The following is a 118133-nucleotide window of genomic DNA, read 5'->3' on the forward strand; positions in this document are numbered from 1 at the left end:
CCCTTAAAAAAGCACATTTCTTTTCTGAGCAAGGTAATTTGAAGTGTAATTTTATGACAATAAACTTCAACGTTCAGGTGATTTTTTGGAGAATACCAGGTGGCATCATTGAAAAATTTGGGTGATTGCTCATTTTGCAAGAAAAAGCAGGAGGAAAATCCCCTTGCAGGGCATGTTGCCTGGGAGATGGCTGAATTATTGAAGCAGAAGCAGCCCTCTCAGAGCAAAATACGTGGGGTGGCTCATTGGCTGATGGAGACATCTCAGTGCCACCACAGGTTGTCAGGGTAATTACAGGTAATTTGCTGCATTTTTGTGTTTAAGTACCAGATAAGTATTGGCCAAAAAAATCTTGAGATTCTCTTAACTTGGAAGAGTGCCCTGCATTTTAAAAACACAAAAGGTCATATTTGGGGACTTTAGGAAAAAGGATTCTTTTAAAAGTAAAATTTGTATTTTTGAAATCTTTCTTCATTTCCCAGTTTTAGCTGCTGTTGTTTCATGGTTTGTCAGAAGCCACAGTGCAAAAAGTCTCCCAGCCTTTCCAGGTCCCTCTAGTCAAACCTGTCAGAAACAACACTGTAGAGGCAACAGGCAGCCATTGCTGCAATGCTGCACCAATAAATCTGGATGGTTTTCAGGAACGTCCCTTCCCAGTGCTTGCTTAGCAACTCTGAGCATGAACTCATACTGTTTGTCTGGTTTATGTCACATATGATAGCCCTATTTGCACCTAGGCTTGGATCCAGATTGTGAATGCCTTTTAAGCCTCACACCAATTCACACTTGTTGCAAAGCCTGGAAAATTAAGTCTTTCCTGAGCTTTACTCCTGTGGCATCATTATACCATGTAATTATAGACTGTAATGTTATTTAATTATGAAGGTTTAGCGAGATGAGCAGTTTGGGACACTTAATGTCTAACGTGCAGTTCAACTTGGCTTTGATTTCCGTTATGAGATTTATTATCACAGGGAGTACACATTCCACTTGACACTGCTGTGTGCCCATCTAAGCTGAGCACACAGGCTTTTTTAAGGCTAGAAAGATTTATTTGCTCTTTTTAATGTCTGGGACTAAATTTTTGCGTAGAAGGAATGTGTTGCATAAATATACTCTGATCCTTTCAGGTGTAAGAGTGGGATAAAATAATTTGCTTTATTTCTGTCTTTCTCAACCACCTGAGAAATATTTCAAAGACCTTTCCTGCCCAGGTTTCCGTTGGGCTATAAGTGACTATTGTCTGTTTTCAGGAGTTCACAGGTATGTCAAAATGTAGGAATGAATACCTCTTTCCTCTTAGCACACACATAGGCTCAGATCATTGTGGGAGGGCAGTGCCAGCGTTGTGTACTTTGCCGGATGCTTAGCTGCTGTGATAATGAGGGCTATTAAGGAAGCAGTGATATTAGATGCTGCAATCTATGATAGTGAGGGATTGTGCGTGATGACTCAGAAAGGTCTCCTCAGCTGCTGTGTTCCTGTGTTTAAGGGAGGTGGTGTTTGTTACCTGCCAAGCAGCCTCTGATTTACAACCTCAAAGCACTGCGAAGTGTCAACACCAAATTAATTTCTTTGTCTGTCGGCTGTGATCTCAGACGGTCCCTTCTGATATGTGGTGGTTGTGAAAGGGCGGTAAATTCAGCTCTGAGGTTGTTTTGGTTTTTTGGTTCAAGTGAACATCAAGAGGAAACCCTTCCCTTTTCACTCAACTGTGCTATTGAGAAGAGCAGGGAAACGGCCCAGTTATGTAGCAAGAGCCGGTTAGAAGTGTTTTCAAAGGAAAAATGGCACTTGTAAACTGGATTGTCCTGTAATCTCTCTTAATCGAGTATATTTTGCTGTTAGTTGTGATCATGTAATATCAAGCAAGCCTCATACCATCTGTTTGCCCGCTTAGCCATTTGGAAATGAACATACAGCATGTAATTCTGCTGCTGTAGGTGGATCAGCCATGAGACCTCCAAAGCCAACAACTATCAATCACTTCTGTCTGAATTAAGATACCCTCTGCACCAGTTCACAACAGCAGCAGATATTGAAAGTTAACTTCACGTCCCTGTGCAGAGAAGTGTGTCAGAAACTTTTCACGGACCTCAGCCATGGCTTTGAGTGCTCTTAGCAAGGGATTGTTTATGAAGAACTTAGATAGCACAGCATACCTACTGCCATTAGGTTTTGGGAATGTTACAGTTGGATATTTTCCCAATGAACTGATACATGCTGCTGCCTTACCCTGTGTTGGTTTTGGTTTCCTGTTCTAGTCATTTAATATAGTGTTTCATGATCTTGAAAGCTGGAGTTTAAGGACACTTTTTTGACCAGGCAAGCAACCGTGTATCTTACACATTTACCACATTCAGGCACTTCTGAAGGAACCTGAAATGCCATCTGTTTCCTTCTGGATTTTGCATATGAGAGGCTTCTCCTTTGCACACTGGCATTTTAACATACCAAAAAAGAGTGTCTCCAGCAAGCAGAAACCATACAACCTGATGTTGTCTCCAGGTGGAAAATGGAAGTAAATAAAGTGGGTAGTGTAGGATGTCTCTGTACCTTTTCTGTCTTTAGCTATGTCCTTGCTGTGAAGGCTTTTCTGATCTAATTTCATCAGGTTCTTGGGATGCTGCTCATGTGCATCTTGTGCTTTATCAACATGTAATCATAGGCAATTATCTGTTTACCCAAAAACATAGTTATTGCTGCATTTAATGTTCACCCCTATAAAAGCCTGGCTGCAATAAACTAGGGAACCAGAGTTTTTTCCCCAAAGAGAAGCTAATTCATTCCAGGGTTGTGGCTGTAATGGGACTCTCTGACCTAACAAAGAGACAAAAATGAAGCAAGTGTAATCACTACACATGGGCTGGAAAAAACGCCCACATGCCAGGTTTGGATGGCAGCTGGTCCAGACTAGCATAAAGCAGTGGGTGCTTCAGGGTGTGTGGGTTACAGGCACAGCTCCAGCCATCCCTGGCTGTGACAGCAGCACGGGGTGATGCAGGCACAGGGTGTATCGCCATGGGCAGTGCTGGGCTCCTGCAGTGGCAGCAGCTCTGGAGTCTGTCTGCTCAGAGCATTGCCAGATCCAGCACTGACCCGTATTCTGGTTTTCGATGCATACACAAATTCAGGTGTGATATCCGACTCTGGTCCATCAAGCTCCCCAGGAAACCACCTATGCTGCTGCATTTCCCACTGACAAGCAGAAGACCTTGGGTTTTGCTGTGCTGTGGTATTGCTTGGATCTGCCCTGTACCCAGGAAGGGCAGCATCTGAGTGCAGCACCACTCATCGATGTCCATCCTGATCCTGGCACTCCGCTTAGTGTCTGTCCACCAATTTTAAATTCACTATATTGGTAGGGGACATCACTTCACGGGGGCACTGGAAAAGATTTTAGCTTCATGCTTGACTTTCCTAGAATGACACTGACAACAGCTGATGGCCAATTTCTCTTGGTCTCATTGTCTTATTCTAGCCTAACTTCTTAAATCATAAAGTGCTTATGTTCCCATTTTTATCCTCATGGTAGCACAAACTGCATCTCATCTTCTGGATATAAGACATGGTTATCTATAAATGCATGGGGGAGAGTGGATTATGCAAATATGCTTATTACTCTGTTATGGTGCTGGTGGTGGTTGGTTTATGTTTGTTGTTTGGTTTTTTTTTTTTTTAATTTGAGCTCATTAACACTTGAGGCAACATGTTTTTTCCCTGCAGTCTCAAGACAAAATCATAGGGAAAAAAAATAAATTATTACCACCTCTATTTTGTCTGGGCTGAGACATAAAAAAAAAAAAGAGGCTGCAAATTGTTGACCAAACCCCCCTTAAATCCCTCCAGCTCCCCCCTATATCAGCCCTTGTTTTCTCACTCCTGAGCTGAAAGTATCAACCAGGAGCAAATGTACAATGTTTTTGTAGTTTTTTCCATAGAAATTAGGCAGCTCTTCTGCTACACCTTAATTACATATGTTGCAGATCATGTCATAAGTCATTCTGACAAAAAGGGCAGGGAACCTTAATATTTTTGTTTACAGTATGTTAAACAGATGGTTTTTTCAGTGTAGAGATAAGACTACATTAAATATGATTTTATAAATAGAGGCTCTCACAGCTCAGCTTCTCTCGGGACTGCTCTGATTTACTCGTTGGATGATTATAATGGGGTTTTAATTACACCTGTGAGCCAAGGTGTATATCAGAATTAAATTACAAAGCACCTTATAGTCGAGATTTTTCCAGCGTACAATGAGCTAGAAAATGCTTTTTGTCCATAAGGACAAAGAAATTGTTTTTCACATTATTAAAATTACAGAAGCTTTCTAGGCAAACATAGTGAAAACACAAAAGATTAAGACAGACAAACTTTTTATTTGTTTATTTTAAATTATTTATTTATTTTGGAAGGTGCTTAGCAATTTCTCGCAAGCAAGCTTAACTCCTTGTAAGAAGCCGACTGAGCCTCTGGTGTTTTTCATACTCAGTGAAGCTTACAGCAGGTTATTTTGTCTTGGTTTTGTTTCTAAGATATTTTTCATAAGAATGAAGAAAGAAAATCATGCCATTAAAAAAATATAAAACAAAAAAAAAAACAGACAAAAAAACCCCTACCCAAAACTAACAAGCTTGCATTTAAAAGAATGAGGACAAGTGATTTTCATTCTTGAAGTAAAAACATTTTAAATAGTTTAATCTTTTCTAGGTCATCTGTAGCTGCCCCTTAGTTTAAGAGGTACTTCTATCTACCGTGAGGAGTTGGAGAAGTTGAATTATAAAAAAACGGCTATTTTGGTCATAAATGGATACTCAGTGAAGTAACAGGAGCCAAATAATTCCATATAAACACATGATTGGGGTAATATTCAGAACAGACTCACTTAGTACAGGCTCTTAAATATGTTATTTCAGACATAAATGTCAGTCTGATCCAAGGCCTGCTGAGGCCAGTGGAAATAGGCCCAGTTCAAAGTTTTGTTTCGATTATGACTAGATCTAATATGTTCTGAATTTACCTGAAACATGGGGTGAAGTTCTTGAAACCACTAATGTGAATTAGGCTTCCAGCTGCAGAAAGTTATTGAAATGTTTTTGAACAGTTTATCCATGTTATGGTGCTTTTTTTGCCAAGAGTTGTTGGGTATTTCCATCCACTGAAGTGTGTGATGGTTTGCTGATGCCTTTGGGAACATCAGAAGACCTGGGAAAGCCAGAAGGGACACGGTTTGCAGGGCTGCCATTGGCTCTCGAAGTGCACAGAAGGAGGATGATGGCTTTGCTTGGACACCCAGCTATTTAGGTCTTAACCCAGCAAAAGGCAGGTCTCAGCTAATCTGCGACCTCATTTTAGGCCACGGCAGCTGATGAATTCAGGAGCTTCGTTAGGAAAGGCTATGGAGGGCCCATAAACTTTGTCTTGGGGACAGCCAGATAGCCAGATGTGTTTGAAAGAGCTGTCTGCACTGAGGGATTTGGTTTTTTGATGATTATAATCTTCCTGTTTCTTTTTTCTTGTTTTTAATAAGTTTTCCCAGTATCAAAGAGGATCAATGAAGCCATCATTGAGCTCCCATACTTGTTTTCCTCTTCCCAGCAGCATTGCTAGGTGGCCCATCACGCAGGGACACTGCTGGTCGTGGGAGTGACACAACCTGCTGTACTGGGACCCCAGCTGCATTGCACCAAGCACTTCTGTCCTTGGAGAGGGCTGGGCTGCCAGTGTGAAATGTAACAACTCACACATGTTGACTCCTGGATTACTGTCAGGAAGAGTGTGCAAGTTAGTCTTTTGCCGTCTTTCAAAAGAAAGTCTTTGACTTATTGGTGGCTTTAGTGAACTGGTTACAATACATAATTATCTAGGTCTACACTTCTCTAAGTAGCACAAGAGCAGGTGCTCCCATAATTTGTCTCTTAAATGCACAAGTCTGTTCAAACAAGATCATTGTCTTGGTAGGGAGTAAACAGACATATTTTTTGACAACTTGCTTTCTACCACCTGGGTAATGCTGACTCTGACTCTCTGCCCTTCAACAGCTCAGTGCTGTCTAGCGAAGAGAACAAGAAATCTCTTTTCCCCACGTTTTGAGAAGGGGAGGGTTGTTTCTCCATAAAATTTGGGGAGATTAAGAACTCCTCTAAGAAGAAAGAAGCGTTGATGTCAGACAAAGGAATGGTCACCTATAGATACCATTGTTGGAAAGCCGCGCAGGCCAAAGACTTGCCTTTAGTCAGACACAGGAAGGGAAAAAGTGCAAAAGCAAAGCAGATTGCCGTGCTCGTCCTGCCTTGGTGAGCTTACCCACAGGGCAGCCTTCCCTACTGCCCATGGATGTGGACATGCACTAAGCGGGAAGTACCTGTATTCCTGCCTCAGATATCTTTCAGAGAGTGAACTTGCTGTCTTTACAAAGGTATTATTTGATGGCCCAGGGGTGAATGGACCACTTGAGATAACCCATATATGAAGCAGCCTATAGGCGTGTTGTTCAGGAACTGTTTTTTTTTTTCCCTGAGTGGAATTAGAAGGGAATAAGCTGAATGTTGAAAGGCTGTGATGGAAAAGTAATACAACAGCAAGGGGTAGGAGGAAAGGCAGGGCATAAGAGGATAAGAAGAGGTGAGTGGGTGGGAAGATGGAAGAAATGGAGATGAAAAGGATGGTCAGGCAGCTGGCACTAAGTGATTGGTACTAGGATGTGCTTCCAGAGCAGACTTTATTAGCTGTTATTCTCCAATTATGCAGAGGGCAACTGACTGCAGCTACTGGCTTTGACAGTGTTTTCAGACACTGGTTTCACCCAGCACAAGTGTTAATTCTGGTTTGAATGAAGCACTTTGCGGTTTCATAGAGAAAAATGGTATGTGATCCCACTGGGTTCTAATCTGACAGTAAATGGTGGTATTGTCCATTGTAGTGGCTCTGCTTCAAGTGAAATTCAGAGGGTTCCCTTGTCTGGGGTGTCGTCATGCCATGCTGAAGCTCCTTTTAGCACCAGGTCAGAGGCAAGCAGAAAGAGACGCTAACTCTACTTCCAGGGCAACCTTCTGCCTTGGAAAGACCAAAACACTGTCTGAATTCGGCTTGATTTAGATGTGGCACATTAGAGCTGTCATGGCTGAAAATGTCCGTCTCATTGGGTTAGGGAGTAATACTTATTATTACACGCAGTTTTTGCTAGGACCACGAGCACAGTGCGGAAGGCCAGATTTGTAACAGATACGAATTTTCTATAGATACATCTTTCCCATTCCATTAAACCAGATAATTCTTTATCACTTGGTGAGTGTCTACCATTTCTTGCGGGGTCCTGACAGCTTGGGCTATTCCCAAACATTCTCCCCACTGCTCTGCTGACTTTGGCCAGGGTGGGATGGCTCGGACAGTGCCTCCTAAGTGAAGGGAGCAGGACAGCCAGTTTCTGACTTTTTTGATATTTACAGGGGAAGCATCAGTGCAGTTACTGGATAGTTTCCCTGACAATTGCTGACTTGAAATGTACCCAGGTAGCAAGTTCATCACAGTTAGTTTTCTTTCAGAAATCACATTATCTTTGATCCCCAAACCCTCCATTTATTATCATTCGAGACCAGAAAGGTTGATTCATAAAGTCATGTTCATACAACGGTGTTCAAGAAGCTGGCCATGTCCCCTGACTCTCCTCCCTTTCTGCGGTGTTTGAGCCCCCATTGCCACATGCTTTAAAGGCCTCCAAACGACGAGTATGCTTGCAGTAAACAGAGACGTACGGAAGGGCTGTGGCAGCTATAGGACACAGCATTATAAGTAGTAGCTCTCCAGTTGCTGTCAGCCTTGACAAGTATCCTGTTGAAAAGCCCATGCCTCCTTCTTGCACCGAATGCAGCAAATGGTTGAGCCAGAGTCAGTTCCCCTAGCGCTAATGAGGAAGAGGGGAAAGGAGGATGCGCTTTTGATGATACATAATCATCCCGGGTTTTCTGTGCCTCAGGGTAGGAAAATATTGTGCAGGTGCTTTGCATGTTATTCTCTTATGAATTTTAATATTTGGCCTATCCTACCCACAGCCCAGCCAGGAAGATGCAGGGGTATCTGAAGCTAGGATTTGTCCCCTTGTTTTTTGACTTTGTGGCAGTAAGTGGGATATGACCTCAGTCTTGCACAGAAGATGAGATTTCATAAGCTTTTACCTACAGGTGGAAGATGTTAGTAAGTATTTCTGGCATTCTAATATCCTTTCACTTAAGCATTATTTATAAAATCTCCCTTCTTCCTTTAATCACTGGAGCTAGACATTTCTGAGCTTTGCCGTCATTTGAAAAGAAACAAACATGCAACAAATCGTACTTGACTAATTTTGTTAAATTCTACAGGAAAGCAAATGTGAAGTCAAGTCTCTAGAGGTCGAGTCTTTGGCAAGAAGAATTTATAAGTGGAGTACGTATCTATTTGTTCTCTGATTATTTGCTCTGCTGACAGTAGATGAAGAAAAGACGAAGCAGAAGATTTGTGCTAATTTAGAAAAATGTTTGAAAATCTTGGCCTTGCAAATCAAAATATATTAGCTAAATGTTATTGAATAATAATGAGAACAGGCGTGTATTGACCGAAGGACTTTGGAACTGTGCAAAATTAATTTGTATTTATTTAACCCTGCCTTTCTGTGGATCTTTGTTCATGTTTCTGCAGCTTGGATTTCCTTGCAAGAGCTGATCTCTTTTTACAGCACTTCTTTATTTTTGTAACCAGCCTAAGTGCCTTGGTTCCCTAACAAAGCTTGAACAAGAAACGAAGTAAATATACAAAGCAAAGGCTTGCTTCTCAGAGGTGCTATTGTTTGTACAATGGTAAAGCGCCGGCATCTCCGCTGAGGCCTGGGCCACCTCTTGCTGGATGTGCAGTAACCCCAAATCTTCCCAGACAAATGGCTGAAAGAAAAGAAGTCTGTTATATCTGACTTGCAAGTGGTGAGCTGAAGTGGGGAACAAGCAGGAGACCTATCCGAGTCTCTGGTAGCAGTGATCTGGGCTTCCCCAAGCTGCAACCCCTTACCCCAAGCACATTTCCCTCCTCCCATTGTGTATGAAGCTCTCAAGCTGATGTCTTTTTCTTACTAAAAGAGAAATGTTTCATCAGGTTAAAATGAAGAAGGAAGCGAGTCAAAGGGAAGGAGATCTGAGAAGGGCTTGCAAGTAAAGGGAAGCTATTGAAAGTGAAAAATCAAGACCTCACCCATCTTTGCTACAAAGATGACCTCCTTGTCCAGCCCATGCCCAGAAACACCATGCCAGAGGTGAGTGAGTTGACTGCATCATCTTCTAGCACCCTGGGTGCTTTCCTGGTGTTTATGCACCCCTGTACAGCTATAGCTACAAGCACAGCAGTAGTTGGTCCTGCGCGGTACTGCTCTCTGCCGAAGGACGCATGTCTGAATGCCATGCTCCTGGAGGCCAGCGTAGAGCACAGCCAGGTCCTGTTTCACAGGCTTTGTGGCTGCAGGGTTCCCCATCACTCCTTCTGCACCCCATATACAGGGCAGCAGGGCTAATTTCATCCCTGCACATACTCCCTGGGAGAGCCTCAGGAGGCTGTTTAGCTCTTCTCCCTCACTGAGGTGGGATCAAGTACTCCTGAGCTTCCTGCTGCACCAGGGGGCTGATGGCCCAAACTCAACTTGTCTTTAACTCCCTGGGGAACACAGGCAGTTGCCACTCATCCTTCTTTTATAACAGCCATTCATATATGGAAGATTTTGCCCCTTCTGCCTTTTTCTTTAGCGCTAGACTAAGCAAACCTATGTTTTTCTGCTTCTAGGCAGGGCTTATGAGTTCCAGCCCATCTGTACACTGGTGTATCTGGAGCATGAGCAGTTAGTCTCTGACTTCAAGTGCCACTTGTCACCTCTCCATCACTACAGAGCCTATGTTCCCTACATGTCCTTCCTGTGCCTCCCAAGGAGGGTAGGATCTCCCCCATCCTTCCCATTTTGAGAAACGCTACCAAAGACTCTTGGAGATGTCAGTGAAAATGTTTACCACGTGCTGTACAGTTGAAAACCAGGGACTAGGCAACATTTGTGAAAATCAACAGAGAAGGCAGAATGTTGTGTTCCTCTTCTTTACGGGCGTGGAAGTGTTAAAGGCTTTTAAGCTTTGCTGAAGACAAGTTAAATTAGTCCTCAGCATGTTCATAATGGTTGCACCGCTGCCCACATGTACATGCATTACCTGTAGCAACTCAATACTTTACAGAGGGCTTTGGGAAGTGTGAGAATGAAACAGACTCTTTTTAATCTCATTTATTTCCTCAGGCCATCTGGATTTAGTAAACGCTCAAGATGTCTGACAGGCCAAAGTTGAACCTTAGCACTAACAGGTTCGTATGTGCATTAAAAGCCAGGGCTGCCTGCCTTCGGAGTGCTGGCTCCAGTGTTGGCTTGCTATGAAGCCTTAATAGCTTTTCTGCAGCTTATACACTTAAAGTAGGCCCAGCTATGACTTCTTGCCTCATGGGGTATTGTGAATGTTTATTACTTATTGCTGAGAGTGGACAGCATTACTGAAAAAAAAGCTAGCATCCTTATTCAAGGCTCATTAAAATCTTGCAAATTTGGCTTGTGCAAAGTCATCCTCAGGAATTGCCCGTTGAAGTCACTTTACACCTTTTTCTGTAAGAAGTGCAGAGCTGAGCCTTTAAAATGCTTTTCGTATGAATCTGCTCTCAACGTGGTCAGGAGAATCTTACAACTGGCTTCAGTGGAAGCATGGGATGTGGTCCAAAGTAAAAGAATCAGCGCTCTGGGAGTTTGAATGAAATCTAGTAACTAATAAATGAAAAGTACTTTTGTTTATCCATGCTGGCAAGCAGCCTGTCCGTAGTGGGAACACCAGTGCCCAAGTATGTTCTTTATCCATTTGGATTTATATGATGCTAAAACGGGAGCCTGGCCAAAGCATGAGGTGCCCCTGCCACAAAAAGAAAGGACAAAATAGGAGCTTAACTCTGAGAGCCGTTCATGAAATCCATGCAAAACACAGCTCCTAACTTCATGAAATCCCTCCCTTTGCAGTGGCGAATAAGCATAGCTCTGTATGTATTGTCCCTATTTGTGCCTGTCCAGCACAGACTTCCACGAAAGATGCTTCTATGTTGCTGACCTCTGTGCAATGCTGAGAGTACGGTGGATGTATTTGGATATAAATTGTACCAAATATGAGTTAAAGACCTGGATGTCTTATGCTCTCTTAGTCCTTAAAGCCCCTGTACTGGGACGACTCTCAGGTCAGCTTAGCTCTTTTACTGCCTTGAAGTAGTACCAAGCATCCAAGCCACCAGCCCTCATGTGACTCTCTGCCTGCCTCTCTACTCACCGGTGTCAGGAAGGGCATGAGTAAACCATAAGTCATGTTTCTGGGGTTTAAAAGGAAAGGTTTTAACCTTGATTTATTTTGATGGGATGGTAGCAGAAGGAAGGTTAAAGTGCTATTATTCCACTATTGCCAAGCTATCCGATACTTATCCTTATCTATAGCCCTGCTGTGTGTCTCGTGTACTCTTATTGACGTCTGTGTTGATGGTATGTGCCTATGAGAAGGGGGGTATTCCTCTTTATTGCTTCTGATTCGGAAAACTAAGGTTGCAAATACTCTACTTAGGCTTCATAATGGACTTTAGTATTAGGCAATGGAATAAGAAAGAGCTGTTAGGTATGACACTGTTTCCTAAGCTTTACACTCCATGTACTGGGTAAATTGGTAAAATTTGATCTAATTATTGTATGGATGCAAATATGCTGGGGGGATTTTTAAGGAAACATTCCACTGAGCTGCACCTTAAGTATTTACTTAATGTTTTTGTGTGTGTCTTTATTTTATTATGAAACCCTCCACAGCTAAAACCTGTGTAAGACATTTTCTTCAACTCAGACATAAAATAATGGATGATACAGCATAACACGGTGTGACAGTAAGACAATCTCTAGCTGTAACTTCATGGAGGGGCTTTTTAAATCAAAGAGCAATTGCTTCCACCTATCACAAGGTATCTTGGGTGGCTGGTTCATGTGTTCCAGTGAAAGGGGCGTGTGTGGTTTTATCCAAGCTGGTAAATCTGAACCCCCCACTTGACACCACCTCAGTCTGAGGTTGAGCAATCTGAATTTTGCCCATATGTGAAGTGATTGGGATGGAAGGTGTGGGGGGAAGAGGCTTTTAGCTAGTTAGAGCTTTACACTATTCTTGGTATGTTGCCTCCTGATGGGAAGCAGTCTAATAAAGCTTCCATTTTCAAGTTGAGATAAAAGCATTACCTATCCAATAGATCTGTGTGTAGACACTAATGCCTCTCTGCTTTGTTTTCACGTATTATATGTACAACTGGCATTAATTGTTGCATTTTTCTTATGTTTTTCCAGCACGTTTTTAATCTCTGCAGGCTGTATTGATTTTTTTCCTGTGTTGCTTCTGCACTTGCCACCAGGACCTCCTTGTAGATAAGGTGTTTCAATTCAGTGTGTGATATTTCTTGGGAAAACACTCTAAACCGCTTTTTTTTAATGCGGGTTTTTTTTTTTTCTTTTCTCCCCCCTTTTGCGATGTATTAAAAGGAAGATGCTGGAAAAGAATTCAGAGCACAAAGCAGGGACTTGCAATGCCCTTTCTCTTTCAGCAAACTCTTTTATTCTACTGTGAGGAATGAAACGCTTCTGTTACAGCAAACACAGACTTGTGTTTTACAGCAAAAGCTGTTTAAAAGGTTATACACAAACTGTACACAGGGTTGAGCTTGGTAGCGAGAGTGTTTCTGTGTTGCTAATATTGAGAAGAAGAGACCACTTATTCTTAAGTCACAGTTGTTATGGAAGGACCCTTCTTTTTAGTGCTTCTCTCATCTCTTTAATTCAGAGCTGAGGGGATTCTGTCTGGAGACTGAAGAGTTAAGGCGAAATGTTAGTCTGCCACAGAATTAGGCTTGGGGGCTAAGAAGAGAGTGTCCTTGGCCATTCCTCCTGCATGATGGATGATGGAGGGGAATAACAAAGTTTGACATGGGGTGGGCAAATCCAGTGACTGCAAAAAGATAAATCACAATATTTTCTAGGTTGTTACGGCTTATGATGCATTCCTTTAAAAAAAAATTGTAATTCTTCATTAGCTCAACACATACAAACACCGGACATGGAACGGTCTGAAAATACTGGGAAGGGGGATTCAGCCACCATCTCCAGGCAAGCAGTGCTGCCAGGGATGACTTGCAGCACATCATGATCACCAATGTTGTGATCATGACATGATTTATGTCCCTGTCACTCACCTCCCACCATGCCAGGCAACCTGAGTGTTTCTGCCAGAAGGCAGCTTTGCTCCCCAGCATGTTGCCTACCTGCTGCCAGACTCCACCTATGCCCTCACCTCCCTAACCATAAGCTCAGCTGTTGAAACTTGACCTGAGCACGATTAACGTTGGCACAGCAACCTCCTACCTTTCAGTGCATCTAAATTTGTGCCATAAATTTTAGCCACAAACCAACCCTGGCTGTGAAGGTGGGAGAGAAGGACAGAGGTGTTCATACATGGAGTGGTTTCACTTGGCTTGGGAGCCAGGACCTTTTTCTGCCCTATGCACTCCACTGGCTGCACTGGACACAGTGTTGCTGCCCTCTTTTCCCAGTGTGGACCATGTGAGCCTGCTGCCCCGAGAGTATTCTGCTCTGTTCTGTTCCTGGATACAGCATAAACATGCTAACCCACATTTAGCGGTTAGCAAATGGCACTCGGGGCATCATGCTGCGCATTTCCCACTGCCTGTGTGCATGATGTGTGAGCTGGCAGTGTCATCTGCCTTGGCCACATATCATTATCTGGGCCCTTCAGATCCATCACTGCTCATTAGGTACCTTTCTTTACCACAGCAATGTCCGCTTGTACATCCCCAGAAGTGTCAGGGGCCCTTCCAGCTGATGCTGCCAGGGTCATGACACACAAAACCATTGCACATCAGCGATGATTTTGGCAGATTGCTAGCTGTGATTTCAGCTCTTGGGAATGAAGGACAAGGAAACACAAGCTCCTCTTGCTGGCTGGTGCCCTTAGGACTCAAACCTGTTTCTCTCCTCTGTCCCTCATTCTCTATGCCCTTTGTTTGGTGGGGTTTGGCTGCTTACAGACCCCTGGCAATGAGTGGCGGGGGTAATTGCACTGCATCCCTCACTCTTCCCAGTACTTAGGTGGTGAGATCGCTGTTCTGGCTGGGATCTCATGGCAAGCTGGAGGCAGAAGAAACTCCCCTCCAAAGCTCAGGGTTCAAAACCAGACCAGTGTCTCCCATAGTACTTTATTGCCTGGGAAGCCCTGTCTCAGCTGTGCACCATGTACAACCAGCCTGGGATGCTCCAGCACCCAGCCTTCCCCAAACAGGGAGAGATGGAGGAGATGAACCTTGCATCGAGCATCAGGGCAAGGGAAAGTGCTGCAGCCTGAGCATCTCCCATCACACACAGTAAAAGAAAATGCCATGAGTAGGTCAAAGAGTCTGGGCTCTGTTGTCACAGGCTGTACCTCAGGCAAAACACAGCTGAAGGAAAAATCAGAAACCTTCCAACCCAGTTAACTTGGATCATAAGCAGAGTGAGCAATTCTACAGCAGAACTATCCATTTCCATCTGATGTCCGTAAATACAACAGTGATCAATTTAAAAAAGAATTTAATATAAAGATTCAGCCACCTTAATCAGAAATAAGCCCTGATTCAACACAGATGTACAAAAAAATGTTTTGAGTTTTAGGTCTACACCCCAGCCCCAGAGAGCTGAACGCTGAATAGTCACCACTCTGAAATGCATGCTGTCTCTTGGAAAGTTCTGCAAAAGGTGAAATGTGCTGTGGTTTGTTTTGCTTCCAGACTGATCTAACTAACTGTTCGAACTTTCAAAGAAACTGTGTAGGAGTCTGACATTTACAAGAGGGGAAAAAAAGAAGGTGGGGGAGGAAGTCAAATCTTCCCAGAGAATTTGAAAAGATCTTTTTTTCTTCCCCCTCCCCTGAAGGAGAGTGCATCTCGAGCACTGCTGGGCTGGTGTTTGCTCCCGGCAGGCAGAATATCACTCGGTGTGTTTCCCAGTGGTGCAAAAGAGAAGCATGTGTAGATGGGTGCGCTGATGTCAGGTTTGCTTCGCTGGGTAGTTGGGTGGGAGGAAATAATTCAAGAGATCAGCTCTACCTGCATCACGAGATACCATAGTTAACAATAAGAAACTCTTGCAAAGGTTTTTATATGCTATGGGAGATTTAGAGCTGGAAAATACTGAGTGTGCTACAGACTGGTCATCTGCCCAGGAACCAGACAAAACTCTACTTTCCTTAATCAATGTCACCAGAAATTTACCAGATTAAGCTGAGATGCATTTTCAGTGTTTTGTTCCCCCTCTGCAGTAGGCAGAATTTCCATGCATGCATGCATATATAGATATATAACAGAATTGTAGATAACATATACTGCGCTGATATATGCAAGTATTGTCCCTATGTGTTTATATATTTCTTCTATATTTTGAGATACATTGCGGATGCAAATCAGCTGTTTGGAAGCACAACACAAATTTTTCCACAGCTTACATTGAAGCCACAAAGAGGTGTTCCTGCTGCATTTTAACCTTGATATCAGCTTTCTGAAATATAGCACAAGCCAAGACAAAAACTAGTTTTTTCCTTGGAAAACCATCACCAGGCAATACAGATTCTTAGAGAAGGATTTTCTTCCCCTACCATACCGGTGCACACAAACTCACATAAGTGATCTGGACTTAGATGTATAAAAACTCCCGAGGTCTAAGGGTTTGACAAATGAATGGCAAAATTCCCCGTAATCCTGCTGAGCAGGTGCCCATGGGTTATTCGGTACAGCTTTGCTCCCAGAGCCCTCGCAGATGCTAACAGAAGCTGAGGGTCCACATGGAGTGCCAGACCGATGCCGTTACAATCAGGAAGAATTTAGCTCTCAGAAGTTGAAATAAATGCCTTGTTCAGGCTGAACGTGGTGGATGTTACTTAGGCTCATGGTAGTTAGATGTGGAAATAACCTATTAGGTTAAGTTCTCTCCCTTGCCAGCGTCAGATGTGGACTGTGGTCCTGCAAAACCTTATCCACACAAATTGTTCTTACTTATGTGATGCTTCCCACTGAAGTAAAAACAAACTCCAATGCTATTCCTTCCTCTGGGCTTCCCTCTACATCCTGCCTCTTTTGTTTCTAACAGAGGTTAGGAATGCAGGCTGGTCAGGATCGGGGGTTTCAGCAGTAAGACTGTTACACTTAAACTGTAAATAATGCCATGCCAGTGAGATGAAGGACAATGAAATATGTTTCCAGGGGTTTCAGTAAAAAAATTTACTACTAAGAGAGTACTAATTGATATAACTGTCTGCAGAACTTATTTTTTAGCTAAGATAATATTTTTGAATTATTGGACAAATGCAAATCAAAATCTCTCTTCTTCAACTTATTTTTTTTCAACCTTTTTCTTTCATGAAAAAAAAAAATCTATTAATCTCCTGACTTCCTTTTCTTCTTCTTTTTTTTTTTTAATAGTAAGATGAGCTAAGAACACTTAACAAAAATTTTAAAAGAAACTGAATTTAATGAAGTAAAAGAAAATGTGTTGTATAAAAAAGACAGTAGCAGGATCTCTTTTCATTCCCTTTTTGATAAGGTTGTCTCTTGGAAATTTTAAGGATATATTTTATTAAAATTATTTCAGTACTTATATCTTACATATTCCAGTTGCATTTTAAAATATTTCATATTAGTGGCATATTTTCAGTTCTGAAGAATAACAGTCTTTCAGTGCTGCATGTTTTTAATGTTGGGATTTCTTACATCTGGTTCATAGTTTAAAAAAAAAAAATGTGTGAACTGATTTGCACCAAATTCCCTTATAACAGTAAGAGTTTATAGTAAAAAGGGATTGTGAAATTGAGGCGGAAGTAGGGAAGAATTAAAAATAATGGCAGACTAATTCTTGTAATCACTCAGGATAGGATAAGCATGAAATGCAGCTATAATATGAATGATAAACTGAAGGGGGAAGTAACAGCTGAAAGGCTGAAAGAATTTCAATTAAAATATACTAAGCTTAACTGATTGTGCAGATAAAGCACACCGATACAGCGATGATGGACACTACATAAATGCCAATGCAGATTCCCAGAGCAGAGCAAACAGTTTAATTAAAAATGAATTTCAATACAATTATTGTTTTAGCCTGACAAACAACTACAACAGAAAGTCATGTTTCATCATACGAGCTACCGACGCATGAAGCATTTCATTGTAGGGTGTTTATGAACCCTGGTTTTGTTTCAGACCTCATCACGGACAGCCGAAACACACAGCGATGAATATATCCTTGTATCGGTCCTTTGTTCTGGAATTTTATCTAAAGATACAGTCACGGGGAAGGCAGTGCCGTCGGACGGGCCCCCGGCGCAGGAGCCGGGCGCCTTTCGGCGTTCTGGTTAGGTTTCAGTGCCCTCTCGTGGCTCGTTCGCCGCGGGGGCACGGGGGACAGCCGGCCCCACGCGGGGACACCGCCACCCAGGGATGTCCCCGCGCAGCACCCCCGGGTGGGGCCCCTCCCACCCGGCGTTGCCTTCCCGTACTTTCGGCAGGGCCTGTCACATCAGCACCCTACGGTACCCCCGCGCGGGTATTGCCACCATCCCTGTGGGGCCACGGGCTGGCGGGCGGGAGCCGGCACCCCACGCGGGTCCCCACGGGGCTGGGGCCACCCACGCTGGAGGGGGCGAGCCTCGCCATCACCCGCTCTGGGAGGAAGCGCGGGTGGTCATCGTGGTCTGCGGGGGATCCTTGCCATTGACCCCATTTCTGGACTGGGTCTGGTCCGTCCGGCCTCGCGCCGTGCGATGACACAGTCGCGTCATGTACCTGGGCATCCAAGGGTGCCGCAGCCCGAGCAGTGCCTGCCTGCCTGGGGTTTCTGTAACAGGGGTTATGAACTGTATGATGGTCACTTCAATACTTAATCGTGCATTTCACAGTTCCCCTGTGATCTATATGTACATGCCATTTAAAATATCTTTCCTGTCTGTTTTTCTCTTCTAACATTTTTTTTCACCAGCTTCTGCCTGCCCCTTCCTTTCCTCCCAAATGTAGTAGTGCCTCTCACAAACAGCAGTGCTCGGAGCTGGTGTGAGGGGCTGCAGGCTGAGGAGCAAGCAGGTTACAGGCAGTTGCCCAGGGAGCATCCCACACACATCTTTCTTTCAGAACTTAAGTTCCTTGCTCCCTCCTAGTCCCAAAACCTGCTGCCAGTCATGCTGATTTGTACAAAACCATGTGGCACACGTGCTCTGATGCAGAAAAACCCATCTAATTCTAAACGGAAGTCACTTATCTAAGCCTGGATAGGAGTCAAGCTGTGACCATTACATTCAGATCACTTATGACACAAACTAGATTTAAACACATATCTCAAGAAGCATAAACCTGTGTCTCCTGACTTTACTACAGTTTTAGATGATGGCAAAAGTCAAAAACACCACCATAATTACCCATCTATTTCTCATTGTGTTTTCTGTAGTGCCCATCACCATAAAACCTAGGATATGATGGTTGAAAGTTAAATAAATGATGTGAAACTTAGATCTTTGTTTCAGCGAGGCATTTTTTACAGCATCAGAACTAAGTGCAAGCTGTAAGTCTTGTCTGCGCACCATGTCTTTTATTGCTTCCTTGCCTGTATGGTGAAGCTTGGGAATTTTAAGACAGAGAAGGGTGTATAAGTTGCACAGCTCTGTATTGCAGGTGAAACTGATCCCTGCTGTAACACTGCTGAAGGTAGGAGAGCTGTAAATGAGAAGGACTTTTGCTCGATGTTTAGTAGAACCATTTCGCTGAGCATTGTGCTGCCCAGCCCCTGGAGTCTTGTGCTGAGAAAGAGACAGCAGGCAGAGAACGCTTATTGGTTTTTAGAAAAATTACATTGAGCAAAAATCCTTCCTTCCTCTAGTTTTCAGGTCTCAGTGAGACTGTGTAGACATCATTTTTCATTATGAGGGACACAGCTGATCAAAGCCAGACCACGTCTGGGTAGGGTTTTTCCTCTGTTACTGGTGCAGGAATTTCACCAGTAAGATGAAAGTTGTATCACTGGTTTTATCTTCTGCTGATACAGAATGGATGTTCCTGCTGTGGGGAGGTTCTTGGAAAGAGGAGGAGGAGAGGTACTTGGACTCTATGCCTGTGCTGTTCTTACTAGTTAGGGATTATAAAATGTTGGTGGAACCGAGGCAGGGCTGGAGGCATCATTAGGTGGTACCCTGACAGCATCAGTGACTTGCAGGTAGCGGCCACTTCTGCCTACTTCTCTGAAGGGAAGATGCCATTCCTCACAGGGTCACTGAGGGACACGTTCCCAGTCCTGTGCTTTTAACCCCCCCGCCCCACCTCTGCTTTCCTGTGATGGTCAGTGAGAAGGTTCAGGTGACTCCACACAGGCACATGCCAGGCTCAGTACTTGCACTGTTAGTCATTGCCTCAGAAAGGGGTGATCTCCTTTCCTCCTTGCCCCTTGTGTTGGCATTATGCAAGGGTCAGCGTGGGCCAGGTTTTCACTCAAAGGGAGTCAGCAGAGTTTTCACCTCAGGATGCAGGAACTCAGATTTTGGGTTAAGGTCATGAGCAAAGCCCTGCCAGCACCTTTGCCACGTTCCTCTCTGCCAGAAGAACGAAACTGCATGACTGTTTTGATCCTGGAGACAGACCCTCAGGGGAGCTGCTGGTGAGTTTGGGGGCCACAGCAGAAATGCAGACTGGGTTGGGCGTTAGGTTCTGGCAGCTCCCACCTCTGTTGCAGCAGGAGCTGCTGAGCAGAACGGATGAAGGGGTCAAACAACAGGCTTGAGGACCATTGTCAGGGTCCATAACTTAAAGAGCTGGGCTGGTACAGGTCAGAAGAGAGGAAACAGCACTGTCAGCCCTTCCACTTTCACAAGCCATGTTAAAAAGAAATGTATTTGTCTTTGAAGAGGGCAGAGGGGAGCAGATGGGGCCACAGGAGCAGGCAAAACTTCTAACGGGACCATCCAGCAAGCCTGGCCAGTCAGCTCTGTTGCATCCATTAACAATAATACTTCACACACATAGTTCTCAATCCTATATTTTGTGAATCATAAAACAGGGGGAGATACCCTTTCATGTACATACTAGGATACCTTTTCAGACATCAATATTTCAAATACCTCTAGTGTTGAGTCTGAAGTGGATGTGGCTGCAGACAGAAGTTACTCCTCTGCTTTGTGAATAAAATCCCAAAAGACCAAGGGCTAAGAGGTGCTGAGCACCCATTTCAATAGATCTTCCCGGTGCAGACCGGGCAAACTTGCAGATCATGCTACTCAAATGTCAAATGAGTGCCCAGTGGTGGGAAAAGTGGAAGCGCTTTGTGGCCTCAGCCCATTCCTGTGGCTGTAAGTTGGAGTGCAGGTGCACCGTTGCCCTGCCAGTCCCCGAGCATCGCACTTCACACAGATCAAGCCAGTATGAGAGAGTTTGTTTATTTGCCCAGATTGGAGCGGAGTCTGTTGCCAATGACCTTGCTTTTCTGTAACTCCTATTCTAGTGAGCCCTATCTTGTTGCTCACTGACATTTCCTTGAATGCGACTGTTATTTACAGAACAAGAGGTGAATGCTGAGAAACATTTTTGGAAGCCAGCAGCAAAGGCCAGGTTAATGGTTAGTTGTGTGCTAACACAGACTCTGACCCATGCAGTGCAGCCAGTGCAGTGGAGAGCGTCACTATCATCTGCTCACACAGCACAGGATGGCACAGCACAGAGACTACCTAGAGCGGTGCCGTCTCCTCCCTTTGCCTCATCTCTCATTAGCAGCAGCCTCTACGGCAAGAGACGTTTCTTTCGAAACTTAAAAAGTGAGCGTGAATGCTGTTCAAAAGCCTGCTTGTTAGAAGACCAGAAACGAGTGGCAGCCTGAGCTAGAGAGATAGAGAAGACTTAAAATACATATATATGAATCATATATCCCAGCCTATAAGTCGGGGTCTATAGAAACTGACCTTTCTCTTTCATCACTGCAGAGTAAACAAACTGCATAATTTGCTCCATCCCACGAGTACTTGTCCCCTCTCTGCTGTCTGTCCCAATGTCACGTGCTGCAGCTGCATTTGGCAGCTTCACTCCCTCCCTCTTCCCTCTATTCCTTCTCCTTTAGACAGCACAGCAGGACACCCACTCTCCTAGCCTCACCATTTCTTCACCAGAAATATGGCCCAGTTCATTTGGGTGCAGGGATGAGTCCTGATCAGTTGGGCAGAGGCATAGTAGATGGAAAGCTGAGGACTGCCTTGTGGGAGGGCAGCCAAAACAGTTCCAGTATTACTCTCTGTCTGTCTTAGATGCAGAGATTTTGATGGCTGGATGCTTATCTGAAAGGGAAGAGTTCCTGTTATTGGTGGAGAAAAACGAAGCACGTCCAAGTAGGGAGACGAATGTAAAGGTCTACCTCTCAAAAAATGCATGAGAATGGAGCACTCAGATCTGGGCTAGCATGTGTTCCAGCACTCAGCTTTGAGTTCAGACTCAATGTCATCACATTTTCACAGTCTTGTCTGAGGATATATCTGCTCTGGCTTGAAAAGAGCAAGAGTAAACACGTTTTTACGTTTGCTTGCTAAATTGCACAAGAAGTTAATGTTCTCCATGCTGAAGATCTACATTTAGTTTGTCCTTGAGGTAGGCCATCTTCTTCAGAAAACGTGTGCTCTTCACTTACAGAGCAAACAATTATTCTACATGAAGCTGATGCATAAAATAAGCTAAGAAAGCACCCTCCTGTGAGTACAGCAGCCTGCTAGAAGTCCTGGGTAAGCAGCAGTAGAAATCTATTACTTCATGGATGCTGGAAAAGGTTTGCTTAATATTTTTAGCCCAGATGACAGGTTAGCTAACCTTTCTCCCCTTTGAACATTTTTCATGTAAATATTTTTCAATAGTAAGTATATAGGAACAGTGTGGTAAGGGAGCAGGGAAATTTAAGAGGAGCACATGAGACGGGTGATGCTGGAACCGAGACTTGCCATGAAATACCAACTCTGCAGCCTGATATTCTCATGCTCTCTGGTGGGTTTCCGCATCGAAAGACTTCAAAGTTCCCCTGTGTACAAATGAATTTGATATCTGCTGAGCTGCACACACATAATTCATACATAATGGCAACACACAGTCTATCTCAGTGGATTTACCTAGGAACCCTGTCCCTCTAAACATACTTACCAGTGGATGCACGTGCTGGAGACACGCACCTCTGAGCATCTGAGTGCCTCTGAGCACCAGCCCTGTGGCGCCTTTGTGGTCGAACTCTGAAGGGCCCAGAGTAACACTTGGTATAGCTGACTTCAATGTAATGCTGACATCTAGTCATAAAATAGGAGTATGAGCTCTTTATCTGTTCTTGACTGCTCATTTCAGACATTCACTAAGGGATAACCATCCTTCCCTCTTCTCACACATCCCAGAAGCTGATGGACAGTTATTTTATCAGCCTTTTTCTCATTGTTCCGAAAGACAATTTTTCCTATAAGTTTCCAGATAAAGGTGAAATTGTGACCACTGAGAATTACAGATTATAGAAAGGTCAGCCTGGAAGAACAGTCTCTCCTGCATGCCCTGAATCCTATGCAAAGTATTTCCTAATCCTAAAGAGCAGAAAGAATCATAAAGACTCACTCTAACGGAAATTTTGAACATGTACTAAACCACCAGCCGTTAAGGGAGCTTTAGGTGATGGGATTGGGGAAACTCATCATTTGTGAGGAAATTACGTCGTAATTGGAAAAATCATCCAGGAACCTTCCTTTACACTGAGGTCCAGCATTGCGGGGAGATTGGCTCTGGAAGTCTCCGTGCTGGGAGGCTGTGGTGTCTCCACTGTGCTAGTTCTCTGACAGCTGGCTTAAGGAGACTCTGGCAGGGCTAGGGCAGGGGACAGATTGACAAAAACGGTGTGAATGTGTGTGATACTTTGCTGATTTCTGACAGATTGGGTGTTCAGATGATTCAGCTGTGAGTAAACCTCCATCTCCTCCCCACTGTAACTTCAAATTGCCTTCAGTCTCCTCTCTCCATTTCTGCACTTCCCATTTGGGTGGTGGTTAGGTGACCTGGCATCCTTTATTCACGAAAGAAGCCCAGTAATGTATGTACCTTTGTTCTGTATTCATGGGGTTAATTTAGTTTTGGCAAAAAGTGCAGAGAAGCAGCCCTGAAGACAAATCCTCCATTTTCTTTCCCAGAAACAGATGACGTTGTTCATGCTGCAGTCACTGTCCCGCAGGCTTGCCTCCTGCCTTGCCTTGAACAGCGTGGGGTATTTCAGCTGCTGGTATGGTCCTTGGCCTCACTGAGATCAGTACAACAGTGCCAGCCCAGTGGTAGACTTTATAGCTTCCCTTGCATCTCCTAGCTATAAATTTGGTGGGGAGAACAGAGTTTATCTTTGGGAAACCAAAGACAATCACAAGTTGGTGGCTCATGTCCTCCCCTTCTTGCTGCCCAGCTGTAACTCACGGGCAGAGGACTTGCTGGCTATGATACAAAATAAAAAGATCGTTTAAAAACTGGTTAGCCATCCCTCTTACAGCAGGAACTATCCCCTGTTTAATTGTGTAATTTAATACCATCAGAAAATTCCTGTTTATCCCACTTGAGCTATTATGCAACTTCTCAGAAAGAAACCACATTCATCACCGGGGAATAATAAGTCTTATTTATAGAGTAGCCCATGCATGAAATCCTCTGGGCAACTAGCAAAATATAGTCTGGCTTAAAAAAAAAAAAAAAAAAAGGTCTGAAAAAACATCTCCATGTAGTCCAATAAATGCCAAGAGGGGTGAAATAATTTCTTAATGTTTTTAGACCAAACGTGGTCAGCAGTAAATGAGTGTCAAAGGGATTTTTAACTGACATTTTCTGGAGTTGCATTGCTATCCTCCTCCAAACACCTGGTAGCTGTGTGGGATGATCAGAAAAAGAAGAGAGAATACAGTTGAAGAGGTGATTATGGCTTGACCTGCAGCTCACCAGAGCACCCCTTCTGTCTCTAAGCAGCTTTCATCTAAAACTACTGAAAAAAACTAATATGGAGGTGGCTGTGCTGAACACCAAGTGACATTACCCTCAGATGTGGCAAATTAGGAGAAAAGGCCTTCTGTTTAAAATGTTACCTGGCGAAGCCTCAAGGTCCCATCCCGAGGGAGGAAATTTTGGTTTGCCCCTTCAACCCATGTGAGCAGAGCAGTCTGCCTCCTCCGGAGTGGCTGAAGCCACGAGGGGACCTGAGGGCTGCTGTGCCACCCTTGGAGATCTGCTGGTCCCCTGTGGCAAGGGTGAGTGTCACCGAGCGTTAACCAGACACAGCACTAGCGAAAAAGTGTGAAGAAGGACAATAATATCTAGCCCCTTTTTCCTCCTGGCTGGAATGCGTGTGAAGTCCAGGGAGGAGACTGGGAACCAGTGCCAGGGCTGGCCTCCATGCCAAGGCTCTCACCCTTACTTTCTTTTTAAGGAGAATAAGAGCAAATTCAGGATGCTATTGAAAAGCAGATGATAATTTATGCAGGTACAATATATCTCTTAATATCTTCCTTCCAACTACATTTCCTGTATGTTGCAGCTTTTATTTTAATTATTGCATTCCAAATGACTTGCCTTTCAGTCAGCAAGACTGAAAGATCTTGAAAGACCCCAGAAGTAATTTATGAGCAATTATCTGATTTTCATTTTTAGCAGTCTGTACTGTTCTGATTTCTGTCACCTTGGAATATTCTTCGCCACAGTCTAGATAATTTAACTAATAGGAGGGACACCCATTTTAAAAGGGGGCTTTCTAATGACAGGCCCTGCTGAGCCTGCTGACACTGGTGCGGGTAGTTGGAATTATTATGGTGATTCTCAGCATTTTCATTAATCTCTTCTGCATTCTCTGGGGTTTCTGAGCTGAAATTTGCCAGGCAAGGTCTTAGGAAAGTAACAATTTTTCTTCCCTTTCCTTAGGGTCTTTTTTCCTATTGTGAGAATCTATCAAATAAGGTAAAAGTAGTTCACAAAACTACAAATGAAGATGGTGACAACAGGCTTAAGCCATATATAAGGAGTGCAATGAGCATCTGTTGGAGTAGTGAATTCCCTCTTTCCCATACCCTTGACAAGAAAATCAGGGTCCAGCAGGGGCAGACAGGGCAATTTTTGGATGCCGAGCTACTCCTTGGTCAGGATTATGGGTTTGCTGAGGATTGCACTGCTGGCTCAATGAGGGGAGGTGATGGCCAAGAGCAGGTCATTGCAAATAGATCCCATGGCCACATCCCCATGTGTGGTCTGTGATATGGTCCAACAGCAGCCATACTTGCCCTGGGCTCCTCAGAGGCAGAGGAAAGCGATGGAGTGGCAATGCATGGGAAGAGAGGAAAGAAATGCATGCAAAGTGCCATGGGGAGACCCATCAGCTGTGGTTCCTCCACCTGGCAGGACACAATGCAGAGCACACTTCTTCCTTCTGTGCTTGCCTGGGCACAGCTGAAGTGTCCTCTAAGACACACGGGAGACTGCAGTATAGGTTTGCAGAACCAAGTGACCATCAGTTTCCCTCCCCGCTCCCTTTGCCAAGTGAAGGAAGCTGTCCAGTTCAGCTGCATTTGACCAGCCATGTGAGTGCAAGTTGTCCACGGAAGAGCTGGTGGAACCAAAGCTCTTGCATTACCGAAGCATAAGGTCTCTGAAAGGTTCTGTCATGGATGCACAGCCCCTGGATGTGGAATTCTGTCACTATGTCACCAGCTGAGGAGATGGTGCCCACAGCTCTTGCAAACAGAATTAGCCCCAGGAGCAGAGGCGCCCTGGAAAACGAGTTTTCTTCATTCTGGTCACTAACAGAAATAATCTGCTTTCATCCCCCCTGGGTCCAATTTGCCTGTTGAGACTATTGGTGCTTCAGAAGACAAGAAAGTCCCACTATTTGCCTGTACAGCATCAACTGCAGGAGGCCTCATTTTAGCATGGAGGGTTTGGGCGCTACCACAATCTGAATCACGAATGTAATTTTTGTGTTTATCTTCTCTTCCCTTTGATCTTTCCCACACTCTGATTGCTGATAGATTCAGCTAGCTTAGAAACACACATTTATTGCAGCTATGCTCTTCCATAAATAGCAATTGTATACTTTTAATCAGAACAACTTTTATTATTTTTTTTTTAAAGCACATATCTGGAAGCTAAAGGGAAGGAAAGCAAACCATTTAGAAAGGCACAGAATATGGAAATGTGCATGTGTCCCAATTGTCTGCACTATAGTGTGCAGAGCTGAGCACAAAAATTACTGCTGTTCAGGGCAAATATCAGAGTCTTTAGACATTTAAACATTCAGCATGCATTGGAAGAACAGGCATGGCAGCTCCCAGTTAGCTGGGAGGTTTTGTTTTATTTCTCTCTCTGTTCCTCTTGAATGCACTTAGAGGGGATGGCTCAGAGGATTCAAACTTCCTTGCTTGCTTGTGGGGAAAAAAAATAATCCCTACTTTGGGAACCCAACTTCTCTACCCAAGTGGGAAGTCACAGATACAGCACATCAGTGGGTAAGAGAAATGCATGCCTTGCCCCCACCCCAACACATCAGAAGTGAAACCTAGGTCAAGTCTTTTCATGTGTTGCTCATAGCTTCTTTAAAATAGTGTTTCCACTGATGCACACCAATGTGATGAACATTTTTCATGTATTATTAATGCATTTCTTTGTACCATGTTCCAAAAAAAAAAAAAGTTTTGATTTATTCCACACCTTAAACCCAATGTGACAAACTAGTGAGATGGCAGCGGGCTGCCTCTTTCTTTCCCCAAGATTTGAAAACTGAACTTAAAAGTCTGGAATTATACTCAGATGCATTCCACTCTTGTAATATTAACATTTTTTTTATTACCTGAACTATTTTCCCTGTCTCCCTTGACTCCCACAGCAGGGACTCTCATATTATTTCCTGCAGTGTTCCACCCCCACTTTCAGAGACCTGGATTTGAGGAGCTGCCCTACCGTTTATCAAAGCTTTTCCCTTGGTCATCAGAGAGAGTCTTGTCTGGTTTGGGCTCTCTGAAATTGTCTGCTTCTACTTTTTTCCTTGCTTTTTCTTCCTCTTCTTCATATCGAGTTATCTGTTCACAGCTGAGTAATCTCAGTAGAACTGCGGGGATGGAGATCTTCTTGCCTCGCGTCAAAGATACAGAACCTTTTTCAGCTGAGCCAGGGATTGGTGATATGGACAGGTATTTATAAGTGCACAAACAAAGTAGGTATGAGGTGTCCTCTGTGGCAATTCCTGTGCAATATTGTATTGATCATACATACCTCTGACCTCTTTTTCTGCCCTCCAACTGTACAGTTCACCTCCGCCAAGACTAACTACTTCCAGCCTTCTTTACTGCTCAGTGCCTCTCAAGCAGAAACCATCTTTCTGGGAAAAACAAAACCAAGCCAAACCAAAAAAAAAAAACAAACCCAAAAAGAAATCAACAACCCACCAATCAGAAAAGGAAAGTCTTTGTTTCTTTTCTTCAAGCTGTAGGATTTTCTCCCAAACCAGAGCTGTAAAGTTTATAATATCCTCATATATCCTTACAATATCCTTATAATATCCTTATAATATTCTTAGATGAGCTGTCGTCAATAGATTGTAAAACAGGTTAAATCATGACCGTATTTATCCCACAGAATTTTGGGAATCATTTGTTTGAGAAGAGAGCAAAAACTCATTTTTAAGTCCAAGGTAGGTTGTGAGATAATACTTTAAATTGTCAGTCTGGTCACACACAGAAAAATCACAGATCATTTCCCAGTGAAACCACTGATACCAAATTTGTAGATGGACTCTATCATCAGCAGATATTTTAAGTATATAGTATTAATATATTAATATAGGTGACCCAACTGCAGACTGGTGTGATATGACTGAAGAAATGTTTTGGTTGGAATTGCTTGGGGGTTGAATTCTTTGTGTTTTTTTCAACTGTCTTGCTTGTGCGTTTTTTCTCACAACACAAAGCCTCTATCCTGCCTGTGCTTTACTTCTTAAGCCCTTTAAAAACATTTCTCTCTGTAATCCTTTTTGTAGTGCAGTGAGTTCACATATGTAGAAACTGTCAGTTGTTCCTAATCTCTGACCATTTGCGTGACGGTCCTCTGAGTAGGAGCCTCTCGGAATAGAAATGAGTCTCCCCTTCCTGAGAGTTTGGAAATCATCTAGCCCAAATCAACAGCTATGATTAAGATGCTGACACCAATGTAGTGGATGGTTATTATTTATTTATGTTCTCATGACTGGGTAATGGAGTTCTCTCACCTGATATTAATAGAAATATCTTTTTACAGCAACATTATATATATGAGTACAGATGATGGGGACATTTTAAACTTCACTAATCAGTTCCATGAATATGTGCTTGAACAGAAATCTAAATCTACTTTCTCTGTGTTTGTTTTTCAGTTATGTGGGGGGATTTTTTTTCCCCAAAAAACATTACCACATTTTCCTTAAAAAAAAAGAGAGACACAGAAAGAGAGAAAAGACCCCTCTTCTGCTGTGTTTCTGTGTTGCAGCCCCTTCTGACTGTATGCACTTGTGGGGGAGCTAATCACTTTCTGCGGCTACTCTAGCTGACAACTGTAATCACAAAAACATTGACGATCGCGTGAGATCCTGAGCTACACGCAGAAAGCAAAGTTTGAATGCTAAAGTGAATGTAAGGAACAAAATCTGATTCTAAGAGTAACACTCAAAAATCTGCTAAGCAGGCACTGAAAAGGAAAGCCATGTGAGCTCTATACACCAAACCAAGACTTACCAGCCTGGCTTAATCCACCCGTACCAGAGTGTTGTAGGAGAATGCTTTGCTAATGGTTGCAGAACACAAAAGCTGTAAGGTATTCATCCACATCTTGTAAACAGAAAAAGTGGGCAAATCTATAGAATAAATTATACATAATTTTTCCCCACTTCTTTTGCCTGCCAGCATAACCATGCCCATACTGTGCTGAAAAAAGGGTTTTCACAGATTTGTGATGTTAACTGTTGAATCTATATTTATGAGTTTCCACGATGTTTCTGTAATAATAAGATTTTTAATGTCCTTTTTACTTAGTATGAGGCACTAAGGCAATCAATACATGAAACATACCTGCCTGTAACGGTAGCTGGTTCATTAGCATGGACTGCTGTAAAGAGTGTTGTCAACATTAAGGAATATGCATTTATTTTTAGCAGGCACTCAATATACTGTGCAAATCCAGCATGGCAAAGAGGAATGGAACTTCTAAAAGTCTTACTGGCAAAGAATCCTTTCCAGAATGGCATAATTCAAACATTTTATACCTTTTCTTTTTAGTCTTGTACCCTAAGGTGCTGGTGAAAGAACACCAATAGCCCAAGTCTTAAGGCAGACCCAGAGATGAGTTATTGATCAAACTGGTGCTCCATTTTGAGTGTTGTCCCTCAGTGTGGTTCTACCAACAGCTGTGCCCATATAATATTTTGTCTAGTTCCCATTTTCACAGTCAGGTCATGAGAATATCATGTCAGTCCCTTTTAAAAGTCTCACACCATCTTCAGAGACACCTTGCTCGTGTTGAATTCTGCTCTGTCTGTTGGATCGCTTTTTATTTCAAGTGAGACCAAGACAGATGGGGAGGCAGTCTTCGGCTTGACTGGCAGAGCATGGTCTTGTGCCCCTTTGAGAATCCCCGAATTTGGTGATACCCAGATCCTTTGGTGGGGATTTGGTGGCCTCACCACTGATGTATGGTTAAAGAGGCCAACTTCAGCACTCAGATCAAGTCTCGTCATTGTAAGGAAGAGTTGCACACAGACGACATGGTGCTGAATACGTCATTTTGACTAGGACAGAGTGTGAATATATTCAGTTCTTAAACTTTAATCAGATTGGAAGTCTTCTTGCTCAACTGAAGAGCTTGCAACAGCATGTGAAAGTGACAGCTAGGGAAAATGCCATCATTAGGAGTATTTCCTAATGTCTATGGCTCTCCTTTAGCAGGCAGACACGGTGAGGCGATGCACAGAGTAATATAAAGTGTTTATGAGTGGCCTTTGTAAGTTTGCTGTGTATTCAGAGAAAGCTCAAACTGAGGATCTGACCTGAATTTAGAATTGACTGGTCCTTTCAGTTAAGTAAAAGCTCATTTTTCATTACAAGAATCCATTTATTAGGTGAACCAAAAACCCCATAAGCAGACAGTTTTAGGATTTCAAAGTCCCTTCATACAGGTTCTAGGAAACAACTTGCAAAACATGCAGGAATTTATACGATGTTTAATAAATCAAAGAGACACTTACAACAATGAACATCACTCAGTTTAGGTGATTAGTTCTTTACAGTCATTAGGATTGGAGACCAGAGCATGTGGACTAGTCTCTTTTTATAGATGATTGATGGGATGAGAGAGATCAGAAACAATATTGTAGACAACAGATGAACAGAGAATATTAAAAAAGCAATGGGGGGAGGATTGAAGCCCTGCTGAAAGATTAAAGAATAGAAAGAAGTACAAATGAGCAAATCAATTATTGTGTGAAGATTTCTAGGATGTTGTTTAATTCATATTGGCCTGTTCTATATTTAGTTTCCTCACAGTTTCTTTTTTTATTGATGTTTCTTTTAGTTCCCTCTCTGGAATCTGATTCTAAGATGCATCATTGAATGATCCTTTGAGGGGAGATGTTGCAAAATGAGACCCAATCTAGCAAACATTTTCTGACATAAGCCATCTTGCCTTAACTAAGCAAAATTCAATGATGCTGTTTTGGAGTACAAAAAGCACTCAAAGAAGCAAAGTTTGCAAATGTGGGCCATGGAGTGGGTGCATCTGCTTGGGGAGGGAAGGGCAGAGAAGGAAAGGGAAGGGGTAACTTTATGCATGCTTTTTCCTTCCCCAGAAATTTATTTTAGTGCTGAGTATATGGGGTGGGTTGCTGGAAGGATGGTCCCAGAGACATGCAGAGCAAAGGGGTTTTATGCTCAGTGCCAGTCTGTCAGACCTGTTCCTGGACCTGACGTCAGGAGTTGGGCAGCTCTCCATGGGAACCTTGGCTTCAGGAGCAGCTTCAGGGGCCAGGGGAGCTGGGTTTTCCAGCTTGTGCTGCCTGGAGCCTCCTCTCCCAAAGCATCTTATACGTAGTGTGAAGGCTCCTTCCCTATGGGGATCGTTTGCTTTGACTTTTTGGGTCCCACTCAGGTGCAGAAGTGAGAGCGCTAGCATGGGCAAGGACAGTACATGACAGGTTTCCCCTGGGAGCTGGAGAGGTGAACTGGAGCCCTTGCCTCCCCTCAGCCATTCCTTGAGCCAGCGCAGTGAGAAGGGCAGCTTTGGGACACTGCGTTGGGAGCAGTGAGGAGCCCAGAGGAGAGGGACTGAGGGGCAGGTGCTGTAGCAGAGCTATGTGCTGCATGGCGAGGGCTGCACACGGAGGGTGTTAGGGGAGAGGAGAGGCTGTTCAGGAATGGGTGTCAGGGTGGAGAAACCTTTGTGCTTATGGGAGGCATCATGGAAAAGGGAAAAGAGGAAATAAATACACACTTAAAAAATGGTGTACTCCAAGCATAGACTTCACAATAACATAATCATATTGCTTTGTTGGTGTCAGGATGTCATTACAGAGCCGAGCTTAGGCTGTTCAGGAATCAGTTCTACTTTGGAGATGTTTGAATAAAGTTTAACAGTAAATTATTCAGTTTTGCAATGCCTGGCTTAGCGATGATTATAACATCATTGTAATTACTTTTACTGTAAACAATGATACATGCTGTCACCCATACTGGCTCCTCAATATTCAAAATTTGCAGTGAAAAGTTAGATGCCTATCTAAACATACTGTATGAAAAGTGCTGCTTTCCGCACAAAATGTCAACCTTTTCCCAGAAAGTTCTTTTTAACAACAGCCAAAAGTATTCACTGATATCCTTTTTGTGAAGCATTTCATAAGAGCATGGTGACTCTTACTTCTCTTCTGCTCTTTGGGAGACTATGATGCATCACAGGAATATTGTCACCCCGGAGGCCCATGTTACTACCGAGGCTTAGGGGAGGAGGAATTTGACTACTGCTGCCATGAAACATTGTGATGCTAGGCTCATACCGGTGTTTCCCAACCTTAAAGATATTCAGGTTTTGTTTTAGAACTCTGAAGCAGGAAACCACACTGACTTTCCAGTGAGCTGATACAGTTGTTGGCTGCTAATGAGGGAAGCCTCCCTGGATAGTGTCTGCATTTCCCTTTATGAACCTCAGAGGCTGTTTTTTCATGGTGCTGGGTTTGTCCATTCCCCGTCTGGCCCTTTGGAGGCTGTGCTGGTGGTGTGGGTGCAGACACGCTCTGGGCTGTAAGCATCTTGCTCCCATCGCTTTCACTGGGTCTGGCTCTGGGTACCCACCATCGGTGTAACGGCAAGATGACTGGATTGACGGCAATGAAAAGAAGAGAAAGTGGAGAGTGGAAAAGGGAACAAAGAGATTTAGGAGCAGCTTAGGCAAAAAAGGGCTGGTTAAAGAGGACCAGAGGAAAGCAGACAAATAGTGCTAAATGCAGTGAATAAGGGGGAAGAATGGTGGTAGGGGTTTTCAAAGGAAGGTAGGGTGGAATTCAGTGGGAGCGGAACACAACATCCCTTAGGATCTGCTCACAATCCCAGTGACTAATTTGCAAGCTATTAGCCCTGCAGTTATCGATCTGGAGTTCACATTTAGCATTGCTGCTCAAGCGACAGCTTTCTCATCCCAGTCAGTCTTATAAAAACCATAATCAATTTTACTTATGGTTGGCACTGCTACATGAAGAAAAGTGCAAACAGTGCTGTGCTGCTTCTGTTATAAGTTTCAGACCCTTAAATTAAAAAAATACTTGTTTGACATCAACTATGTAAAAAATGAGCTTGAATACTGGACCAGTGTCCGTAGAAAAATTGCTTTTCAGAAAGAAAATCCAGGGTCAAAGTATAGATCTGAGATGATGGATCAAAAAGAGGAATTGTAACCTGGGGAAGCTGAGCTTGAAATGAAATCAATGTCTTTATGCTCAACCAAATTGGCCCTGCTCATCATGCTAGGCCAGCCAAGTAAAACACAAAGCCAAGATAAACATGACATAAGTATTAGAGCTGTTAGACATTTCATCACCTCCATATATGAGAACCAAAGAGGTAAGGCACAGGCTACAACCATGTGCTGCTTAGCTGTGCATCCTTTCATCTGGCTGTTCAGATGGCTAACTCTGTCAATGTGTAGTAATGAACATCAGTAAATAAATGAAAATTGAAAATATTTTATATATTCTTATTCAGAGCACTGCACAAGGAAAAGTAAACACCTAAAGAGAGTAAAGTAAGTGTATAGTTCTTACTCAAGTACGATTTGTTGGCCCTCTCAGAACTGCATAGCAGTACTCATAACACCTGTGCATTGTTGCACCTGAAATTATTTGTCTCTATTACTTTAGTGATTCAGACAACTAATTGAATAACATACTAAATTATTCTGCCAAAGAATTCCCAGATTTTTAGTGTATGCATTACTGTATGACCTCCTGTTGGACTCCCCTCCTGGAAACAGATGATATCATGCTGAACACAGTGTGACTTCTGTTTAAAGTAACAGTGCTGCAGTGAATAAGGAAGAAAAAAAATGCATCCAGAAATACAGTAATTTTTTAAAGACATATTTTGGAGGCATCTTTTTTTTTAAATCCAAGTGTTTCCTAGTTTGTATTTGCTTCTAAATGCTTGCAAAATAACATGGGGGTCAGACTTCGTTATAGCTTTTCTTCTTCAGCAGGAAAGAAGTAGTTGCCATAATGTTCATTATATTCAGCTTGTTTGGGGATTGTAAAAATACACAAGTAACGAGAGTGGTGTCATCTACACTGCAGTGCGAGAGGAAAAAACAGATGCTGGTTGAAGTGGCAACAAGATGTGTGACAACTACTGCAAGATTGCAGAAGTTCTTCCTAGAGGAGCTCCAGGGCTGCAGCCATTACAGCTTCGCAGCCCTTGGTGCATGGTGGGGTCTGTGCTTTTCTCAGAGTACAGAAAGGAGACAGAGACTCCGTGGAAGTCCATGCACCTCTGTCTAACACCATTTTGTCTCCTGTCCTTCCCATGCAGCTCATGAGTCTGTGGGCCAAGGACTACCTCAAGCTGGGCCATCGAACGCAGCCCATAGCAGCTGGTCTGTGCCACCTGTCAGAGGCTCCTACATCCAGTTGACTTGCCAGCTGCTATTTGATGTGCTTTGGAGGTGCCAGGCTCTACCCAGCTCTGTGCAAGCTGCTGCCTGGTGCCCTGCTGGGCCTGGCCACCCCTCTGTGCTGCTGCTTCTCACCCCTGCACAGGGAAGAACACCTTCATGGGTCCAGTGTTGGGCCCTACTGTCGGGCTCTTTCAGACCCAGCAGCATCACCTGGGCTTGGTGGTTACAGCTTCTTCTTTACTTCCTATGTTTTTATTGCTGCCTTCAGGTTAAAAAACAAATGCTGCACCTTTCAGAAAACCCACCTTCTCCCCCAAAGCAGCAGGATGGCATTGTCAGCTCTTGCCAGCTCTCTTCCGACGGTGCTCTCGCCTCTACCTTCCCCATCAGGTATTACCTTATGGGGGCACGGCTTGTACGTGTTCCCTTGGACTGATGTTCCCTGCTTTCTACTTTGTCTGGAGAAGGACCAACAGAGCCTGTGGAGGAGGAGTTTGGTAGCTGGAGCAAAGATATTATATTAGCTCTACCTTTGCAGAGTAAAAATATCTCTGGTTTGGGATGGTTGGACAGAATTTGCCTCTTGGGATTTATAGGCTAGGCAGGTTAAGTGAGAGCTGTGCACGTTAAATGCAGACTTTGAGGTAGGCCATTGCATCTTTTCTAAAATGATGTTACCCTACGGTCAGATTTTTTTGTTTTTAATACTCTATATATTTACCACAGGGGCTTTGATGCATGTTTTTCAGCTTGAAAGCAAAATTGCCTTCCTTTGTCCACCACTTTACAATTTTAATGCTTTTAGCAGGCAGCTCCAAGACACAAAAATGGGCTCAGAGAGCTGCACAGCTAACAAGAATATCCAGAGCTGTCATAGGAAAGATTTAAAAGAACACCCAAGAGGCCAGAAGGGGACAGAAGAAAACCTTGTGGCCAGGGCATACATCAGTCTCTGACTGGGGACAGGAACAAAGCTCCACCGTAGCAGGTTGTTCTTCAAGGTCTAAGTGGTGTTTATGCACCTTCAGAGGAAGAGTCTGGTAACAAATCAGCATCAGAGGTCCTGGTGTGTACCACTGTAGTGGGATTGCCTCTCTCCCGAACTAGTTGAGCCTTTTCTTGCACTAGCTTTGTATTTGCATACAGCCTTTGAAGAGTTACTTCTGGGTTATAGCAGCAGGAACGAGGGAAGAGTCCTTTTGCACGTCCAACAGAACTTTCTGCTGCCTGCACTTATTCTGGTTTTTGTTTGTTTGCTTGTCTTTAAATTTTTACTGTGCTTTTGATCTGAGCCCAAGAATTGAAACCATCACTGGGAATGTGCTGCTAGAGAGAATTATGAAACAAAATGCAACCGCAACACTTTAAATGTTGATTTAAGTGGTGTCTAGACCTCATGCTGGCTTTCTGCACCAAGATGAATTTCACAAAGAGAATACCCCTCCTCCCCTTCCCAGATTTTGTATTAAAAGTCAATTCCCTGTACTCTCACTCAACTCCCGTCCTTCTGTATAAAGAGAAATACTAGGGCTTCTGCCTTCTTATTTTTATTTGCCATTTGAAAAAGGCTTGTATTTAATGGAAGTAGAGGGAACACTAAAAAGGAAGCATAAACATATATAGGGCTTTTGAGTTATTAGGTTAATTAAAGAAAGCCACAAAATGGTAGCAGTGTAAAAGGCCAAAGTCAAAGCGTTGCTCTTTGCGTATGCCATGGCATTGTTGTTGGGTCTGAAGAAACATGTTCTGGCCCTCAAAGAGCCTGGCCTATGCTCTTGCGGGCATGGTGCTGATGGCTGATGCAGGCAAATATCTCCAGAGCCTCTGTTTTTATTGAAGTTGCACAGTGGATGTTTTTATTTTTCTTTTACTTCAGGATTTTTCTCTCTCCGCTCAGCTGTGGTGATTTGTTTCTCCTGGTGTTAATAACTAGATCTGCAGGTAGCATATCTAACACCGTAATGTTCCACACACCCCAGACACACGTAGGTAGATCCAGCACAGAATATTTTTCATTTGTTTGGAAGGGTGGAGAAGAGTTATCAGCCAGGAAGGGCTTGAAATGCTTTCCAGGATCAAAATTCATATATTGTGCACAGTGGCAGAAAAACGTCCAAGGAAAATATTTTTTTCAGTGGAAATTCCCATTTTAGGGAAAGAAAAAAAAAAAAAAGGACAAAGTAACGTTTCTACTGCTTATTTTGGCAACCAAAATTCTCATGAATTATAGAGTAAAATACTTGGTAGTAATTCCAAATAAATCATTGAGTCTGTAGTATTTTAGCTTATTCTTTTCTTTCTTTTATACTAGACGTCACAGCCAAGATGGGGCATCTCTTGTGCCTGGAGCTGCTCATCAATATAGGAAAAACCATTGGGCCAGAAGAGTTCATTATCTAAACAAACAGCACGTAGTGAGAGAAGTTACTATCCACTCTCTCTAGGTGGGAAGTGAAGGAATTCTGAGAGTAAATGATTTGTTCAAGTCAGTGTAAAGGGTTGTGCAGAACCTCCCCACCCCAGTCCACCACAGGTCTGATCCAGTACTTAAACCATTTATTTTCATCTATTTATTCTCAATTGAAAAGGATTTTATAGTTCTGTAATTTTTTCTCCATATCTATTGTTTGGAACACCTAGCCTGTCACAGAGAAGTGTTTCATGTCTGATAAGCAAGCCATCATGACTAAGATGGGCTTGGAGATGTAGGGAAAGGGTCCATTCTCAAAAAACTGACATCTGCATGCTACTCCTGCACCACCTCTGATGCCTTTTCCCATGCACAACAACATACTTTATGCACTCCTGTGCCCTGAAGGCGTTGGCCTTATCTTGATGGACAAGGGAAGCAAGATGGTATATGTAGGCTCACAACTTTTAAGAATTAAAATGGCTCCAAAGCTTCTTTTCATTTTCTTGAAGTTCCCTACTGATAAGACATTTCCACATATAGGAAAGAGGAAGATAGAGTTTCACTTGTTTAAACTTTAGTCCATCTTCTAAAATCAGCAGAAGTTGCAAGCAGGTTTGCCCTTCTGTTGGGTCTGACACGAGGACCGCTTTGCCACAGAGAGAGGGGCAGAATGGCATGGATCTGTAGAAGATTCTCACCAGTCAAAATTCCTTGTTGCTTGCATCTTATTCTGTAGATTTTTGTGGCCCAAAAAGATACGAGCATTCTGCTAGCCCTCTACCCATGGTGAGATTTGACTCAGAAGCTTGAGAAGGTCAATTAAGTGTTAAATAGCACCCAGGATAACAGGGGTAAGATGACTAGGTGCCATGTTATGTTTTTTTACATATCATGAGCTGTGCACAAGGGCATATCTAAATAAAATGCATAGGAAATAGCATCACGCAAATATGATCCACATTTTTTCTTGATCAAAGAGGCTGAGGGAAAAAAATAATTAAAAAGTAAAAGCCTTATGCAATGAGATTTAAAAGAAAACTTTGGAGGCTGACAAGACGCATCTGGCACAACTTCAAAGTCCATCAAAGTACATATAATCAATGTTTGTCAATAGCAGTTTTGCATCCTTTAATTTATCTTTCATGGATATAAAGCACGATGTTATTAGGATCCAGTCCATACCTTAATTCTGTTTGAGATTTGATGAATCAGGGCTCTATTAAAATTCAGTGCAAATCAGCTTACTCAAGGACACGTTACATAAAGTCGTGTGTTATCTAACTCCTTTTATCTTGCTGTCTTTCTAACTAGTTAAAGAATCTGGAATCTCTTAAACTTGTTTGTGTGGCCACCAACATACTAAATCTCAAACACATTTTGCTTGTAGGCACCTGCTTGAATTATGCACGTGTGGCATAATTAGCATACCTAAACTCTTTGTGTATTTTTTAATATATAAAAACTCCTTTAGGATGTTCAGGCTCCAAATTGAGGAATCATCAGAAATAAGGTTCCCTGACATCCAAATTTCAGCTCTTGTCACAGAGCCTGTAATGAAGTGCTCACATCCTATCTTTTTCACCAGAAAATCCCATTCAAGATGGGAAGTGATGAGACCCTTGTGATTTCACTGTTTTCTTCCTCGTGTTTCGACATGTGGACACCCCCCCATCAATTTTATTTACTGTACACTATTCAGGTCCTCCTGAGCAAACAACCATATTCATTTTCCTTCTGGTGTTGTCTAATGTGCTCAGCACTATCTGATATAACTCTTTTATAACCATAGAGAAAACGTATTGCTAGGGACTTCCCTAGGGAATTTGGGCTGTGATCTGAAAACACTCTGCTTCTGTCACCCTCCTCCTTCTTCCTGCTCAGGCTCTAAACGATCTGGGAGAAAGAATATGGCTTTTCACTTGTTTTCATAACATGTAGCACAAACAAGATCTAATCAGTAAAAGTTTGTCAGCATTTCCATAATAGAGGGTTGTTCATTCTTGCAATAGTACTGTGATTTCCTCAGTTACTACTGTTGTTACAAATGCTTCAGCTTCTGGAGACTGGGGGTTACTCAAGTATTTAAATTTTTATTAAAAAAAAGATTCCAGGTTCTCATAGTTGCAGACAAATTCTTGAGAACACAAACCTTGATGTTTGAAATCTAGACAATAATAAAAAACATGTGTTGATATTTCTAAAAATCTACCATTTTATAACTAGATCTCATTATTTTTTCAGGTGAAAGGGAGAGAAGTAAGTCTGAGTCACACTTTTTTTTCAGTTTACAATAACAGTCAAATCAGAATTCTAATACAGGGAAAATACCTTGGTTTTTTGTTAATTTATACTATTCACAACTTTGATGGTTACTGATTTGAAACATTTACCAGCAGTCAACGCAGTGCTTATCTGGACAAGATGCACTCATTGGATCAGGGCAATCTGTTGAACATTAAACAATATTTGAAGCACAGTTAATTATTTGCACTGAATTAGCTCACCCTCGAATGATTGTGGCTTGTCTGAAAAAAACATAGGCAAGAAGAAAAGGCTAATTTCAAGAAAAAACAAGCGTAAGGATGGTTAACACTGCTTTGACCCTTCAGGTTCTTCCACTGGCCATTCTCCTAGGGAACACCTATTTGTGTGTGAGTATGTTTTTATATTACTTTTCTTGCCATGTGCCAGATCTGCTCCTTGCTGAGCCCTTCAGGGACAGCAGGAGCATTTAGCTGAGTAAACGCTGCGTAAGAGGGAAGCCCCATGGTTTTTTTAAGCATTATCTACAGTGACAAGCAATGGCCTGTCTGGGTGCACTCGCTGGCTACCCCGCTCCCAGGGGTGTGCGGAGGGGAGTGCAGTCACTCCCCCAGCCCTGGGTGCTAAGCAATGCTCCAACTGGGCTGCAGCATGGGCTGCTCATCATCATGCTGACGTGACTAGATATTAGATTGAACAGGTCAGGGGTATGTACTGGCTTGACAGTTTTGCAAGCACTTTCATCAAAGGTAAAATTTACCCTAGCCATAAGTTTTGGATGGGTGAATTATCATTGCCGCTAACATGGAGAAGGTTAATGGTAAAATATTCAACACAGCTAGAGATGGCCAAAGCCCTGCTCCGGCAGAGCTTGATATACTTTCCCAAATCTATTCATCTCCTCTTTAAAGAAGACTGAAAGAATTACTTGTATCCAAAGCAAAGTTAAAAGTCAGTTTTAAAAACATTTCTTTTGTTCCTTCAAGCTCTATGATCAAGTAGATTTTCTTCTGAAGGAATTTGAGGTTCTTTCAAACCTCTACTTTCTTAATGATGGCCCCTTTGCGTGCAGGTTCATATTTACTGAAATGCGTTGCAAAATTTCAGATGTTGACATGTTTAAGGTGAGCCATTTGGGAAAAAGATATAGTGAGGAGTTTTAATGGGTTATGGATCTTTTTTAATAGCTTGGCGAATTTGCAATCAGTGTTTTTCACAACACAATATGATACTTATTAGTTAGTGTATCATCAGGTCTATCTATCCTCTGACAGCAGTGAATATGGCACACTTGATCCACCAGTACATGTGGCCGCTTATTGATGGGATCAGTTCTAGGGTAGTTCAATTCCAGTTTTACATTCACATTGTGGGAACCTAAACTAATAAAAACAAGCTCATAATTATCTGTTATGTTAATACACACTCAGTGAGGAAGATTAGGTGCAGTCTTAGACAACTCAAAGTCTTGCACAGATTTTTCCAACTAGTCGTAAGTGTTAGACTGATTTGTTAGCTTTGACAATCCTAATCTGACTTTGCTCTAAATACTGCTGTGGAAAATGTAGCATGTATCTCACCCCGCCCCTGAAAATTCATTAACATTGCTAAAATGCAAAAGCAATTCTGCTGTCACTGAAAAGCAGCACGACAGAATATTCAGCAGGCTAGTTTTTAATAAAACATGTTTTTTCTTCATAATTAATATAACAAGGTTTTCTGGCTTAGCACTTGGCATGGATCCCAGAAAAAAAAAACGAGGGGAATGAGTCGCCATGACGTGACCATTGCATGACAAACATGTTATGTGAGGACTTTTTTGCCTTAATGATTTGTTCCAAAGGAAAAGTTACACTGAAGTAGTTTGAATGAAAAAAGAATAGATTTTGCACTTTGCTGAAACCGTGGAAAACACCCTTAAATTCCCCTTTCCATCCTTTCTCAAAATGATCTACCTTCATCGTTTTTATTCAGATCTGGTTTTTGGAGTTTTTAGAAGTAGCTCTAAATGTTATTGGTGAAATATAGCAGAAGTCAAATGTAAATTTAGGCAGTAGCTCGTATTGAGTCAGTCAAAATAGAACAGGAAAGCACTCGGACATTCATGGATCCGGTGCGTTTGGAGCAGGACCATAAGGCAACAATTGCCATTTAGTTCTTCCATATTACCTGAAGAGAAACTGATTTCACCTGCATGAATCCAAACTATTTCCATAAAAGGCAGGAAGCTGCATGATGGGTGCAAGGGAGAACAAAATGTGTTCCTTTATTTTGCAGCTTGATGCACTTCGGTGCATTGTCTTCAGACATGACAGGTCGTCTCAGGTTGGGATTTGTTTTTTCTTTTAATTACAGCAGGTCCGCACTGATACAGACCTCAGTGTTGTATGAACAGGAACTTTTAGAGAGATCAATACGCTTTTTGCTCTGCAAGATACTGTGGTAGAAATGTGCCTGCCATAAGGTGTTGCACTGTTAAGTATTCCTTACTTTGGCAAAAAGAAATCCAAAGCGCTCTGCTGCAGCAGGTTGTATTGGCATTCGGACACAGCAATTCAGCTGCCTATCCTCCCTGACTTGGTTGTGTGTTGAAGCAACTTTTCTGAAATACACAGAGATTTAAAAGGCATGCTTAATGTTGTGCTGAGTTGGACTAGAGAAATCCACAAGGGGACGAGACCAGTTTAGGTCCCACAACACTATGGTGATGGAGCTGCTCGTAGACCAGGCTGCAGCGCCCATCTAACAGTGCTCTAAAGTGCTTCAGCACATGCTTGAAGGGAAAAAAAAAAAAAAGATGGTTTTTAAATAACCAGATGTTCATATCAGGCTTTTCTTCCTCATGTGGTTTGAAGTCACTAGCCATGCCCAGTCCAATAACCAAGTGCACTTAGTAGCAGAAAGGGAAGTATCACATTAGGATCAAACAATTGCAAAGAAAACTTATCGTCCGTGCCTGTCTCCTAGCTGGCCCACAACAGACAGGAAACCGTTTACGGTGTTCCAAAGTCAACTCTGTCTGACACCTTTTTCCACCCCACCAACGGATCTACTCCTGCATTCTGCTCCCCTCACCATCCAGCCATTGCTGCGCCACTCCTGTGAGGGCTTTACGCTCTGTTGCCAACGGATCGCTGCAGAGAGATGAGAATTCTGTCAAGCCCATCTCAGTTGCTGGCCCATCAGGTGTAATGCCCTTTTGCAGCGCTTGCCTAAATTTGCCTGATGCAGCAGGAAAGCAACAAAGCCTTGGGAGTGCCCCCAGCTAATTGTGCACTGTGCTCTCAGAGAGGGAAGCATTCCTCGCTGACCCCTGAAGGCAATCAGCTCATGCCCTGAAGCATGCAGGTTGATATCCCGTGTAACTAAAGGGACTTAATGACTTTGCATAAGCTTTAAGTCTAGCAGTATAACGTCCGTTCCAGCACTGGCTGCAAAAGCGTTTGATAACACAGCGCACTCGTGTTAGTGTGACAAGGCTGGCTCCCGCAGCCCCTTAAATCAGATTTTGTAGCTTCCCCTTCCTGTGGCATCCAAGGTTGACCCCATTTTCCACCTGGGAACACAAGCACACCTCATCCACCAACGAGCAACTTTAAAAACAGCCAGCTGCTACCAGGCCATCTCTCACGGTGCAAAGGTTAACTTGGAAACTTTGATCTCTTGGAAAACAGGAGCAGGTAACCCCTGTGCAGAGAACCAAGCTGGCTTCAGCAGCACCTCCGAGGCTGTTGCTTTTTTCCTGGATCCCTGTGGTTTATGAATCAGGTGCTACCATAGGAAAGGTTCACAACTGAATAATCAGTCAAATAAAGACTTTAAATGTAAACTACTCTGGGTACCAGGGACCATTTGATAAAGAACCTGTCATTTATTCTGAGGCACACGTTGCAGTTCAGTGTGGAGGCAGGAGACGTCTTGCTAGTAGAGAGGCGAAGAACTCGGAGGTTTTGGTGGAATCCTTTCAGAGAATGGTTTCCCAGGCTAAAAATACAACATGTGTTGCATGTGTGCTCCAGATGATAATATGCCCTGCTTTCATTATACTGCAACCATGGCCTTGGCTGAGAAATACAATGTCATTGCTGGAAAAGCCACTTTCCCTTGAAGTTCAAAGACTGTCACTACCCAAGATGGTTGCAGGCAAAAATCTGGCTGATTGTAAGAGCATCAGAACTGTCGATTCCCTCCTCCTTTGGCGAGAAGCCCAGACAAAGGTTCCCACTGAGAGCTGTCAGCGGGATCAAGGGGTTCACTACGAAAAGGCAGTAGTTGTGTCTGCCCTCATGGCTCCTTCATGCCTTATGTCAGTCGTGCATGGAAGTTGATCAAATATCCATCCTCATTCTCCAGTTCATCCCCATCCCACCTCCTTCTTGGCTGCAAAGCTGTGACTGCACAGAAGAAGAAATCAAAGGGATAATGTTTGTTTTTCTACTGTGAAGGCCATTTTGTGGCAAGTTGCAGGAGAATTTGCACAACTTGGTGCAATTAAGTGAATAGGCCAATTCCTACCAATGCAGTTTAATGTTTGAACTGCTGTAATGCTTTTTTGCAAAGTATGTATATATGTACAGGTAGTTTTCATCTCTCTTGCTGGTCTGTCATGCCAGCTTGAGTAGCTACACTGTTTTCTCTGGAATTACTTCTGTTTTGCACACATGTAAATTCACAGCCTAACCCTGGGTTGTCACCTCTGTGCTGCCTGTTTCTCCACCTGCTTTTGTGTTTTAATTATTCATTTTGATTGTAATAAGGGGTAGCAAATGTACCCAAGACACAATAAGCAGTTCAACTGCAGAACGCCCTTGGCAGCTGTAAATAATTTCCCTTGAATTTGGGGGGTCAAATCTTCCTGGCTTTATTCAGGAAGAATTGCCAAAGATTAACAGGACATTTTTGTCTGAGAAGGAGCCGTAGGATTCTGCCCTGAGACCAAGAAAGCTCATGGTTCTGGCATTACTGTTTGAAATCTATTACATTTCATTAGTCTGAAATGGAAAAATTGAGAGTATTGTCTATCTGCAGTGTTTAACCTTGGTACAAAGCCTAATTAGCAAAGTTTTGATGGTTCTTTGGAGGAAGCACTTTGGTGAAGTGCTAATCATTACAGTGATGACGACAACAAAGGTCAGGTGAAATTAGGATATTTTGAATTTCAGCTATTTTTGCATCATTCTTTCTAGGAGCTCTATAAATGTAATCAGCTCTACACTTAGCAGTGTGCCGGTACCCATATAAAATGTCTCTCTCAGATTTTTTATTTTTGCTGGGTTTCTTTTTTATGAGCCTAAAGTAATAAAATTTAAAATTGCTCTCTGCAAATTCTTCCAGCTTTGTCCCCTGTCTCTGAGGACTTGCTACGAACAGGATCCAGCTATTTTATTCCCTCTTGAGAGAACGCACAAAGTATCGGTGTCGAGCTGCAGCAAGCAGTGGTGAAACCAGCCCCACAGCCTGATTTCTTCTCCGCCCCCCCGCCCCCCACCCCCCCACCCCGCTTTTGTTTGAATCCTGCTCCTGGTTGCGCTCGATATTGCACCTCGTCGGAAGGACAAGATCCTCCTCTGCTGGCCATGAGCAAATACGGCACGGCAGGCAGGAGGCCCTGCCTTCACTGCCCCTGCCTGCACCCCCTCCTGCAGCCCCCATCCTGCAGCACCCCCAACTGCAGCCCCCTCCTGTCCCCACCCCCAACCCCGCAGCCCCCAACCTGTGCCTCCCTCCTAACAACCTCCTTCTGCAGCCCACATCTTGCATCCCGCATCCTGCATCCCGCATCCCCAGTGGCACGGGGGATAGGGCGAGCTCAAGCAGGCAAGTGTGGAGGAGGCAAGTGCTTTTCCCCCCTCTGCTGCACACCACTATGGAAAGCTTCATGCAGGGAGGCAACAGGCTAGAATTTGGCCCTGTGCTGGTTAGCGGGGGTGAAAAGGCTTCAAAACCAGTGTGGTCTGTTGAGTGGTCCAGTGGACCTCAGAAGGGAGGAGAAAAGTCTCTGCATCGCGAGACAGGGGTTTTGTCCCCCACAGCTCTGCTACTGCAGCTTGTGCAAGAGGGGGAAAAGCCCCAGGACGGAACAGGACATTAGAGCCTTAGGGTAAAGATCGGGTTTAACTCTTGGACTCTCCGTTCCAGATGCTCCAGGAGATTTTGCTCCCAGTAACATTCGTACTGTGGCAGCAGATAGAGGCTTTCATCCAAAAGTGTGAACCAAAATTTGGGACTCAGCCACCCTAGAATACAGGCCACTGCCTACTGAAGGACGTTACTGGAAACCTGGATATTTTCTAGGGCACAAGTTTATTGCAAGAGGGAGTTTAGGGTATCTGCCCTCTTGTAGGCAGCTCTGCCTATGGGAAGGTGCTTGGATGGGAAGGGTGGGTGGGTAACCTGGAAAAGAAAGCAGTATAGCAAAGTGTGAAGTCTCTTGTCTTTCTTCTTTTCTTGGTGTGTGAGCCATCCCCTCCAGCGTTGCGAACCTATTCTCTTTGCTCTACAGCTGGGGGAAACTGAGGCACAAAAGAGCATGGTGCAGTCACGTTCTGCACCTTGCTCAGCCTGGGCTGAAACCCTCTGTCATTCCAGTGTGGTGCCAAGTGCTGCCCTAAATGCAGGGGAAACCTTGCTAAAGTCAAACCCTTCTGCCCCCAAGCCCTTTCCAACCCGAGTAGGAAAACAGCACAACAGGGCACCATGGAGAGCTGAGGAGGGAGAAGAAATATGTCTTGCTTCGATCTACTCCTGTTGCTGCTTCCTTGTTCGTTGTTTCATCTATTCCTCCAAAAGAAAGGAGTATACGTGCAGGGTTTGTTTTGGTCTGTGTTTATGGATAAATGCTACTACTAATTGTAAATGGAGCAATTAGACCTTTTCCTTCTATGGTCTCCATTGGGGTCTGGCAAAGGATCTGAAAAACCCTGTACCTGCACTCAAGAAATATATACACCAAGGGCAGAGCTTTTACAACCCTCTCATTTACCGTCATCTCTGCTCGCATTCAGGAGGGGCAATTTTGTGAGAGTGTGTGCGTGTCCTTCCAGCTGCAGAGGATTTAGTTATGTATGTGTGTGGCTCACTTAAGTGCACCTGGAAAGGGGCTTTGCTGAGCAGTTCAGGGGACAACGCTCTCATTAAAGTCAGTGGGAAGGGGAGCACTGGAGTGTCTGTTCTCCCTGGCTCAAACACAAGAGGGACGCAAAACTCATTTATATATTCCAGATAATATTCACAAATGTGGATTCTGAGCTTTTTGTCCTGTTTCTTATTCATTGCTTCAGATCCATTCATTTTTAGTCACAACCAATGTTAGCTAAGACTGCCTTTCTTCTATATACCATTCCTATATAATGCACAACTAAACAGGGCGCATATTTACAGCTAATTGTATCTGTAGCAATGCGTAGGTACACATAATAATCGTGCATGAGTATGTGTGCATGTATGCTGTCCTTATTACCTGCGTTTAATTGTTTGGAAATACATTTTCTTCTTACAAACCCTGTGAAGGGTGAAGAACAGCAGCTCCAAATCTCCTTCTTTACTCCCATTGTTAGCATGTGCACTCTCGGCACAGGTGGGTAATCCTGTCCGCAACTGGGATTTACAGCAAGAGGGAAAGCGAGCTGAAATCTTCATGCAGGAGATGCGTCCTGGCGTGGAGTCAGTGCATCTCCTTTCAGACAAGCCTCACTCACCCTCTTCAAAGGCTGAAAGCTGTTTTCCTTCTTCTTCTCTTCCCTTTTGTCGCTTGCCCTTGATCATGAGCCAAACAGGAAAGATTGGAGCCCCACATCGGAGGTCGGACACATGCCATTTCCTCACGGGAAGGGCCAGAAATGTTCTCCTCCATCCAAAAGTTGCTGACAGCCTTCCAGCCTGAAGGTCCAGATCCCACCGGCTGCACTAGGCGCAGGCTCCTGGGCCGTGCTACGCTGCCCGACCTCCGCTTTGGCAGCAGGCTGGAGCGTGGCCTCTGCCCGTATCCCAGAGGAGTTAGACAAATAGACGGTGCACGGTCACTTAATAAGTAAAAAGGCAATTTAACTCATTCAGGACAGGTTTTTCCCAAAGCACACCAGCCTTGTGGCTTGGGCTAGATGTTCAGAAAAGCCAGAGGTCCCTCATGGGTTTTTGGGAGAGGTGGGCTTCTAAAGACATTTTGATAAGCTTTTGAAAGAGCTCTTAGAATACAGGCCAGTGAGGTCCAAAGGGGGCAACGAGTTTATCTGTATGTTCAGCACAGGGACAAATAGAAACTTTGTGCCATAAACCAAGCTGTATGTTGGCTTTTTTTCCACTAGAAACTGACCATCTACCCTTTTTTTATCTCATGCAGACTTCCTATTTCCTCTCCCTCGCTGACCTGCTGCATGGTAAGTGGTTCCTGTTTCTTCATTTTAACTCCTGCATACAAAACTGAGAGGCTGGTGACCTGGTCCATCAAAAGCCATTGCTAGTGCCCAGTACTGAGTTTTATTAACTTCAACCACAGCTTTGCTGAGCTGTGATCAAGTAGAAAGCCTGCTGACTTTGGACAAGCAATACGGTGAGCACTTTCAGACCTCAACATGTGCTCTGTGTCAGTGCAGAAGACAATGTTGCATCGAGTCCCAGCCAGGAGTGTGGCACACTGGAGCCCAAAACAGAGGCACAGCAGCGGTACCAATTTGCAGATGATCATGGGCACCCCTAGATGGAACCTGCAACTCAGTTTTCTGCTACTCCTTGGCCTCATGTGCTCAACACAGCGTTGGGAATCCACGGGTGACACAGTGGGTCATGGTCTGAAGGAGAAGTCATGGCGCTGGGCTGCAAACCTCACAGAAGGATAAGCAAAGAGTCTGTTTGTGCATGCAAATTGAAGGTCAAATAAAAGAGGGCTTACTTTCCCTTGCAGCATACAGCTGAGGAACTTATTTCTGCAGGGTTTTGTCCAAAGTGGCAGGAAGTTCAAAAAGTGATTACAAGTTCATGCAAGCAAAAATTGTTGAAAGTTATGTAGTATTAAGATGTTAATAAGAGAAAAGCTGTGATGAATGTTGTGTGAGGATCTCTAGATATTGTGTGAGGATTTTTACAATCTTTTGCAGCCTATTTCGTCCATGTAGAGGAATATGGTTTTATTGTTAAGTTTAGTATTTTTGCTGGTAAGCCCTGCTCATCCTTTTCTTGATTTTAGTGATCTGAGTTTGTGATTTATAGCTAATAAAGTATTTTAATTTTGCTCATTTTCCTGCAAAAAGAATAATGTGGCTTTTATGATGCACTCATCATTCAGCCACATTCCTGTTCGTTGCAGTGGCGTTTTGGCTTCCAGGTCAAACCTGCAAGTTCAGCAGCCTTGTAGCCCATACAGCACTGCTTCTTTCCCCAAATCAGTGTTGCTCTTCTAACATGATGTGTGTGGAAAACAACTTTCCAAATCATTCGTGCATCTGAGCTCAGTATTTAGCTTCTGCAAGTATTTGACCATAGAGTTGTGCACCTGCCTTCAGGCTTTACACACAAGCTTTGGGCAAACCAGATGATTTGCTTTTCAGTGGTGGAGCTTTCACAGCTTCTTAATGCATTCCCTCTCCCCATGCCTTATGGTCCTTATCTCTGTCCCTCCACTGTCCCTGCAATCTCCCGCTCCACATCCTCCTGCAAGTCCCCACTCCTTCAGCTGTCAATGGCTGCCTTCACCTAGCGCCCATCCCACTAAGGAAAAGGCACTGCAAAACTGCTTTTAAGTAACAGCCCCAAAGCTATCTGAAAGGCTTGTTTGCTGCTCTCACTTCTTTTGCAGTTTCTTTCTGAAGCCACAGATACTCCCAGCTACAGACCGTGTGGAAAGGAGGCAATACCATGAGGTTTCATCTCTGCAGAATTAAATAGGGGACATCTCATTATTTAAAATACAGTCAGGATTTCAGCCTCATGAAAATAACACTACGTTATTCCCAGAGCTGGAGACAAAAAAGTATTTAGAAAGGTGGCAGGAAAACTCATCCTGCTTAAATTAGGCCAGATTTCAGTCAATCCCCAGAGGTTCAGAGAGCTTGAATAAAAGCTGGGTACTTTCTGGTGCTCTTGATGTGTGTTGGTAACAGACTTTAACTTTGCACATCACTCATCTTGACAACTGCAGTCCAACAAAGTTACCTCGCAATTCAGGTCACTCGATGGCATCCTAATGCATCACTTTCCCACTCGGAACATTAGTCATGACTTGATCCAGAGAAGGTTTTGAAAACAGTGTGACTGCCGGCGTTGGGATATCTGTTCTCTCCGTAACAGAGAGCCCGTGTAAGCTAACGAACAAGGGGATATTGATCAGAAATCCATTGCTTGATTGACAGCTCTTGGCAATGTGAAAAACTGCAGATGAAAGCTGGAGCAGTTTAAAAGATCACCCAGACCTCAAAGCTGATTTGAAGCTTTAAAAGTCAATCTCTGCCTATCAATTATGGGGGGATTTTTTTGTACTACACAGAGGAAACTTATTCTTTGAAAATTTGCATGCAGGATGTCTAATTTAATTTCATGTAATAGTCACATTTCAGTGACAAATGTCAGATCACTGCTTTTTTTAAAGCATGTTAAGGTTTTCCAGCACTTAGAAAGAATGAGCACTCTGATTTAGTAATATGTTTAAATCAACCAGTGTATCATACTTTGTGCCTTAATTATGTGCTCAGATAAAAAAAGTGTTGTTTTTGCTTTACTAAACCTATGGTTTGTTATGAATAATTAAAAAAATGGAATGGGAGCACTTCTCAAGTAAGAGATGTGGAAGCCAAATAGTTATTTAGTGTCAAAGCAATGATAAATAAGAAGACATCTTTTAGTTTGATGTCATGTACCCAAGTCAGGGTTCTCTGTTCTTTGTTTTTCACTGCTTTGCACAGCTGGGGAGGACATGGAGTAGCTGGAAGATGGGAAGCATCACTCACGTGACCCGTAGAAGCTATTTCTGTTTCACAGTTTCATAAAGAGGGATGGCCATGGAGAAAGCAGGGATGCTGGTGATTTCTCAGGTCTGCTGCACTCTCGCATCACCTTGGCTGGTCTCCCAGCCAGGCAACTCAGCTTCCCGACTCCCATTATTCACACAGGGGCCTAGCGTACCCAGAAAGGTTTGATGATGTTTTCCGAGCCCCTTCCGCATGCATTCTTAACTCCACAGCTTGGACATAGGGCTTCACTTAATGGTAACTGTCAGCCCGCCTGAAACTGGACACATGAAAGTGTCCTTCTTGAGGGCTGCCAGGTGCCAGCCTGGCCTCAGGTGTGCATTAGCCTGTCCCATCAGCGCAAACAGGGGTTTGTGCTTCGCCACCTTGCAGAGCCACGAGCAGCAGACATCCTGCAAAACATGGATTGCATCTTGGCCAACTGGGTTTTATTACAGAGACACACTTTAAAAAGTTCATAATGGATCAACAAGGAATTTCATAAGTGCTGTTAATAAACAATCCATTGCTAGGAAATAATGCCAACGTAACAAAATGAAGTCACAGTACCATTCATTATTCCTTAACACTGAACAGTTGGTTTAAAAAACATAGGAGATGCTTCTACAATGCTTTAGCTGTCTGTGCTCAATTGGAGCACTTGTTTTCCCTCTGTTGCCTCAAGACAGTCCTCACCAGCCTCTGTAAATCATGCTGGGCGTGTTCACAGCCTGCTTTTGGCAGCCATAACTCCCCTGTTCATCCTTCATAACTTTTAGCAGGTATACATTTCCATAAAAAGGGCTACCCCGTCTCTCAGAATACTTCTTTAAAGCATCTGTGGAATAAAAGCTACCGTTCCCCACTAAGATTTTAAAACTAAAGAGGGGAAACAAAATCAGACTCCTTCAGACAATCCCCTCAAACTCAAGTCCTCTTGCAAAATCTCCCCTCCGACAAAGTGAGCTTGCAGACTGCATTTCAGGCAAAACCTTCTTTTTGTTTTCCTTTCTTAACTACATCACATTAAATTTAATTTTGTTCACTGTAGACAATGTCCTTATCTTCCAGCGAGATCCTTCTGTTCCTCAGCAAGGCACGCACTTCTGCAACACTTGCACACTGTCGAGACTCAGCTCCTGTGGAAATAATGAGCTGAGGAAAAGGAGTCTTGACTTGACATAGCAATAAATGAGGTGAAACTTTCCTCTTTTTTTTTTTTTTGGTGAGAAACGAGAGTTGGCATGTAGGAAAAAAAAAGAAGAAAAAAAGATGGTTCTATTTTAATATGAAATATAAAACACCCATTGTACAAAAGTGGAATTTCTTTTTTTTTTCCAGAAGCAAAGGAAGAATAAAGATAAAGGCTGCAAGCGAATGAATGAGGAGAGAAAACTAAGATAATGCAGTCGATAATCAGTTCAAGGCAGAGCATTATCCATGGGGCCATCGGTCCGGCCCTAGGGGAGAGCTTTTTAAAATGTCTCTGTACGTAGCTTAGCTTTGCTCATTACCATAGCTTGTCTTTGAAACACCGGAGTGCCTTCCACCAGCAGCAGCCGTACCTGTGCAAGAAGCTGCCAGCCCACATTAATCAACTGGCCCCCCGAACGCGGGCTGGCAAAGCCGCAGGTCGCTCCAGCGCCGGGCTCCCGGGGAGGACGCTGGCTGCTGGGAGGCTGCAGGCTCTGCTGAGGCAAGGATGGGCTTTTCGGCACGTGTCTGCTGTGCTCGGCCCTCGCTCCTCGAAAGGGGTTTTGTGGATGGGGAGCCACATAGGTGTGCAGGTGCCTTGGGCCCTCGCTGCCCTCTGATTTCCCTCGAAATAGGGTTCTGTGTCCCCACACGCAGCAGGCAACCGTGCGCCAGTGAAGATCCCGCGTCGCGCTGCAGAAGCAGTGGTGCTGCTGATCAAAGCAGCTGGACAAAGGAAACCTCTTGTAGGAATCCGAGTCTCCTTTCCTTGCTCTGCTGGCAAGAGCCATCAGCATCTCCCCTGGCTGTGGTGCCCCACAGGGGGGTCGTGCGGGCGCCTGCAGAGCCCCCCTACCTGTGCCCCCTCTGGGGCATCCCAGCTGCCGCCGCAGGAGCCGGCTGAGCGGCCAGGGTCCCAGCACCCTCCAGGAGCAGCAGCGAGGGCAGAGCTGGGGCCAGCGGTGCTCGGGGGTGTCTGTGCTGGGTGCTGGGTGGGCTCTGTCCACGCCAAGGAAGAGCTGAATGGCACCTTTGGCCCTCAAGATAATGAAAGCTCTAGACCCACTGACATCCCAAATGAGCTGAAGGAGAAGAGGACCGTCCATACCAGGGAATAACTTCTTGCATACCTTCTCTCCTTCTAGCAGTTTTAATTCCTCTGTTCTTCCACCCACTTCTCACCCCTTCCTGCAGACGAGGCTCATGACTACAAGTACTACGATGAGCACACACAACTGGAGCAGGATCCCTTCCTCCAGCAGCAGTCCTCGGAGGACCCTGACTGGTTTGAGGAATATTTTGGCTACAATGATAACACAAAAGGTACCCCTGAGGGGTTGGCAGGGAGGTGAGGAAGGGGTAAAATCCCAACCCTGCGCTTGCAGCGTGAGCATGGCAGGCCTCAGCTGCCAGCCTGCTCTTGAAATGCCTGCATCAAAGGGATGAGTTAGGAGGATTGTTTGCAGTGTTCTCTTTTGTATTTCTCTTGTAAGGAGCCTGTGTTTTATCTCCGGGTTTCACAGGATGGATTCTGATCATGCAGAACATTTCTGATTGCTACTACAAAAAAAGCACAGGCTTATTTGTGAATAGACACTGTAAGATGTAATTGCTGTTTTCATGGGAAGTATGTTCTGTATTTATGCTGGGAACCAAATGTAGAGGAGGTTTCCTTTTTTATTCTATTTTCTCAGTTGCAGGGTTTTTTCTTTTCTTTTCTTTTTCTGTTTTGCCAAACTTCTAGAGAGCAGGAAAAGATCCTTGAGATTGCTTGGGGAACACAAAAGGAGAAACAGGGAAGTTGCCTGTAACATCCCTTGGGTTATCCTCTGGTACAAAGAAAGCAGAGCTGTTATGGGGCTGTCCCCAACACCAACTGCTCCTGGCAGCCTGGAGTGGAGTGGAGAGGCTCAGTGCGGTGGCAGCAGCAGCACTCAAGTGACTCTCAGCAGGTGCCTGCTTCCTTGCAGCAATAGCCACCCAGAGGTATTTTACAGTATAATGGTGGCAGATGGCTTTTCCAGGGGTGATTTGGTGCCATGTTGCAACCAGGGCAATGCCAAATCCAGACCTCTCCACACTAAGTGCATGAAGGCAGATGCTCAGGGCCAGCTCTGGCTCTTAAGGCACCTGCTTCTGCTGCTGCCATAAAGGCAAATATGGCCCTGAGCTAAGGAAGGGACTTGCCCCATTACAGCTCCCTCACAGACATAGCAAATGGACCGAAGAGTTCCAGACCCAAAGCTGTGAGTTGTTGCAGCTTGCAATAGGCTCTGCAGCAATTCATAGCTGCTCTTGCAGCTGATGAGGTGATGCATAAATGTGGTACCTGTTACCCAGGATGTTGTGTCCAGGAAGGCAGCCTTCTGCAGTCAGAAAATGTAAGAAGAAAAAGCAGGCGATGGAGGTGGAGAAGCTGAAAGTTATACTAAAAGATCTCCATCCTTATCCTAGCAGACCCATGTTCCTCCAACCCCTGCAAGAACAATGGTAGGTGTGAAAACAGAGGAAACAACTTCAGCTGTCTCTGCCCCGAGCCGTATGCAGGGACTACATGCAAGAAAGGTAATTGCTTTTGTGCTAACTTACACTCCTTATTTTGGTGACTAATGTTGCTGTTGCACCTCTGCCAATGGAGGCGAACACAGAGTTTTATAAACCCACTGTTTGCTGGGGTGAGGGTCTTGACAGCCCACTGCAGACATGTTCAGTGGTCTCACACTTAGCTCCTCATCCAGACCAAAGTCTGCCTAAAGCAGCATCCAGTAAAATAGGCTTTAGGTGTGCAGAAAGCGCTCTTATATCCCCTGCCAGGTGGGCAGTGGTGAGCTGCTTGTTCGTTCTGCAGATTCTTTCCATAGATAATGTGAACAAAAATGAAAACCCCAAGCCCATACAAGACAGAAGAAAGCTTCCTCGGAGCAGCGCGAGAAAACACGTCTTCCCATGATCCCTGTGAGGGCACAGCTCTTGCGCACACACAAATGCTGATGAAGTACCCTGCGTCTCTATTCTCCACAGTGAAGGACATGTGTTTGGACCAGAGGTGCCACGAGGGAGACTGCCTGGTTACGTTAACCCCACCTTATTTTCAGTGCAGCTGCAGTCACCCCTACAAGATACCCAACTGCCAACGAGGTGAGCACAGCCCCATCAGAAACGGTTCCCACTTAGCAGGGTGCTGAGTGAATTGCAGTGGGGACGGCATGGCAAGGTCACCTCACCACAGACAGTCAGCAGTGGGACATGACATGCAGCCCACACAGAGTGTGGTCCTGCCCTGGTCATCCAGCCTGAGTCTGCTATGGCTCCCATCTGTGGAGCTGGTCAGCGATGAGTCATGCTTGATTTACAGGGTGGTGGTTCACTCACTGGAGAGACCCCCTGTGATAAGTGTTTTTCAAGAGTTCATAAGAACTTAAGGCCAACAGGCTAAATGGGAGCTCCCCCAGTTCCCATCGGGCGTGCGAGTGACTGTACAATGTTCAGCAGAGTGACAAAGCTGTTCTGTGTCCTCCTCATTGACAGCATCTTCACCGTGCAAACCAAACCCATGCAAAAATGGAGGTATCTGCATACGGCACAGAATCAGATCAAAATTCACCTGCAAGTGCCCTGAACCTTTCAGAGGGAGATTCTGTGAGATCGGTATGTCACAGCTCCAGGGGAGAGGGTAGAGGCAAAGCCTTCAGACAGCCAAGGGCCGGCTCCACCCTGCAGTCACAGATTGATGTGCCATCGCACCAAGTACCTGGCTGCACCTGGGGCACTGGCCTCCTTCGGAATAGTGTTGGAGGAGGAGGCTGACTTCTGCAGCCACCATCAGCAAAGGGGGTCAAAACAGTTCCCATACTGATGTTTTCTGAGTGTACTTCAGCAAGGCCCCACCTGTATATAATGAGCAAGCACACATTTCCCGGAGGTTGCACATGTCCCATAGAGAAGGAATATTAGGCTTTCCTTAAACACCAGATATCTGATGTAGGGAAGATTCATATCCAGTTGCCTGTGACTTCCCAGGCTGAAGGGACAGCCACTGATACACAGATGGGTGGCCAAAGGCACAGGATTACCCCAGCCTGCATGGATAGCCTTTTGCCTCTGCAGCACTACCATGGGCACCATACCCCACACAGATTTCCAAAGAGAAGGATTTGTTTCTTTCTCCTTTAAAAACTGATTGCACTTCAAACTCCATGTACCACAACCTACTCCACATTGCAGGTGGCATTTCCTCCACTTCACCTACAAGTTAGGTTCACAACCACACAATCTTCCTTTTGGCACATCCACTGCCCTAGCATGATAGCATGCTCTGCCCACTTCTGTCTAATCCTGCCGATACCACCTCTTGCCCAGGCCACTGACAGAGAGATTCTGCTTTGGCATTAAGACACTTCTTAGCTGCTAGGTCTTTACCATGCAAAGAGGTTTCAGGCATCTGAAGTCAATTAAGCTTCAAGCTGGACAGATGTGGGGACATCACTCTTATTTCTGGCCTATGTAGGATAAGGGATATGATTACATGACCCAGCAGGTCCTTCTGATCCTCCGTAAAATGAACACAGGGCAAAGAAGGGAAGGAAGAGGAAGCATTTTGGGAAGGAACACCACAAAAGTAATTTTCATGTCACATTGTCTTCCTACAGGAGTGGATGATTGTTATGAAGAGGCCTCCTCTAACTACAGAGGAAGAGTGAACCAAGCAGTGAATGGCAAGACCTGCCTGCACTGGAATTCCCACATTCTCTTGGACTACCCTATTAATGCCTTTATGGAGGATGCTGACTCTTATGGTATTGGTGAACATAACTTCTGCAGGTAAAGTTTTGAAGAAGGAACTGTACAGGTCTATATCAAAGAAAGCACTCATGAGAAACTGCTTATGAATTTGGCAAACTGATGATGTTAAGATCTCAATCTTTCTAGACGCTGCCTGCCTATAAAATACCAGGATGCTAGAGCTGCATTCCCTAAGTCACTATACTGATGTGAGGCTTCCAGAAGCAGCCCTTGTTTCCCTCAATAAGTCCCTCATTTTTCTTAGGGTTAAGATAGGTATGGGAATAGTAGAATGGCAGCAGCCCCACTCCCTTATCTCAAGCATCTTCATTGTCAAATCTTATGAAAGAGTATCTTTGAAAGTTTAGCTCTCATACGGGAGCATGAGGCTGCCCCCCTAAGCATCCTCAGCTCCTTCGCTGGTTTCATGATCTCTCCATTCCTGTTGGCTGACGCTTTCCACTGTTCCCTTCAGGAATCCTGATGAGGATGAAAAACCCTGGTGCTACATCAGAAAAAATCACAGAGTAGAATGGGAATTCTGTGATGTTTCACCCTGCTCAGGAACAGGTAAAGAATTATAAGTGAGCTGTTTGGCAGTGTGTAGGTGGTCCAGAGCCACAGGTGCCCCCCTGTTACTTAACTCCTCCAGTCTGATATTATGTCTGCATTATACATCTGCTGTCTCTTCCAACACAACTGTAGAGAGCCCATGGCCAACAGACAGCCCAACAGTCCAACATGGATCAAATGAAATATTCAAAACATGTGGACAACCAGAAATTCAAAGGACACTCAAGAGGATCTATGGTGGAGCTAAGACTACAGCTGGCAAACATCCCTGGATGGCATCTCTGCAGATAAAGACTTCAAAAAAGAGTGAACATTTCTGTGGTGGAGTGTTAATTAAAGCATGCTGGGTTCTTACTGCTGGGCACTGCATTGAGTAGGTGCATGTCCTATGGCTAGGGTAAATAAACATATAAAAATCAGGATGGTTATTAAAAACAGTTTGGAATCCAAAGTATTGCAATCCGAATGATTGCATGGAATCAAACTGCAAAGAAAACATATATGTGAAAAAATGAACCCATATATGAAAATATACATATACTTAAAATTGTTGCTTGCTGGAATAACAAACTTACCCCCAACTCATGTAATACGAGCTAAAATAGTTGTGTGAGAGGAAAAGAGGAGGAATGTCACAAAGTTTTGCAATGTATGAAGGAAGGAATTGATTAAAACCTCAGGGGATATTGGGGTATCCTAAGCCACATCACATATTGCATCATAATTAGAGATCTCCAGGACAGCCAAAAGATGCTTTTTGCTTTCAGTTGTTTATGTGCCAGCTAGCTTAGGACATGACTTTTCCTTTAACGTTTTTGTTGAGCAGGTTGGAAACTACTATCCTTGGAAATCAGTAAATTATACACTGGAGAACATTCCAGCACAGGTGATTTTAAGTATGCCCAGACAATGGCAAGTAATTGTACTCCCAGGTCTCCATGAGTTACCACTCATCATCTTGGCCGCAATAAAAGGCTGCATGTGCACCACTATTCTGTCCGAAAATGCAAAGAAGAGTATTCACACAGCTTTCAATAATTTTATTTCATGACTGCAATGAGTTAAGAGCACATGTACTGTCCAACACCACCGCTGACTAAGCCCTCCTGCAATGATCTTAGGAAATCTTCTGGCCATGCTCTACAAGAGGAAGCAATATCTTGACTTCTAGATACTAAAGATGCAGGTTTTCACCACCACTGATAGACAAAGTCTGCAGGTAATTTACTTTTTTTTTTTTTTCAGACAACCAGCAGATGATCTCCAAGTAGTCCTTGGAAAGCAAGACCTCAAGAAGAGAGAGCATCAAGAGCAAATATTTGATGTGGAGAAGATCATCGTACATTACAAATACAGAGAGAAGAATGGTGTCCCACACAATGATATTGGTAAATCCCCTTTACTGAATATTCATGTGGCTCACCTCCAACCTCAGCTGTTTGAAGCGCCTCTCTCCAACTAAAGTCAATGAAAGATTCCCATTGAGAATATATTCTGGAAATAATTAGGCCAAAATGTGGTTTAGACCAATTTGAATCTTTGGGGTGTGAATTGTGGTGGGCAGGCAGAAGTCACGGGCGGGGAGAGGTAAAAAATAGGGGCCAGTCTAGCATGTAGTGCAAATAGCACGTCAGGTATACGCAGCTTTGCAGAGAGTTGGCCCACAGGCTGGTAGCGATGGCTGGGGATTAAAATTAGCTACAAATACTTTTTGTTGTTGTTTATCTTCTCTCCAGCACTACTTAAATTGAAGCCAGTTGATGGTCACTGTGCAGTGGAAACAAAGTATGTGAAAACAGCATGTCTGCCTAACTTCTTCTTTCCCGTTGGGACCGACTGCTTCATTTCTGGATGGGGCAGGACAGAGACAGGTATCATGGGCTAGCTGGGTTTTGGTGGGTACTTCCATGGCAAGGTGGGCTGGTAGCTTCAGCAACAATTGCCGGGCCAAATGTGGACCTAGGCGCTTAGTGAAACCAAGACATGGAATTCAAAACTAAGGACAGCTTAACCCTGCCATAGAAATTACTCATTAGCAGAAATCTCCAACTGCTAGACCAACCAAACCTTTCAGAGTTCTGAAAAAAATCCCTGGCACATTTTTTTTGCTTGCCATCTGACGCATCATGTCATGGTTTCATCTGAAGGCAGCAATAGAAGCAATAAGGTATCGAGAGAGGCTATTGTATAGTTTGTGTGTTTCAAGACAGGACCAAGAAAGAGGGGAACTTTCACATGGTTTTCCAGCCCATTGGGTCAGATAAAGCTTTTCAGAAGCAGCATCTGGATCTTCAGATGCACTGAAAAATAAAAAAAAAAAAAATCCAAAGCTTTTCGAGTTCAACCAGCTCTATCCAAAACCTTTCTTGCCCGTGGTAAATCCTAAGGGGAGAAATTACTATGCTTAAAAAATGATAATGGCAATTTTCTGAAAAATGCACTTTCTCATGTTCTGATTGATGTGTTGCTGTAAAGCAGCAGAAAGAAAATTTGTCACTGAGGCTGCAAGTAGGTGTCCTAGTGCTTTGTGACTGATACAGCCTGATACGATACATAGGACCAAATTCTCCCTTCTGATGTAACTCTCATTGAAGTCCACAAGAGACAAGCATGTTCATTTGATCGGAATGCACCAACAGAATTTAATGGACATTTTTTAAAAGTTCCAAATAGAAAGTCTGTCTTAAAAAGGATACAGGGAAATTTTTTTTAACCCCAACAAAGACTATCAAGTACCCTGTACGTGTTCAAACTAGATTGGCTCCGTCTTTGAGCAGAGTTATTATTAGCATTTCAGGAAATCACTGCAGAAATTGAATATTTCCTGAAATTCAAGCAGAACCAAACTTATAAACCACCTTTAATTATCTACAGATGTAGTGCTTTGAAACTCTGGCTATTGCCTTTAGATGTCAAGTTATGTCTTTAGATTCACTATAATTAATCATTGCCCTTAAATATTGTATGATTTTCAGTTTTCATCTGTTTCATTAGCCTGCATGTTAAAACATCTAATGGCACCAGTCTGAGAAGTGCTGAGTGGGTTGAAGTCCCACTGGGGCCTTGGGAGCTGCAGACAACCAGCACCTTTGAAAAGCAGGATTACACGGGTAGAGCTGATCAGAACTAAATTCTGAATACCTTCCTTTGCTTTTGTTCAGGCAATAACTCGGTGTCCTGAGTGAAGCTTCCAGGCTCCAACTCTCACCCTTATCATCTCAGATAATTCTTTTCTTCCCAGGCTAGCCCATGCATCCCCCCTGCTCTTCCCCCTTCCCATCCAAATGGCAAGCAAGCTCATATTTTGAACAAAGACAACATGTAACAGGATTGCGAGGAAGGTGACTCCATTTTTTTGGTGCACATCCCTTAGATGAAGTATCCCGTCAGCTGTTAGATGCCAACGTCAGGCTGATTTCGCAGAGGAAATGCAATGCACCCAGAGCATATGATCACATACTGGATGAAAGCATGTTTTGTGCAGGAAATCTTCAGAGACCCAGAGCTGATTCTTGTCAGGTCTGTTGCTTTTTCTGTAGTTGTACACTAATTTATTGTGTAAATAGTCAGGCTGTGCAGATTAATTGCTTTGGCAGGGTGCTGCATATGTATCTGTGTCTCCCATCAGTGTATTTTAACAGCCCTCATCATTCTTAAGTACAGTTTGAGATGTATATCCCTAGAGCTAATGTTGTCACTGTTAGCCACCGGCAGATCTATGGAAGCTATAGACTAGCCTGGAAAGTTTGGCTTCTGAGGCAGTTTGTCATAATAATCTGAAAACTGGCCTTTTTTCTCTCAATTTTATTACGACCTCTTCCATGAGCACCAACTCTAATCGATTTTTCACTATCAGAGCTAAGACTTGCAGGGAAAGTCAGGGTTGACACTTCTTTTCATTACAGCTAGTGCAAATGTGAAGCAAGTTCATATTTATACTGGACAGGGAAGAGTTTGAACAATGCTTCCTGAGGTGCAAACTACCACTGCAAGCATACTTTGCAATAGGAATCACAAGAAAAAACCAAAAAATGAGACCAACCAGCTCAGAATAAAATTATTTTGAGGTGTGTGGGAGAGATCAAGTGTTTTCATTTATGCCAAGGATCACATCTTTATCTTTCTGAGCTCAGGCTCTGAAGGCCTGGTACTTCCATGCCTGGGAAATGTCATGTGACTGTGTCATATATATGTCACAGACTTGAACAACCAAAAAATTACATCCAAGAAGTTTGGTATCATTTGACCCGGTTCCAGAACTGCAAGCCTATGCAGGGGCTGAGCAGCATCTGATGGTACATCCGATGATAGGAAAAAAACATCATTACAGCTTCAAAGTCTTATGTTGAGAGAGGAGCATTCTTATTTTAGCTAATATTTTGCTTCATGTTTTGAACACGTGTGCTTTTTCTTATCAGGGAGACTCCGGAGGCCCACTAACTTGTGTAGAAAATGGCTCCTACTATGTATATGGACTTGTGAGCTGGGGTGATGAGTGTGGGTTAAAAAACAAGCCAGGAGTTTATACCCAGGTGACAAAATTTCTCAGCTGGATTAAATCTGTAATTCGGTCTGAGTCAAGGTCAATTCATTAGCAGACAGCTTTGGAATGATAAATGGTAAGCTTGAGGTATTTCCTTATTTTTATCATTTCCCCAAATGCCACCTCTTTGACCAAAAACGTTATTGATATTTCCTCATGGCATACACAGGGCATCCTTCATCACCATCTTGAAAATAGCCTTAGAGCATTTGCTAGAATGTCAGTGACAGTTTTCCTGTTGGGAGCTTTGAAATAAGCCCACTTTTTGTAGCAAAACAGATCAGCAAGTAAAGCAACTCCAGTTTGCCCCCAAATCAATTAGAGCTGCAGTTGCCAATGTTTCCAGCTTTGCTTTTCAAGCCCTGAAAATTCTGCAGGCTCAGCTGCTGCCACCCTTTCCCTCTTCCCCTCATGCCCCTGGCTAAGGTGTGTTTTTTCTGCACTCACCTGACCCTGACACCTCAAAGCTATTGGGGTGTGCTCCGAATGCCAGTGCCATTTTTCACATACATAAAAATCATCACATGCCTGTGTTTTCAAGACTGCAGCCATTGGAATCACCTGAGGAGGGAGGGCGATTTTTGAAAGCGCTTCTGTAGGGCTAATAACCACACATTTCATCAGTGATGCATTCCAGATTGAAAAAGAAAAATAAAATTACTAGAGTTATCCACTTTATTCCTGATTAGAGGATAATTACTTATTATGCTTCAGATCTACAATGGTGTATGTGGGCTTAACTTCAGTTCATAGCAGTGAGACATAGGGGATATTAAACACCATTGAAAAAATGGGTCTAAAGCTATTGCATAATTCTTGGTTATTAACAAGTTTTGCCAGCCAAATTGTTTATTTTTTTCCCCAGTGATTCTGCAATCCTATATAGAAATTTGAAAAATAGTATTAAAATAGAATACAAAGAATAGACATGTTTGTAAAGAGTCAGTTCGTTAAAACAGTAATATCCTTTTCATCTGAATTCCAGGGTTTACAACTTTCTCAGCTAAGCAGCTACCTAATCTATCGACAGCTACCCCTATTGCCATAATGTCTAAGAAACTAATTCTGATTTTTTGCTTTTGAAGATTTGAAAAAGGCTGAAGAAGTAATTGCGATCTGAATAATTCTGTTAATCAAGAACAAATTCTCTGACGTCCGCTAAAAGGCGTGCCCTTGCTTAGCCAATAACTTTGCTTCCACTGGCCTTTGTCGTGTTCACCTGTTGAGCCACCTGAACCACGCTTTTGTATTCTCTTAAGTCAGAGGTGCCAATGATCCAGGAACATAAAAATCTCCAAAGATTACAAGTATGGAATAAGATTAATCTGATTTATTTGTTACAAATTATTTTATATTCTACCAATCAGGTTCATTCATCTGTAGTACAAAGCTGAGCCTGCCAGTCACCTAGTACTAATTTCATTTACAGCTTTAAATAAATATCAGATTCTGTAATACATACGGTGATAAAATATCCACACAAAAATAGAAGGATGTTATAAATTGCAATGTTTAGATTGTTTTTTAAAGCAAAAAGTTCTTAGACACCATCTATTGTGCTTCCCAGAAAACTGGAAAAGCTATAGGATTTGCAGGACAAGATGAAAATCTATTTGTGTTTTGTCATGTTTCTGTTTACTTCTGATACAGCGGCATTTTCCTTCTCTTCACTTGCAGAATTTCTGAAGCATCAGGGTTGACTGTGACCTGCTGAGAACCTTCCGTCTCCCGGTGGCCCTGTTAAATCAAACCCAACTAATTTGTGAGGACAGCCAGTGGACAGGAGAAGGTTTTAACAATAATTCTATAAAAATATTTGTATATTAAAAATTACCTCAACTGGCAAACAAATGAGCAAAATCTGAATCACTGCTCTGCACTGAGCAAATCACAAATGGAAAAGTGCAAAACCCACAGCCATTCATCTAGGTTAGAAACTACACATACAGAAGGACTGAATGTGCTCAACTCCTAGTTTCTGATTCGAGCCCTTAAAAAAAAAAGAGCAAACCAGCAAACACCTGAGTTCCAGGTTGATTGCACACCTGTAGATTTCCCTCGGACCATCAGATTATTATCATATGTAGGACTTAAGAAGATATTGCCTGCAGTCTCCACTGCCTGCATTCCTCAAGCACAGTTATAATTAATGAATAGCTTTTCAGATGGGAATGGAAATCATGGCTATGACCTGTTTCTCCTGGGATGGCTTATGGTTTGACTTGTTGCCAAAGTTAAAATTTAAATTAAACAAGTATTTAAAGTGCAGAACTTCTCTTTTATTGTAACTTAATGCTTCCTAACTGTAGGGTCTACAAAGTCCCTATATAGACTTTTGCTGTCTTGTGCTGGGACACTGCAGATTAGGAGTCATCCCTGTGGAGGTAGGGAGGGAGGAGGAAAACCTGGAAGATCCCAGCTTGCAATTTATTGCATCTTGGGGTGGACAGAGATGGAGGAGGCTGGAACATCCCCCCTTTGCAAAAAGCCTCCCACACGGTGTGGGGAGCCTCCCACAGCACACGTTATGCTGTTAGGAGTCTACTAGGAGTCTACCCTGAGCCTGGCCATACTGTTGCCAGTGCAGATTACATGGCAACACAGATGTGTCTTGCTGAAATTAGGAAAAGAGAAGGGGAGTTGTACAGGGAGTTCCTTCCACATCTACTGCTTTTCATGGAGGTACCAGGACATTTGGAGATCTGACAACACCCACAAGTTAAGGGAAACACATCCCTTAGTATAAGTAAAGCCTATGCCAGGGCACTTCCTAGTCTCTACAGGAATTCCTCAGCCATGACAGTGCTGAATGCTCTTGAGAGGTTCCTTCAAATTAAGGTGTTCACAAAGCCATAAAGCTTTGTGAGGGAAGTATATCCATTCTGTTCAAATAATGGTGACAACTGTAGACTCCAGGGAGCATTCAAAATCATTAAACGGGACATGTGCCTGGCTGCCTTCTAGAGAGCAGAGCTATTGGGATTTGTGAGAAGAACAGTTTACTTACAACTCCAGGTCCATACTGAGCAGAAGCACCCTTCAATCCCATTTCCCGAATGTACGCCAACTCCGCAGCTCTTCTTGCCATTTCAACTTTGTGAGAACCTGGGGGAGTCCAGCCAATGCCTCTGAGCCAGTTCAAGTCAGACTTGTATTTTACCTGAGAGGGTAAAACATACACCAGTGTGTATTATTTTGTTTGGCTCTAATCAAACCACATGCCCTGGATATTTGAGAAAGAGCACATAAAGAGCAACAGAGTCAATAATAAACAAAGTATTCATTTTCAGCAAACAGACTAGTTCTCTGAAGAATGTGATCTTGTTGATAGGTACTATCTGTGAAGCACATTGCCACAGACAGCTCTTAGCACTTGGAAGGACAGTGTTTCTCAGCTGTACTTACATCACTCTGCAACTTGTAGGCCTGCTTTGCATGCTTCACGTTTAGCTGCTCAGGATCACAAGTGTATTGGTGCAAAGGCTGCCTGTAGTTAACATTGCTTGCAAGCTGCTGGCTTCTCTTAGCATGGAGGAATCCTGGCTGGTTGAGGTGACACTGGAACTGTGCCCTGCTTTGGGCATATCCACTCCTGTATTGGTTGTCACTCTGGAGTTTTCCCACTCTGAGGACATGCCTGATTTTGGGATCATCATTTGCACTGAGGAATCCAATCTGCTGGCCTCTGTCTCTCAGGAAGGCTTCTCTGTATTTGTACTGCAGGAAGTGCAGACGAAAAACTCACTTTCACATTCAGGTTACCTTCAAATTCTGTTATCAGCTATCAGTAATGCTTCCTGTAGTGCACAGAGACCAAGGGTTTGTTTGATATCAAACTATATCTCCTAAACTAACAAGATACTTTAGAAGAATGCTTTTTGTGCTGATTTTTAAAGGAGTAGAAAGACTTAGGGAGCCCAAAATACTCATCTCTCAAAAGCAATCAGAGGTCCTCTTACTGTTGCACTCTTGGGCGTACCCAATACACAGCTCAAGCAATGAAGCTCCTCCATCTTCAGCTTTCTTGCCAGCTGTAGTCTTCTGTGTTCAAAGGTGATCCACTTTATTCTAGACCATGCTTTAACTATTCATAGCCCAGTACCTATTTTATTTAACTACATCATAATATGCTTCTTTCCCAAGAATAACTCTTTGAAGTGAAACAGAGCAGCCTGGTATTGGGCATTATTAATGGGAGCCTTTACCTGGAAATCTTTGCACCTAATCGGCATTTGGTTACTGTGTCACCAGTTTTCCAAACAAGGACAAGGTTCACTTACGTAAGAATTCACCCATTTTTACAGGGTGGGGTGACATGGGAAGAGGGTTGCGAAGAATGTGAGACAGAACAATTCTTACATCACTAGCAATCTCTCTTGAAGCCTTTGCTGTCTGGAATGGGATGGCATCAATTCTAAAATCATAGCCAGATGCCCTTGTCTGTTCCCAAGATGTTTTATACAATTTCTGTGTTGAAAAGAAAAGAACAAAACAGTCATTTCCCCCTGCAGTTTCTTAAACACAGTCCCATAACTGCAATAATACATGTTTTATCCTACTGGGTTTATTTGTATCAAGAGTCATCAGTACCATCTCCAAGGTTTTGATCCAGTTCTATAGCACTTCAACTCCTTTTCTATTCACCATAATGATAAAATGCCTCATCTGAAAAGTGCCACCAGGGCTTCCTTTTGTACTTGAATGTGGTTGGTTTTGATGTGATTTAATTTCTATTAGAAACTGTGATGCATCAGTCACATCAATATTGCATTGATATTGCCCTTATTCTCTCTTTTGATGCATCCACTAGCAGTGTCTTGGGTTTCGTGGCATCATAATTTCAATACCAGTTATTTCAAGCTTTTCAACTGATCCCTGTCTCTATCCCCAGCCACATGTGGCTTCATTAACTCATATGGAATAACAGCCGCTTCTAACATATTTAATGTGACTTTGAGGATGCGAAATACATTTACAATCTGAAGAGAAATTGCTCCAGATTTAGGTTTTCTTCCATTAGTAGCTTTCTTAAAATAGCTTCCAGTCTGCAGGTCCTGCTACACAGCCATGGTATCTTAGCTGACACTTTTGGCTGTCCCTTTCTAATTTTATTTATTTGCTTTCTGTAAGACTTTGATTCATTCTTTCCAGAGTTTGTGACCACATGAAAACAAGCACAAATTCCACCTCACGTTTTAAAAGATATTCTTCTGTTTCACTGGTGAATTTAGTGCTGGGTGGTACTTAATTTGAAGGTAAACTGAGATGCCAGAAATCCTGCATGACAGCCTTGGTAGAAGCAATGCAAGCATTACTGTATGACCTGCTAACAGCTCTAGGTCTGATCTTTCATTTGTGTGCAATCACCCCTTTGCCTTTTTACCTTTTCCTCTATTACTTCAAAGAATATAAATCCTATTTGTTTCTTTCACCTACATAGCACCTTTCACCAGACAAGGAACTCAAAGCTTCTTATAAACTAAGGTCACTCTGATACTAGAGTTAAGGACAACAGATATTTAATCAGGGAACAGTAGATTAGGAATAGACTGAGTGCCTCTGTCTGGGATAATGTGGAAACACGATCCCTTTAACCCAACTCCAGTCATTGGTTCAATGGCATCCTGGTTGATGGCAACTGTGCCTAAGGGATCAGTTCAACACAGTGTTGCAGCTTCATGAAGATGGATTATATAATCAAGGAAAGAGAATTCTCCCTCCTCCCTGACCCAAATCTAGATTTAAATTTGTAACTAACCACACCTATACTGAAGGCCTGAAATTCTTAATAATAGCTTCCTGCCCTAGAAAGAAGAACCAATTCTCAAAAGAAAAATCAACAGACTTTTCCTGATCCCTCCAACCCAAACCTAGCAACACGTTGGCTGTCCCCAGTCTTTGGCTTTTTCAGTTTTGGTCAGGCTCAGAGAACCTGGCTTCTACAAATACATAAAAGTTTTTCATTCCCAAGCAAGTTTGTTTTTCTTGATGACAGTGACAAGTCAACTCCCCAAAGTAAAAAGCTCACTTACATCACTGATGTGAAGTGCATTTTGGCGGGCTCGGATAAAATCTGGATGATCAGGAGGCAGGGTGTACCTGTGCCTCGCTTCAGAGTCTCCAGCCTTGTACAGTCTCTGTGGAGTCAAAAGTCATTGAATACAACTGATACTAGAAGAAATCTTGAGATCAATCCTTTTATGCATTATAGTACAACAAAATAAGATCACTTATAGTAAAATTAAACCTACGTCACTGCACTGGAGGTAGCTGTTTTTAGCATGGATCAAATCTGGAGAGTCAACCACGGCAGTGAACTTGAAACTCTCTGGCTTCTGGCGGTACTTTATCTGAGAGGGGGAGGAGGCAACAAAAACAAAGAAAAAAAAAAACCACAGGATGTTTCTGTTAATGATATACCACAATTCCAAGTGTGTGATAACTGGAGTAAAACATAAAAGCCACCTTCCTGAAGCCACATTATTAAACATAAAACATACTGTTCTGCTTTAATGTCAGTTGCTCTTTCAGCTAGGGAATGGGGATGCTGCTGTATCATTGCTGTGGTGCCCAGGAAACTAACCTTTTTGTGTGTGTGTGCAAGAAGGACTTCCCATTGAAAATTCACATGCAAAAAGCTTTCAAACACTACTCTTTTGGCAGATCATAATTTTTCTCCATTAGTGCACGATACTGAGCAGGCAAATGCCCCTTCTGTGTGGTTGTCAGTGCTGCATCTTTCTATATCACTTCCATAACCACCTGCTTAGAAATTCATAATGGAGTTTACTGCATTTATTTATTGCTACATGTTTTGTTTATACTCCTGTGTTTAATTCGAAATGGAAAATATTCAGCAGGTGTCACACAGTGGACTTGCATCTCCCACACTGCTTCTTGGTAACTTACACCTTGTATAAACAGGCTCCCACATCAAAAGGAAATGATAAGCTACATTCGTAAGTGTCATGTAACGAGGAGCCTTGATGGTAAACAATTCCTACAGATGTGCTATCCCATGAAAGATTTATCAGTTACCTCGCTGATGAGCTCTCCAGCCTTCTTTACACTTTCTATCTGCGGAGATCTCAGAGCCATCCAACCAACTCCTTTCATGAAGTTCAGGTCTGATTTATAGCGATGCTGTTAAAAATGAAAATCGTTAGCTATCAGTTTTGTATCCACAGCTATTAAGGTTTTTAAAAAAGACTCCCTGAGTCATATTAACATTTTGAGGTTTTCATTTGCTATGCACATATCACATCGTAAAGCCAAACTGTTTGCATTTCTTCATTCCACCAGGAATTAAATAATGTATCATATGCAAGTTACAAGAGAAGGCCCCACGAGTGAATTAGTATGACTCAAAGCAGTAAGTAATAACCTGTTTGCACTGGGCGTAAAAGAACCCCTTTTGAAATAATTTTCTGAGGTGAGTTCAAGTCAGGAATACTAATTATTTTATCTGGTGCATGCTTCCTCATTAACCCCGTTTCTAGGAGGACACACTACTCTTTCTTCACTCACATTAAAGGCTTGCTCTACCTCCTAATCCAGCAAAGAAAACAAGGCAGACCCAATAAAAAATGAAAGCCAGTAAAGTACCCACAATCCCAACAATTCTGACTTCTCTTTTAGATTGACAGTGTGTGGTTTTAAACCAATCATCCATTTTTTCAGGTTTTCCCCCCCCCCCATATGCAAAAGGACATAACAGCTAGCTGGCTCAAGCATGTTGTACATTACTTTACTAGATAGTGAGGGTATCGGACCAAACCATCTTTATAATTTCTCTGGATTCCTAACCTGTAGGGTCTAGAGGCAAAGAGCCAAGTGCTGAGGTTCTTATTTGTCTCCTGTCCCGTCCCTTTGTAGGCAAGCTCTGAAGTACATGCTGTTAGGCTCTATGGACTAAGTCACTGAAAATGCCACTATCCTATCATGTGAGTCACCATCACACATCAGTAAATAGTAAGAAATCCTGCCTTGCCACCATGCCATCTGTTAGCCATTACAGAGGGCAGGAATGGGAGTTAGAAAGGCAAAGAACTGCATCTAGCGCAGCTTCTATACTGTCCAAATAATACCCCAAAAAGGTCCTGGCAATGAAGAGCACATTTGGGATACCAGGTAGCAAGTACACTGAGTAAGAAAGAAGGATACAAGCTCGCCGGCGCTTTGATTGCCACTCGGATTTTCATAGCTGGAATATCTGTTAATATCTGCTCACCAGATCTGACTACATCCAGCAAATATCCCCTCACTTTGTCTTGCAATAAAATCCTGAGCTCCGTAAACGATAGCTCTCTAAAGACCTTTAAAGAGTTAGCATAACTTTCTGAAACGCCTTTTTCACTTCCCTGCTGAATGATTCAGTCTCTTTTCTTACAAAAGAAAAAATGCCCGAACTGATCTTCCTGCTACAGAGCAGCTAATGACACTGGACCCTAACCTGTCAAAATACAGCTACCTGCATCCATGCAGCTTTATGCCCGCACTCAATATCTACACCTGTTTGAAAGCACATAGAGACAATGGCTTGACCCTAAACAATGGTACCTGCTAAGGCAAAGTGAGCATGGATGCGGCCCAGGCTGAGATTCCATCATTTCTGTCATCAGTTTGTCTGAACTTAGATTTGCTTAAGCAATTTCTGTGAGCACACCTGGGGAACTGGTTATTTGATATGAACATTTCTGTTTGCAAAATGACCTTCTATCATATCCCAAATCAACCTCTGAGCATTTAACCCGCTGCTCAAAGAATTCTGCATGTAGAGCAGTGGCTGTCAAACCACTGACTGGCTGTGATCCAAACGGCTGAGAGATGATTGTGTTTATCTCTCAGCTCTAGAATAAATGACATGGACCACAGTTATTTGCCATCGGGTTCATAACTCAGGAACCTCTGGTTCACATATATTCCACATGAGAGGAGCAATCGGATACCTTGCTGCAACACATATGTAAGTGTCCTAATGGTCTTTCTGAAAACACTGCCCAACATCAACATACATTTTGTGCCAGTCACTCAAAGCTTTGTTATGCCTGAAGGAAAGTCTTTACCTCACTCTGTAGCATGTGAGCTCTTTTGGCCCATTTCATCTTCATGTCTTCTGGGAGTGCTGTAAATTCATGGAGCCTCTTTCTGTAATCTTGATCACTCGCTAAGGCCTGGGCTTTCCTGGCATGGACAAGATTCACCATGTCCATGGGCAGATGGTACTGAGACCACACTTCTTGGGATCCTTTCTTATACTCCTGTTCACTCTGTAATTTGGCAGCATGCGAGCAATGCAGCAATCTGGTGTCATCCAGAACACTTTTGACACCAATGTGCTTTCCTCTCTCCATCACAAAGTTGTGTTTATATTGGTACTAAAAATAAAAAAATGTAAAAGTGAAAAAGTTAAAAACTTAGACTGGCTACTCTAGCTAATTGACTTAGAATAAGTCACTGAAATATCTATGCTGTCTGTAAAAACAGCCAACATATGCAGCACTAGAAAGTAATTGTCTGACTCTCTCACTGCTCTCACATTTACATACCACAATAGCTGCAATATTTAAGTTAAGCGCATCTCAATATATTCTCTGAATATACCCAAAGCATTGATCACGTTTAACCTTAGATCATGTACTTTTATTACGTCTCAGAGAATTTTATTCCCATTGCTAGGAATAAGAACATAAGAAAACCAAACAAAAGAGAGAAGAAAAAAAATCTGTACAAACAAGAAACATCATGCACTCTGTAGCCTTCAGTTTTGCAAATGCCACCCAGCTATTTTAAAGAGTAAATTCAGCTTTCCTGGATCAATAACTGTGTTGAGAAACCTAAGATGGTGGTCTGAGCACAAGAATAAGCACCAGCAACCCCTCATTCTCATCTTAGCTGGGACTATGACTCTCCCTATGATCTTGCATTTATCCTCTCTGTGAAATAGTGATGATTATAATGATTATTTATACAGCATCAACAGGGTGCTTGGAACTTTAAAGGGAAGGCCTGGGCCCTTAAGAGTTCATAATGTAGTTGAAATGGGATAATAACACTTATCTACCACACAAGAGAGTTGTGGGGATTAAATTACAGTAGCTAATGTTTATAAAGTGCTTCCAAGATGAAGGGCCAAATTCAGATCTGTTGTAAGTGGATGTAATTCTATTATGGACTTGTACCCTTTAGAGCAGATCTGAAGCTGTAACCAAAAGCACTCTGCAAAATATGGTTAAGTATACATTATAAATTACAGCTAGAAATAGTCGCTTCATAAAACAAATGCACATGAAATATATTCATATTTTATCACATTAGAGATAAAATATGCAACTAAATACTAGACAAAATGAAGGCTCTTTTTTTTTTACTAAATTTAGTTTCATTGTGAGTTTTTCTTATAATTTATTAAATTTCTTGTGAGAAAGAGATGAACTTAGGCTTTCTGAGAAATGGATACTGCTACATTTGAATGTTTTGCAAACAACTATCCAAATGAGAGGATATTTTCAAGGGCAAGAAGATTTGTTTCCTCTATTTCAGAAATTAAAGGGACACATATTTACAGGAGCATCTGCTAATTTTCACTTCCTAAGCAGACAGGCAGCTCCTGATTTTCTGAGACTCAAAGAAGGCCCAGCTGCTTCTGACTTCATTTCAATCCAGGAGCACTAAGCACTTCCAAAAGTCAGCTCAAAGCAGGGTGGACAGAATTAGTGGGGACATCATTATAAGAGAAGCTGAAAGCCTGGAAAGGAGCAGAATCCCTCAGACTTGTCTGTCTGCAAATACTTTAATTCACTAGCTATTTCCCACTGGAAGGTGTTTAACCGAGCTTGGTTCCCGATTAGCAGTGATTCTTCCTCTTCTTTTCTTTTTTTTAATTCACACAAAGAATCTCATTCATAAGTAATATATTCTGTCTCACACTTGTCTCACACGGTTATGGAGTTGCTTTAATTCAGTAAAATCTGCTTTAGACATTGTTTTACATGAAGTTAACAGAAATTAAGCAAGAAGGAAGGTTGAATCATTCAACTCACATCACTGGCAATTTCTCTGGAGGCTCTAGCAGTCTGGAATGGGAGTGCTTCCGTTGTCAGCTTGTAGCCTTGAGCACGTAGGTTATGCCAAGATTCCCTGTATTTTGCCTAAAGTAGGAAAGGCACATGTAGATTGCTGTTTCACTTTTAAATGCATAAAGGAACAAACAAAGGAACCTTCTTTCATTTTTTATTCTGTGTTTCAGTCTCACTCTTCATAATCAAAGGATTTTTTTAAATTATCTATGGGAAATACTACTAACTCAGACAAAACATGTCTTGCCCTTTATGTAGATTTAATTTACTCACAACCATATACATGCTAATGGAGATAAATATCATTATAATCAAATCAGGGAAAGCATAAACAGAATAGATCTAAAAAGTCTTCTGCTTATCCATCTTCCTTTCCACTGCACAATTCATCCTCCACCCCAAAGAAGTATAAAAAATAAAGAACAAATTCTTACATCACTGAGGTTGGCTGCATTTATTCTTGCCCGTGTGAACTCAGGCAGACCCAGTGTTGGTGTATAGTGATGCTGACTGTCCTCTCCCGCTGCTTTATACATGCGCTAGGGAAGAGATCAAAAAACACATTTGCAATTAATTTTCTCTATTGTTTCAATAACATAGCAGTACTTAGGTTGTTTATGATTATGACAACTATAGTCAGCAAAAAACCCAGCTAAGAATATACCATTGCAATTGCAATCGCGTGGTCTTTTTTTTCTGGGCATAAAAAACTTTTACATTAATTTTTACACATATATCATAATACCAACCCACTACATTCTTAGACTTGCATTGATATGTTCCCAGCAGACCAAAAGTGAACCTAAGTACATTAAAGGCCTCAAGAACGTGCATTAAATAAAAGGGCAGGCATTTTTGGTAAAATAGCCATATTTTCTAGGTTTGATTTTTCCTCATGTTACTACAGATTATTCTGATAATTTGCCTTTGGGTTTTGCCCTGTTTTTCAAAAATTAGAAAAGTGATTCTTTTTTTAGGAGCCCTCTAAAGTGGGCCATACTATGCAAATGAGCTCCTTCAAGAACACCCCACAGAACTGATCTTCTGAGGCTTTGTTTCATGTAAAAAACCCTGATAACGGGACTCTATTGTATGCGTAATATTTAAGTGTTTTCTTAAAGAGATTGAATTGAAAATGGTATTAAATGTTTGGAAATAGTAAAATGTGATCTAACTGTGAAAAAGCACAATCAGTGATGCTTGCTTTCTTTTTGATGTATTTTGCTTTCAGAACAGGGTTTCTCTTTCCCACTCCTCCATCCCTAGCTCGCTGCATTTTGAAAAGCATATTTTCTGATTCGCGAGGAGAGCCTACCTCATTAGCAATCATATTGCTGAATTTTGCATGAAGGAGGCCAGGAGAGTCTGTCACCGATGTGTACTTGAAGGTATGTGGCTGCTGACGATATTTACTCTGAGTTCACACACAAAGAAAAATGAACAGAATAACTAAATTGTCTTGTCAGATAAGGGACTTCTTCCAATACCAGTGGTCTAGCTTGCTGCTTCTGCTTAAAACTCTACTTTGCGAAAGGTATGTGTCTGTCAACGATTAAACTAATTTATCTTTTGCAACTCTGGATTTGATCCATTCAAGTCTCACAGGGGAAATAAAAAGTAAGTAAGGAATAAGGTGTAAAAAGAGAAAAAAGTGAAAAAAGTGCTGCTATGCTGAATACAGTAATGAGGTTATTTCGCTCCTTGGTGTCGTTAACCCTGGCTGGTGGAATTACAGTATAAAGGCAATCCAATCCAGAGAGAAGGTCTGCACAAGCTTGCTGAACTTTGTTGTGACAAAAATGAGGTTCCATCTGCCCTGTGATCCCATGCCAGAACTGTGAACAAAATAACTGCAAGATCACTGCTAGCAGGGATCCATTCACTAGAACACAACTAGGAAGATTACTCTTATTTTTCTTAATTTCACATCTCTGTGAAGATGGGCAAGATTTGAAACTAGGAGAGACTGTAAGAAGAGAACATGACAAAGGAAATAAAAATCCAGTTACAGAGAGTGAAAAGTAATAGCATACAAAACCAGCAAGTTTTGTACAGTAGAAACCAAGCAGCTGAGCGTAGTGTAATGTATTGAGCATTCTGCAGGTCAGCCTAATTTTGGAGAAACAGTACAAGCTACTTATTAGAGCAAAGCCTTAATTTTAGTTAAGTTTTAGTTTAGTTTTAGTTGAAAAAGCCCATTTTAAATCTAAAATAAACAACATAAAATAACAACCTCCTGAGTCTGAATCACGGGAGAAAAGATTGGTGAAAACAGTTAGCAAAGCCTGCAAAACCTTGAACTCCAACAGGTTCACCCATCTGCAGTTGGGACATGAATGGAATGATCAAACACAAGGGGAGGGAGCCTAGCATTATCCAGTGAGTCACTTTGCCAGCCCAGTTTAATAGGAAGACATCTGGCAAACCCTTGTTTGTAGTGGAGAAATCAAACCCCTCTTTTGTTACCTCGCTGATGAGTTCAGAAGCTTTCTTCTTTCCTTCAATCTCTAGGGCCCCTGGAGTAATACATCCAACTCCTCGCATAAAGTTCATGTCAGACCGATATAAAATCTAAGGAAAACCAAGCAGAAGTAATTACAAGTTTGCATTTGAGTTGCCCTGTATTTATTCATCCAAATACATGGTATTCAAATAAATGCATTAAAATCAGTATCTACCACAGACAGTTCATATACATTACCCTGCATTCCTGTGTTTATGTATGTGTGTGTGCATACAGCACCAACAGATCTACCGCGCAGATGCAAGGCTCTGAGGAGTACTAAGTCTCATGAACACCGAATGATACTTGCGCTCCTAACTTCCATTTGTAACTTTGAAAAGACTTTTCCTGGATACATTAATTTTCTTCATATATAATACATAAATCACAGCTACATATTATTATTTTACAAATACCTATAAAATTAGACCAGTTAGAAAAGTGGATGAAAGTATTTTTAAATAAAAGCTGGTAACTTTTTAATAAGTGGAATTGCAGACAGAATAGCCTTGCTTTTAAGCAGTTCTGAATAGTCATAATATAAGTAGGGAACACTAGAGGAAAGATAGCACTAAGCCACTGTACAGACTTTGCTAAAATATTTTCCGGGCCGCCAAACCCAGTAGTGAGTCTTTTGAATATTACTTTTTCAAAAGTTACCAATAAGTTGCTGGTAGATACACTATGACAAATATTATTTCATTTGATGAATAGTGAGGAGGAGGGGGAGGATCATCTTATTTTCTGCTTCAAAAGAGCTATAAAGACCAAACAACTAGTAAAGCACAGATTTTCCTACTACTACTGATGGATATGTGGAACTGCTACTGCTGACTGAGGGAAGAAGTAGCTTTAGTTAATGAGGCATTTTGGTTCAGCCAACCACTTGAAATGGAAATGGAACAGTCTCAGTCCCTCTTCCATCCATGTCTGTCCAGTGCTAATCTCTAGGCTCAAAGGCATCACAGTGTTGTGTACATGAAGGCAAGAGAGGACAATGCTAGAGCTTGGCCTTCACCCCTTGACAGCTATTAGCACCAGCTGGTAAGACAGTTAAATTCTGCACTCTGAGGCATGGTCCTGGCAACCACCATTTCACTCCCAATTCAGAAGAGAGGCATGGATGGAAACCTGTCTCAGAATCTCTCGTTGCATGTGTTTTCACTCGAGTTAGGGCAGCACAACAGCATCTGACGCTTACACTTGTTTGAACGCAGCCTGACATCTTTAAGACTGTTGGCTGAAAGCATTAAACCAATACATTTGCATTTTGGGGCGAGAGTTGTTTTTAAGATACAGCCTCTCCTGAGCTCCCCAGGGGTAACATAATCTATTAAAGCCCTTTGCTCAGGGCTGTGCCTACAGACGCAGCCTAACTTTGAATTTGTAAGGCATTATCCAGTTAATTTTACTCAAGGTTATGTAGGGAGCTAAACTCATCCTTCTCAGCATTTCAATGGTTATGTCTTGGGCCAGAGTTTATCAGTCTCTTACAAATCAGGTTTTTAACAATAGGCATCTTTCTTGTGGAAGTACACATGAATTTCACCCAGATGCAAACCAAATCAAATACCAGTTGGTAAACAGTTTGCGTCATTAGCAAGACCTTCAAAAGAGTATTTCACCAACATTGCAATCATCCCCACTTGCAAACACTCCTCTGCCTGATCATCAAAGACTACGATACTTTATCTCTCGGTATGGTGTGATCACACATGTTGTACAACTGCCCAATAAGATAAATGTCTCATTTCTGAATGTAATCGAGGGGGAATCGCCATTGTTTATCCCTGAGCTGCTGCTCAAATACATACTGTCAGCTGTCATGATTTGGAACAGAACTATCTTGCAGCAGGCCCAACAGGGAAATATGGCTGGGATGTTTTGCAATTACCTCACTCTGTAGTTTGTATGCATTCTTGGCACACCGCAATCTCACATCATCAGTCAGAGAAGTGTACTGGTGTAGCAGCTGTCTGTATTCTTGTTCACTGACCAAAGACTGGGCTTTCCTGGCATGTACCAAGTTTATCATATCCAGTGGCAGGTGGAAGTGAGTCTTTGTAACCTCAAAACCTTGCTTATATTTCACCTATCAAATTAAAAACAGATCACAGATATCACAACATGGTAATAAGAATTCTGGTTTTGATCAGAGGAGACATTCTCCATATTTCCAGTATAAATTATTCTTTTGAGAAGTTAGTTCCTTAACTTATTTAACTATACTGTGAACGATCAATACTTACAATTAAAATATGTGGCAGCCTAATATTCATCAAAGTAGTAGCCATCTGCATTATATACAGTTAGCTGAGATATTATTTATACTTTCTATTTTTGTTAAAACTGGATACGTTGAATCTCTAAAATTACCAAACCGATAAATGAATTCTTAAATCACTGCATTTCTAGAAAGCACAGCAAAAAGCTGTAACTACTGCTGAAGATAAAATGCAAAGTTATATTTACATTAGAATTACTATCAATCCTCACTCACAATATTTTTGGTCTCTATTGATTTGGCCAGTTTCATTTCAGAGTTTTAAATGTCATTTTTAGTGTTGGGGTTTTTTTTGTTGTTTTTTTTTTTTTTTTTTTACTTCTTGTCTGTCCTGGAAAGGAAAGCCATAGAGATCTTCAAAGAATTTTTTTCACATGACATTTCCCTATCAGGTTATACAAATTTGAGGTGTTCAGGCTGTTCATCTAGATAATGAAAATCCAGAGTTATTGATGATCATTAAACTGACTTAAAGCAATCTGACAGAAGGATGAATTCTTCAGACACTTGTTACCTGTGTGCCTAAGCATACCACCACACAAGAAAGAACCCCAGTACAAGCTCAGCACTCACTGAAATCCATGAACACTCTCCCATCTATATCCACAATCAGGCTCACTATGGACAGTTGTGGTAAGAAGATAAATAGTTCTTAGATTATTTATGTGCTTAAAGTCAGACAAATATTTCACTGATTTCTGGATCAAGCCACAGCGTTCAAAATGCACCAGTTACAGTTCTGACAGACAATGAAAAATAATGTGATTCTTAGCATATCCCAAAACCAGCTGGGAACCATTCCCCCACCAAACAGTCTGACTTGAAATCCCATAAACTCATTCATCCTTTAGTCTTTCAGGAAAACAGTAAATTGAAAATAATCACTGAATAACTTTGTACCTCTAACAAATTTCATTTACGTCTGCACAAAGACCACTACTAATTCTCAGTTAGACCTGCCTCCGAGTAATACTTTTACAGAGTAAAATATTTTACGTTAGGCAACAGTGATATGCAGCAGGGCATTGTGCACGAATGCACACTCTTCTTTTATTGTCAAGTTAATGTTACTGTACATAATGTAAAAGAATGGTAAGAATATCATTATTATATCCAAGTATCTGGCAAGTGGGAGAGAAAGCCCCAAGTTTTAAATAGTAAGCTATTCCACAGTTAGTCTACAGCTAAGTGCATCTTCCATGGGGAATGACTCACTGTTAGAAAACCAATTCCAAAATGCCCACACCTTCTTTCTTGTACTTACATCACTCTGTAGGGATGCTGCATGGACTGAATGAGCAATATGAATATCTCCATCCAGGCCACGTGAACCAATCATCTGTCCTTTCATTTTCTGAAATGCCTCCTTATACTTGTGCTAAAAGGGAAAAAGAAGAGAAACATGGATAGAAGTCAAGTAAGTATTAGTCAGATTGGTAACACCTGAATAAAAGGATTTTCATATTACAGAAAGAGAGCTAGGGACAATAAATTCTGGCTATACTTAATATGATAATAAATCTGAACGAACCTTTAGTGGATGCTAAGAAGACCCCACCTGTGCAAACATTTTAATATTTTATCCTGTTTAGTGAAAAACAAAAAAATGCACCAATGAACACTTACAAATAGCTTGGGTTAGTTACCTGCTATTACACAGGTGGGGGAAGTCAAGAACTTCGTGCAGGTGCTTAGAATCAACCGCTAAGGAGCTTCTCTCCACCAGCTCTCTAGTGAAGTCAGAACAACTGATTTCCTATGCTTGAAATCAATCTGTGTATTTCTACAACCTGTAAAGGACACCCAAGACAAACCCTGAAGGGTAGAACTTCCTTAATAAGCTCTGTCTTTCAAAGCTTGCCTAGCTAACAGTGGCTGACAATTCCTGAACAATCCCTATGATCGCCTGGGCTCTCCAGCAGGTAAGTTGGTCAGCTTTGCTAATGAGTGTTTGCTGTCACAAACCTTCCTTTGCTTAGTTACCAATAACACTTCATTGTGTCTGCACCTCCAAAAGCACAACTAACTAGACTGAGGCCAGATGTCTCCCAGATGTAGAGTTGACTGGACATGCTGTTTCCATCAAGAGTCACTCAGCAGAGCAGAAACAGTCTGGAGTTACTGACATATCCTACTGGACAATATCAGCAGTAAGTTCACATACTTCGCTTATGATTTCACCCGAAGCCTTTGCTGCCTGGAAGGGAATGGCATCTAGTTTCAGTTGATAGCCACCGTCTTTCATCTTTCTCCAGGACTCCTTATAGCGAGTCTAGGAAATATGGAACAGGAATAAAGCAGAGCTGCTGTTCAGAGGGTTGGCACTGTAGCATTATTGCTATCCTAGCAATGTTACCACATCAGCTTCGTTTTATTCTAACACAAAATGCTAACATACATGATGTATGAAACTACCAATACACAACAGGAATAATTACATGACAAATGTCCATTATAAAAATATATTTGTTTGTTCATTCTTAATCTTTCTAACTTAGAAGAAGTTTGATTTCTCATATTACTTCAGAAACATTTAGACCATAGAATGATCGGATAGTGGGGAAAGAAAAGAAATTTAGTATATTTTCCTGTGTAGGACAAACAGCAAAGTACTCTCAATGTTTTAACTCTCCTTTAAAATACTAAAGGTCAGATTTATACCTCACTGATATTTGTAGCATTTAATTTGGCCTGAAGGATTTCAGGAAGATCTGTCGTGGGTGTATACTGATGCTTTACACTCTCTCCGTGCTCCTTGTACAGCCTCTGCAAATAGAGATGAATTTCAGTAGCAAGTACTCACTGCACATTCAATCACTAGTTCAGACAAAAACATTAACAAAAAGGTTTATAGAAAGCAAAGACTATAGAAAACTGACAGCGGCATTAATAAATACAGGCAATTGTATCAGTCACAAAATATTCAAAAAGCTTTAGGAGTCTGATACACCTATCAGCTAGACTATGCTAGAGAGGAACTCCTTGAAGCTTTGAGTGTATAAATCCGTGTATATGAAAATTCGGATATTTGAATACTAATTTGATAAGACTTCCAACAAATGTGAAAAAAGAGAGGGAGAATAAACAGCATTTTTTAAGGATGTGCAGCCATGCGTGGCCCACCAGCACTTTGAAATTCCACAGAAATCTGGGGATTGAAGTTCCCCAAACATATTTCCAAAGTTGTTCACTTTTAACAGATAAATATGATGGCAATTATCTGTTCAAATTTATGTCCAGAGCTAGTTGCAAGGGGTTATTCAACAGTCAGTGTAAGAGATTAAAAAAACTCGGAAGGTGACTGATCCCATCATAAAACAGGTGTCTATGTGGGCTACTCATACGAATTCTTGGAGAAAGGATATAGGGTTGGCCCAGGACTATCTAACTTTTGGATGTCTGCAGACAGGTAAGAGGAGTTCTATGCAGTTAACTTGAACTTCCCCTACAATGGCTACGCAGAGTTCACATCTTTCACATTATTTTTCTTTCCTAGTTCAGTTTCTTCTTACATTGACACCATAATTTTCACATGAGTACAGATAGCCATCTTTTTTGGCCTTAGATATGACCCATGTCTTGACCACCCAGCTTGCCTATCCCAGGCTATTATTTCTGTGTGAGGGTTTGAAACCCTCTAGACTAGTATGAATCTCTCCATTTCGCCCTGCTGCCACTTTCTTGAACAAGTAGGTCCACTTGTACTGCAGCTCTGTAACAGCAAAATTAATGAGAACTCCATGTGTGAAGAAGTAGAGCAGCAGACTGATTTTGACTGTGGCTCAGTGGAACAAAATGACTTATATTTATCCTGCCTGAGATGTAAGATCTTATTAATTAAACCAAAGGCATAGACACTATAAGTATTACAATAGCATATGTTTTACACAAAGTCTTTCATCTTCTTCTTCACTTTAAAAATATCTATTTTCACAATAAAACATCCTCTCATGTTTGAAACTTGTCTTTTTTGAGTGACTTTTGCTTATTATTCACTTCTGTATTATCCCAGTTAAGTCTACAATATTTTTAAATCGCTCTTCTATTAAAAATAAACATGTTTAAACACTAAACAGCCTCAGTTCTTCCCTTTAAGGTTCCCCCTCCTGGATTTCTCTCTCAGCAGGATGACAGCTTGAAATAATTTATTTTTTCTTCCTTGTCATGCTGCCTTACATTTTGTTCCCAAAGAATATGCAGAAACTGAAATTTGAAAGATCTGTTTGAAAAGGGGAAAGAACGCCAGATACATTCTTCCTCAATGAACCTTAACAGGCCAAAAGTCTCTAAAGGTCAAAGGTCAGTCTTACTCCTAAATTTTACTTCTGAAGAAAAAATTGGGCAGAAAGCCCTTTTCACATGAAACTCCCATTCACTTCAGTGGGATCTCTATGACTTCTCATTCCAAGTTAGAAACATGCTCTTTGTGAGATGCACCACACCAGAACACAGAAGTTTCATGGTTCCCAAGGATAATCTCAGAGAAAGGAAGAGAGAGAAAGCCAGTGCTTCAATCAGGTCGTTCAAAGAGGATACCACTCTTATAATCATAATGTATATACATTATAACTTACATCCACAGCCTGGTTATAACTAATTCTAGCCTGGATCATCTCAGGAGTGTCTTTAATACTGGTAAACTTCAAAGCATATGGATGCTGACGGTACTTCTTCTGTTGAGCAGAAAAAGATCAAAGCTGTGAATTTTGTGCTGCTCTTTCATGCTATTTGAAAGAGAAAAATCATAGGTTGCTGGAGATTAGAGTGAATTTGTGAACATAATTATTATTCCTCTTTCCTCATCTTTATGTCCTAGGTACCTTCAGATTAAGATTTGTTTCAATTTCACAATAACCTTTTGCCGATTAATATTAAAATATTTCTCCCTAAATATAAGGAAAACATTTCAAAATCAGATTCTGCCTACCTAAATACTCCAGAAGTCAGGATTTTAAAATAATTTTCAGATTACTTCAAATACAGTATAACTGATTATATTTTTTATTTATAGTTTCTCTAAGCAAGAAATGATATAAAATTGTAGCATGTTAATAATGGCAACCATTTAACTTACTGTTTCAGGGTTTAGGTTTCCTCCTAACACCTATAGCAAATCTGTGCAGCCATTAACGCTGTGCCTAATTGCCATGGTATACCTTGTAGATAATGATATTAATTCTGCTTGCTTGAAAGTGCCCACAGTAGTTTTTGAGAGATCTTGTTATATACACATAATTAAAATGAAGGCTGTTTGATGGCAAAATTACACTTTTTTCATATGGCCTGATCACTAAAAGCTTCCCTTCCTGCATGACTTATCCTACACCCATCAATATTCTTATCTCTTCTCCAGGTGGTGCATACTAAGTTTTCCCGATGCCTGTGATGAACTCCCAAGTCATTAAGCATGTTCATGGCTCTTCTGGAAGTTGTTTATATCTCAGTGTTTCAGTCTAAAGGCATGTCATTCTCCTTTAAATTGAGCTGTGATCCACAGAACTTTATTTGAGGCAACATCTTACTTCTTAGGGGACTCAAAACACCCATGTAAAACACATTAACTCTCTTAAGGTATTACAAGCTTATGAGCAATGATTGGGTTTCAGAAAGAAATCCCTTAAAAAATGAGCACTCTTATTAAGTTTAACTGGGAACAAAAGTAGTTTACACTTTGTCGGGATCAGCTGTAGAGACAAATAAAAGTTGACCAGAACATCTCTACATAAAATTCCTAGAAATTATATTCTGGCGATTGCTTTTTAGCAGTATTACAAGGGCTAGTCACTGTGCGTGTAGAAGGGAGGAGGCTTATAGCCACCTAAAATTATTTAGTACTCACAAAAAGGTTGACATAAACAACACAGCAGGTCAAATTTCTACTTAGCAGTTTTCACTACTATAATATCAAAAAGGTATACCTATACAGATTCACAGTTGCTATTCCAGCTGGCATTGCTGTACTAGCTTTTACGAAGCTACCTTGCTTTACGCCAGCTGAAGATCTAGTTTATTGTGTCTAAAAAAATCATCCTTCTTCATTGTAGATGATTACATGGGAAAAAATAGTGTTAGCAATCAGGCAGATATGAAAAGATGACCATATTTTCTGAGACACTACACCAGTGGTTATGCTGTTCTCATTAAATGAATGGACAGATGATTCCTGCATCACCAGTGGTCATCTAAAAAATCACAGGATTCAGTCTCCTACTGCAGCAGGTTTGGCCAGTAGGACTCCCTCCCAAATAATAGAATACTATGAACCTTTTACCCATTTCCACCACAACCTCCTTGGAAAGCCTTATGGGACTGGCACAAAGGATTCTAGAGTTCGCCTTTTCCTCTAAGTGATATTGGTTATAGGGAGAGATAAGGATGAAAACTACTCGGGCTGATAGATAGCCACAGACAGATATCTATGTGAATTTCAATAGCCAGTGTGACTATATGTGAAAAAGGAGCAAGAAGGAACACGTATCTGTTACAGAAGAAGGTTCTGGGTCCAATGACTGCATCTTTTCATCATCTCTCCTGTTTTGCTTCATTAAAAAGGTAGGCTAGTGGGTAGCAATTGAGCACTGTTTGATTGCCATTATTATTCATAATATCATTTGTCACCTACTTTGTTTTTGCAAAGGCTATATGGTCTCCTACTGGTGTGTGTTTGGTATCTGGTTTCCCTCTAATTACCAGTCCTATCCCTGGTTTTGAGGGCTTTCATGTGGTATGCCTTTTTCTTTCCTCTTTGAGTGGAAATTATTTTAATTTTATACAGACATTTTGCACGCATTATGCAGCAAATTCTGTTACATGCTGTCATGAAATCTCACCTCACTAATGAGTTCTCCTGCCTTCTTAGCCTGCTCCACATTTAATGACCCAGTGGCTATCCATCCAGCTCCTTTCATCCAGTTCAAATCTTCTCTGTACCGGTTCTGACAAAGAAAAAAAAGTCCTATTGTTGGTGTTCATACACTTAAAATGCCATCTCAGACATCTCAGGAGCAACAACCAAGTCAAATTAGTGCCTGCTTTTGTTTTATTCACTATTGCACAGTTGCAAGGAAAGCAAAAAAACTACAGAATGAAGTATCAGGACTCACCAGCACTTGTGCAATATCCTTTGCAAGTTAATTTTTAGACATGATCTACAACTTATTGTGATTTGTAATTTTTACTCTAAGGTAGCAAAAACTTCAGTTTTATTGTAGATAGTGCACTGTTTAAAAGGTCGTTAATGATTTGCAATGAGAAGAAAATAATACTTCACATTTCCCAACCCCTATCCTTTTGTTATACTGGAGGGAAAGCATTTTGTTTTGTTTTTTTTTTCATGTGTCTTTAAGGAGGAAGAGTACAGGAGTACTTCTCACTTCCCTCACAAAATCTCTCCTACCAACAGTCTCCTGAGTTCCGGAAGCTTATACATGCACTACAGCTGGGTTTCGCAAAGAAGCCAGAAGGGTTTCAGCACCTATACCTCAACAAGACCGGTGCACCTATCTGTCTTAGTCTCCTTGAGACGTTCTGACCTAAAACCTCAGAATGGAAAGTCTGACTTATAGTAACCATTTACAGCATCAGACAGTTCATCTGATGGTTACAGCTGAGCACGTGGTCTCCATATCGAATTTAATCACCAATTTTATCATCATAAATTATGCAATCTCCCTGCACATTAGGTAAAAAAAATAAATGTACACCCTATATGAACCCTAGTGTTTTATTAACATTTGAAGGAGGCTTTGAAGAAGCCATGGTCATAAACAGGATTATAACACTCCTCAACAACACTGCACAACTTAAATATATCTCTTGAGCAAATAGGTGGTTAATATTTACTGGTTTAATATTAACTGTTTAATAGTTGAAAAATTAGGTGCATTAATATGTCATGGCATTAAAAGCATAAACATCTGAAGAAACTCAGCCCTAAGTGTCTGAAGGGGTTGAATGAAAGGGTATTGATATACATTAACCTTTAGACTTACATCACTTTGCAATCCGTAGGCCCACTTAGCCCATGCCACTTTCATGTCAGTAGGCAGGACTGTGTAGTGATGGAGAGGTGTCTTGTATCCTCTATCTGTGGCCAAATTCTGAGCCTTTTTGGCATGAACAAGGTTAACCATATCCATGGAGACCTGGAACTGATTCTTTGTGTCCTCAGATGCCTTCTTGTACTCCAGATCACTCTGCAACTTTGACATTTGATGGGAATGAGCCATCCGCAGATCTTCCTCCACAGCTTTTACTCCAATCAGCTTACCCTTCATCTTCTCATAACCTTCCTTATATTTAATCTGTGAAGATAAAAAATAAGACCATGAGTAAATGATCTAAGCTGCCAAACTGACAGCTCTGTCAGTAGTAAAGCAATGGTCTATCAGTGTTGTGACATGCTTGGTCCTTGATACAAATAAGAAGTCCATCTGCAAAAGAGAACTAGAACACCTTAAAAATTCGTATTTATAAAAATAAACCCTTTCTCAATAATAATATGTTTACAAAAAGCTGTAAGAAATCTTTTCTTCTTGGTTTTCTCAGGAAAAAGAACATTCTTTGAGCACTGAGGTCAGAAGGTTCTTTCAGGAGTTTTCTGCCCAGGCATAGATATATTGAATTACGATGTTTCACAGGAGAATTTCACTTCATTTTGAGTTCTAAAATTCACCCTCGGGTCAAAATGAGAATAGGAAAACACAGTCAGCATGTGGGGAAAAACTCTGAATTGCTCAGAGCAAACTTTCTGACTAATTACAGAGTGCCAATCACCCAGATAACTCCTCTGTTGCTCCTCAGCACGAATCGAGTGAGGGTGGCTCAGGGCACCGAGACATAGGTGACACATCCACAACACTCTGGTAGCAACCTGGACTGTCAGCTACCCTAAGAATAAAGAAGACTGACGGAGTCGATACTCACATCACTTGCCAGATCCCTCTTTGCCGTAGCTGTCAAGAATGACAAAGCATCCAGACGAAGCACAAATCCTTTTTCCTTCTGTTTCTCCCAGCTACTCTTGTACAGTTTCTAAAAGATGACAATAACACAGTCTCTTTATTACTATCAACATATTCTATTTGTTTTATAGGCACTGTGAAAGCTCTCAGGTAACATCAGACCAGTATACACTCCATGCCCAGCAACCATATGTCTAAGGATCAGATCCTGGTGTCTTCGCTTACACACTGTGACTGTGGATATTGTAACCCCATTATCTCACTGGTTCCAGTGAAACTGTCAATGTGCCACTCATCTGGAAGCATGTGGAAAATACACAGCTTCGAACACTAAAAGTGACTAGTCTTCAGAACAGCAGATGTGACTAGTATTTAATTAAGAGCGAGTAATTAAATTTAGATACGAAGTTTTTACATCTAAAATGTTTGGGACTTCTCAAAGAAAGAAGCCAACTTTTACCTACAGAACAAACATTTCAACAGGAGCTGTAACTATTCACAGGAGTGAGAGAATCCAAACCTCTGTCTCACACAGTACCTCACTGATATTGGCAGCATTTGCTTTGGCCAGTACAAAGACAGGATCATCTTTGCTGATGGTGTACTGATGAAGAAACTGCTCCTTTCCTGACCTGTAGGCAACCTGTCCACAGAAAGCAAGGCACGGTTAACAAGCAGTAGTCCATGTTTAATGTTGAAGGAATACTGATTAGAACACCCCCAATATTCATGGATTTGTTAGGGTTAATTTTTTTGGTAAGTTGTCTTTAGCATCGTGACTTATTTTTTGCCAAATCTGAATTTAAAAGCTGACCCACAGAGTCAGGTCAACCAAACTACTCAATTAATTTCAGGGAAGCAGTGAAACAGCATACATATCAGGATACTTTAATTTTCTTTCCTGAAGTTAGCTACTTAACTGGCTATAAAGCTGACATTAATTCATATTCAGTACAAAACATACACAAGAATGTATTTCATCCAATATTAAACTGCAGCTACATTTTAGGTGGAATAAAAGTCTTAAATAGCACAGAGAAATAGTGAATTTTAGGCATGAAATGAAGAAAACTAAGCAATTGAAATCTGAGGAGGAAATTTGTGACCTAAATGTAATTGCTGACATAATACTCCAGTGAGGACTAACATTCCAACTTTAAATTAAAATATCAAGGACCTTTTATGATCCAAGCAGCAAACATCTCCATTTTATATCCCAGGGCAATGTCAACAGACAAATGAACTGCTCTGTTTCAGAAGCCCATAAAGCTGTTGGAGAAGCTGTTGAAAAGTTATTAAAAGATGTCCCATTTCACAAAGTGTTACATTCCTTACATCTCACAGAAAAAGAAAAAAAATGTCTCTACTATAAAGCTCTAAATCCATGGTTACTGTTCTGACTTCAAGACACATACAGAAAGGCAGCATTGTCCCGTATATAGAAGATAAGTAACAGGAGTCAGGAGACCAGAGTTCTCTGATTCAATCTGGTGTCATCTCTGAGACACACAAGACTCATCCAAGTAAGTGCCAGGTTTTTATTGACACAAAGGAGCAAATAAAGGAAACATGGTAGCTGCCTGAAAAAGATCAGTCAAGATGAAATACTGCTTCATTCACACAACAACTGAAAAGCTGACAGTATCTTCAGTTCACGGTACAACATATTAAAAGTAATAAGAAAAAATCTTGGCAAGTCACTACTGTTTCAAAATTAGTTGGTCAGCAATTTTAACAACAGGTTCCCCTTCTTTTGGAAACTTAAAAGTGAGTTGGTGTCAGCTAAATCCTGCCAAGGAGTTCTGAAATATCATCTGCCAGGGTTGTCCAGCCCCAGGTAAGAACAGGGAGAATTCTGAAGGTACCCAGTTTGTGAAAATACGCCTATTTTATCATTTTGTTAAAGGTACCTTAACAGCAACAGCTGAAGAATGTGTGGTCTAACAAGGCTAATATAGCTTTAAGTAGTCTGACAGGGCCATCAGTGGAGAGAAACACAGAACCTGGGGTGGATGTATATATCAATCTCTGTGCTAATGTCTACCTTGCTTTGAAGCACTGCCTGAGGATCAGCTGAGAATACTGTGTTTTCCCTCCAGCTTGCTTCCTCACCTTTACTACCTAGCGGATAACCAATTTTGTGCAGATGACATTAATGTCTTAGGAATACTCCAGTATCCTCTCATGAATGCGTTTCAGCCATACCTGAATCCAGCCTGCATCACCCACAAGTTTGTTGCCAACACTGCCTTGCAGAGGCATCCCCGCCCGCCCCCCCCGCCCGGTCTTTGACATTATTTATGAGAAGCCTCACTTGCCTATTTCCATTTGCATTGGGGTTTGCTCTTTCGTTGTTCTAGTTCAGAGAATTCAATGAGATAATTGAGCAAATAAACAAATAAAACCCCTTAGAAATAAATCTCAAGAAATTTTATATATTGAAACGTTTTGTAACTGGGTCCACTTCCACCACCCCCCGTCCCACTGTACATGTCACAGGAATGGCCACGCTATGAGTAAACTACTAGCAAAGAGACTAATTCAGTCAAGGACTCACATCACTTTGCAGTTCCTGGCTTTTCTTGGCATGTTTGATCTGAGAACTGTCAGCCACACTGGTGAACTTCAGAGCATCAACCTTCTGTCTGTACTTTTTCTACACCAAATTAAAGCAGGTTACACAGAAGTTGCTACAATATTTACATTCTCCAACAATGTAGTGCTTTCAAAAGTATATAACTGATAGAGCTAGAAGTCCCCTGTAAATTCCCAAGACAATTTTAGTACAGGCATCAGCAAAATAAGCTTCCAGATACTAGCCAGTGCTAGTATTTTCTGCTGGGTGGACCCCAGTAACAAGGAGGGTAGTGCAAGAGTACGCCAACTGTGTTGCTGCTGACACTGCAAGCAGAGATACTCTTCGGTGTTAAACATACTAGCTACATATCTTACACACCAACCAATGAGTATCTTTCACAAACTGTGTATAATTTAGGTCAGGGCCCAAGACAGCTCATGAGCTTCAGTCAATATTACTATCTCATTTTCTTACAGGACACTTCTCAATCATATGCACATGTTGTTCAAATCACTGAGCATGTGTTACTGAGATATTTTTAAATCAATAAGATATTTCTAAATTATCAATTAAATTAGAAAGGGCAATTTCAGTATCCTGGAAAGCAACTTTAATTCAAAACCTTCCCCACCATCTCCCAGTTCTTTTCAAAGCAGAGCTCAGCATACACTGCAGTCAAGCATTCCTGGGAGCAACAGCTATGAGAGCCCTCCACAAGGCTCAGGTCTTGGATGTGGGAAGAAACATTGTCCTCCATTCATCCTCTGGTACCAGTACTTATATAAAATGTATTTGATTGGACAAATTTGCATAATGACTAACATTTCTAGTATGACAAATAAAACTTCCCTTACTTTTATTCTGTCTTACTTTTTACTTTACATCTGAAACACACCAAAGTGAATGGGAAACTTCCATTGACTTCATCAGGCTTTGGATCAGGCCTGTTTTGAATGTCACTGCCTGAGCCTTTTGCATCACTCACTGGAGAGCAAGCTAAGCACTTCTTTCTATCTTTGACACAGTACAAGGAAATGCAGCACCCTATTTCAAGACCACAGTATGATAGAGGAGACCAGGCAAACACTTCTTATATACTTTAGTGGAAATCTTATTTTAACAGTTCAACCATGAAGTGGGGCATTCCACCTAGAAAAGGTGTAAATGCATTTTCTTATTGTCTCGCATTTCAGGAGAGAATTCCTTCTGTTTGAACTGATGGGTGAACAGATCAGTTTACACTGTGTCTCTGCTAGGGGAACACAAAACAGAAGTTAAAAAAGCATGCAGCACTTCAAAGAGGTGCTCATCACTTTATTTTAGGAACCTGGAAGGGAGGGAGGCAGATTAAAAACAGCATGTTTTGTCACATTGCATGGAACACAATGTAGTGACATTCTGCATAGAAACGACAAAATGTGAGGCTCTGTATGGCAATAGAGATCTCCAAAATAACACCCACAAGTCTCCAGTTTAAGTGACTGTCAGACATCACTTGGCCTTACACAGCACTGGAATGAAAAGGCAGAGCATTATGGATTAAATATCTGTGGAAGTGATTAGTACTACAGCACACCACAGCACCATATGTCAGTCTGTCCCTAGAAAGACACCGGACCTGACAGTAGCTGCTCTTCTTTTGTTTCTAAGTTGTATTTTTTCCCCTCGCAGGAGCACTGAGAGGATGTCAGACACCCAGTGTATCAGAGAGTGTGATCCCCAGTAACTAACTGGCTTCTGTTTCTTCGTCCAGCACTAAGTGGGATTTTATCCTTCTTGTCAAACTTCCCCTAATTTATTCTTCTATCTGTCCTCTAGTTTTCCGAGAACTAGTGAGACAACTACACCATAGCTAAGCAGCTGAGGAAGTGTACTTCTATAAGGTTAATGGCAGGGCAAACCCATGAATTAATCAAGCTAAAGCAATGAAAAGCAGCACAAGCTGAAGCTGCCAGTAAAGTCATAGCCCTTATTTGCTGAAGACCAAGGAAATTACCAAACGTGGCTAACAAATATCTAATTTTTCAAGACTGTTCCTTAAAACTATATGTACGCTATGTAGCATGTACCACAGGAAAATCTAATTCCTTTCAACGCCGCTCGGCAAAATGGGCAGGTGAATTAAAAGACATGGAAGCACAATTATGGGGACTTCTACCTCAGAAACTTGACACAATAATCATGTAATGGGAAAATATATTTTTTATCTCTAACCCAGGATCTCCTGAACTGCAGAATAACTAAACGGTGCCCATCAGTTCTTCCATTTCTCAGATTTTCCATATTAGGAATTCCTTCCCCATTCCACATAATGTAATGGGGTAAGTGTGCATAAACCTTTGAATAAACAACAGGCAGAAGCCTGAGCACTTTGCTTACCTCACTGACCAAATCTCCTGCCTTTTTGGCTTGCTGTATATTAAGACTTCCTTCTGTGATACACCCAGCTCCTTTCATCCACATCAGATCTGCCCTATATCGAAGCTGTAGAGGAAAATGACATTTATTAGCATGGGGAACACAGGTAAAATGTTTACATGTGAACCCTTTCCAATTTCAAAGACATTGCAAAGACATTTTAAAAAGTCCTAGTTCAAATCAAACAGTGTCCATATGAAATGAGAATTAATGTTAAACTGAAAAAGTCTACAAACGCTCTTACTGCTTGTAAAAGTTAAGTTGAGTATACATCATCTTACATCACTCTGGAGACCATAGGCCTTCTTTGCCCATTTGGTCTTCATATCTTCTGGAACAACTGTGTATTCATGGAGTCTCTTCCTATAATCTAAGTCGCTAGCAAGTGCCTGGGCCTTCTTAGCATGTTTTAGGTTTATCATATCCATAGGCAGATGGAAATGGGTCTTACTTTCCTCAAAATCTTTCTTGTAGGCAATCTAGAAATAGAAGGGATGAAACCGTTGTCTGTATCAGTGTATTGCAAAGCCAAAGCTATCTTAAAGCACCATTCTTGCTTGGTTCCTTATGCAGGTTAGGCAAAAACCACATGTAGAAATCAGGTCCTGTGAGGGATCCACAATGGCAGGATGAATTTTGCAGATCCTTGAGACATCTTCTCTATTACAGTACCTCTTACTTTTAAACATACTTTTATCTGCCTGAAAGTTTTACATAGGAGTGTTTATATTGGGGGTTTAATAGGATGTTATTTTCCTGCCCCAAAATAAGGACACGATCAATGCAAAATTCCCTATGAGAACATAAATACTGTGCAATCATTGCAGATTAACAGACAGAGGAAGGAAAAAAAAATTTGTTAAAAGTTTCCAAGAATTTCTTACAGTGAATGCAGTAAGAGGAGTAGATCGCATATTGTTGCTGAAAGATTCATAATTATGAAAAACACCTTCTGAGTAAGAGATATAAATAATTTACCTCACTACTCATCTTGGCTACCTGCAGAGAGTGCAAAAGTCTTGAATCTTTGGTTCCAATTGCTTTTCCTTTTGTTTTTTCATATTCTTCTTTATATTTAATCTGTGAAAAAAGCAGCTTAAGTCAAAGAACACTTCCAGTTATCCAAGAGATAAGCAATATGTTTTTCACTGGTGATTTGGATGGTCAAAATTTACAAGGGCTTAGTCTGATTCTCACTTTGTCACTTCAGATTTCCCAGATTTTCTCAGAAATTCCCAAGGGTGCAAGGCTGGTCTCATTTATGTTGTCTTTAACCTCATTCTTTAAGGCTCACTCCTCTGAGGTGGATATGCTTACAAGCTTAAAGTCTTCTGATTAGCTATGAATTAGCTAATTAGAAATATGAGAACAGTATTTTTGAGGCTATAAGCAATTCAAAGCACTGAATTTTACTATGGGAGGATTGAGCCATTGTTATTTTGCAAATTTTGCTTCCTTCTGTACACTTGTATTTAAAAAAAAATTTCAGAGAGTGAAATTTCATAACAGAGTCTGAGAAAGTTTCCAACTGTTCATCAGCCATTGAGAAAGATGGACAGCAAAATGCAGGACTTAAAAATCCAGATGAAGTGAGCTAAGCTTTATTTCCCTGTGCTATAGCAACTTATATAAAGAATAATTCCTAGATAAGTAAATATAACGTACATCACTGGCAAGATCCCGTGAAGCTTTGGCAGCAAGTAAAGGCAGAGAATCAAGTTTCATTTCAAAGCCCCGGCCCTTACTCTTCTCCCAGCCTTCTTTGTACTTAATCTGAGAAAGAAAAAACAGCAACATGTCACTAACACATAAACACACAAGATCTTCAAGCGAACATGAAAATGACTAAGAGAAAAACAGAAGTATAAATATTCTCAGTCCACAAACTGGAACTTTAAGGCACAGTTCACTATAATTTTGAGCTAATTAACTGGCTAGGATTGAGTCAAGAATTTTATTCTTGGAGTTTACAGGCACTTTAAATCCCAGAATATGTACCAATAGGGAAGGAAGGTTTTTCAAAAGCGCCTGTGATTATGCCTACATACGCAAAGAGTATAGATCAATAGGAGCTGATCTATAGGGCAGAACAGCTGGTGCTCAGAATCAGACATCACACTACTCATTTCAGGACTTTTCTCCACCCCCACTCCCCCCGCAAGGTCCCATCCACCAAATGCCTATTTGTAGCTGTAGTTCTTTATGTGAGCTGCTGGAGTGCATCTTTCAGTTTGGCTTCGTTCAAAAGGAATCCAGTGTGCTCTGAGACCACCCCACAATGTGAAGCAAAGCTCAGTGAAGCAACCCTTATGATCAGATTTGCTTCAAAAGCACACTCATGAGCCACACTATATCACAAACGTAGATGAAATGCATGAGAATCACATATGCTTAACTTCTGAAAATTAATGGAAGTTAAAGTACTACTTCCTTAAGCTCTTTTTCAAGGTTCCACTTGAAATTCCATTAGAGCAGGATCAAGTAAGCCTTCATGCATACTATACATGCACCTAATGAAGTATCTAGGAAGCCCAGATTTCTGGATTTGGCTTTTTATATGGTTATATTTTGCTAATATCTAAAAATTAGTGTGTATCCCAACATGTTATAGCCACAAAGAATGTTGCTCCGCACCACTTCACCAGTGCAACTATAAAACTTAGGGGAAGAACACAAGGTATGGATATGCCAGGAAAAACTTGCAGTAATGCCAACTCAAAACCATGAAAAATTATGAAACTGGCTCAAAAGTAACAGTCATGCCAGTAATAAGACTGGAGGTTTTTTTCTGGTTTTGCATTTATTTGTCCTGTTGGGCCCTGAAAAATACTTCAAAATTTAAATAGAAGTTAAACTTTTCCTGCAAGTGTTTGATTTAACACCCAGGTCTCTAAGTAAATCACTACATATTGTCATGAATTATGAATGGCAGCAACGGTGGGCTTGATCCAAGTTCACTGAAGTCACTGTGTTTCTTTCCATTGACTTATTAGAACTGTGCAAATATTGGTACTTCATACAAATACTGCCTCAGAATCAGTTAATTTTGTGAAGTGAGCACTGGTTTACTAAACAAATTCAAATCACCTGAAAAGGTCTTGAAAAAAAAGTCTAGCAGTTTCACTGTACTTGAGATTGTATCCCAGTCTGTTCTGGTTACCATACCTCATGCTGCTGTTTAGTAAAGACTAATGATAAAAGTTAAATGCTTCCAGAAACAGTGTCATGATTTTAACATTCATTTCTGTCTATTGATGTCATCATGAAGGAACATCACTTGGCTTACCTCACTGTATAACTCAGCATTGGCTTTTGCCTTGACTAACTGAGGTACGTCCTGAGGTAGAGTGTAATTTGTTTTTGTCTTCTCGTACTGGGCTCGGTAGTTCAACTGCCATATATTGAAAAAGTCAACAACAAATTAGGTTATTTTTAACTCACTAAAAATATGACTATTACACTGATTGACTGCTGTTGAATTTCAGGTTATTAGTGCCGTATGTCATGGATACACTCATAGGTATGGGTGACATAATATGAGGCCAATAGGCAATTATAACTTTTACCTAGGTACTAGGAAGTAGAATAATTATCCCAATCATAGAATAGTTACTGATTATCTACAAGTAGAAATATATTATTAAAAGCATGCATTAATAAATATACTGAAGATAAATCCCTAACAAAGCACACTAACACAAATCTTAAAAATGGAGGAAAATGAGAGATCTACTGGTATGCTTGCAACATTTTTAGAAGTGATTTCATTCAATTTGTGTTCTCGTTTTGGTTGTAAATCTGCTGATGAACTATTACGAATAAAAACAAGTGTTCAAATGCTATGAAATAAAATCATCTCATAATTCTAAAAAACAATGGTGGCTATGATGACAGAACTTACATCACTGAGCTGCTGAGCATTTATTTTGGCTTGAGCTATTTGTGGAGTGCTGGCAACAGAGCTGTACTTCAGCTTGTCTATGCTTTGCCTGTAGTTCACCTAATTTAAAATAAAATTTAAAAAAGATTTAATAAAGGAAGAACTGTTCAGACTGGAAAATGAGAGAGTGAGTAGATAAAGTTTACTCTGGATACTCTGGATATATCATTACATAAACCATAATAAATTGATGTGAGGAAAAACACCAGGATCTCTTGGATGAGATCTGAGTTAATGCTCTGAAAATTTCCTAGTCTGAGGTCACAGTCTTTATTCCACTTTGAAAATGAACTTCACTTATAAGCCCTCCCCCTCAAAACCACAAATTCTTAAAAAGGTGCAGTTTCAGCTGGTCCCCCAAAGCATTCCCGTAAAAGTGATATTCTTAACCATCACTTAGACCATTTTCATCTTTATCAGACTATCTTTATACAGGAACATTGTAACTGTCTATTACGAGGTCTGTCCAGTGCAGTGCTCTGCAGAGCAAATGAACTCTATTACACTTTGTCCTTACTGAGTTTTAACGTAATAATTAATCACATAATTTCCCTGTGTGGTAAGAGTTTTGTGTGGGTGATGAGAGAAGAAAAATATATATTTATGGTACAAAGAAAATAATTTTAATATCAGCCATTGATAGCATTGGAGCCTGACACATTAACATGGTAGCAGCAATAATAACTTATAAAATAAGTATATTAAATCCCAAAATTATGCAAGATAAAAAAATCATGGAGAAGCTTTCTTTCTAACCTGTTCCTACCAAAGGACTCAGTGCTACACTGCAGGAAACAATTGTTATTCTCTGTAGGCCGTAATTACCATCCACTTTGCAAACACTGCAAATCACATTGCTTAAAACTAGTTTCTTAAGAACACTTTTCCCAGTAGAGTATATTTCTAGAGACTTTGAGTTACTGAAGCTATTTTAATGCAAACCTTCTTATCTCAAGTACCCTCACATAAACTTGTTCTGTCATAATGACAAAAACTAGGAAAAAAGGCCTGAATTATTTCACAGGTCCAAAGTGATCAAGGTACTTAAAACAGTTCATTTGCTTGGTTACAGGGACAGAGAGAATTTTAACTCCACAGAAAGGTATCATTTCTTTTTAACTGAAACTGTGTATGTATTGCTACTTGTGGTTGCTTAGTGTGTGAAAGAGTTGTATTCTTAAAGAATTCAAAGTAAGCATGTTGGTTATCAGTGAACAGACGACTCCTGGGACTGTGTCAAACTACTAGATGATAATCATCACTAGTGCAACTGAGTCTCTGTGGCCAATTGATTTACATGCTCCAAACCCAGACACTGACTATGAATTGTGGAGCCACTGATAGTGCTGAAATGTTTAGAGTGGGTAGAACTAATTTGTACATTTTGGACATGAATTCATGCTTACTTTGACCTTATTAAGAACGCAACTCTCTCACACACAAAGCAATTAAACACTGAACTTTACTTTTTTAAGCTTTTTCAAAGACAAAGTTGAAATTACTGCTGAAGAGGCAATAGTGCATCTTACAGCCGAAATAGATCAAGTACTTCCTCAAAAACATCAGGGTTCTCAATTCCACCTCTTCATGCTACCATCCTTTTCTTGGAAGAGGTGTTTAGGCCCAGATAAATCTCATATAATGTTAATAGCCTCTCTAAGGCATCTTGTTCCTGGTTTCTTGCAATTTCAATAGAAAGACAGGTTATAAAACTCTTAGGTAGTCAGAAATGCCCTGCAGAGGTGCTGCTCTCTTCCTGTTGATTTTATAAGTAAGTAAAGTAATGCCTGGTGACTGTGCTCCTAAGGCACAGGTTAAGTTCCCAACGGTAGATGAGATCAATTAAGCCTTTAATGCTTGTGAGAGGTGAAAGTATGATATCCTCTACAGTTTGACATCTTCCATTTATCTGCAGAGCACATACAACCACAGCAGTATACAAATTTCTTCACATTGTTCCATCAGTAACTCAGCCCCAAGCACAGAGGGCACCTCTCTCGCACAGACACAGGCATGAGGCAGGTTACATGACCAATTAGTTCCCATTCAAAGGTGAACACCTATCTTCAGGGAATTCACAAGGGAGGAGAAGCCTATTTAATCTCCCTGTACTTTCCATGCTTGACACTGCTGTTGAAGCTGCCCAGGCTGGTAAGATGTTTTGCAACACAGGCTAGGGACAGGGGCAAAACTCACTCATTTCACATGACTCTACAATCTGCGTTGAACTGAAGCCAGTGACAGGAGGTGGCAGCACTCTCTGTTCCTCAGATTCCTCTTGGTTCCCTGCACTTCTTTGCTTTAACTTTGTTATTACTAGCTGTTTGCTCCCATGATTAAATCATCATTTGACACATGCAATCTATCACAATCTCTCCTACAGAGAGATGATGAACCATGCAAGTCATAGAAAAAAAACCATAAAATTATTTACATCTTTCAAAGGGACCAACTTCCTTGTTGTCTGATATGAAGGAGTGACAGTAGCTGGGTAATTGTAGTCAACACCGTCATGTTTGTAATCAGATTTATAGGCTATCTGAAACACAGGGAGAACAAAAAAAAAAATCATTCTTTTTTTTTAAGCTGTCATTTGTTTGAATAATTATCAGTCAAGAGGCAAGGAGAAACAATAATATTAATATTAAATGCAGAAAACAAAGTAAGTTCAATGTCATGAGTGACAAAGAAAATGAAATTATTTGCATAGTTTAGCCACTAATTGATTCTTTTTCAGCTCCTCAATTAATCTAATGCCAACAGTGGGAGCATTAACTTAACTTCCACCTATGACACATCTCTTTTATCTTTCTGCTTAGTTCTCAAGCTTCTTACAGATTTGTAAATAATGTACTTGAAGGAATGGTATGTAACGAAACAGCTTCTTGACTAACCCAGTAAATTAAACTGGAATCCAGAAATCTTCATTAAAGACTGTTTTTTCAGCAAAGGTCTGACCCTGGGGGTGATGGCAAGCAACCTTCAGCATCCTACCGATGTCAAAGAAAACTGAAGGAGCTCAGTATGTTGCCAGATCACTGAATTTGCTTATTTTAATTTCCTCCACACAGTGAGATATAAATGAGTACAAAAAGGTTTCCAGAATTTCCCCTCTTCTCAACATATCTATCCCTCAGATCCCCAGTACAATACGATCTAAAGTTTTCTATCAACTTAATTCTGGAAAAACTTAAAGACAAGAAAGCAACAACCATACAAGTGTGATTAAAAAAGGCTTACGTTGCTTGCCAAGCTGCCAGCTTTCATGGCATGTAGCATTCGCTTGTCCATGCCGATACCTACATAATGACCTTTCATCTGGTTCTGGTAGGTTTCTTTGTATTTAAGCTGTACAAAAAAAGCAAAAATACTCTGAGAAAATATATTTAGTTTTTCTACGAGTTTCCATGTGTTACAGCAGTGAGACAAAATATTACAGCTGTGGTCTACTAGTGTTGCACCACTACAGAAATTCATGAGTCCACAACAACCTTGGCACTTTAAAAAAATAAATACTAAAACCCTCTATGAGTTTGCTATTTTAAAAGATGTCTTTTACATATTCTTCAGATCAGCTGGATGCCACAGAAAGGAGATACCTCTGCATTCTATTGATGCATATTATTTAATCAGAAATAAATATTAGAACAAAGTTGCAGGGAAGCATTATTTGTACATTAATGAATGAACACATCTACCAAAACTGAACTGTTTTGGTGCAGCTTTCACCAAGCCCAGAGTAGGGAATTCAACAAGATAAATTAACCACTCTGCCATCTCATCTGTTTGGCAAAAGATTTACTCCTGGATTTCAGAGAATGATAGCAAGCAGTATAAAGCAAAATTACACTTCAGGATGAGATAAAAGCAGTATCATTATTAATATTGATTATTTTCACGCAGTAAACCTGTTCCTCTCTGACATTAACTCTGGTAAAGTACCTTCTGCCTACCTTTCCAGTCAGGAAATGGACGCACACAATGAAATAAGTAATAATTATGAGAGACAACAGTAACAACTGCCAGCTACTTGTATAGATTAGCAGTCCATTGTAAGTAACCTCTCTTCCATATATCATAATAGTTCTTTTCATAATCCCATATAAAATGACCCCCACTGATCCATAAGGGGAGACTAGGATAGGTGCTGTACAGACATGGGTTAAAAACGGTTACAGTAACATTTCCAGCACACACTTAGCTGAAACACACACACAGACAACTTGCAACTCCAGCAGCCACGAGGTTAAGCAAGCCACACATGAAGTACTAAAAACTTACATCACTGGTGAATTTTGAGATCTTGCTCACATTCCTGAATTGCGGAGTATCACAGTAGTTCATGCTGTAGCCTCTGTTGTTTCCAAGATCCTTCTTATACTCTACCTTAGTGACAAAAATGCACAAGGGAAAGTTATGGCAAAACCTTAACCTGCTCTGTCAAGTTCCTCCACACCCTTTTTATTACCAGACCCACTGCTCAGAAATTTTGATACAGGGCTTTCATCAGACGGCATATGATGAAAATTAATAAGAAGATGATTTTCATATACTCAGTTCTCGTTTTATAGGGAAAGGAAATGCAATCAATTTCATCCATTTGGACCTCAGCAAAGTGTATGAGACAGTGCCATGGGGAAAATTATTAACAAAAGCAAGGATCTTCTCATGGTGAGTGTGGAGCAAATGAAAGCAGAAAAAGCCATGGGTGTTTTTCAACAGGAAGGACTGAACAGGGGGAGGATTACCAGCAGAATGCTTACGAGTAAGTTTAAATACAGAATTGGTTTAGTATTTTCATTAAGTACTTTTGCTCTGAAGTAGGAATGTTAGGGGAGATATTGAAAGGAGTAATAGAGATGGGACTAAATTCAGCAATGTAGAGGTTAATATATCTAGGAAGTAGTCATAAAAATTTTAGCTATAAGAGCTCATCACCTGGAAAGACTAAGAAAGAGAAAACTGTTTATCTTTCTGTAGGCTGACCACAGAAAGATGGCCAGATGCCAAAGTAACACAGCCACGAAAAAGGCAAATGCAGTCCAAGGCAGGAGCAAGAGGAGACTTTTGAGCAGGCACTGGGAAGTGCGCATGCTATGTACCAGGCTCCAACAAAACCTCATCAGGAATTTATGTACTCTTACAGACATTCCTGTTTAAGGAACATGCACTCAGCCTGTAACAGCTGCAGTGAAAGATGGTAAGACATGAGAAGAATGTGGCTTGCTTAGCCTAGGAAAACAAAGGCAAAAAGAAGAAAATTATATCCGTTTGTAAATATCTCAGAAAGGTAATCATGCAGGGAGAACTTTTTAAACTAAAGGGCAATGTTGGCACAAAACACAATAGTAATAAAGTGGACAGGAATAAATGCAGGCTAGAAATTAGAACAGGAGGATTATATGATACTGTGCCGAAACAGCAGGAGCCAGGAATCATTGGCCCAGGAGGCCCCTTCCAGTCCTGCTTCCAGGGGTTTTTCATTATTGAAGGTTTTATATTTTGACATCTCAAGAGTGTAAGTTTTTAAACTGCCATGGGGAAGCTCCAGAAACTCACATTTATTAATAGCTTTATAGCTGATATGACACTATAAATAAATTAATAATTCAGAATCTACTGAGAATTCCCTAGCAATCTTCCCTTGCCAAGCAGAAGAATAATGCATTATCAGTAACTCACAGTCTTTCACACGATGGAAGAAAACAGAAACCTGCATTAACATAATGGTACAAATTTTGGCTCTGCTGATGTCATTTTTTAATTATCAGTAGAACCTTCTTTGAAACACTCTAAGATACACACCCAAGTCATCCTAGAGGTTCACAGCACATTAACAACACAGTTCAGGGTATTTTTTAGATTTCTGTTCTTCATGTGGCCAGAATTAGAATGACTTTTCTGTAGTTAATTTCCCATACATTCATACAGATCATTGGAAGTGCCAGATAACAGCACCTGAAGATCTGTTCTTGCACCTTTCTCTCCAGCTACTGTACTACATACAAGTCTTTTTTTTTTTACATACAGGGCAATAAGAACAACAGCTTTTTATGTTTATACTTCTTACCCATCATACACAAATGTTTCTATGAGCTGCTCTTAAACTTGTTAACAGATAGATTCAACCCCTTACCTCACTGACAAGCTTGTTGACACTTTGGGCTTGTTTAAGGACTAAGTTGTCTTCAGCCGTTAGAGAGTGAAAGTGAGCTGCACCTTTCATCTTGGAAAGATCTTTCTTGTATTTTATCTGAAAAGAAGTAAGGAAAATTATAAAATAGATGTCTACCTTTTCACCATTGCTATTCAGACTGGCTTCATGACTTGGGATAAGGTTTTTCCTATTCTTGCTTTGATAAGCTAAGTTGAAACACTGCAAGTTGTTAATTCCTGAAATAAACCACATATAAAATCACAGCCCTAACAACCCCTGCCAAGCCATTTCACTAAACAGCATTTTTTCAATCCATTTTTTACATAGATTGAACAGCACTGGTTGTTGTTCATAGCTTGAACAGATAACTAGCAGATTCTTGGGTAGTGACTGGTTGGAGCTTGTGCGCTCTTCTATTACTCAAGTTAATTCTCAGTACTTTAATTTTAGACTTCTAGTCAGACAATTAAAGATAGTCATCAAGTGGTCTGCAAACTTCTCCCCTTGTAGAAACCAGCTTTTTGAAAAAGCTGTATCTTTCTGCACTTGAAATGTTTTAAGACAATTATATTTCTCCACCAAAACAATATTGAAATAAGGGATGTTAATTTGATTTAGGGATCAGGTTATTGACTTAAATTGAGCTAGGAAGGGTGAAGAGAGATAATACTTATATTGGGTTTTTGCCAAACTTTGTCCAGATAAAACCCTGTTGGGAATATATTTCAATATTTCTTGCATACAAGGACATGCTTATATTCTTCATCTTATGTTACTGCTTTAAAAATCAGATTCATAATATAAAAAAAAATAATTATTTGAGATGTGCTGAAGTGCAAAGTGGTTTTTATTTTATTTTCCAAGTCTGCACACAGTTTCTCAGGCTTTAAATATATGAAGCAGCTTGGTGAGTACTCCAGTGTGTTCAGGTTACTGCCATGAACCAATGCTTCTCCTCTCTCCAGGTATTACAAATTAATAAGGAAACTGTTGACCATTAGCATTTTGAAAACCTACGAAACTGCCTCCTTCATCTGGAAAGGTCAAATATTTCATGTTTAAACAGGGGATCACTGAGTTTGTCATGAAAATAGGGATTGGTCACAGACGGTTTCAGGTTTTTTATATTCTCTCAGTCATAAGCTCAGGTAGCAGCATATAACTGATCCTTTCACTCTAGTTTACTGCTATTGTCTAGTCCAGGCTAGTACAAGCTGAAAGACTTAACTGTCTGCTAGCTCCTCAGAAAACAGACTGAACCCATGAGCTCAGATAGCCCCATGGGGGTCAGGTGCCCACACTACAAAGGTTGTTGCTTGGAGGGACCCTTCACAGCAGCTACAACGTAGTGACCTACAGACTGACCCATTTTTTGTCACTGCTAGAAACAGTCTCCTCAAATAGGACTGAGGCTCTTTCAATTAACGGGCTGCATACAAGAATCACACATCAGCACCTTTTTTGCCAATTCTTTAGCTTACCAACCAAATCTAAAAATCCCCAGCCTAGAAATAAGCTCAGTCTTGTGAAGTGACAGTGTCATACTCAATGGTTTCTTTTCCTCCATATGACTTGCTTTGTGCTAGAGGCATGATACATCAAAATATCAAAACCAGTTCAGCTCATTCATCTTCCATTTATTCACTACTGGGAATACCACAGTAGTCCACAGGATGATTAAGGCAGTTGAAGGTTTCATTAATAATACAGGTGCAGATTTGCCAGGAGGGTTAACCTAACAGTAGGGATCCCCATTAGTTGCTACATCCATCTCCTCCCTCATGCACATTGGAGCTGTGTCCCCTTCTATTAATGGATATTATTAATCCCCTGAGCCATCCAGTTCCCAGCAATTCAGTGAAATGTCGTTGTTTACTTCTCAAGTGTAATTTTAGCATTCTCCTAGGTACTGCTCTGACAAACTGCTGTTTTTAATTGTTTATGAATTTTATTGATTCAGGTTTCATACTTACATCACTTGCTAATTCGTTTGCTTTCTTGGCATTTTGATAAGCTGGAGTGATCATAGCAGGAAAGCTGCCTTTCCCTCTGCGTTCTTCATACTCATCCATATAATCCTGAAGAAAATTCAGAGTGTTTACCCATCATACATGAGCAGGTGAGGCCTTGAGTGATTTCACAAAGCCCCATAGTCCTTGTTAGTAGGAAAGTTCATTGCTTCATTGCATTTTTTTTTAATGAAAAAGAGAATAAAATGACCAACTATAAGAATAAAATCACCCATTAAATTAACTGTGTCTGTAAAATTACGTGTGTTGCCCTGCAAGAGAAATTTAGGTAGCAATTAGCTATGGCTAAGGTAGCATTCAAGTATACAATTATATATATCCTTCTAATCCCACCTCAGTTCTTGCAGAGATGATATTCGCTAGCTCCTCTCTTTGTCAATATATGCTTCCCTGGAAAACTATAAAAATATCTAATGGTTTGGGCAGCCAGGAGATTTGTTTAAACTTTCAAAGTTTAGCATAGAGTCAGCCTTCCTCTGTGACGGGACAGAAGTCTTTTGGTCCCTCCACAGACGTTTCTCACATCATAACTGACCAAAAATAATATTTCTTTAGTGCAGTGATATATTTGAAGAGGGACTCATTAATGAAGCAAAAATATCTAGATAACAAAGTCATAAACTCCTTAGGGAACAAAATCACAAAATTCCGAGCCAGTTTGAGTGAAAAAAAGGATGTGTGGCATGTCAAGAATATAATGAAGAGCACAGTCAGAAAGGACTATAAATATTTGGGGTATCTGTCTTGTGAATTCTGACAAAACCATCTATTGTAGGTCATTTTGTGCGCCATCAATGTCACATGATAAGACAGGTCATATAATAAGTTTGTGAACAATATGCACAATGTAGTTATACCCATTCCATCTAAATTTTTCTATGAACAGGCAGGAAATAAAAAATATCCTTGACTAATCAGCTGAGTTAGTTTTTTAAAATGCCATTCGTGAGTATGAATTCTTCAGACTAACTTGCCATTTTCTTTTTCTTCTAATTTCTAACTCAAATACATTTTTGTGTCATTTCTAATACTATTTATATTACAAAACAGTATCTTCAAAGTTCCAGATAATTAATTTTAGCCACTTCTAAGATTCTTAAATATGAAAAAACAGGTGTTCAGCACACATGAATTTTACAGTAGGATTGCTTAAATTGTCTCATGTTGTATATATATCTGTATGATGTACCCTCATGATCTCAGTAGTTAGAAATCTAATCCCTTTACCCATGTTAAGTCATGCTTCACTCAGAAAGATCCACTAATTTCAGTGGCTCTATTTTATTTGAATAAGAATACCAGAATCCCATGTATGAAGATTAAAACTGAAATGAAGTTTGAAGTCTGTGACTGAAGTTTCAAAGTTATTTTCAAAGAAAAAAAAAACGTTACATTAATTCTAAAGATAGCAGCATTCCAATCCTTGAAAATGAAATTGGTGCTTTTTCAATTTCGTTTTATTTGTTTATTCTTACTAAAACTTGCAGTAGTTCAAAAGACAGAAACTAAATGAAGGCTTCATTGCTACGCATTCTAAACTCATATTCTTCAAGGATGGTTTGCTTTTCACACATTACAAGATGTAGTTTTGGACAGAAGAATTGAAGAAACTTAAAACTCCCAAGTGTCTTAGGATAATATATTCCCTGTTGCTTCATTTCTCCAAAGTATGTGGGTCTCATGAGGAGCTAGGATGAAAAAACCAAGACTAACCATACAGGTTTGTTTATACAAAACCACTATTCTATTCCTTTCAAAGTCCCTTTGTGTGTATTTAGTTCTATGTAGCTGTACTATTTCCCTTACTTAATGGGAATAGAACTTGGGACGCATTTTGAGAGACCACAAAAATAATTGCATTCCCTTAAAAATATAATAAAAGCAAAACAAATCCCACAGACCAAAGCAGAACTAATGCCTATTTGGTTCCACAAATGCAGAACAACAACTTGTCAAGCTTACAATACAACTTTTGTAGTAGAGCTGAAATCTAAGGGATCATGTATGATCTTCAGTGCCACTTGCACATATTTAGAGCTGCAAAGCTTCTAAGATTTCTAAAAATACTGGCAGGGAAAAGATGCTTAACTACTTACTAACTTTCTAGCATTTCACAGATTTCACAATTTCACTTTTTCTCCTAACTGAATTTACATTTTCTTTCTCGTGGAATGGGCCAGTTTCCACAAATAAACACATTTCAGTGTGATGCATACCACCACAATAGACATATATGATGCATACAGTAGACATAAAATTTGCCAAGGTAAGGCTGACCTTTTGGAATGACCCTACCATAAGGATCATGCAGTGACAGTGCATGCACCTTGTAGTCTCATCTTGTAAGTGCCAATGCCAAATACATAACACATTCAGAGCATGGTACTGTTGTACACTCTCTTTTCCTTCAAGACCTCGCTTTCTCATACAGGAAAGCAAAGTGAAAATAGGTCTCACTGCAGTTTCTAAAGTCTTGAGCAATCAGCCATAGTAATGATCAACATCAGCATGGGTATATCTTGAATGTTGCATACCTGGTCGTATTGATCTACATTTTCTCTTGCAAAAGGAACATCTGTTCCAGCTGTATGGCTGGCTTTTCCCTTGATCTCTTTTTCATACCTTTGATGATACTTCACCTAACAGGAAAAAAGAAAAGGAAAAGAGTCATCTGGATGAGTTTAGTCTGGTATACAGATGCTGCATAATGAATAATAATCAACGACATGCACATGTTGACAAAAAAAAGATTGTCAAAATTCCTTTTGCCACCAATCTACAGAAGTCAGATATGCCAGCTGAAGATATAAAACCAAAAACAGTGGTGTGCTTTTTAAGAATGCACTAAGAAATGGGACTTGCTAGTTCAACCCAGACCATTAGTTCGGCGTGCTCAGTACCCCCTCCTTGTCAGTGGCCAACCCCTGATGCTCCAACGGGTTAAAAAATAGAACTGGTTGTAATGTAAATTCAGGGTTACCACAGAGCACTTTTTTTACCACAGGGTCATCTGAATGCCATTAATAAATGGGCTTGTTTCTGAAAGATGCTGACACACCCAATGATCAAGGGAATTTTAGACAATCAACCTTCAAGTTTAGACCAAGATTTACACTACCTTTGCTGAAGTCAAAATAATGCCTATAACCTGATGCTGCCCTTTAATCACCATGTGTGTGTGCTGACACAAATGAGGGGTTTTCCACAGATCAAAGGCAAACAAAAACATTTAAGTCTTTTAGAGTCAGTTGCTTTTGCCTTCAAAATTACAGATCTCTTCTTACTTTCCTCAGTGACTCTTAATAATATTTTAAATTCTCTTCCATTGAGTTAGCACAATATATTATCTTCTCTAACAAAAAGAGCTTTCCTTTCAGTCTGCAATAACAAAACACAATTAATGTACATTTTGAAGCAATACTGGTGTCATGTGTTGTGGTTTTGTTATGTTTGGAGAGGAAAAGAAAGACAATAAAGATCAGTACACCAAGCAGTTTAATAAAAAACCCCAACAGTAAGGAGAGTAAAATGAGTGGAATAGAAAGCTATATTTTATAAATTTGTACCTATGTCAAATGTATGCATGTGTTTGTGTTTGTGTGTATGTGTGTGTGTATGTGTGTGTATATATTTTATATATATAACTGCTATTTAAGAAGCTACTTTCACAGAAGCCTCATCCTGCAACAGCATGAAAGAAGGAATAGGAGCATGAACTGTAAGCACCCACTGGGAGCATGGGAAGTCATGGTAAAGCAGAGCTCTGCAAACACAGCCCTCCCCTGATACAAAGTCACCCAGAAATACTATGGCTGTGTAAATTAGAGCTGCACTTCAGCCCCTCTAACTCATACTGGGTTGGACAGAATGAAATCATATGTCCTTATTATGAAATCAGATGTCCTTACTGTCTTCCTTCTCAGTTGTATGCAACAACTGAGGCTGGGTAATGGGGACACCTTTTCCCCACAAAAATCCATGATGTTGATTCACAAATAAAATGCCTAATTTCCTCTTTGTGCATAAAACTGAACTTTGTCCCTGCAAAAGACAATCACTTGAAAATCTGTGTATGAAGTACACTGCTAGCATAACACCACAGTGCTCATGGAATTTCTGCCAGTAAGCATTTTAATCCAAAATTTGTGCGAGAATTAATTCTTTCCTTCCCCAAAACAGACTTTGCTTTGGACACTTACATCACTGGCTAATTCGTTTGCTCTCTTGGCTATTTGGTAAGCTGGAGTGATCATAGCAGGAAAGCTGCCTTTCCCTTTCCGTTCTTCAAAGTCTTCTGTGTATTTCAACTGTAAAAATCCGAGACAATTCGGAGGCAATTAGATTGAGTGTATCTTAATTACACACATAATCAGTTTTTAAAGTTGGAAAGTCAGGCATTCGATGGCTGTCATCTGCCAAAAGGAAGACGTACCACGAAGCCTGAATCTACCCCCTTGTGTCTATGGTTTACAATGTAGTCTTTAAACACATGATCACGTATCTTCTGCGGGACCTCTGTGTCTCATTCAGCATATAGGATGGATCACAGTTGTTTAAAGGAAATACTGAAGTTGTCTGCACAATGCTTGCTCTATTAATGTTAGAGTCAGGCAGTTTCCTTCTTTACCTTGCATGGCAGCCAGCTGCTGGGTATAGAACAGACTAGTTCTCTGCCTTCAGTGCTGACAGCCAGCTAGTCCCTAAAATGGCCTAGAACTGAATATGGTCTTGATAACTGGAAGTATTAAATACTTAATGGTAAAATGTATCAAGAATATTTTAAGGTAATACACATTTCAAGAGTCTGCCTTTAAAATATTAATTTTTTCTTTTTCTTTATATTTATATTTTTAACTGATTTATAAATGTCCTAAGAACCACTTACAGAGTCAAAACAGGTCAATAAATTTTGTTTCACTTACATCACTTGAAAGCTGTCCTCCAACCTTTGCATGAAGTATATCTGGAGTGTCTACAACAGAGGTGAACTTTGAAACTCTCTCTTCATGTCCGCGCTTATATTCTACCTGAGGAAGAAAATATAAAAAATACATATTACAAACAATAAGCAGCAAACATTCATTTCCTATCAGAAGGCTTCCAGAGAAAATAAGCAACGGCAGTCATGACACTCCCCACTGTACAGTCAAGCTACCAGTGTATTTAAGGACCAATTTCCTTAAAGTGAATGCCAGAAGCAGGCAGAAATGGACTCAGATAATAAAATTTTCAAACTATACTAGATTTATGTGAGCCATAAATTTGATTAAGATATTACAAGAATAGTCATTAATGGCCCAAAACACTAAGATCATACTGCAATGACAATGCAGACAGTGTTTGCAGAAAACAATGCAATACTTTAAAATAACTTCTACAGGATTTATTTTTACTTGATCTTTTTCAGTTGAATTGTTATTTTTATAAATAAGCAATTTTCTGTGCATATATTTAAAGTAGCTTGTATATGAATTAAATTCAATATTACAGCATATTTATTCAATATTATGGTATTTAGCGTCAAATAATAAAGAAAGCAAAAAAAGTCACAATCTCTTTCAGGTCATGATAAATTACAGCAAAAGTTGCTACATATTTCAGGAAATATCCATATTGTCATTTATCCTATATGATTGTCTACCCAAGCCAAGCAGTTTGTTAACACTGTTTCCTGCATCATGTTAAAATTTCCTCACTTTGTAGAATTAACACTACAACAAATATTCATCATAGAACCTACTGTCTAAAATGAATGGCCCAAACTCAGGATTCTCCAAATTCAGAAGTCTAACATACATTTAAAAAACTGCTACTTACATTACTGCTTAGCTGGCTGGCTCTCTTAGCAACCTGATAACCTGGAGTGATCATAGCGGGAAAGCTGCCTTTGCCTCTCCGTGGCTCATATTCTTCTGTATATTGAAACTAGAAAATGAACAATTTTTGTTTTGTTTTTACAGAAGAGCCCAGTGTAGTTTATTGTGATTCTTTTTTTAATGGCTGCTTCCTAACAGTATGTATCATTTTATTTAAAAGTAAACAAAATAAAGAACTTCTAAGTTTGTCAGGTAGAAATATTTCCTACATACAACAGAAAACATTCCCCATTCGTATCGATTATCCCCTGTTAAGTGGCTATGTTGACTGAGTCACTAATCCATTGTATGGGCATAGACAGTCATAATTAAGTGATTTTCATCAGTATGGAAATACACGCAATGAAAGGTCCGCTCTATGGAATATAAGACACATTTTCCATCATGAGTTCTGCTCTACTGAGGGAAACACCACTGCCTGCTTCATCAGGGCATAATCAAGGTCACCTCAGATACAACTGGTCAGTAGTTGAAGTGCTTCTCAGTTATGTAAATATATAAATGTGTGATTTCCAGGATGTGCAAAAGCATTGTTATGTGACTTTAATCACTTACACAGTTAAATATTGTTGTTGACAGATGTAAACTTGTCAGTCTCTCCTTTGGTAACATCTTACCAAAGGTTGGATTTGATGCACTGGTAAGTCTTCAGAATATGACAGCCCATGAAAATAAAGCTATTCCAAACACCAGCCCACTTACATCACTCAGAGTCTTCTGTGCCTGTGTTATCCTGACCATCTCAGGATCTGGGATGGTTCCAGAGTACCACGATTTTCCCTCCTCATAGGCAGCATAGTAAGCATTCTACAAAACAAACATTAAATAACTACCAATCTTCACTGTGTTTGAATACACAAACAGGTGATCTGACAGAAAAAAGAAGAAACACACATAACGCTGTGGAAATGAGAATTACTCTCTGCAGACACACAGCACAAGGCCTACACTCCACATAACTTCATAAAACCAGGGCAGAGCTTGAATAACAAGAACTGACATCAAGCCATCAGGATCTAAGATCCTGGAGTGAGACTCAAATAATTCCCCCTAGGAATCAGACCACTTGTTGTGAAACTTCAGTGTCAGTAGAAGGAAGACAAGTTGAGTACAGCTGCACATGCAGCAGTCCAAACAGCTTACTGTATAGGTACACTCCTCCTTCCTCACCTCCTGATTCTTGCACCTTAAGTCATAATCAAGATATGCTGCCTTGAAAAGTTTAGCCAAATGAGAAGTAATGCCTTTTTTAGCATTGAAATGCTATGACTAAAACCCTAACAATGAGGACTGCCAAGGCTGATCCTTGGTCTTCTGCAGGCTAGTGCCTTGGAGACTTGAGGGATATTTCTTACCTGGGTGGTCAGTTGTTGGGCTTTATAGGCAGCTTCAATTTCTCTGGACCTTATATCCCACTGAAAGACTGATTTGAATTGTTCACCCTCTTCTCGATATTTTATCTAGAAAAAAATGACTTGGTATTAATAATTTTTTAGTACAGACTAACACCCCCCTCTTAGAAGAACAAGAAGGGAGACAAACAAGGTGAACACAGTCTCTTAGTCCATAGTGCTATGGAGTCTGTATGAAGAGATGAATGCAAGTCAAAACAAAGCAGTGCACTTCCCATTGTAACAAATCCACTTCAGTGCCTGCTAGTTTTGGCTGCACCTTAAACCAATCTAAAGGAAGGCTACTTCCAAAACCACCTCTGGCCCTATGAGGTGACCCTTTTTCTTGTGTCTCACACACTGACACCATCAGTCAGGCTGCTGGGGAAATTGTAGCAGGGAACCAGTATGCAGACTTTTGCTGTGTTCGCTTTCAGCTATGTCAGTTCCTTCATCTGCCTCACTGCAAAAATCATCAGTACTAACACAAGAGAAGGAACAATGTGACTGCACAGAACTAATTCTCTGGGTGGCAGCACCGACACAACTCAGTTTAAGACGATTTACTCTAGTCATGTTTAAGTGTGTCTGTGCATTAGATCTCCAATTGCTACAGACCAGCCTAGTTTTCAGTGCCAACTAATAATTTCACCCTGAAGACACATTTATATATTATATGAATGCAGAAACCAAGGGACTATGACAGGCACACCTGATCCACCAAATCTCCACATCCCACAAGAAAATACCAACCACCTTCTGAGAGCCTGCAAAACTCTCCATCTTTCCTCCTCCCTCTTTAGACCAACACCACTTACAACCTGCTTATGTGCAAAAAGGCCACATAGCTATGTCATGCAAAAACTACATAAGTACTTCCTCCATGCCACCCATTCTTGGAAAAGGAGCCTCCATGGAAAAGAAGATTGGGTTTAGCCCTAAGGACAAAACTCTACTCCCTAATCCACACCCAGATTCTACCTAAGACTTTTTTGCTATTATTGGAGCTGCACATCTGTAAAGAAGCAGCATATTAGACCTGAAATCTGGCATGAAGGTGTGAAAAATATTTTGGCCTTTAGATAATACTTTTTTGGGAAGTAACCTGTGACGATTGAAATCCCCAAGAATTTTTAAGCAGAACACATCAATGCAGCATTAGATGAAAGAACTATTAGCTGGTGGGTAATATTTTACTCTCGTATTTCCCTGCACAGTGGCCATGAAGTACCATGACTGTGTAAATGTAAATGACTACTATATTTACTCCTGGGTCATCATTTTCCTACACTTAATTTTATCATGACAGCACACAGAAATACAACTGAAATCACAGCTCTGTTATTCAACTCATTCTACAGATGCAAAAAACAACAATCTCTGTCCTGAAGAGTGCAAAATCTAAACTGACTGGACAGGAAAGTCACCGAGCATGTGTACCATTATCCCCATTTTATAAATTAAATACAGAGGTACAGGGAGATGAATGATTTGTCTGTTCTCATAGAAATTAGGTGTAGAGGGAAGGAGCTGAATTTTTGTCTCTACATTCGAGTTGGCATCTCAACATAAGACTTACGTGAGAACATTATGTTAGGATCAAAGAAATATGTGACATTTATTGCATAAGAAATAATCTTACCTAAAAATACCCAACAAGCTACAGTAGCAATTGAAACCTTTTCTCAAGTTAGCATTACATTATACATTTACCAATGAAAAAGTTTTCCTACACTCAAAATTTCTACAGAAGTACTTCCTTTAAGTAAGTACTGCAGAATCAGCTTCTTTACTACCCTTAGAAATTTTCTCTCTGGAGCAGAACCTCATTATGTGATTGAAAAGGACAGAGGGTGCTTTAGGTGTAAAAAACAAGGGAAAGTGATCTTTGAGCTATAATTTGTCTGGCGTGTATCTTCACATGCACTGGAAGTATCAGAGTCTCATATCACTGCCTAAAAACATAAATAGAACCTGCAGTAATCCCAAACTCATTCCTGACCAGATCTGTCATACACAGTTTAAAGTAAGTGTGGTAGTCACTGCTGAAATAGTTAATACCTATGATTTTGCAAATCCTGATGCATAAGAATACTGTACAAGAATGATAAAGAAAAGATACGGTGCCTGATAAAGGATATTAAATGTACATCAACTTTGTACAGCTAATACAGAACATCAGAATGAATGTAGTACACTATAATCTAAGAAATACAACTGCCTTCTTTTATTTTAATGATGGCTAATCACGTTGAAACACATTGGTTTGCTTACTAAATATTGTCATGCAATGAATAGTACTATTTTAAGAGTATCAAAAGACATGACATTCAACAAAATAGTATTACACATAGAATTGAGATAGCTATCAATTATTGGCTGTTTCTGTGTTTCTCATTTCACAAAATTCTTAGAAATGCAAGTCTGAAACAAATGTATCTGGACGAAAACAAAGCAAGACAGAAAAGAATGGCATTTGCAAAGAAAGAAGACTTTGAGCACCCCTAGAGGTTTGCCGGGGCACAGCAGCCTTTTAGAGGACGTGCATTTAAAAGGGCATGGAAAGCTAGTCCATCCTTAACGTTTTACCAAAACATTTTCAGCAAAACTATGCAAAGCTCCCTGGACTTCTGTTTTCTCACAAAAAGGAAATATCATCTCAGGTTTGTCAGAAATACTTGACAAAGTCTTTATGAGAAGTTTTGCCTACATCCTGCTGAGGTAGAATTTATCTTTTGTTTCATGCCCTTCAGTATTAGTTTCAGAAGAGATCATAAAGCAAGTAGGTCATTCTTGTTTCAAATGGCTGTGTAAACACCCCGATTTAGCTACTAAGTTTACAGAGCACTGGGCAGTATCTCCCAGCGTTTGTGTGAACAATGCTTCCACGTAGATTATCAGACATGGCAGGTGAGAAACTGCTATTCATTTTTCTTTCTGAAAGCAGAAGCAAGCTCAGACCTAACCTTTCTTATGAGTGAATGCATTTTAAAAATTGTGATTCAAACCCAGGCTGAGATGTTACTGCTCTAAAAGAACACAGGAGGGTAAGTAAAGAATACATATTTACATTATGTAAAGATTACATTTCTAAAACAAGACACAAATACGAAATAAAAATGTAAATCAAAGCTAAGTACATTTGGCCCTCAAGCTTCTTACCTCACTTACCACTTCCGACAGTTTTTTTGCATTTATATTTACTGGTGTTTCAAATACACTTGTGAACGCATTGTTTTTTGGATTATGTCTAAAAAAGGAAAGTGTAAAATGATATTAGGAATGTACCAGACAGCCCACCAAAAAGGTTCTTTTTGAGTACTCGAAAACACAATACCAGCCTCCACACCTCTATACATAACTTTTCCCCCACTCATACACAGATCTCAGATTACGTTCAAGTTATTATTGTATAGAGTAGGTGCCTAGAGCAAAATTAATTTTAATGATCGTCATATCAATGCTGTGTTTCTAATAACAAAAGAGAATAATAGAATAAAAAACAACTGTCATCTTTCCTTTTTCTGCTGACAAATTTGACAGGAATTGATCATTATAAAATAAAAACTTCCTAGAACAAACCAATGCCAAAATCTGCATTTTATACATTTTCCTGATGATTAGCTCAACCTTGTTAACTCTTAACCGCTGATTTGGAAAGCACTGAATTTTATGGTTGGGCTTATTCCCACAATACTAAAGCAGAACTTAATTTGGTATCTTTTAACACACTGGACAAATGAGGAAGCTTTATATACAGTAACAAGGGTTTCCCATCATCTGTGATTCATGTAAATCCAAAGATGTGCATGAAGGCACTAACAATACATAATTACACATGACACATGGGACCAGGCTGAGTCCAAATGGTGATTTTCTATTACGTTAAAATAACTTGCCATTTTAAACTGTTGCTTTAAAAAAAAAGAAAAGGAAACACACTTACGCTTGACAGTAAGGCTTTTTCTCATGGCTAACAAAGTTGTTTACTGTTAACATCATCTTGCATACTTCACAGTGAAAACAGGCTTTATGCCATGTCTGAAACACCACAAAACAGAAACCAAACAGGCATGATTTTATTTCATTATTATTCTGTTGAGTTTTAAATCTCAGTATTGACCCTTAACATTCATTTCAAGAATTTGAAGAATTCTTCAACTATATGCCTATTATTAACTCATTTCAGTTCTGAACCCAGTCATGAGTAAAGAATTTTTGGAACCAAGAGATTTGCACTGGGTTAAAAGTGCCCATCTATACATTTATTATAGTCCAAAATAATAAAGACAACTGACCTGATCTATACAGTTAATCTTCTCAGCAGGGTAAACCCCATAGCCACATCTAGCACACGGCTGCACATTCATCTTGAAATCCACGGAGTGAAAAATATATAGGTTTATACAAAAGGTTCAGAGAGTTATAAAGTGACTTTTTGGCCTGTGCAAAGCACACGCCAGACACTCCAGTCAAGGCCTTTTGCTGTGGTCAATGGCTCCCATTGAAGTTCTGAATTGAAGTCTGTTGCTCCGTTTGCTGACCTTCTGTTTCAAAGTCAGCTGCAGGCTGGCTTTTAAAGCTGCCAGTTAGTAAGAGTGGTTATTTTGGCAACTGTGTCAGTGCGTAAGGGAGGGTAGCAATATCCTTCTCTAAATAGAAGAATGAACTCACAGAAACGAATCATGTCCATGTGAACGTTCGCATCTGATCATTTAGTATTTCAGTTTTGTTGTAAAGCCAGTTGTCATAAGCCCAGGATGAAAAGTATATACAGCAGCAGCAGCAATTTATCAGTCTCTCCTCACCCTGATATACAGCAAGTGACCTCATGGAGGACTACTCTGTGTTTTGGAACAGCCTCATATCAGGAGGTGCCACCAGAGACACAGGCGAGAGGTGGGTTTGGAGCTTCCTGGCCCTTTGTTGGATCTACAAGAGGCACACCGCCATTGTCCCAGCCATGTCATTTTTTTCTCTTGATGCCAGCTCAGTTTCACCTTGTATGCTATGGGCATCAGACCAGAGCACTTTCATTTCTCATGTCTTCTGTGTCATCAACCTATCACTCCATCTCCAGGTGTAGGAGGACACACAGAGATACGGGCAGAGCCTCTTATCTCAGAGAGTTCTAAACACGATGGGTACAGATCCAACTTCAAAATAAAAAAAAAATAAAACCACTTCAGAAAGGAACAATTTACTTTTGAATAGAATGAACAAAGAAGCTATTTAACAGCATTCACAAAAAGCAGGCTGGTATCGATCAGAATATAAAAATTCCTTAGCCAAATAACGATAAGGAATTATTATGCCTGATATTAGGATTCAATCAAGCTATTAAGGTTGTGAAATCTGCTCTGAACAAAAGAAGCTATTAAATTCTACCGGCTACAAATGGTCAGGATTTGAGGTTTACATCTCACCTAATCATAATACCTCCAGCTGTGGGGCTCCATAACCCTGGGATACAGCTAAGAGTTATCTCAACCCAAGTAAAAGTCTACTTAGTTGTCCATGCATCTGCACCGCTTCCTGTGCCTGCAGCAGTCCTGGGATATTGCTAAGCACTTTCCTTTTCTGTAAATTACAAACAATTCAATCAAAATAATTTCTGGCTAAACCTTCTGGGTATGCTTAGAGAGCCTCCTATTCATCTCTCTATGGAGATATGCAGTTCTGCTTAACTTATTATCACTACTTTTACTGAATGCTGACAAGGTACTGGCACAATGTACTGTCAGCAACTGGTGTGCTGAAAATAGAGTCTCTAATCTGAAGAGCAATGGGTATGGCACAAAGTCCTGAAAACACTTGAGGCTTTTCAAAGTAAGTAATTAATATCAGTACATAAACAGATGTATTTTAATTTTAAAAAAATGTTCACAGAACATAACTTCTTGTATTAAAATAACTGCTGAGTTACCTCATGTTATTCCTTTGGGGATCAGAAGTCATTTTATGTTGACTAAGTTACATCACAATAATATTTACCATGCTCACACCTGTGAACCAAAATAATTTGGAAGTTTTCCAGTTCCCTTCTCACACAGCTTTTCATCTTGTCCCAGATTGGGTTGCCATTCTGTTTATGCAAGTGACCTATATTAGGGTCACAGTGGCCAGAGTGACCCCTCCTTATTTAGCACTGGGCACACTACCAGCTGCTGCCTCTTTGTGTTCATCCATTCCAAGGGTCACCATATTGCATATTTTCCAGATAGTCCTAGTTTTTTTCATGCTATCTGAATCCATGCTAGAGCCCTCGTCTCACACTTTGGCAAGAAAAAAGACGCATGACCTGCTCCTGCCCCAGCAGAAACAATGCATTGCTTAAGCCCCTCCTGAGTTCTGAGAGTTGCTGAAAGCAAGACATCCCCGAACCACACAAAAACATAAAGACTTGGCAACTACAGAACAAGTCATTCATCCAGGAGTCACCTGAACACCGACGATCTGGACATGACTCCAGCCTGGAGCATCGGTGTACACAGCCCATATGCACTGTGCACCCAGAGGGCATATTAGAGGTCCCTGAGGAGAATAAGAACACATGTTCCTTCTAAACGGCCTGTCAGACATCTAGAAGCCCTTTATTTCACAGATAAAACTTACTTCATTTCAAGATATACAAAGCCTGTTTGTTTCTTTTCACAGCAACACATATTATTGTCGGCTTGGCTGGAAGTCAGTGAACACATTTTCCAAGTTCTCCTGCTTCTCCCAAGCTACAGCATGTTCAAGAAGAGAAGCACAGTAAGCCACAAGGCCCTGTACAGCTACTGTCTTTCCCAGCCACGCTACTTCCCTCACATCCATTGTGCACCAGTTCTGCTGGAGACCATTGAAGATTTCCCCACTTCCAAGCACCTCAAAACTGTCTGTCGGTCTGTTCTTCACCACCCTGAGTTGCTAACAGAAGAGAGTTTATTGAAAAACAAGCGTCATATGGTCTCATTACAAAGTATGCACTGCATTTTGATCATGCAAGGAATTAAATCACAAAACCAGTGCAAGTTTGTTATCTTGACAAATCTTAGCAAGGCATTTTCTCTTCAGTTAAAAGCTCATTGTGGCTTTTTTCCTCCTTTAGTAAGGCCTCATAAAGGCTCTTTGATATCAATGAAAATCTTAAAAGGCTTTACTTAACAGTAGAACCTTAATCAATGTGGTTTAAAAGTACTGCAGTTATGTGTAAAGTACAAGGAGTCAGTACCTTGAAAGAGCACATTAGAAGGAAGAAACACTGTTACCTTTCCAACCTCCTTAAATTCATTGAATTACCTGCATAGAAAACTTGGAGCATGTCAGCGTCCTGAATCTGAATCTAAAAAGCATATATTAGTTATACAAAGTAACCTCCTAACAGACATTCAAGTCAGGGCCGCCTCCTCTGTCACTCCTGAATAGCGGCTGTGCCCTTCCAGCCACATGAATAGCGGGAAGCCAGGCACCACAAATTATGGCAACCCTATCTTCCCTCTGTTTGCAAGAAAAAAGGTGCCGTTTCACCACTCAAACTGGGGGTGTTATCCACTGTTAAAAACTGCCTGCAAAATTTCAAATCCTAGCCCAGCCTAATCATAACCTTCTCTGAACCACACAGTTAATTAGTTACCTGGGCTCAGGGCCTTTTGACTCACATAGCCTCTCCGTGCTAATCAAATTGAGCATAGTCGCAAATCCAGCTTGCAAAAATATCAAAAGAAAGCTGGAAAAGATTTATCAACACCAGGATCTCCTAAGACTTGAAGAAAACCTCTAAGGGACTGCCTTTCAAACTTGTACCCTTGACTTGGCAATTCGAGCAGCCATCAAGGAATGGTTACACCTTCCAGCAAGTACTTGCGACGCTATCCTGTATTCCAGCACCCGGGAGGGAGCTGTAGGTATTACCAGG

At 41.1% G+C, this 118133-nt stretch overlaps 2 protein-coding genes and 1 long non-coding RNA gene across 10 annotated transcripts; 1 reads left to right on the forward strand and 2 right to left on the reverse strand.

Annotated features, from left to right (window-relative positions):
• The first annotated feature begins 39211 nt into the window (after positions 1-39211).
• HABP2 (hyaluronan binding protein 2) lies at positions 39212-63286 on the forward strand. Of its 6 annotated transcripts, none has more exons than XR_010375001.1 (15): positions 39212-39375; positions 47325-47361; positions 52312-52440; positions 53572-53682; positions 54139-54255; positions 54646-54765; positions 55767-55938; positions 56375-56469; positions 56605-56845; positions 57718-57860; positions 58209-58343; positions 59846-59991; positions 60891-61004; positions 62101-62322; positions 62693-63286. XR_010375001.1 is itself a non-coding variant. In XM_064464191.1 (14 exons), the coding sequence occupies exons 1-14, from the start codon at positions 39307-39309 to the stop codon at positions 62699-62701; spliced, it is 1638 nt and encodes a 545-aa protein (XP_064320261.1). In that variant the 5' UTR covers positions 39212-39306; the 3' UTR covers positions 62702-63286. The 6 variants fall into 6 exon arrangements, 4 of the variants coding, with proteins under 4 accessions (XP_064320261.1, XP_064320259.1, XP_064320258.1 ...); XR_010375000.1 differs by having other exon boundaries at positions 39213-39375; positions 60891-61091; XM_064464191.1 differs by lacking the exon at positions 62101-62322.
• On the reverse strand, positions 40643-47192 carry LOC135315513 (uncharacterized). Its single transcript, XR_010375002.1, has 2 exons — positions 46684-47192; positions 40643-43380 (listed from the first exon to the last, which is right to left on the reverse strand). It is a non-coding gene; the product is annotated as an uncharacterized LOC135315513 (long non-coding RNA).
• On the reverse strand, positions 62331-114789 carry NRAP (nebulin related anchoring protein). Of its 3 annotated transcripts, XM_009515320.2 has the most exons (42): positions 114532-114788; positions 114180-114274; positions 113396-113483; positions 110198-110302; positions 109545-109649; positions 108784-108891; positions 107889-107993; positions 107166-107273; positions 105501-105605; positions 102910-103014; positions 100916-101032; positions 99061-99165; positions 98020-98127; positions 97214-97318; positions 94741-94839; positions 94126-94230; positions 92505-92612; positions 91818-91919; positions 91121-91318; positions 90801-90905; positions 88401-88499; positions 86382-86486; positions 85806-85913; positions 84872-85183; positions 83711-83815; positions 81455-81553; positions 79542-79646; positions 79045-79152; positions 78145-78258; positions 76491-76688; positions 74560-74664; positions 73409-73507; positions 72528-72632; positions 72058-72165; positions 70081-70392; positions 68054-68158; positions 67267-67365; positions 67048-67152; positions 65375-65482; positions 64421-64732; positions 64023-64175; positions 62331-62752 (listed from the first exon to the last, which is right to left on the reverse strand). In XM_009515320.2, the coding sequence occupies exons 1-42, from the start codon at positions 114601-114603 to the stop codon at positions 62651-62653; spliced, it is 5214 nt and encodes a 1737-aa protein (XP_009513615.2). In that variant the 5' UTR covers positions 114604-114788; the 3' UTR covers positions 62331-62650. The 3 variants fall into 3 exon arrangements, with proteins under 3 accessions (XP_009513615.2, XP_064320257.1, XP_064320256.1); XM_064464187.1 differs by lacking the exon at positions 65375-65482 and having other exon boundaries at positions 114532-114789; XM_064464186.1 differs by lacking the exon at positions 81455-81553.
• Between the last annotated feature and the right edge of the window lie 3344 nt (positions 114790-118133).

This window comes from Phalacrocorax carbo, chromosome 12, assembly GCF_963921805.1.
Source record: "Phalacrocorax carbo chromosome 12, bPhaCar2.1, whole genome shotgun sequence".
In the NCBI taxonomy this organism is placed as follows: domain Eukaryota; kingdom Metazoa; phylum Chordata; class Aves; order Suliformes; family Phalacrocoracidae; genus Phalacrocorax; species Phalacrocorax carbo.

Coding starts and splice junctions, on each gene's coding strand:
- NRAP (XM_009515320.2), bottom strand. CDS start 114,603: ATGAATGTGCAGCCGTGTGCTAGATGTGGCTATGGGGTTTACCCTGCT. Junction 74,665..76,490: donor CATACAAACTACAGAGTGAG/GTAATTGCAAAA, acceptor GGTTTTCCTTAG/ATTTTATATCGGTCTGACAT. Junction 64,176..64,420: donor CCTACAAGTTGCAGAGTGAT/GTAAGTACAGCT, acceptor TTACCCTCTCAG/GTAAAATACAAGTCTGACTT.
- HABP2 (XM_064464188.1), top strand. CDS start 39,307: ATGGTTAACACTGCTTTGACCCTTCAGGTTCTTCCACTGGCCATTCTC. Junction 54,256..54,645: donor GATACCCAACTGCCAACGAG/GTGAGCACAGCC, acceptor CCTCATTGACAG/CATCTTCACCGTGCAAACCA. Junction 56,470..56,604: donor TTCACCCTGCTCAGGAACAG/GTAAAGAATTAT, acceptor ACACAACTGTAG/AGAGCCCATGGCCAACAGAC.